Source organism: Castanea sativa, chromosome 6, assembly GCF_040712315.1.
Source record: "Castanea sativa cultivar Marrone di Chiusa Pesio chromosome 6, ASM4071231v1".
NCBI lineage: Eukaryota > Viridiplantae > Streptophyta > Magnoliopsida > Fagales > Fagaceae > Castanea > Castanea sativa.
Genome location: NC_134018.1, coordinates 21,858,416 through 22,002,594, shown reverse-complemented (window position 1 = coordinate 22,002,594; position 144,179 = coordinate 21,858,416). Strand labels below are relative to the sequence as shown.

The 144,179-nt window shown below is 36.9% G+C and overlaps 9 protein-coding genes across 10 annotated transcripts; 5 read left to right on the top strand and 4 right to left on the bottom strand.

Annotated features, from left to right (window-relative positions):
- Positions 1-10,803: 10,803 nt before the first annotated feature.
- LOC142638599 (putative protein phosphatase 2C 39) lies at positions 10,804-15,622 on the top strand. Its single transcript, XM_075812639.1, has 5 exons — positions 10,804-11,120; positions 13,533-13,781; positions 13,888-14,164; positions 14,596-14,750; positions 14,928-15,622. The coding sequence occupies exons 1-5, from the start codon at positions 11,088-11,090 to the stop codon at positions 15,063-15,065; spliced, it is 852 nt and encodes a 283-aa protein (XP_075668754.1). The 5' UTR covers positions 10,804-11,087; the 3' UTR covers positions 15,066-15,622.
- Positions 15,623-22,016: 6,394 nt separating this feature from the next.
- On the bottom strand, positions 22,017-24,002 carry LOC142639127 (squamosa promoter-binding protein 1). The gene is made up of 2 exons (XM_075813237.1): positions 23,583-24,002; positions 22,017-22,529 (listed from the first exon to the last, which is right to left on the bottom strand). Exons 1-2 carry the CDS (start codon positions 23,933-23,935, stop codon positions 22,337-22,339), a joined length of 546 nt encoding a protein of 181 aa, XP_075669352.1. The 5' UTR covers positions 23,936-24,002; the 3' UTR covers positions 22,017-22,336.
- A 29,150-nt stretch (positions 24,003-53,152) lies between these two features.
- On the bottom strand, positions 53,153-54,614 carry LOC142638193 (uncharacterized). Its single transcript, XM_075812210.1, has 2 exons — positions 54,442-54,614; positions 53,153-53,706 (listed from the first exon to the last, which is right to left on the bottom strand). Exons 1-2 carry the CDS (start codon positions 54,574-54,576, stop codon positions 53,320-53,322), a joined length of 522 nt encoding a protein of 173 aa, XP_075668325.1. The 5' UTR covers positions 54,577-54,614; the 3' UTR covers positions 53,153-53,319.
- Positions 54,615-90,495: 35,881 nt separating this feature from the next.
- On the bottom strand, positions 90,496-95,026 carry LOC142640497 (phytosulfokine receptor 2). The gene has a single exon (XM_075814622.1). It carries the CDS (start codon positions 93,945-93,947, stop codon positions 90,786-90,788), a length of 3,162 nt encoding a protein of 1,053 aa, XP_075670737.1. The 5' UTR covers positions 93,948-95,026; the 3' UTR covers positions 90,496-90,785.
- Positions 95,027-99,050: 4,024 nt separating this feature from the next.
- LOC142639650 (uncharacterized) lies at positions 99,051-102,130 on the top strand. Its single transcript, XM_075813799.1, has 5 exons — positions 99,051-99,410; positions 99,774-99,916; positions 100,207-101,187; positions 101,323-101,640; positions 101,878-102,130. Exons 1-5 carry the CDS (start codon positions 99,051-99,053, stop codon positions 102,128-102,130), a joined length of 2,055 nt encoding a protein of 684 aa, XP_075669914.1.
- A 19,244-nt stretch (positions 102,131-121,374) lies between these two features.
- LOC142638241 (putative F-box/LRR-repeat protein At4g15060) lies at positions 121,375-123,982 on the bottom strand. The gene is made up of 3 exons (XM_075812262.1): positions 123,018-123,982; positions 122,084-122,266; positions 121,375-121,979 (listed from the first exon to the last, which is right to left on the bottom strand). The coding sequence occupies exons 1-3, from the start codon at positions 123,951-123,953 to the stop codon at positions 121,767-121,769; spliced, it is 1,332 nt and encodes a 443-aa protein (XP_075668377.1). The 5' UTR covers positions 123,954-123,982; the 3' UTR covers positions 121,375-121,766.
- A 5,657-nt stretch (positions 123,983-129,639) lies between these two features.
- LOC142639649 (uncharacterized) lies at positions 129,640-130,931 on the top strand. Its single transcript, XM_075813798.1, has 2 exons — positions 129,640-130,354; positions 130,636-130,931. Exons 1-2 carry the CDS (start codon positions 129,640-129,642, stop codon positions 130,929-130,931), a joined length of 1,011 nt encoding a protein of 336 aa, XP_075669913.1.
- Positions 130,932-132,320: 1,389 nt separating this feature from the next.
- LOC142639648 (uncharacterized) lies at positions 132,321-133,696 on the top strand. The gene is made up of 3 exons (XM_075813796.1): positions 132,321-132,628; positions 132,679-133,105; positions 133,259-133,696. Exons 1-3 carry the CDS (start codon positions 132,321-132,323, stop codon positions 133,694-133,696), a joined length of 1,173 nt encoding a protein of 390 aa, XP_075669911.1.
- A 1,793-nt stretch (positions 133,697-135,489) lies between these two features.
- Positions 135,490-139,233, top strand: LOC142640767 (uncharacterized). 2 transcript variants are annotated; one of them, XM_075815019.1, is made up of 4 exons: positions 135,490-135,905; positions 137,493-137,714; positions 137,880-137,992; positions 138,471-139,233. In XM_075815019.1, exons 1-4 carry the CDS (start codon positions 135,687-135,689, stop codon positions 138,820-138,822), a joined length of 906 nt encoding a protein of 301 aa, XP_075671134.1. In that variant the 5' UTR covers positions 135,490-135,686; the 3' UTR covers positions 138,823-139,233. The 2 variants fall into 2 exon arrangements, with proteins under 2 accessions (XP_075671134.1, XP_075671135.1); XM_075815020.1 differs by having other exon boundaries at positions 135,583-135,872.
- Positions 139,234-144,179: the final 4,946 nt, after the last annotated feature.

Genomic DNA, 144,179 nt, shown 5'->3' with positions numbered 1-144,179 from the left:
GGACAAATGGCTTTCAAACCCAAGTACATACAAGGTGGTGACTCTAGAAAATTTGGGCTCTGAGGTAACTTAGGTACGAGACCTAATTGATGGAGGAAGGATGGAATGGAGGGCTGATTTGATTCGCCAAATTTTCATGTCACAAGATGTGGATGCAATCCTAAACATTCCCCTTAGTGCAAACAGGGCTCGAGATAGACTAATATGGGCAGGAACTAAAATTGGCAAATTCTCAGTGCGGAGTGCCTATTAAATGGCCCAAGAAGGAGCGTGGGGTGAAAGAGGAGTAGAGTCCTCTAATCCAACAATACTGAGAGGGATTTAGAGGCATGTATGGGGAATGAACACACCAAACAAGCTTAAACACTTCACGTGGAAGGCTTGCAAGAACATATTGGCCACCAAGGAGAACTTAAAAAGGAGGAATATCACCAACGATAGTGTGTGTGAAGCTTGTGGGAAGCACTCGGAGTCTGCATGTCACATTAGGTAGTACCAACATTACTTCTGATTGTACTTTTGTCACATTTGATGGAACCTTGTTTTTTTTTCTTTCTCACATTTGACAATTCTATTGTCACATTGGGCAGTACCAATATCACTTCTAACCGTACTTTTGTCACATTTGGTGGTTATCTTTTTTTTTTTGGTCACATTTGATGGTTCCATTTTCACATAAAGTAGTATCAACATCATTTTGAACTGTACTTTTGTTACATTCGTTGGTACCCTTATTTTTTACTCACATTTGATGATTCCATTGTAGCATCATGCAGTACCAACATGAGATCTGATTGTACTTTTGTCACATTCTGTAACACTATTTTTTTTTTCACATTTTACAGTTCCACCATCACATTATGTTGTATCAACTAGGGATGGAAGGAGACTATGATGTTGGGGGGCAATTGCCCCCCAATTGTTTTTTTAAAAAAATTTATTGTATACATAGGTACCAATTTTAGCAATTTTGTTCCATAACATTACACTTTTTTCCCCCAACAATATTATTGATTTTTTTTAAGAGTAATGCTAAAACCATAAACTTTTCAAAAATAATTTCACAAAACTTCTGATGTAGTAAATTCTTATTGGTTTATTTAGGGCACGTTTGGTAGACTGTAATAGGCACTGTAATGAAACGGGTATTCCTATAGTTTAGTTATTCAATAGTTTTGTTATGTTTTTATTACAGAGAATAGTCATTCCTTATAAATAGTTATTCTTTAAAATGAGGAATAATTTTCCTCTCTAAAAGCGTTGTAATAGCTATTCCTTAGTAAATGAAATAATTTCTAAAATTAATAAATTTCCAAATAAATAAAATTTTTATTTTCACCTAACAATTATGAAAATAAAAAATTATCAAAACATAACTCAACTCTCTAAAATTTAAAATATATTATTTTCTAGGAAATATAATTATATAAATGAGATATTTCCTAAAATAAATCATAAGTTTTAATCTAATGTTACAACTCACAACCAAACTAATGAATAGATTTAGTTATTTTATTACAACACATTTTATTCTCAGTAATAAAGATTACCATTGCTGATGTGATTCACATTCAGTGTACCAAACATACCTTTACTAATGACCGCTCATCACAATAGCAATTTATGAAACGCTGCTATAGGTCCTTTTTATTATTATTTTTTGGTTAGCTTTTTTTTTTTCATTATTATTATTTTTTTTTTGTAAAGGACCTATAGCAGGTTTTAGAAATGTCAATATTGGCCCCTGTAAGACCAAGACCTATAGTGGCATTTTTAAAACGCTGCTATAGGCCCTTGGAAATTCTGCTATAGGCCCATGTTTTAAAATGCTACTATAGAGCCCCCGAACATTGCTATAGATATGCCTATAGCAGCGTTTTTAGAAAATGCCACTATAAGGTACCTATAGTGGTGTTTTTTGTGAACGCCACTAAAAAAATGTTGCTATAGGTAGATTTTTTTTTGTAGTGTTACGTTTCTTATGCTTCTCACGTGTTCTTACTTAGAAAAAACTACTCAAGGTAACTCCTAGTCTCTAGTCTCCAGTCTCCAGTCTCAAGTTTCCAATAAATTAAAGCCATCAGTCTCTCTTCTGTGCTTTAATCTATTGTTAATTCACTAATGAGATGGAAATTCTATTGGCATTCATTTTCCACATGTCTCCTTATTATTTAGCGCATGTTCAATTTATAAATTAAGTATTTGGCCTAACAAAAACGAAAAAAAGTTATGATTTTTAAAATAATTGGAAATTCTGTCAACTATTTTGAGAATTGTGACATCCCAAATTGTGAGTTTGGATTATTTAAGTATGTGTTGTGTAGGTGTGTACTATGTCCCCAATTAATTATTTAGTAGGTGGAAATTGGGTTCATAAGTGATTATGAAGGGGTTCAATCGCAACTTGACTAATCATTTTGGGGTGGTAACTCACATGTTGTTAGTGCTTTCCATATACTTAGGTTGGAACTCCCCTTGTAACTATCTTGAGGTAATTGTTACCTCTCTTGTGCTTCTCACGTGTTCTTACTTAGACAAAACTGCTCAAGGTAACTCCTAGTCTCTAGTCTTTGGTCTCCAATAGATTAAAGCCACTGGTCTCTCTTCTGGGCTTTAATCTATTGTTAAACTAATGACATGGCAATTCTATTGGCATTCATTTTCCACACGTCTCCTTTTTATTTAGCACATGTTCAATATATGAATCAATTATTTGGCCTAACAAAAACGAAAAAGTTATGATTTTTAAAATAAGTGGAAATTCTGTTAACGATTTTTGACAATTGTAACACCCCAAATTATGAGTATTGGATTATTTGAGTATGTATTGTGTAGGTGTGTGCTATGTCCCAAATCAACTGTTTATTAGGTGGAAATTGGGTTCATAAGTGATTATGAAAAGGTTTAATTGCAACTAGACTAATCATTTTGAGGTGGTAACTCACATGTTGTTAGTGCTTTCCTCGAATTTTACAAATAGTATTAGAGCAAACCTGGTCATGTCAAGAATTGGTCATTAAACAAACTATGATTTATATAGCTTTGGTCGAATGTACAATATATTAAGAAAGATTCCATATAGTTTTGTTTCCAGGTACAATTTTAAAATACAAATTACAATATCTAACCTAAATTTCAAATTTGAGTTTGGAGACAGGTATAGAGTGGGAAGGTGTTACCCACACATACCAAGTCCTAAAATTGGTCTCATTAGCAAATGTAAACAATTTACTAACAAAAACTAAACCACAATTCACATAAATTCACCACATTCCATAAAATAAAAAGTGCAATAATATATTAAATTAAGTAAAAGATGAACCAAAGCATCACATTCCCACAAAAAGTATTAAGGATCATAAATCCTAAAAAAATATTAGGACGATGGAAAATATTTGTGTTTTTCACTATGTGTGTTTGGTAGGGATGATGAAATAGTGGAATGATACAGAGTAAATTACTATTATATGTTTATTAATAAAAGTTAAAGCATGAAAAGTAGAAGGGCGCTTGTGTAATTTTTTATTTAATGTTACTTCTTTTTAAATTTAGAATAGAGGTGTGCATGATTCCGGTTGAGAAATTCTCAACCCAATCATATGGGTTGGGTTGGGTTGGAACATCTTTTCTTAATAAAAAAAAGGAAAAGGGATTTCATCATCATCATATATATATATATATATATATATATAAAAAGTAATACAAATTCACACCATATGCATAAATTGTATTCCAATTTTCATTAAAACCAATTCTCAAAATACCAATATCAATTAAAAGAAACTATTGAAATAAGTTCAATAAAGTGAACTTATATATATGTCGGGTTGAGTTGGGTTGAAAATCTACCAACAATCAACGCAAACTTGACCCTACCCAAGACTAAAACAAAAGTTCTGACCCAATTCAATCAAGTTTTCTGTCCAATTTTTTTTTTCAACCAATAAAAACTTGCCACATATATACCTAATTAAATCCTAATTTCATGTATTTTCTAATTTTAGTTTCCTAAAATTAAAAAAAAAAAAAAATCATCCCCACTAGTCCTCCACTGAGTAATTCTTAGGTACTCCCGTAGTACGGAGAATGGTGCTCCCTCCTCTCACATTCATGGTGGGGTCTGCTTATTAAATTTATGGTGGAATCTACCATGAATGTGAAAGGAGGAAGCACTATTTCACTATACTCCGGGACTACCTAAGAATTTTCCGTCCTCCACCACCCCATCAACCTTCGCTAGCGCCATTATGAAGAAATCACCAAATGTCATCAATGGCCAACTGCCACCTTTAACCAGCCATCCACCATAGTCGACTAGTTACCAAAAAAAAAAAAATTAAAAAAAGAAGAAGCCCGCAACACATCCCTACTAGCATCACCAAGAAGAGATCGTAATGTCATCAATGCCACACTGTCGCCATGACTAGGTACCCAACCATCGATTTGAAGAAGAAAAGGCAATAATGAGTACCTACTAAGACGACGTCACAAAACTAATACTAGTCATTGATTGATTTGAATATATGGAGGCGGCCGTGTATGATCGTTATTGACATTGGCGGTCTCTCCCTAGCGGCAGTGGCACCAACGAAGGTTGGTTGTGGTTGGCATGGTTTGAGTTTTTATTTTTATTTTTGATTTACTTTTGGAAACTGAAATAAATAAGAAATGATAGAAAATTATATTTTAATTAAATCTGATGGGACTGACGAAGTTATACATCGACGAGGAAATCTTACAGACGAACATAACCAGTCATCGGCAGAAGAGTTAATGTCACTAAATGCTGCCAATAAAGCCTCGGCCGTTACAGGACCAGCTAGACAAACCAACGGGAAGGTATTAACACCCATTACTCCCCTGAAGACGTTACAAGAAGAGTCATTAATACCCCAACGGGTATAATCCCCAAGGGTATATAAAAGCCCTCACAAACACCAAAACAAGGTACAGAAAATAACATCACAACCTGGATATATTCTTGATATTTCAATCATTATCTTCTTGTGTACTGACTTTATAATCGGAGGCGTTGTGGCAGGCACCACACCGGTGACCACTTGAACAAGTTCTTGCTCCCGCAGGGTCGTCAGAGCACTGCCAGGAGCCATCTGGACGAATCCTAGCAAACCGACGAGATACTGCTTCATCAGCTTGGCGCCGTCTGTGGGGACGACTTTCTTATACAACCATAACGTGGTTCCTACCAGCTCCAGATGGAATCTAACCAAGATTCAGCGGCCTTGGCGCAGCAAGTGCGAAACCTCGCGGCCACCGTCGAAGAACTTACAAGACAGAATCAAGAGATGAGACAGAGGTTACAGCAAGAGGAGAACCGGTCAAGAGCTGTTCAAGAAGACGAAGGGGATAGCCATGGAAGGAGTGACCGACGGAGAACGGTAACCCCAGAAGAGCAGCATTCTGACATCCTCCAAGAGATGAGGAAAGAGATGGATGAATTACGAAACGCCATCAAAGAGAAGACTGATCGAAGCCTGGATAAAATGGTCAGAGCGACGGACTCCCCTTTTACCATGGCAGTCCTGGAACGACCGGTACCAGCGAAATTTCGGCTACCTCAGCTTGAGCCTTTTGACGGGCTCAAGGACCCCCAAGATCACCTTAACACCTTTAAGACGACCTTAGGCCTTCAACAGCCCCCTGACGAGATCATGTGTCGTTCATTCCCCACTACGTTGAAGGGAGCTGGACGAGAATGGTTCACGAGATTGCCCACCTCGTCCATCGACAACTTTGAGCAGTTAAGTAGTGCTTTCCTGCGCCATTTCATCGGGGGGCAACGTCCCAAAAGATCAGCGGATCATCTACTCACTATTAAGCAAGGAGAGAGGGAGACCTTGCGATCGTATGTAAAATGCTTCACTCGGGAGACTCTAGAGGTGGACGATGCAGACGATAAGGTCCAGTTGACGACATTTAAGGCAGGGCTTAAGTCCCGAGAATTCGTCGTCTCATTAGCAAAGAATCCACCCCGGACGATGGCAGAGATGTTGTTGAAAGCTCAAAAGTATATGAACGCTGAGGACGCACTGGCGGCCATCGTAGACGAGGGGAAGCTAAAACGGAAGGAAGGAAGGAGGACGAACGCAGGGGACAAAAGAGGGAGCGTCCGAGCCGTCGGGGAGGTGACACCGATAGACGAAAGACGAGAAAGCTCCACGACCGGTAAAATTCACACCCCTAATTATGCCTGTTGACAAAATTTTGACACAAATCCAGGATCAACACCACCTAAGGTGGCCAAGGCCCTTGCACTCGTCACCAAGTGTACGGGACAAGAGCAAATACTGCCGATTCCACAAGGACCATGGCCATTACACAGAAGATTGTCGAGATCTGAAGGGACAGATAGAAGAACTGATACAGAAAGGAAAACTTCAGAAGTTTGTCAAGAAGGGGGACTCCAGCAGGTTCAGAGAGGGCAACATGGGCCAACAAGAGCCCTCGTCCAAAAACGAGAGCCGCCGATCTCAGTCACAAGAAGTAATCGGGGAGATAAGCACGATAGCAGGAGGACCTTTCATGGGGGGATCGTACAGGTCCTTCAAGAAAGCATACCAGAGACAAGTAAACAGTGTCCATATGGAACCCCCGTTGAAACACAGACGGACGAACCAAGATATATTCTTCAGCGAAGAGGACGCGAGGGGAGTCAGGCAGCCCCATAACGACCCTCTGGTGATAGCACTCACAATTGAAGGGTTCAATACTAAAAGGATCCTCGTTGACAACGGTAGCTCTGCAGACATTATGTACCTATCGGCCTTCCAACAATTGAAACTAGGTCCTGGTAGATTGCGTCCGTTTGAGTCCCCCCTCGTCAGCTTTAGCGGTGACCGAGTATACCCCAAGGGCATTGTGACACTAAAAGTCACGATAGGCGCCTACCCGAAGCAGCAGACCCGTCATCTAGACTTCCTGGTTATAGACTGCCCCTCTTCGTACAATGTGATCATTGGGAGGCCCACGCTCAACCAATGGAGGGCAGCAACGTCCACCTACTGCCTAAAGATAAAATTCCCAACTGAAGACGGAGTCGGTGAGGTAAAAGGAGACCAAGTCTTAGCTAGAGAATGCTACCACGCCGTGTTGGCTGCAGGAGAAAACCACACGTGGACGATTGAAAGAGAAAAAGAAGACAACATGGAAGCCCTAGAAACTGTGGAACTCGTTGAGGGGGAAAGTTCGAAGGTGACAAGGATAGGTACAACTATAAGCCCCGAGATGAGGAATGAACTCGTCCGTTTCCTTAAAGGAAATTTAGACGTATTTGCATGGAGTCACGAAGATATGCCGGGCATACCATGCCAGGTAATCCAACACGAGTTGAAGACAGATCCTGAGAAGAAACCCGTCCAGCAGAAACGACGGGTCTTTGCCCCCGAACGAAACCAAGCAATCATGGAAGAAGTTAACAGATTGTTGCAGGCAGACTTCATCCGAGAAGTTTATTATCCTGAATGGCTGGCCAACGTCGTGTTAGTGAAGAAAGCAAATGGAAAATGGAGAATGTGTGTAGACTTCACGGACCTAAACAAAGCCTGCCCGAAATATAGTTTTCCCCTGCCGAGGATAGATCAGTTGGTAGACTCCACGGCCGGACATAAATTACTAACATTCATGGATGCATTTTCAGGTTACAACCAGATAAAGATGGCTGAGGAAGATCAGGAAAAAACTGCATTCATCACAAGCCAAGGACTCTACTGCTATAAGGTAATGCCCTTCGGACTGAAGAACGCAGGGGCAACGTACCAAAGATTGGTGAACAAGATGTTCAGCAAGCAAATTGGAAGAAATATGGAAGTGTATGTGGACGATATGCTCGTCAAGAGCAAAGAAGAGTTGACTCACCTGGACGACCTGGGAGAGACATTTAATACCCTCCGAAAATACCAGATGAAGCTCAATCCTAGTAAGTGTGTTTTTGGGGTAGCTTCGGGAAAATTCTTAGGGTTCATGGTATCCCAAAGGGGAATAGAAGCAAATCCGGAGAAGGTGCAGGCGATACTCGACATGGCATCCCCCAAAACCATCAAGGAAGTCCAAAAGCTCACGGGAAGAATAGCTGCACTAAATAGGTTCGTCTCTAAAGCGACGGACAGATGTCTCCCATTTTTTAAAACTTTGAAGCAAGCGTTCGCCTGGACTGACGAGTGTGAGGCAGCTTTTCAAGAACTCAAGCGTTACCTAGGCAGCCCGCCCGTCTTGAGTCCCTCAAAAGCTGGAGAGAGCCTTTATTTATACCTGGCAGCCTTATCCACAGCCGTCAGTGCGGCCTTAATCCGAGAAGAAGATAAGAAGCAGCTCTCAGTTTATTATGTCAGTCAAGCCTTCCAAGGAGCAGAGGCCAAATACCCCAGGGTTGAGAAGATTGCCTTCGCCCTAATAGTGGCTTCGCGGAAGCTACGACCATACTTCGAAGCACACCCTATCCTTGTAATGACGGATCAGCCCATCAGGAAATCCATGAGCAAGCCTGAAGCAGCTGGGAGAATGGTCCAGTGGGCAATCGAACTCAGCCAGTTCGACATCGAATACCACCCCAGAACGGCCATCAAGGCACAAGCTCTAGCGGACTTCATAGCAGAATTCACCCTCCCAGACGATGGTGACGGCATGGACGAGGCGGAACAGTGGACGATTCAGACTGACGGATCGTCAGCCCAAAAGAGGGGAGGAGTCGGGGTCATTATAAACACCCCCAATGGAGAAAAACTCCAATATGGAGTCCAATTAAAATTCCCGGCAACCAACAACGAGGCTGAATACGAGGGCATGCGACGGACTAAGACTTGGCAATGCTCTCGGGATTAAGAACTTGCTCATTCAGAGTGACTCGAAACTAGCGATAGGGCAGATCAGGGAAGAGTATGAGGCGAAGGAAGAAAGGATGCAGAAGTACCTCAAGTTGGTCAGACATCTAGCTCGTGGGTTCGACAAGTTGAATTTCGTCAGGATCCCGAGAAGCCAGAATGCAGAGGCAGACGAGGTCGCCAAGATGGCCTCGTCTATAGAAGAACCAACGGACAAGGAGATTCTCATGGAGATTCAGAAATACCCTAGCATCAAGGAAGTCCCGATATTCCCCATCCATAACATAGGTGGTTGGATGGCACCGATCGTCTCATATCTTCAAGACGGACATCTCCCTCATGACTCAATGGAGGCCAAGAAGATTAAAGCAAGGGCGGCCAGATTCACAATTTTGAATGATACCTTATACAAAAGAGGGTTCTCCTCGCCTTATTTGAAGTGTATCAACGAGGAAGAAGCTAAGTACGTCCTCCACGAGATCCACGAAGGGATTTGCGGGGACCACGCCGGGCCCAGATCCTTGGTAAGTAAGGTTATTAGAGCAGGGTATTTCTGGCCGACTATGCAGGCAGACGCTATGGAGCTCGTCAAGAGGTGTGATAAGTGCCAGAGGTTCGGGAACGTCCAGAGGCTGCCAGCAGAGAAGATGACAACGATTACCTCCCCCTGGCCACACTGTCGCCATGACTAGGTACCCAACCATCGATTTGAAGAAGAAAAGACAATAATGAGTACCTACTAAGACGACGTCACAAAACTAATACTAGTCATTGATTGATTTGAATATATGGAGGCGGCCGTGTATGATCGTTATTGACATTGGCGGTCTCTCCCTAGCGGCAGTGGCACCAACGAAGGTTGGTTGTGGTTGGCATGGTTTGAGTTTTTATTTTTATTTTTGATTTACTTTTGGAAACTGAAATAAATAAGAAATGATAGAAAATTATATTTTAATTAAATCTGATGGGACTGACGAAGTTATACATCGACGAGGAAATCTTACAGACGAACATAACCAGTCATCGGCAGAAGAGTTAATGTCACTAAATGCTGCCAATAAAGCCTCGGCCGTTACAGGACCAGCTAGACAAACCAACGGGAAGGTATTAACACCCATTACTCCCCTGAAGACGTTACAAGAAGAGTCATTAATACCCCAACGAGTATAATCCCCAAGGGTATATAAAAGCCCTCACAAACACCAAAACAAGGTACAGAAAATAACATCACAACCTGGATATATTCTTGATATTTCAATCATTATCTTCTTGTGTACTGACTTTATAATCGGAGGCGTTGTGGCAGGCACCACACCGGTGACCACTTGAACAAGTTCTTGCTCCCGCAGGGTCGTCAGAGCACTGCCAGGAGCCATCTGGACGAATCCTAGCAAACCGACGAGATACTGCTTCATCAAAATCGGTATAAGTGTACATTTTCTATGTTGCTAAATTAGGTCACTTCGGTAAAGTGTGATATTGAGAAAAGATTTATCATTTACACTACAATACTAAGTTCTGCATATAATTTTGGTGTTAACGTGATTATATTCCCCTAAAAATACATCACTTCTAATTTAAAAGGGCGAAAAAAATGGTAGGCCAGGATAAAAAAAACTTCATGAACCCTGTTTTCTTTCTTAATCATTTTTTAAGCATAATTAAACAACGAAAAAAAATCACATTTCGTGTTCCTTTTTCTTTTCCCTTTTCCTACATCTTCCTTCCTTTTCATACCTACCAAACATAGCAGAAAGCTAGGTAGATGATCAAATGGGTGGTCATTGGGGCCCAAAGATAAATTTCGATTGCTTTCATATACCCTTTGGTAATTTGCTTGTTATCTTTTCCGCTGAACAACCCTTCGCAAGTTGCAAATTGCTGATCAATAATAAATGATAATGGCCACAGTTGAAGTGGATAAGGTGGAAAATTAGAAAAGAAAAAGGAGAAAAAGTGGTAATAATGGTGAAAACGAAAAGAGTTGGAAAGAAAAGACAAGGAGGAGGCGGGAACGCGTCTTGATTAATGCGAAGAACGCGGCATTATTGTTGGGAAAAAACAGTGGGCGAGTCAACAGGACTTGTATCCTCATCTTAATCTATAACTCTTCACACCTGTCCTTCTCTCCCCTTTACTCTCTCTCTCTCTCTCTCCACTCTTGGCCACTGTTTTTTGCTTCATCTTTTTTTCCAATACTATTCTACTTTACTTAGTATATTTATAAGCTGCTCTGCATAAAGAGACACCATGACAGGCAAAGAAATCCTCCACAAGATGAAGGTATTTGTTTTTCCACAAGTTCTTTCGTGGCTATCTTATGTTTTTATGTCCGTTTTCTTTTTTGGGTCGTTGACCCCCATTGACCTACCGCTTCTTGGCTTTCCGTACGATCTGTTTTTTTTTTTTTGGGGTGGTAGTTGGAGTTGTTTGAATTGCATATTGCAGACGCACACAAATTGACATTGACCCAGTTCTCTAAACTTTGTGTTTGGTTCATTTTATGATTCCATGATTGATTTCTTGTGGATTCCAGTAATAGATCCAATCAAGATAAATTTTTTATTCTGAAAGTGAATTTTGTTTACACTTTTAGATTTCTAATAATTAATCTGAACCATGAAATGGATTCATATCTATTGGAGAGGATCATAATCAACTTACTTTATAGGTTGGAATGAGTGTATTTTGCCATTTGGTATGTTTCAGGAACTTTTTGGATGCCATTGAAGTAAATACTTATGAACCGAGTATTCTTTAAATCACCAAAATTTCACATTAGTAATGTCCAATGCCTATTAGTTCACACTGATATTTGTGATCGTCAAGTATAAGAGAATATCATTTTTCTTATAAGCTACTCTACATTCTTAGGCCAATTACGTGTTAGCTCTTGGCTAGCCATATAAAAATTATAAATTTGAGACTAAATAACATTTTAAACGGGTGGCTTCAAAGTAAATACTATATTTTTAAAATATATAAATTAAACCCTTTAAGACTGTTACATATTGAACCTTTGGTAATTGGTAGTTTCTAATTGAACCCGGGAATTTTAAATCTTATTAATATAAACCTGGAACATTTCAGGATTAATTTGGGGGTTTGATGTTTTGGATTTGATTGAGTGCAACTTTAATGTATCTCATAACTTGTTCTGAAACATATAATGAGAATGTCCATGATTATAAACAAAAATATAAGAGTAGAAAATAACCTCTCGTAATTCATTATATTGTTTGTGTTAGGTTAGATGATAGCCTAACTACTCTTTTCTTCCTTTAAATGATAAAACATTCCCCGTCTATGTTGCATTTTCCACATTGCTTCTTGCTTACTCACAGGAATGGAAGGCACCTAAGAAATCCAAACAAACAAAAATCCATTGAAATTCTTAGAAACATATATATATATATATATATATATATAGAGAGAGAGAGAGAGAGAGAGAGAGAGAGAGAGAGAGAGCTCGTTAACAGCATTGGATTGGGCAGTCACACATATGTGCATCTGTGTGTGTGCTCGCAAGCGCATGTGTACACGGGCTATCTTGTGTGTATGTGTGTGTGTGAAACAGCAGCATCGTTATGTCTATTATTCTGCCTCTCTTTTTCCTTGTAGTGTTGTAATACCACATGCTAGACTTGACTAAATAACAAGGCCCTTTTTTCTCAAAGAGTTGTTCCTGACTGTGAGCATCTTTGATAGTCTAGTTCCATATTTCATTTCAGGCTCTGTAAAACAGGTTCTGGCAGTGGAAGTGGTTCCATAATTTTTAATATTCTGTGCCAATGAACTCTAGCTCAACTGGCAACTCCTCCCATTGTAATGCAGGGTGAGGTTGTGGGTGCAATAACCAGTAGGTGTGTGTGTAACTTATCAATATAAAAAAAAAAAAATTATAATAATGGTCTGCAACATGGAAAATGTATTTTGACATCTGATAGGATGTTTCTGCCAGTTCATCTCTATCACTATTGCTGACAGAAATAAACATATAAAGTTAGTTCAGATGCTGTGCATCATTGTGTTGCAATATTGTTATTTACATAAATAAATATGCTTAGATTTTAGTTTGGAAGATGTTGTCAGCTTGAAGGAATGAGGTCTATATGAAACATTTGCTTAGTCTTGCACCTCAAATAGCAACAGCCAATGGTGAATCAGAGTTGCGTTGGGTTAAGGTCTAAGCTCTTTATATTAGATTTATAGCCACGAAATGCTTAAAATTATTTCAGAAGGGAAGATTTCTGAGTTATATTGATTGGACCAAGGAAAATTTTGCAAGAAGCTTTATTAAGTCTCTCTCTTTCTCTCTCTCTCTCTCTCTCTCTCTCACACACACACACACACACACACACACACACACACACACGCACGCCAGGTTGCTTTTATTTATCTTTACAAGATGCTTCCCCAACAAAATAAAACTATCATATAAAAAACGCAAGAAGGAAGGCTTGTTCTCAGTGACTGACCTCTCCATGCCTTAACAGTTCGGTTATTCCACTTCCTCTAAATCACCCACATACAACGAAGTACTTGTAAAGTGGAGTGTAAATAGACTTCTAGAATGATGGTTGTAGTTTGGTGTGCTTATGCCTGTTTATTTATCATTCTGAAAATGGTTTACTCTCATGTCCTTCACAAAAGTACTCTCATTTGGATTGGCCATTGTGAATATACTTACTGTAGGAAAAGGTTGGGTTAGGTTCATCGGATGCTGACTCTGGAAAAGGAAAGAGCAAGATGTCAAAGAACATTACACATGGCTTTCACTTGGTAAAGGGAAAATCCCATCATGCCATGGAAGATTACGTCGTTGCACAGTTTAAGCAACATGACGACAAAGAGCTTGGTCTGTTTGCAATCTTTGATGGTCATTTGAGCCATAATGTACCTGATTATCTGAGGTCTCATTTGTTTGACAATATTTTAAAGGAGGTAATGCATGCAGTTAAAAGACTTGTATCTTTTTCGTTCCCTATATATATGGTATAATGTTTTATGAATATATCTATATCTTAATTATTTCTCTCTCTCCAAGTAGGCTGACTTCTGGACGGAACCAGAGAAAGCGGTCAGGAGAGCTTATAATGTAACTGATGCTAACATTTTGGAAGAAGCAGTTGATTTGGGTAAAGGTGGTTCAACTGCAGTTACAGCAATATTGATTGAATGTAAAAAGCTGGTAGTAGCAAATGTTGGGGATTCCCGAGCTGTTATCTGTAAGAATGGCACAGCCAAACAACTATCAGTTGATCATGAGCCAAGCGTGGAAAGGGGGAGCATTGAGCAGAGAGGCGGTTTTGTTTCAAACTTTCCAGGTAACCAGATTTCTTCAATAAAAGTTACTATTGATCTGAGATGACATTTTTTTATGCCACATGAAACTTATATCATTCTCATGTGTGTCATAGCATTTAACATAAGCTTATTATTTTTGATTCCTTTTGATGGTGTCCACTCTGCACATTTTAGATGATACTGAAAACTATATTATTGTCATCACACTTAGTTGCAAGCAATCCAACTATGATCTTTGTTTTATTAATCATCAATGATCATAAAGTTGATGGAATTTTTTTGGGGGGATAAATATAAAGTTGATGGAACTCTGAAATAGGTTTGCACTTTCACGCTGTTAGCTACAACTATAGAGAATAATTAATGTCATCATCTCCAGCAGTTTCCCACTCGGTGCAATGTTTTATTTACATCTGTTTTGATATCAAGATTACTACTCTGATGAGTGCAGGTGATGTTCCACGAGTTGACGGTCAATTGGCAGTGGCAAGGGCATTTGGTGACAAGAGCTTGAAGAAACACCTGAGTTCAGAGCCGGATGTATCGGTGGAGTTCATAGAAAATGACACAGAGTTTGTTATCCTGGCAAGTGATGGATTATGGAAGGTTTGTTTTGTTATAATTTCTGGCCATGCTACCTCTTATTCATGTCTACTTCTGTTTCATAGTACAAAACATATTACATCAGATTTTTTTATTTAAATTGAACTTCTTGTTTTTTTCCCTTTGAAATATGGTTTGTACTTCTAATGGACTAATTTTTTTTGCTCAATCTGGTGCCAGGTAATGTCGAACCAAGAAGCAGTAGACTGTATCAGGCAAATCAAGGATGCTAGATCAGCAGCGAAGCACCTTACTGAAGAGGCACTTAATAGGAAGAGCACGGATGATATTTCCTGCATAGTTGTAAGATTTCAGTGAACTAAGGATTGCTCTCCACGCTTATGTTTGGTAAAAGTCTCTGTTTCAAGTGATGTTTTGACATCCATCTGTGTAGAAATAAAACTGATGCCTTACATTGTGCCATATTAAAGGCTTTTATTTTTGGGTTTTCTCTGTATCAGTGTCTAATGTGCAAGCAAACCGTGAGAGAACTGCCTAATTTAGTTGTTCTGGAAAATATTGTTCTTCCCTTTCTTTTGGGGTAATATACCCATGAGAATCTGGCTTCCATAATAAGGAGGGGGAAAAAAAAAGTAAATGAATTATCAGGCAGAAAGGTAGGTGAAATGTTATTGTTTCGAGTTCTTTTGAATTGTAGAAAGAATCATTCGCGCTGGAGAATGCAGTCGTGTTGGTTGGTCTATTGGACAAAATAGACTAATAGAAATTGCTTTGTAAAACATGCTGGGACCCAAAAGTATCTTATGTATGGTATCAGTGTATGAGACCCTCTTTTTGTATGTATGTTGGACTCCTACAGATGGACTTTTATATATATCTTGAGGGCGATGTTGAACATAGCCCAATGTTCAAAATACCGATTCGGTGGCTGTTTCATATAGTCCAATGTTCTAAATAGTAAATACCAATTCGGTGGCTGTTTCAGTTTGTCCATTAGAACAAAATGTATTTATATATATAATGCAAATCGCACTTGATGTTTTCTAAATTGTCTATTAAAACAACTCAGACTTGATGCATTGGGCACTGTTTATTGTAGGCACTGTTGGGGTAGTGCCATAACTTTGTAGTTTCTTTTTTTATCATTCCAGTTAACCCAAAAAAGAAAAGAAAAAATCAGTCTGAATTTGACTAAAATTCATTTCAATCAACTTTACTTTTGTTCAATTAAGTTATTTACGTTTCAAATTTATTTAATTTAGGTTTTTTATGATCTATCTAATTATGCTAAAAAATAAAAATGTTTTATAAATATTTTATGTAGGAATTTAAAAAATATCTTTTCATTGGTTAATTGCATATTTAATGAATGAAAGCAAAGTTATAGGACTAAAAAAAGGAATTTTAGTCAAATTTAGAAGGTGTAATTTGCATAAATTGATCAAATTAGTTACTTTTTTTTTATTTGACAAACCGACCAAACAAGTAGGATCGGCTATTTTAATGCTAAAACATCATAAACATAAAACTTATAAATGTCAGAGGGACATGATTCTTCCAAACTAAAATAGGAAAAGACCTTCTTACTCTCCGGGTTAGGGCATGTGCTAGAGCATTTCTTTGCCGACGCATATGAGAGAAAAAGATTGTAAAGAGCTAATTGAAGACATAATGTCTTTAATTAGATAACCCACGGAAGGGTGATGAAAAGACTGGTTTTTGATCGCCAAAATAGTCTCCTTCAAAGATTGAGCTGTGCAAATCGATATCTTGGAGAAAACTTACTACTCTTCGAGCTGCCAATGTTTCCAAAGCGACAAAGGAAGATGGCAGGGGGATGATCTCAGACATAGCGGCAGTTGTGGCTCTAGTAATTTTTCTCAAAGCGTTCCTTAAGAAGTTCGTTTGAAATATTAATAAAATTATTAATTATTGTTATTTAGTTGTTTCATTAATTTGTTTGTTTTTTATAAACTATAATTTGTTATATTGTTTTTTCATTAATTATAAAATTATTAATTGTTGTTTAGCCTAACATAATTTAATTTGTTTGTCTTTTATAATGTATTGGTTAATTAAATTATTAATTATTTTTTATTAGCTCTTTCATTATTTTTCTTTACTAACTATTAGCACACACCCCATAATTTAATTTTGTCTTTTATTGGTAAGTTACTGCCTCTGCTCTAGATGCCTTTACTCCTCCCTTCACTGTGACCCATTTTCTTCCACCTATGTTGTTGATTTCTCTGATCTGGCGAGATCTCTGTTAGATATGGTGAAAATCTCAACAAATTTATTTGGATCTTTAGCACATTTGGTGGAGATCTCATCAGATCACTGAGATCTCCACCGAAATTGATGAGATTAGGCATTATTTCATTGTTTGTGTGTTGCACTGGTCACCCTACCTTATTTAAGATGACTTTGACCAACCCAACCAGAGGATTTACACACAAGTGGCAGTTGATTTCAAAGAATTGATTGTTGGCGATGGGTTTAGAGTTTCAAAACTCAAAGTTGTCAGGTTGAGTGGCAGGTTTACCCCAAACTTGATTTGATTCGACCTGTGGACACCCTTACTTGTAGTGATTTTCCCTTTTAAGAAATTCTCTCTTCTGTTTTGTGTATTGATTTTATTGCATGCATGCTTAATGCATTTGGTGATTTGTTGGTTTGATTGATAAGATTGTTTGAATTGGGTCACATGATTGGCTTAATTGGTAACTAGCTTATAACTCCATGCACATACATGTGATACATTTACAAAGAAGTACCACTGAATGCTTATTAAAATTTTATCAAGTTTATATATATATATATAAACAGAGATCTCATGTGGGAGAGCATGATATTCTGCCAAGTGACATATTTGTTGAGCTTCTCTCATTTAGGCTTCCACCTCATCAAAGTTTACATTTATGTAAAACTTTTAATTCATTGAATGTGTCAATGAAGTGAATACACATTAATTATGTATAAGTATGCCCTAATTATATATATATATATATATATATATGAGAATTTTATATGTTTTTTTTTAAAGAAAATATATATAAGAAAGAAAAAACATCACATGAGAGACCATGCGATTCTGTCATGTGGCGCTCTGTAATAGTAATTTTTCATTTAGCTTTACACCTCAACTTCTTTACATATTTGGATTATAATAAAATTCTATTAATAGGATGCCATTATTTTCACTGAGTGTTTAACTTACCACTATCATACTTCAAAAACATAAACATGACATCATAAATTTTAGATGATATTTCCATAAGCCAACTAAACATTTACATTTTTCTCAAAAAAAAAAAAAAAAAAAACTAAACATTTACATGAAATTACAATTTTTTTATGCTAACTCCAAGCCAATGTAGAAACAAAAATTAAGATTAAAAATTTCAGCAAAAAAATAAATGATTAAACAAATAATCAACTTATTACACCACTTTTTTTTTAGAAGATATTACACCACATAATAACTAATTTCTAATTTATTTAACTTTTTCTTTATAGTTTAAATTCTCCATCCCTTAATTTTGTATTACATCATTAATTTAACAAAAATCTCTTCATGTTATTCCAACGTTACTTCATGTTATTACTTTAAAATATTTTGGATATTCTATATAAGTTTTTCACATAACAACTTAAAGCATTATCCGCGTATCACACGGGACCATGGCTAGTATATATAATGTTTGTATATTTGAAAATATAAAATAACTACTTATAAAATAACTATAAGATTATTTGAAACAAATGAAAAAAAAATCATTTAAAGTTTTATCTTTGAAATTATCATTTTTAGTTTGTCCGGCCATTATTTGTATAATAATACGGGATTCAGAAATTCCATTTTCATTATTTACTTAATTATTTTTTATTGTCCCCAATTTCCATTGTCAACAATCACGTTAATACCTTGTCAAAGTCAAACCAAACCTTTCTTTTTCATTCTTATATATTTGTTTACTATTTGACTTTTGCGCTAATAATCACTTGGTACAAAAATATTGTCCCCAAATTCCATTGCTAACAATCACGTTAATACCTTGTCAAAGTCAAACCAAACCTTTCTTTTCCATTCTTATTTATTTGTTTACTATTTGACTTTTGCACTAATAATCATTTGGCACAAAAATTAAAAAAACTATACAAGACATATGGTGAAAAATTAAACTTCAATTGAAAATTAAATTTCAATTTTTTGTATTTAAAATTGTGCATAAAATATAGGTGCTTAGATCGAATAGTAAATATGATTGAAACGAAACTTGGTATGTGTATTAAGAACATGGAGAACAAGTAATCTAGTGGTGAGATTTTTTAAATGTTAATTAGATAAAAAATTATTAAATAGTGTAACATTACTTATATGTGTTGAGGTTCAAAATGTCACAATATTGTACCAAGGTCCAAAAATAAGCAAAGTTAAAATCCAAGAACCATTTGGGCTTTCAAGAAAGAACCAAACCCTCCAACTAAAGACTACTTAAAATGAGTAGGAAAGGGCCCAAACCTATGAATAAGTAAACTTTGGGCCTCATGAAATGAAGAAAAAAAAGGGGAAGCCTAGTCTGGCCCTTAAGAGGGAAAATTGCTAGGGAACACAGGAAGAAAGTTGAACTAGGACACTTGGGAATTCCCAAAAGCCTGGGATCCTCGGGGAGCGTAGGGAGATGTATCTTGAAGGAAGGTGGCTGGGAATCTTTCAGCATGATAAGAAAGGAATCTACCCATCTGGAGAAAAAGACAAAAGTGAAGAAGCCAAAAAGTGAGTCTGAAAGGTAGTGTCTAAAAGCATTGAGAAAAAAAGCATTGAATGTCAGTCCTTAGGACCTCCCCAAAAGAGGAAGGTCAACTAGGGACTTTTTTTGGGGGGGGGGGGATCTTCAAAAGGGGAAAACTGTGAGAAAATAAGGAAGAGACCAACCACCAATGTTGCTAACACAACATTGGTTATGGTACCCAAGGCAGCAAATGGAAGGAATTTATGGTACACCAAAAACCCTAGGAAGGTGCTATAAAAGGGGTGAAGCTATCAACAAAAACCATTCAGCAATAGTGAATCAGAGAGAAAAGATCATTTAAAAAACTTTTTTAGAATTCAAAAAGAAAGAAAAGAGGGAAAACCCTGTCTGGGATCCTAAGACAAACACTAAAGGATACACTTGGATTCAAAATGATTCAAACCTCACAAGTCTTAAAAGCCTAAAATAGCTATCTAAGTTTGTGATTTTTGAACTTATTTGGACCTTGTAACACATCCTACTGCAAGAGAGACATATTGTATTGAAAATTCAAGAAAATAATGAAGTATTATTTATTATGCTGAGAACCCCTAACGTTTATTATTATTTTTCCTTTGCTTCTATCACTCTTTTTTGTTCCTTACTGTGCAATGCGTATATACCTTGTATGTATTAGTGTGTGTGTGTGTATTGTAGGGTCCATGTTTTGTACACAACTTAGTTCGTAATTAGCCCGATTTAGGTGCGGTGAACCAATCCTAGTCCACCAAATAGCAAGTATAAGGCCCAGGATCTTAGTTTCTATTCGGGCCGAGGTACTATTCAAAAAAAGAACCCACAATATGTAACTCTCTCTCTCTCTCTCTCTCTCTCTCTCTCTCTGTGATTAAGTCATAAATTCACTGCATATAAAATTTGGGGTCTAAATAAGTGTTCTCATATGCACACTCTGTTTAATTCTTTAGAAGTTCCTTGCAGTTTTTTCCAGATTTTTTCTTTTCCGGTTGAAAATATTATGTTGTGTTCAAGGATGAGTAAGTTGAAATCGGGACTGTTTCCGAGTATTAAAACGTAAAGAAGCAACTAAATAATAAATCCCCAAACAAATTTTAGAGTCCATGCTAAGCAAAATCTATAATGAAAAAAATATGTAGAGACAACACGATGACTACAAATTAATTGATTATTGATCTATGGGATTAGTGTATGGAGGAGGTGAATGTTAGTATTTACTATTTAGCAAGCATAAATGCATTGATTACCGCAATTGGTTAGAATATTTAGTTGCTAGTTGCCTTGTCATAAGTTTTAGTGTGTTTGGAAGTTTTGAGAGAAAGCAAAGGGTAGTGTGGGAGGAGAAGCATTGGAGTGGAGAGGGGATTCATGATTTAAGTACCCTTATTTGTTTGTTAGAGTTATATTAGCCCATTAATATAGGTCCAAGCCTAATTCTACTTTGTATGCAAGTTAAGTCTCTTTCTTGTACTAAAAGTCTATTAGTTTAGGTTTAGTCGACTATACCCATGTTATGGTTAATTGAAACACATGTTTTGTACTACACTCTTATATAATAAAGATGTAGCTCTTAAGAGTTTTTCCTCCCTGGACATAGGCCATAAGGGTGAACCATGTAACCCTTCTGTTCTTGTGTTCCAATTTTATACTTCCCTTTTTTGCATCTATTCAAACATATTCAACATGGAATATATCATAGATAATATTTAACATGGTATTTGAACCACCTTCTTGTGGCCATAGTTTTCTGTCCTTACGGTGTGTTTAAGAGCAATCTTTATCTTACCCAGTGTTTTTTCACTACGTTCATCTTCTTTGGTTTCCCATTGTTGCAGTCACGACTCTCTGGTTCTCTTGTATAGTCATGCTACCGTTAAAAGTCACGTCAACACTACAAGACCATGACTGTTACCTTCCTCAAACCACTGTCACAGAGCCAAACTTCATTCAAGAGATCTTCTCAATTTTATCAAATCTCAAGGTTTCATCAAGCTTCCATCTTGAGTATGTGAGGGGGTGTTAGAGATATATTAGTTCATTAGCATAGACCCAAGCCTAATTCTGTTTTATGTGCAAGCCAAGTTTCCTACTTATACTAGAAGTTTATTAGTCAAGGATTTAGTCTACTATACATACCAATGTTATGGTTCATTATAACATAGATTTTCTACTACATTCTTATATAATAAGGATGTAGCCCTTAAAGGTTTTTCCTGTAGAAGTAAGCGGTAAGACTGGATCATGTAACCCTTGTATTCTTATGTTCCTACTTTATGGTTCCATTTTCTGTATCTATTCAGACATATTCAACATGGAGTATATCATAGCTAATATATAACATTATTTAATGGCATCAAGAGATTTCAGTGTTGAAGTGAAATATCTCATCCAGCAGCAGAGGTTCTAAATCTTCGAAACGTGCTTATCTATTATAGACTAATGTTGCAAGGGAACTCTATGCATCGAACTGGAAATTCTATAACTCATCACTCATCAGGTTGGAGAGAAACTTAGGATATGAATTAAATGCTCTGTATAGATAATTAGAGACCAGGTCCTTCAATTTCAAAACTAATGTAAGAGGGAAGTACATAGAGAGACAAGCATAGTTACTATAGAACACCAACTTAAGGCCTATTCCACATAGCCATACCAGTTCATAAACAACGACATAAGTAGAACCAAAACAAACTACCCAAGGTAGTTGTTACTTGTTACAAGGATGGTCTCCTCTTAAATATGATGTAGATACGATTTCTCAGTACGCGGCATAGAAAACTATCAATCTTATGCAGGGCAGGGCATGTAAGGATGACAGAAGAGAGAGAGCGTGCCAGAACGTGGAAGCCATTGATCTTATCGGATCTGGAGTTGCTTGTAACTGGAATTCCCTGGGATTGTTACCTGAATTCTGCCACTATGATCATCAGTTTGCCTACTCTGAGTTTCCTTTGATTGGCAACCAACCTTTCTGCGGCGCTCATTGTGTCCAGCCAAGCGTACGCGGCAGCTTCTTTTAGCTTCATCAAACTCTGATAGATCATGGAACCTATATGGTCCAATTATGAAAAAGTTCTCAGATACCATCAAAGTTAAATTCACTGAAAGAGCATAGGACATAGAAAAAAAACAGCCTTGTCCTAGTTTTATAGAAGTGGTATGTGCTAAATGAAATTATAGGCAAGGGACAAATGAAGCTTTAAGATCAGCAGAGACAACAATATCTAAAAGTACAAAGTAACTAAAAATTCAAGCAATTTATGTTGATACTGTTGTTCGAAAGCCATAACCCTTTATTTATTAAAGGTATTCTTTGAAAACTTCCTTTTAGAAAAAGTTCCTGTTACCGCAACTTGAATCTGTCTTATGTGGTAACTTTCTTTAATTGCATTGCCTCCAGTGTTGGAATTAGAGGGAAGCTCTTTCATTGAATTTAGGACTCTCCACTACTTTTGGCGAACTAGTTAGCACATGAATTTCTCTTGCAAATGTCTAAGATGTTTTAGTATTTTAGCGTAGTAGTTATATTGGGTAACATTGGATCAAAATAAAGTATAGAAGAAATTCACATATTTTAGGAATTATTTTTATTTGCTGATGTTTTAGTATATGATGGAATACACATACATTTACTTTTAGAAGCCAAACTGGTAGTGGAAGTAATGCTAGGAATCACATTCCAAGTCTGCAAACATATTCAAAGGTTTAGCACTGAAAATTAGCTATATTGGGGTCTACAGGTCATTGTTGCTACACATCAGAAGTTTGACTTGTTTGTTTTGGTGAAAAACTTCTAAATTATGCCGATAAAATTAGTTCATGAAGTATTCTTTGGAATGGAGAATTATTGGAAGCTTCATCTATCTAGACTGATATATATATGTTACGATTTTAACCAAAAAGAAATAAAGGATGTAGCTTGAAAATTCTGGGAGAATGATCTAGGAAATTTTTTTTTTTTTCACACAGACAAGAAAATTTTCCTTATTTACATATAGATTATGATCGTCAAGTAAAAAGAAGCAAAGGCCGTGCTAGTACCACAATACTAAAGAAACATGAATCAAAAACAATGCTAAAAGAAGGTTTAGAGATCCTGGACCTGCTGCATTGCTGACAAAACCGTTGCCTCTGCCCTGCAACAATCACAACAGATGCCTTTGAATGAAGCTCACACACTTTATGACGGCGATGGTAACGCTTTGCATCAGTTAAATCAGCTCCACATTTCTCTGCCTGACAACATGGCGGTGACACCCCACCAGCACCACCACTAGTGCCTCTTTTACCAGAGAAAACAGCAACTGCTCTCTTTCTCTCATTATCTGCAAAGCTCATCATTTCACCACCTCCCTCTTCTTCATCCAAGTCATCGTCTACATCTTCTTCGACTATGGCATCCTTGTAGACCTTCTCTTTGAAAGTTCGCTTGCCTTCAAAGCTCCTAGCTTCCATTGAGAAAGGTTGCAAGAAGAAGGTAGTGGTGGAGAGTAGTGGAGCAAAGGGGTGGAACTTGGGAGTAATGTAGGTGAAGAAAGTGTAATAAAAAGGTGAAAAAGGTGAAGCAGGACCACAAGCTCCATTGTCTTGAGTGTGTCAGTAGATGGTGGTGGAATAGTGGATAACAAGATGTTTATAAGCTAGTTTGGAGAATGGTAAGTTATGATTTGCTGATGTTGGAAAGGTTTGATGAGCCTAATTTTGTTTACCAGTGGTTGGTGCTGTACCGATAGTGTGTTGGAATTTCATGCTAGACTTTTGGAGGGTGTAGATTACATGCTAAACTGATTCCTGTCTGAGGGTAGGAAGTGCATGAATTATCACAATTCATTGTTAAGATTAAGATATCAGACGTATACGAAAACTTTTTATTGTTAAGTTGGTCTTTGTAGGATCTAATTTCATAGTTGATTTCTATAAAGTGTCATGATGATTGCTATGAAGGATCATTATTTCCCATTTTAACTCTAAATTATTACTTCCATGTACTAGTTTAAATTATGGACCATTGTGTGGTCCATCTGGACTGAACTTGAGAAACATTCTGAGTTCATATTCAAATTGTTACATAAATTCATTGTTCCTTGAAATGGACAATTGGTGGTAGAGCCACCTAATTTATAGGCGATTTGATCAGTGCGTGGGTCATAATAGTCTTATTGAACTAATTAGGATACGTACGAGCCTAAATTCCTTGTCATCTTTAACTTGTACTGTCATATGATCATGATGCACAAAGCGCATGGCAGAGACCAAAACTTGATTAGAAATTCAGAGCAAAAGAATGAGTCTAAGTTGAGTAATAGCTAGGGCTAGGCACCTTGAACGTCATTAGGATTGACATTTGAGGTAGCTGGATGGATGTATCTTCCTCTAACAGGACCTAGTTTCTTCTTTATTGATTTTAATAGAGAATTATAATTTTTTTTTATTTGTCAATTTGGATGCCAATGACTTCACAACCTAAATAAAAAAACAAATGCCAAACAGACGGATTCATCGACTTTATATAGTACTAGTCTATCATTAGACATGGGCTCTCTCACTGTGTCTTTGCTAAGCGAAGATTATTTGTGTATGAGCTCTATGTCTCTTTCTTTTTGCTAAGAGAAAGAGATGAATGAACGAAACTCATAGGCATAAACCTTAAGTTCAACCTCCAAGGTGATTTAGAATATATACTCCATGATCAAATGTTATATGAGGCAAACTTCTTCATAAGTGGATATGAATTGCACTGCATTTCTAAAGCCTGTAAAGTTGTTCTTGCTCACTATGATGGAAGAGGCTTGAGAGGGACACATCATTTTACCAATGAACCCATAAGAGTAAAAATGTAGAGCGCGGTACCCTCTTTATTTGTCTTTCAGATGGCCTATATATCGTTAGGCTTCCTTTAAATCATGCTTTATCTGCTTCTTCTCCTTTATCTTTTCCTGTAATAATTTCATGAAATACAAAATGTATTCATTTTTTATAAACCAATATGCCTTAATGTTTTTGTTCGGCATACAAATGAATAGAAGTCTTACACGGAGAAAAATTAAAAAACTTGAAAAATTAATATAATATAATTGGGTTTAATGTTAAGCTTTTGGGTTAGCGGTGGTGTACAGACCACTTAGCTAAGTCCGTAAGATTCCTTTGGGGAATCTTAGAGCTCATCCCAACCATCCACATGTACCCAAGAAATAAATAAATCAAGACCACACATCTATCCTAGGAATATCTAAGGATTCAATCAAGGGCAGTTATGAAAATTCATGACATAATGCTCTAGGTTTGGACAAATGGAAAAGGTGTGCCAAGATTAGGACAAAGAGACTAAGAGCTCGCTGTTGTATTGTGGTAGCATCAGGGAATGCCCACTACAAAGATCCAATGTCATGTAATGTTTGAGTAGTCGTATACAAACAAAGGTGCAAAAGACCTGTACTATGGAGTGCACTCTTGGCCATCAGGCAATGTTGTTGTGAATGTAACCTTAATGCAAACAAGGAACTCAGTAGGCTTTGGCATTACATAATACTCCACTCATCTACTATAGTATCAGTCATGCACCACTACCTAATAGAGAATGGCATGGCAATATAGACTCCAAAATACTGTAGCAACTTTTGTACTATGTTCATATCCAATTAGAACCTTACAACTGTTGTGCTTACAGTGCATTTTGGGTTTATAAGTTATTATGAGGAGTCCTGTTATAACTTGGTTAGTCATTTTGAAGTATAAGCGCAGGTGTAACTAACACTTCCCTACGGTGATTGAAAGTAGAGTTTTCTCTCTCTACTTTAAAAACTATGGTTTTTCACCTAGACTTAAGTGTTTCAAGACTTTTAGACTTAGGTTATTAGGTTACGTGATATCCTTAGTCCTTATCATGGTTTTGAAACCTAGACCATTCAAAGAACCAAAAAATGAAGAGATTTAATGTTTTTAAGGTCAAATTGGGATTTAACTAAGGTCAAACTGTGATGTGTCATTTAATTTTTTAATAAATTTAATTCATAAGTTATGTTTATGTCTAATAATTTTTCATATCTGACTAACACAACGCTTGTGGCCAAATGGTTGACATATTAGATATGTCTAATGTGTAATTTGTCTACCTTACATTAAGTCTCAATTGGAGCATCTAAAAGCTATTATCCCCCAACAGTTTCCTGGCTTACAAATACCTTTATGTGCTTGAGTCTATTGATATTATGGACAAAGGGACCTTATATTTTGTTATATGAAGGGACCAAGTTGAGTAGCCTTGCAACAAAATGAATGTCAACACTACCACACATTAGCATAACAGATCAAATTAACGACATGACCTTGCAACATGAATTAGCATGGGCATAAGTAGTTGATTCAAGCATTTAACAGAAGTCATAAGTTCTTCTTGTTCGATTTATAAAATAAATTAGAAGAATGAGAGGCAATGGTTTAGAAATGCTTCAGATAATTATTAGTTATCTGATCGTATTTGATATGTTTTCTGTTAAATTTCAGCTGCTAAGTGATGTAAAATGATATGGGATAGGCTGTTAAAGTCAAGAGTTCGGAGCATTTTGGGTAGTGTTTGGATCTATAAATGTGGGTAATAGACACTGCCCATTCAACAATATCATCTGTAATACAAGTTATAATGTTTACAACTTATCATTGCCAAGGGGCAAGGCCATTGACTAGTGAAAAGAAACGAAAGTTTAGGCAGTTTCTTGAAACGTGATAATACCCAGAGTGATAAGAATCATAAAGAAGCTATATAGCCTGCTACATGAACTTGGAAGACACAACTTTTTTTTCAGACATATGCCATGATTCGGCCATAGGACCACCGTGCTCACTGGCTTCCGCGTCGCCAGTGAGAATCAACATCACACCCACTTGATTTTTGTCACAATAATGTGCCCATCACCTTCAGCATTGAGTTGGATTTTGGTCCCATCATCGCTCTTGGATTCTTCCTTTTTTTTTTTCAGGGCCCTTCAATAATGGAACCTGATCATCAAGCATTAGGACTTGAATTCAAGAAAATAGGCGCACATGAAATTTCAAATTTGAAATTCACAAAAATTGTAAAATTGATTTCTTTTCTTACGTTCGCTGGATATTGATCAAGTTTTGTTATTATTTTTATTTTTATTTTTTGTCTATACGGCTAGGAGAAAAAAAGAACAAAACTAAAAAACTAAAACAAGGAACAAAGAAGAAAGATTTTGTTACTCTTGTAAATAGACAATATATGTGTATTAATTATACAGAATCGAAGATTATGGAAATGAGAAAGGTGCTATTCCTGTCTGTAAAAGAGGATAAGATAGCTGGACAAGAGGTCCCCTACACCCTAGTTCATTGTCAAATGTCATCCAATGTTGAATTGGTTGGTCCCAGCAACTTCAATTTTGACGAATCATGCAGAAGTAGGTCACATATATGCCCAAAATTTCAGCTTGTTCTATCCAAAAGTTGTCCATATTAGATCGTGTGTTTCAATAGTTGAATTAGTAAAGTTTTTTTGTCGTGAATACTATATAGCGGTGATAGTGTGGTATCTACACTAACTATGTCCATTTCACTTGCACAAATCTAACTAGTGGCTTTATCAGAAATTGCTTTTCTATCGCGTTTTCTTTTTTATCATTCCTCCTTAACTCTTTATCCATCAAAATTATTCGCCAAAAAATAGACTGCGTATCAGATACCAGAACCCCAGTATTTTGACACAAGCGAGTCCGACAATAAGCAAGGCATTTTGTATGTGGACGGCTAGCACAAAGAGCACATATGCAGTCCATAAAGCCATTAAAAAAGCCTCAAGGACAGTCCAAACTTAGGTCTGGTACAGTCCTTTCTCCTTTGCATGCTCTCCTGCTTTATGCTTTGAATGTCATTCTTTTTTCTCATTATTAGCTTTGATTTGGATATGTTTGGAAGGATCTTTCCAAAAAAAAAAAAAGATATGTTTGGAAGGATGAAATAAGAGTGAAAAAATAGAAAAAAGCTGAAGAGAAAATTAAAGATACCTTGATATTTTCTCTTATTTGGTAGAATAGAAAGATGGGAGTAAAACAAAATAATTATATCCCGCCCCCCTTCTCAAACACTTATATATAAAATTATTATTCCTATCTTGAAATATCTAAGTAGATTGTTCTATAACATTGTTAACATCAGTTATATATTTTAGAAATAAATAAAATTTGTTTAAAATATCAAGTTTGATATCTGCTATCCATGTTTATTGTATATAATCATAATTTAAACGTAAGTAAACAAGCAATGTAGTCTTAAGTTTGCTTATCATGAACATTGTCTAGATTTAATTTTTTTGGACAAGCAATCCTGGTGGTTTTAACTACATTAAATGATCATATGCATCTTTTTTAACTCTTGCGTTTTTCGAATTTCCATGTAATTATGCACTTCATTTGGTTCAGTTTGGTACACTTTGCATTTAATTTACTCATGATTTCCTTCCTTACTTTTTCTTCGAACTCAAGTTGCCTTCAAGCTTTTTTTGAGAAAGAAAAGTTGCCTTCAAGCTTCCAGCTTAAGTTGGAGGGGATGTTAATTAAAGATAACAATATCGAGTCTTAGTCAATGTCAAATCTATCATCCATGTTCATTCTATCTAGTCATACTTATTGTGCTACCATATTAAGAATAAAATAATGTTAATCTTACTTAAAGTATGTGTAAAGTAATCGTAATCCTTTGTAAGTAGTTCAAGTAGTGCAACCCTAGTTTGTTTAGGATTTTAGCTTTACTATAAATACCTTTAAATGAATTTGTTAGGGTGAGAATTCACCTTTAGTTGGGTAGTTCGTCAGAGATATCCATAGAAGATGTTTTCGAAGAAGTAGCAATGGAATATCTGACGAGCCTGCAAAAGAGAGAGGACTGATTGAAGGGGGCACCAGTGTGCACCGGCCTAAAGGTCTAAGTCAGGAGTCCAAAGAGCTAATATGATATTTTAGTGAGTTAAAAGCATATGTGTCGCATGGAGCATGTTTTAGCATGTAAAGCACGTTTGGAGAACATATGAAAAACATCTAGAGAATGTACCTCTATTTATGGAGATGTGTTGTCTTTTATAGCTGTGTCTTCTAACCGTTGGCTGTCTATCAATTAATATTGTGCATTTATATGATTGGCATAACGGCTGGCAACAACTATTCGTCCGTTGGCTTTTATTCTTCCATAAATGCTAGCATGGAATGCTAGCTCTGGACGATACTTTTTATTTATTACTTTGACTAAATCATCTTCTGACTTAATGGGCATGTAACTATTGGGTAACAGTCATTTGTTACTTCATTAAATGTCTTTATTAGTTACGCTTTTCATTCATTACTAGAGAGTTGGTGGTGAAATATAATCTTCTTGTATGGACGATCTTTTAGGTAAGATTGTCCTCCTTGATTTTTTTTGTTTAACAGAATTCATTATAGTATAAGGAAAATGTTAACAGATACTTTAAGAGAATTGGTTTAGAAATTATTTTTAGAAACATTTTATGAGAAATGATAAAGTAATAAAATGTTTTGACAACCTTTTATAGCGGAAATTTATTGAGATTTAAATTCATAAGCATATTGTGAACTCGATCATATAGCATTTTAAGTGTAGGAAACTTAATAGAACTTTTCGGATTCATGACGATAAAATATATGCTACTAAAAATATAGTCATAATGATTGTGATAATTGTAATAATTTTATAGCAATATTTTCAACATGTTCTACATATACATTTGTAATAATCATGCAAGCTTGATATTTATTTAGTTTCAATAAAATGATCTCATGGATAACAAATAAAGAAAGAAACGAGTTACCTCAATAGAAGACCTTAAATCTCAATACTATTTTGTACATACCTCGGTCTTTTCATTGTTGTAGTCTTCTTGACAAACTCTTCATCATTGAACTCTTACTTATAGAGCTCTTATTTGTTGGATTTGTACAACCCATAATTTACAAGAGTTAAACTTGGCATTTGTGATGTAGATGAAATTTTTACAACTTTTAGCTATATCTTTATTTTCTTTTTAAGGGTTTCTCTTTGTCAAATTATGACATCCCTTTAGAAAATTTGGAACATTTGTTTTTTGCATATTTGAAGCTAGAAATCTAGCAAACCTCTTATAGGTTTACATATTATACAAAATTTTGGGTGAATTGATATAGCTTACACCCAAACAATATCATTTCATGTAAGAGTATAGAAACTTAGTAAGGATTAAAGCCACACTTAATGCCATGCGATCAAATAGAATTGTCTTATTTTATGTATGAAGCACATGCTCTGTAGGCAATTTAGCCATTTCCACTTTTTTTCTTGGTTTTGGCGAAAGTAGAATAATAAAAGAAATGGATGGACTTAAGATCATTTGATCGGCTAGAGATCAAAAGTCTAAAATAGGTCACACTAACTAGAGCAGATATTACTAGTCAAGCCTTTTAACTTTAGCAAGAAATTATCTAGCCTTTTGTGTCAATTGTACATGTTTGTACTAATCTTGTAATTTAGCAATTTGCCTTTCCAACAATTGTTTTCATAACTATTACCCTATTCTCGTGCAACTAAATAACACTTGGCAAAGTGTTTAAACTTTTTAAAGACTGTTGGAATTCGGTGTGTTTAATGACATTTGCCATTATGATAAACAATCATCATATTTATCATAGTAAACAGTTATGATCTTATTTTAAATTTATAGTTAGGTTTTTATTTGGCAATAATGATATTTGTCATTATGCCTAAAACTTGACTTCAAACGTTTTGCAAATACTTGGAGAGCTAAAAGGAAAATAAAATTTTAAATTTGACCTTAAGGCCCAAGAACTGGGCACCATCATTGCTATATTTTGTTCCAGTTATTTGAAGATGTAGATATATCCAAAGGGTTTGCCCCCATTCAATCATGAAAGGTACATTCGATGTTGGATGATGACCCAAAGAAGGGCCTGTCATGGCTTGTATTTTTCTTCCTTTGGACTTAATCTTAGTCCCAAAGGTAAATCTTCATAAAATTTCATGTCTAATGCATTAGAACAAAATTTAGAAACTTATAGACCAATGCCTATGAATATGTATGGATAGAGATGAGGTAATATGTTCATGATAGAAAATTATGTATAAAATTATAGAGTGATCCCAAAAAAACACTGTTACTCTTTGAAATAAATGAGTAGAATGAAGAGATAATTAAATGGATAAATTATTTCATAGTGCAAGGTGATAGCAATTCAATTTTGGGGGAATAAATATGGAAAATACCATCATCTTAGGTATGATATTTTCAGGATATGAAATTCCATAATCAATTATATTAGCACCTAAAGCCAAGGTGGCTACTACGACATATAGGCCATTTATGAGAAACTTGTGTCTCATTTTACCTTCGTCGATTATATACTTATAGGGAAGGCAACCTTATGAAATGATAAGAGAAGGTCGTGATATGGCTGCATATAATTCACAAAAGGAAATCATTGCAAACAAATAAGGGAATAAATTCTTGTATATATTCCAAACCACATGACACACACGTGCACATCGGTTGCCAAGTCCGTTTTGTAGCGATAAACTAGAAATAGCCTACCATCTCATTTTCTTTCATTTTATGAAAAATGTTTCCTTCATTGATTGACTATGCAATTTGTCAACAAATGTTTAACCACATAGCATACGATTGTCTAGCTCTTGGCCCTTAACATAGAAATTATTTTAACAATAGCAACTATGGTGGGGCAAAAATAAGTGTCCCATAACTGACCCGTAAATATGGTGCTAAAAGGAGGGTGAGATATATGATATCTTTCCCCATAGTGTGGTTTGAAAAATTTTTAGATTTTGCTCTATATATTTTTTTTAATCAGAATTTGCTCCATTCTAAGCAGGTAATGCTATAATATAAATGAGAGGAGTAGGGACCTGACCTGGCAAGAAAACCTCTACGACATTCTCAATAGTTGTGCCTACGCCATGACCTTTAACTACTGGATGATTTTTCTTATATTGAGCCTTTTGTTGATCCATTTTGTCAAGCTTTACTAGGCTCATTTTGCTCCAAAAAATACTAACAATTTAATAATCTCGATTGTTCTCAAATGATGAGCTTAATATAGAGTACATGTCATTTCGTTTAATTGAATCACGTGGAAATTATTGGATACTATTTAGTATTTAGAGACAGTAAGCTCTGCTTGTATATCATATATGTGAGTAAGTACTTACTCTGGTGATGTCACTAGTGCGAGCATAAAATAAAAACATTGTACCTGTATAGCTGCTTTTATTGAATAATACATGTGGATTGTGACACCATGAGACTCCCACATTCTTCCCTTTGAATGCTCGAAGGCATGATTAGGTATAGATGGAACCATTTAAATTCTTCATTCTCAAAGTCAAAGCAACATATATTTATACATGGAAAAGTTTGAATAGTAAATTTTGTTTGTTCTATTGTGGAACATTTTAAGATACAAAATTTCATAATATTTTGAAAATGATTTATGCTTAACTATTGCGGTAATTTTGTAAGGACTGAATTTCATAATTCTCTAGGTCTTTCAACTCAGTCCTACCTTGCATTCATTTTGAAAATTATTCTGTGTGCAAGGCCAAATACGCCATTCATGCATTTTATTCCTAAAGGTTTCTTTTAAATCTTTTCAGAATTGTTCCTTGAAAAACATTGTTTCATTAAGCAACTAATGGACTAATAACTCATGCATAATTGACTGTAAAGCATTCTAACCATGTTATGCATTTTCTACTATACTTACGCCACCAATAAATACACATACAAATTTGGGGGATGGCCTTATGTTGTGGCATTTTCATATATAGCAGAGTTTGTTACATATTCAAAATTTAAAATACAATTCGACCTTACCACATCTATACACAATCAGGTATGCTTCTCCATACAATTCGGCCTTGACTCTTCTATACAAATCAGATATGTTTCTCCCTTATCACTTAGATACAAAATTAAATACAATTCCATCTTATTCTTATCCTATCTCAACACAATCCAAGATTTGTATTTTGAATACTACAGCTGTGATACATCAGTAACACTAGCTGCAAATGACTTAGCTGCTATCCTTGATGACTATAGTTGTATCCTTAACAATATATAATTATATTTGGCTTCAATGGCAAGGACCTCAAAGAGACTGGTTTGACTAATGCAATTTATAACAATCAAGGTATTCATTACCTTTTATTTTAATGCCTATATTTAAGATCACAATTTTGGTAAGGTAATTATGTTCTATTGAGGTTGGTTCCACCTTTCATGCAAACTAAAAACAATGGGGAGCCGGTGAAGCTAAGAAAGGAAAGTTCTCCTTTGGTAATTTCATCATAGTTGACTTGGGTGGCTGAAAATTATATGACCACCTACAATCACTTCTTCCTTTGTTATGTTTCTAAAGTTTTAGACGAGGTTATCATTTTGTTTTTAGACTTCTAGTATTCTAGATCTTTTAACAAGATGATGTAAGACCATATAACAAGATGAGAAACAACACATCTTACCTTAAGGCCTAGGAGCTAGGCCATTCCTGCGAGGTCTGCCAAAGTCGCTCAATTTCTGTGGTTGTCGTGTATACTGTGTCATGCCTAGAAGGTCACAAGTTGTGAAGTTCTTACGTTGCCGTCGACCAACCAAATCATGTCTTGCAACTGGGAGTCACACTTTCATTTGTAACAGCATCACTGGAGGTGTCTTTCAACCAGACCCTCAAGCTAGAGGCCAACAAATTTGAGACCTTAGATCTAGGCTCTCTCATCATCGCCTATTCATTTGGCTGACAAGTCGTGTTTTAACGATGATGGTGCCTTGGTAATATATCTTTATCTTTCTCATCTCGACCCAATTTTAGATGACTGGATATGGGCAGAGTAAAGAGATAATCATTGAGTCTCATCCCATGAGGTACTCTAGATTGAACCAAGTGAACCCTTTGTTACAAGAAGAGCTAGATGACTAATCGCTCCCCACAGACAGCGCCAAACTGATGATGCCAAAATCGTCAGTTTGGGTCACTCGCCCAATCCGAAGTATTAGACGATCTCGTAGGACCTGCGAGATAAAGAAAGTTCATCAAAAAGACCATCGGGTTGTGCTCGATGGGGGAGCCTCCGATGCTTAAGTTATCAACTCATATCCTACGTATATAGATAGTATTTTGTAATAGTTTCTGATGTATCTTAGCAAATTGACAAATTGTCCCTCCCTTTTATAGGTGACTTGGGTAGTTGTTGGACATAAATAGGGGTGATTATTACCCTAATTGTAATGTTCTTTGTCTTGGTGAGAGGGTTTAAGGCCTTTAATGATCGTTATTGAATGTGTTGGGCGGTTACTCATCTATCTTTGATGGCTTACTAATGACACAATGATCGTCCATTAAGAGGGACAACCTTAATAATTTTTATGGACTCATCAATAATATCAAACTTAAGTTACTTAAAATAAGATATGTTTCATATATATATTGATTTTTTTTTCTCTTTCTCTCATATCTCTTGACAAAACCATTCTTTGTCACTTTTACTCCTAAACTTATCATAAACTAAAACGAAATTTTAATTTTTGGTATTAATTTGTTGTTTAGTTAATTCATATTTACTTATTAAGGTTGAAATTGTTATAGACCGTAAGGTTAAGTGAAGCTATAAAATTATTATTATATTTTTTTGGTGGAAAGAGGACGTATTATTTAATAAACAGGAAGCTTGGTACAACATTGTATGTCTAGAAGCCATAACAGACTGATGGCTATTAACAAAAGGGCCCAGATTGCATTCCTTGAGGATACCTATCTGCAACAAGTACCATATATATTGACATTTTACAAAATCTGGACATTGATCATATTCTTGAAGTCGACTATCTTGCTCTGTCCCCTCTTTGCGAGTCCGTCTACCAATCCATTAGCCTCTTGGTAAATGTGACGTGGACGAACGATCTATTCTCTGTCCAGGAGGGTCGTGCAATAAAAAAATAAAATAAAATAAAATAAAAAATATGCTACGTTCACAATATTTTCACAACAAATCATAGGTAGTTAGTTGTTATTGGTTCAAATTTGAACCTAATACTAAGATTATTTCTTTGCCCTAACAATAACAACCAGTAACAACCTACGACTTAAGATTTGTTGTAGAAATGTTGTGAAAATGTTGTGGACATATCATTTCACTAAAAAAAAAAAAAAGAGGAGTTAAAGATGGTACAATAACACCAAAAGATGTTAGCTAATGAATAACAAATTCTGGAATCTAGATCAAGATTGATATATTTAAGTCCAAGTTCCCATGCAATTTTTAGCCCTTCTCTGACTGCCCATAATCCAGCTGCATTGTTCTACACTTTAGAAGTTATTTTTTATATTTTTAGTTATATTATAATTTTATACTGTAGATGACAATTCTTTTAAATTATTTAAAAATATATATCCATCTGGATATTAAACAAACATTAAAAGGGAGAAAATTTAAAATATTATTATTAAAAATACACGTTACAATCGAGTCAGCAAAAATTAGTTTTTCAAACTACAAATTTTCAAGATGCAATTTAAGATTGACTTACAAGAAAGATTAAGTAAGTTTCTCATACTATTAATTCAAAAGAAAACGTTAGTAGAATTTGAATATAAAAACTTAATTAGGATTTTTGTTATTGTAGGTATAACTAGATTTTAAATGGAAAAAAAATGATATCTAAGTTAAATAAGTATTATTTAATTAATATTTAAATATAAAAATTCACTTTTAGAGTCGTAGCCTTAAACCCCAAAATGCATTGGGAAGGGCAGATTATCGGTTTTGAGGAGGCCATGACAAGAATACAAATCTTTTATACCATTTTTTGTATTCTACTCTATATTCTACTAATTACAATTAGCCACATATTTATTTAACTTTCCTTATAAAATAGTCAAAGTTTATTATGAAAAAAATAAATACATAACAAATTGTGATTAGTGAAACATAAAGTGAAATAAAAAATATGGTACAGAAGATTTATATTCATCATCACAGTAGCTTTGCACTTGGTTGAAACTTTAAACTAAGCTCTAAAACAAAAATAGCAAATCCGGCATCACAATAGTGTACCAGTCAGACTTGTGGGCCACTGAGGCACTAACCAACTTCACACTGAAGTTGAAGTTTGAGATCCCAAGTATTTTTATTTTTTATTCTTTTGTGGGAAGTTTATCAGAATACATTGAATATTATTTTACATAAGGTCCGAAGTCTAAAATAAAAGGCAAGAGAAAAAATTTTAACCATTCAAACATTCAAACAAACGAAGTAAAGTAAAATTCAAAACTAAATCAATATATAAGGATTAGACAAAAAAAAAAAAAAATGAAGTGAATATTCTTAATACATTTCTACTCAATCATTTTTTTTTATATTCAATTTTATTTTAAAACGCAACAATCATCTATGATTGTTTTTTAACTAAATGAATGTAATATGACATTACTTAAAATCTAAAGTCTCAAACTTTAAACATTGAGTCCCTCACATCAAACAAGATATTGTAATACTAAACACATATAAAATGAAGTGATTATTTAATATTTAAACTTCTTTTGAGTTATTTTACAATTTAGATTGACTAATTGCAATTTGGGAGGGCGAAGTATAAATTTTTTAATCTAAACTTTTATATATATATATATATATATATATATATATATATATATCTATGTATGTATGTATGTATTGTGGGGGGACAAGGATCCAAATGGCTGACGAAGTTCATATAGAGGTGAACCTCAGGAGTCGTAGGCGAATTGTCCTCTGAAAGTGTACACTTAACTCATGCTTGGGCTGCACAACCATAGTTGATGAAGGTGCTGAGGACACCTGCCTAACCTCAAAAGGTTGAGGGGCCGAGTCAAAGGGGGCACAGGGCAATCCGAGGGGAAACAAAAGTAACTTGGTACTGAACAAGAAAAAGAAGAAAAATAAGGGAAAAAGTGGTCATCCCCTCCACATTAAATGCAATGCAACCATTTAGCTAGCCGCATTAATGGGGAATGAAGCTGAATAGTATTCTCACAGCTAATACCTTAGTGTAAAAACCTTCTACCAAGATCTTCATGGGACAAGTATCAAGATAGTTTGATCATGACCTTCCAAATGTAAGATCTAGATGCATATTTGCTAAGTTATATAAAGCCAAGAAACACTCGAATCATGAGGGAGGTAAAAAAATTTGTGAGAGAATAAGAGAGAGTAGTAATCCATTTGTAACATCATCCTTGGACTAAACCCGAGGATGAACACTTAGCCATTTCTAAGTAATTTCCAATTAAATATTAATCGCTACCATAGTAGTGTTGATCTAACTTTCAACTTTTGTCTTATAACGGGTACTTAAAGGTTGACCTTGCATCCCATCTCTACAAATTAACTGTGTGAGCAAATAGTAACAGTCTCAAGCCTAATTCTCTATTTTACTTTTTGCCCGCCACAATTGGCGTCGTCTGTGGGAAGTCTCCTAAGGTACCCTTGCAAATCTCGCTGTTATGGTTGTTTCTAGGTCCAGTGGATCACTAAAGTCTGTTGGTTCTCAGTGCAAAGATCATTTTGTTAATCTGAAGAGGAGGAGGGATCGTCATGTGGCTCACACTCATAGCCAGGGATCACCCTCCGTTCATTCAGAGCAAACTGGGGGCTAGTCATCATTCGCGTGATGAAGAAGTGCATAACTTAGAGAAGAAAGTAGAACGGTTACATTGACGTCTTCGTCACCGAACTCGAATAAGGGAAAGTAGGACTCCTTATCCAGACCAATATTCAAGTACTAGAAGTGACAGAAGTTACCGACCTAGAAGCAAGACTCCACCTAGTGAATCATTCATGTCATCATCTCGTCACACTTCTAGACGAAAACATTATTGTAAGAAATCTAGAACTCCACCAAGGAGAGGCCAGGGGGCATGATGCTATGGGAAAGGCTCTCCTTCAAATATCTTGCTCCCCATTTTCTCACTGTATTGAGCAAGCTGAGCTCCTTCGTCGCTTCAACCAGCTTACTTTCACCATCTACAATGGTTGGTCTGATCATGTTGAACATGCGTGATGCGAACCTCAATCGATACGCTTTGAGACCCAACAAAAATATTGAAATATTTACCCAAGAAAACTAAAATTCAGATTTATGATAGAAAACCCTGACCCAACGTTTATAATCGAAACGCGAACCAAAGGTATAAGTTGACCTTGACCCAATGATTATAAAGAATCACAAACCAAAGGTATAAAGTTTGAACGCCACAAGGAAGAATCCTTGATAAGTTCACAGTTCTTGAAGAACCAAAAGAAGAGCAAAGCCTCACATTTTCTGATTTTTATTCAATAATATAATGAAAACGTTTACAGACTTCAGGGCCTATTTAAGGGCTCCATAAAACTTGACAGACAAGAAAATATATTCTAAAATAACTCCTAATTGATACCTTACCATATCAGGAATCAAATTTGACCTAAAAAGCATTAAATGCACCTAAAAACAAGGAAAATACCTAAAAAACGTTCTAAATAATAAAACCCTAAATAAAAGTTGATTTGGTCTGAAATTAGCAGATCCAAAATAGGAAAAAATCTGCCTTAACTGATATAGAGCTGGAAAGTCAATCAACCATTAATTCATGCCATAAATCACTCGTAATTAAGCCAGATCAACCCTAAATAGCTTGAATTAAATTTATTACGCTTTTCAGCTTCCTTTGGGCCAAACTTGGAATGTCCTGCGTTAGAATCAGCCCATTAAGTGCTTCTTTGATCTTCTTGGATCTTGCTCTTGTAATAGGCCCAACTAGAACATGCAATGGATCCTTGAATGCTTGTTGATTCTCATCATTGAGTCATTTTAACCAGAGAATGGCCATTCACTCTAAGAATAAAGCCTTAATGTGTAAGGTCTTCCCTTAGAGCCTTGGTTCGGTGGCCATGAGGTGGTTTGACAATCTTGAGGAAGGATCGATACATTCCTTTGAGGAGCTAACAAGGGCCTTTGTCACTAGATTTGTAACCTGTAGCCAAGTCCCTAGACCTTTAGACTCTTTACTCTCGATGTCTATAGAGAAGGGGAGACCTTGAAGAATTATTCTGATAGATACTAGGAGATTAACAATGAAATTAATGGAGATTTTAAGGACGTCATTGTACGAACTTTCGAAGTAGGCCTTCCTACATACTCCAACTTATGGAAGTCATTTACCATGAAACCACCTCGGAGTATGCATCAATTGATGGATCCAATTGAGGAACATAAAAGGATTGAGGACAACCATAGCTCTAGCAAGGGTAAAGCTAAGGCTTTCACCACTGACCAAAGGGATAGTTCGACATGCTAGTTCGCACCTTCCCGACCGAGGAGGGAGTTTTATAATCAAACATCTCATAATGTTGTTGGTCCCTAAGCCATAAACTCAGTGTTCAAAGATCCGATATATCAAGTGTTAGAGAAGATTAAGCACGAACTCTACTTTAAATGGCCAAATAAGATGGAAGGAGACCCCACTAAAAGAAACTAGAATTTGTATTGTCAGTACCACCAAGACCGAGGTCATTCGACTGAAGACTGTAGAACTTTACAAGCCTTCCTGGATCAGTTGATAAAGGCTGGTAAGTTCAAGCAATTTTGTAGTAGCCAGATAGTCAAAAAGGTCGACTTCCAACAAGATCACAGAGAAGTGGAGCCCCTCGGTCATCCTTACGAATGATAAATGTTATTTTTGTGAAACCAAGAACAAAACCTCATCTAGTTAGCGGGGTAATGCTAGTATCACCAAAAATGGAAGGATTTGAAGAAGAGGCATCTTGTAAGAAGTCCAGGGTTTCGGAGCAGCCAATCATAGGATTCTCCGAGGAAGATAAGTTAGGAACGATGCAGCCACATGATGACGCCCTGGTGGTAACCTTGTGGATAGCAGGGTTCGATGTCAAGAAGGTAATGGTTGATCAAGGTAGTGGGGCAAAGATTTTGTACCTTGACCTATTTAAAGGTCTAGGACTTAAACTTGAAGATTTGGACCAGTATGATGCTCCATTGATTGGGTTTGATGGGAACACTACTATTTCGAAGGGGATAATCTGATTGCCTGTGCAGACTGGGGATAAAGTGGTAAGTGTGGATTTCATAGTGGTGGATGCCTTTTCGCCATACACCGCCATCTTGTCCAGGCCGAAGCTACATGCTATGGGGGTGGTCTCATTCACGTTGCATGTTAAGGTAAAATATCCTACGAATGAGGGGGTGGCAGAGCTGGTGGGATGCCAATTAGTGGCTAGACAATGTATGGTAGCGGCTATTGGTCACTGTGTTACTGAAATTGGCTCTTCGGAAGTGACACCGACATTGTAGCAATCACAGCCTGGTTCACCTGCCTCCTCGGATAGTCTAGTATCATGCGAGGAATTAGAAAGGGTCATCATTGGAGAGGATGTAGATAGATACTTTCAAGTCGAGATTCATCTCCCTGGTATGCTGTCGCAGGTAACCAAAAATAAAACCTATACTCCTAAAAAATACATGTAGTGGTGCGAGTAAGGATCATTCTCACAGAGAGTATCTAGCCTAGTTTTATGCTACGTGAATAAGAAGGGGGGGTTTGAGTATAATGAAAACAATTTTAAGAAAAAAAAACTAAGGAACAATTCAAATTAAAGTATTGAATTCAGTCAAAAGAACAAACCTTGGTTTAAGTCAACATCCATTATCGGAATTTTACAACTAATCATCGATACAAGTCTATATCAATTCACACTTTGAATATTCACCGTTGGAACTATTTTCCTATCTCTCCTTAGTCGCAGTTAATTAGAAAACAAGCGATCTAATTTACCCTAACTACTAAACAATCCAAAACAAGCACTAAATGTTTAATCTAGTAGCAGCCTTAAGAATTAGAGAGATCGATGAAGCTAAACAACACAAGCACAAGCGGTTGCATTTAATTTAGTCAAACGTTCTTCCTTAGATCTAATAATTTCTAACGCAGCAAATCATTAAATCTTGGTTGCTTCACAAATTAGAGGGATCAAACAATTACGGATTTGATATCTAACCTAGTAGTAGATTGCAACGAATAATAAACTAGTAGGCCTCCTAGTAATTAAATGAGACAATCATCAAAATAGGCACAAAAGAACATCCGATACTCAAAGCATAAATTGAACAATAAAAACAAATTAGATCTCACAGTTTTATTGATTCCGAGACTTCTTTTCCTTCGACCAATTGTAAAAGTTTAGCCACGTAGGGCTATGATGAAAACTCGAAGGAGAAGTTAGAGAAGAGGGGAGAGAGAGGCATGTGTGAAATCTGATGATTTCTCCTCCCTTTACACGTTAATTATCAGTATTAGAAGCCTACAAAATCTCCTAAAAATATTCTAAATCTTATCCTAAAATAACAATATCCAAATCTAACTAATTGAGGAAAATATTAAAATTGTCCAATTAGCTTCGTTTTGCACTTAACGCCTCCATTTGCATCCTAAACCAAAATATAAGAATAATGAGTATATTGAAACACCAAATAAGTATAAAAGACTAAACATTAAGGGAGAAAAATATTACATTTTGCATTCTCATCACACCCAGTAAAGGACAAAAGGCAGCTGGTAGATTTTCTGAAGGATAATTTGGATGTTTACGTATGGAATGCATACGAAGCACCCGAGGTTGATCACGGGTTTGTTTGCCACCATTTAAATGCTAACCCCAAGGCTACCTGGAAGCAACAACTACCTTGGTGTTCTTCTAAAGAACATGTCGAGGCTGTAAAGGACGAGGTCCGTAAGCTTAAGCAGGCAGGAGCAATCAAAGAGGTCTTTTACCCTAAATGGTTGGCTAATACCATGGTGGTAAAGAAGAAATCGGGGAAATGGAAAGTGTGCGTGGATTTTACAGATCTTAATAAAGCCTATCCAAAGGATCCATTTCCTATCCCGAGAATAGATCAATTAGTTGATGCAACGTATGGACATCCTAGGACGAGTTTCTTGGATACTTTTTGTTAGGAACATTTTTTATGTAATTGACTAATCCTTTAACAAAACTCACTTTACTTATAATTGGGTAGATCTAGGATAGTTTAGGACTTTAAGAAACTTGTTGTTCAAGTCAAGTGTTAAAGTCATGCATATCTGTCCAAGAAACAAGTGAAAAAGTATTGTTCATTAAAACTCGACAGATGTCTCAACAGAAGCCTATCTATCGATTTAATGTTGAAGCTCGATAACAGCTCGGCACAAGCTGTATCTATCGAGAATTACGAGATCAGAATTTCCAAATCTGATTACATGCATATCCTTGAGTATTTGTGTAGGGTTTCTTTTCTCACAACCCTAAACATATATAAAGATTATTTTAAGAGCCGTCTAAAGGTCTTTTTGGGAATCCATACACCTATATTGTGACCGGAGACAAATTTTGCTCTAGTTTATCATTCTCTTTATAGAAGCTACTGCGTCTTTACGCCAAGGGTTTTGTGACCAAGGAGCTTCTTGATCTTCATGTTGATCAACTGAAGAACTTTGCAGCCAACATCTTCCTCAAATTGGTGTGTTAGTCACGTACTAGGATCCGTGCATTGAAAGGAGAGATTGCCGCTATAATACAAGTCCAATTGGGTATTGGGGTAAGGGTTCAACTGTAGGCTGGTATTAGGTACTAGGATTCCTTTTACTTGTAACCGCTTATTTTGATAATAGTGGATTCTCGAGAGTGGTGACCTTAAATTTACCCAGTGGGGTTTTGCCTCGGAGGTTTTCCCTATTCGTAAACAAATCACCGTGTCAAATTTATTTTCCGCTGCATTTAGTTTAATTGGCGATTTGTTTGTGCTACCACACTATTGCATGTTAAATTGACTTAATTAATTAATTAACTTGGATAATTAACTAATTAATTTTCCAAATGGGTCAATACATTTTTGGCCTATCACTTTTCAAGCCTACCACCAAATCCCATTGGCGCTACCAGACTAAGAGAAAACAGTCTCCCTCACTCTGACAAGAAATTATGATTATAAAGTAATGCCATTAGGACTAAAGAATATTGGGTCCACATACCAAATAATGGTGACTAGAATGTTTGAGAGCCAAATGGGAAAGAACGTGGAGGCATACATCGATGATATGGTAGTAAAAAGTAAAGAAGAGTCTGAGCATCTAACAGACCTTAGTGAAATTTTTGCAATCCTGAGAAAGCACAAGTTACGCATAAATGCTTCTAAGTGCTCTTTTTGTGTAGGGTTCAGAAATTTTTTAGGCTACATGATCACCCATCGAGGATTGAGGTTAATCCCGATCAAATTAAGGCAATTCATGATTTACATCCTCCTCAGAATTTGAAGGAAGTTTAGTGTCTTACTAGGTTGACAGCAACTTTGAATAGGTTTATATCAAGGTATGCTGAACGGTGTAGACCATTCTTTCAACTGTTGCATAAATGGAAGGATTTTTTGTGGTCTGAGGAATGTGATAAGGTTTTTTGTTAAGGACATATTTTATTTAGTTGGCTAATCCTTTGACAAAACGCATTTTACTTGTAATTGGGTATCTAGGATGTTTTAATACTTCAAGAAACATATTGTTCAAGTCTAGTATTAAAGTCATGAAGATTGGGCCAAGAAACAAGTGAAGAAAAGGTGCTCACTAAAGCTGGACAGATAGCTCGACACCTGCGGACAGATAGCTCGACACCTGCTTGACAGATAGTTATCTATCGAGGTTTGATGAGGCTTGACAAATACTATCTATCGAGTATCTATTGAGGTTACGGAAATCAAAATTTTCAAATCTAATTTTCGGCCCATGCTTATGTATTTATGTAGGGTTTCTTTTCTCACAACCCTAGACATATATAAGGCTTATTTTAGAGGCCGTCACATAAGAGAATACAAGGAGAACATATGCAAAAGGTGACCGAAGCCTTATTCTCTCTGAAAGAAGCTACTACTTCTTTGCGCCTTAGGGTTTTATAATCAAGTGCTTCTTGATCTTCATTGTTGATGAAGTGAAGAACTTTATAGCCAATATTCTTCTTCCTCAAGTTGGTGAGTGAGTCACGTACTGAGATTTGTGCAAAGTAGTTAGTTACGTACTGGGATCCGTGCATCAAAGGGTGGCATTCATATATTGAAGAGTTCAGAGGTTCTGAAGCGATAGAAGGTTTCTGCTGTAAGTTCATTTACGAGGATTGTAGAGTCTAGGGACAAAAGTTTTGTACTAGATCTAAAACTTCTCTTTACTATAGTGAATTGCTTTTGGGGAAGGTTTCCCCCTAGGTTTTTTTACTGTGAAACTAGTTTATTTCATTCGTTTTTTCTAAGTCATCATATCTTGTCTTATTATTTTTCCACTGTGTTATTTGTGACATGATATTGATGTTTGTTTGTTTGTTTTAACAATTTTTATTCATAATAAATCTAATTAACAACTTGGGTTTAAAACTTGTTAATTCTATCAACCGGGGTCTAAATTTCCCAACATTTTTAAGGAACTGAAAACATATCTGGCTCATTCATTAGTCTTGTCTAGGCCAGAGAAAGAGGAAGTTTTGCATGCATATATGGTTGTTGCCCATCACGCAGTGAGTTTGATCTTGATATGGGTGAATGAAGGAATTCGAAAACCGACGTACTATGTTAGTAAATCCCTTCAAGAGGCCGAGGTCAGGTATCTCCACCTAGAGAAGGCGATTCTTGCTATCATCCATGCCACCAAGAAACAGCCTTACTACTTCCAAGCCCACACTGTGATCGTCTTAACTCAATTTCCTTTACAAGAACTACTCTAAAGATTGAATTATACAAGAAGAGAAGCAAAATGGGGAACTATGCTCGGTGCATTCGACATTAAGTATCTGCCCCGAACGCCTGTGAAAGGAAAAATTCTAGTAGATTTGGTAGCAAAATTTACTAAAGAACTGGGTGACTTAGAGGAGGTGGGAAAGCTGGAGGAAGCAGTGAAAGTGGGTTCAGTGGTAGTTCAGCGGGCATGCCAACTATTTGTGGATGACGCGGCCAACCAGAAAGGGTCAGGGTTAGGAATTGTGATGATTTCACCAGATGGAATTACTTTAGAAAAGTCTTTAAGACTCAACTTTTCAGCAACAAATAAGGAGGCGGAATATGAGGCTTTACTGGCAGGGTTGGTAGCTATGCAAAAACTCTGAGGTAGGGTTATCAGGGAATACTGTGATTCAAGACTTATAGTTGGACAGGTTCAGGGTGATTTTGAAGCAAAAGACTAGAGGATGCTTTAATACTTGAATCAAGTTAAACGATTGTCAAGGGGCTTTCATTCTTTTACACTTGAACAGGTCCCTCGAAGTAAAAATTCTCATGCAGATTCGCTTGCAACTCTAGCTACCATTAGTAGGGAGAATCTCCCCAGGATTATACTTATGGAGGATTATGTGTTACTTGCTTACGATATACTGGTTCCGATAGGAGTTAACTTTACGCTAGTGGGTCCTAGTTGGATGGATCCACTTGTTGCATTCCTTAAAAGTGGAATTTTACCCGAGGACAAAATCGAGGAAAAGAGAATTCGTAGGAAGGCGCCAAGGTTTTGGTTATCTAAGGATTAGAAACTATACAAACGCTCGTATTCGAGACCGTACTTGCTGTGTATCCATCTTAAAGCAGTGGAGATACTACTGGAAGAGTTGCATGAGGGAATTTACAATAGTCATATGGAGGGTAGGTTACTTGCCCATAGAGCTTTAACATAAGGTTATTGGTGGCCGAGCATGCAAAAGTACTCCTAAGAGTATGTCAAGAAATATGATTAATGTCCGAGATATGCTCCCAACATCCACCAACCGAGGGCAATATTGAATCCATTGAGCAACCCCTGGCATTTTGCACAGTGGGGCTGAATATTGTCGGGCCTTACCCTAAGGCAACAGGGAATCAAAGATATCTCCTTGTGGCTATTGATTATTTCACCAAATGAGTAGAAGCTTAACCATTGGCAAACATCCGAGATCACGATGTGAAAAGATTTGTGTGGCTAAATATTGTGACGAGGTTTGGGGTTTCAAACACTCTTGTCTCGAATAATTTACTTCAATTTGATAGCAAGGCCTTTCGGAGGTACTGTTGCAACTTAGGGATAAAGAATAAGTATTCCACTCCGTCATATCCTCAAAGTAATGGAAAAGCAAAGGCCACGAACAAAGTTGTTGTGGATGATTTGAAGAAGAGGTTGGAAGATGCAAAGGGAAAGTGGGTGGATGATCTACCTCATGTTTTGTGGACCTATTGCACGACACCTTGAAGATCCACGGGTGAAACCCCGTTTTCCATGACGTATGGATCTAAAGTAGTTATCCTAACAAAAACAAGTTTTCCAACGTTGAGGTCTAACCAACCCCTCGATAACAGTAATGAACGACTCCTTTCTCTAAAACTCGACTTAGCCGAGGAGCGAAGGGAAGTGACTGCGGTTAGATTAGCGCAATATCAGCAGAAGCTAGGCAAGGATTTGAGAAAGGTGTAAAAGTCAGGGTGTTCATTCTAGGAGACCTTGTTTTACGGAGGGTGGTCGGGTGTATGAAGAATCCCTCTTAGGGAAAGTTAGGTCCTATTTGGGAAGCCTTATTAGGTGACCTTAGTAGCTAGAATGAGGGCTTATCGGTTGGAAGATTCAGATGGAATTGTAATTCCCTGACCATGAAATGTAAATAATCTTCGAAAGTATTATTTTTAGTTTCATAATTCTGTAAATGGTTATCTATTTATATGCAACCAGATGTATTAATCAGTGTTATTGTTGTTATCCTTGTTAAAAATGTACTTAGCTTGTTTTCTAATGTTAAACAGAACCTCGGCCAGGTTCAATTTCTTGGATCACCTGCCTTGGGTAAATTAACACTTAGCTTGTTTTCTAGTGTTAAACAAAACCTCCACCAGGTTCGATTTCTCAGGCTAGGTTCAATTCCTTGGATCTTCTACCTTGGGTAAATTTACATTTGAACTTGTTATTTAGGTATGGGTAGAATCTTAGCTAAATTTTAAGTCCTTAGGTTTCCTACCTCATGTGGAGTAACTCTTGGTGTTTTCCATAACGTATATTACCTTGAAGATAAAGAAATTATTATTGAAGTGACAAGGAAAAAATATGAAACAAGCACTTAGCAAAGGTTTTTCATTAATAAATTCAAACTGGTTCACAACAAAAGAAGTAAATAAGAAGGCCATAATGCTTAAGGCCACCAAAAAAAAAAAGAATAACAAAACAAGATCTCAGTTTAGCATTATTGTGTCCCTTGGGCCTCTGGTGTTTTCTCTTTTTCTGCCTCTTTTGAGAGTTGCACTTCAGTAATAGGTTGCGATGCAAGAAAAGCCTTCAGCTGAGGTTGGGTCCTTTTCCAAAGAAGACGTCTCAGCTGCAACCATGGAGGTTGGAAGGGCAATCGTGGTGGATTTTAGAGGAGGGTTCTCGACCAAGTTTGACTATGTAGGAGCAGTGGTGTTAGGAGGAGGTTGAGTAGATGTATGCGCTCTAATTGCTGGGGGTAAAACACCTTCTCTGGATTTCTTAGCTCCAAGGAAGGATATACACCAGCAGCATTTAAAGCTTTAACCCAAGTCCGAAGATAGAAGCTTCGACACACCACTGGGATCTGGGACTTAAGATAGGCTCCAGTTTCTTTTTGTCCTAGATCATACGCAGATTGCTCGACCCTATTCATCTCTTCGGTTTTTTGTTCTAGCTCCTTGTTCAATTCAAAAATTTTAGCCCAAGCAATGGCGAGCTGACTCTCTGCCTCCCTCAAGCAGTGGAGTTATTCTCGGGCTTGCCTTTTTGAACTCTTTATTAAAGCCTAAGCGCTCTTTCTGGCCTTATCGCACTCAGATAATTTAAGGAGAGTTTCCTTTAATCTTTTCTCTGTCTAAGCTTAGGACTTCTGGGGAGCGTAGTGTTTGGACTCTTCCTCCTTTTTCTCATAGAGGGCTTGATCGACTCACTCCTCTGCCATATGTGCTACCTGTTAGGATTAGTGCCCTTAAATCCTATTGTATGATACTATATATAATATTATGTATGACATTATGTATGATATGATGTATGACTTAATATTGTGATTGATAAAGTTATTTTATTATTATCTAAAATAATGGTAACATGAATATGGGACATTATCATATAGTCCATGAGATGCATTGTATATGATTTATGTGAAAAGTCACAGAAGATGTAAATCACAAGTTCTTCGTAAACTCAGAATTTATAGTTCGTAGTCGGTGATGAAATTGGGCATTTCATCTATGAAGACTATAACGTGTCAACTAAGATGATTTGTCTTGATCATGGAAGTGAAGACTTCTAGTTGATATGTTGATATGTTGATATGTTTTAAGAGTTAAGACATATTGAACAGGACCGCTGTGAGATTTATTATTCTCCTAATAACTGTCAAATGAATAATAAATCTCACGACTTCTATTTGCATGAACTCTTAATCCTAAGAGAATAATGGACCTGATCATGAAGTGTAGGTTGCTTTGATATATCAGGAGTGAGATCTAAAGTTACGGTCAAAACCTCAGTATGTTGGGCAGCCACATTTAGTGTTGATGGAACATATATTCTCAAGATGGAATTCATAGTCTCTTGATGAAGATATAAAATATTCCCTTGAGATAAGTTTAATGGGTTTAGTTATTCAGAGAGTTAGGCCTAACCACTTTAGTAAGAAATTGCTAAAGTATATATTTATGAAATTGGATTTCATAAATATATAATGAATAACTTTAAAGAATTAAACCGGGTACTTAAGGATAAGATGTAGTAATTTACAAAGTGGCAGTCTACATTTATGACTTTGTGTTACTACGAATATTTTATGAAGGGGTTACGTGTATAATAAAGTCTTGGGATATAATTTATTAATAAGGCCTAGAGTGCAATTATATTTATATAGTGGTATTAAATATAATTAATGGTAACTTTGGACTTGTCAAGAGTTGACGGAAAAGCCCAAGGCCCATTGGAGCTAGTGTCTTATTGGTCCCTTTTGGTCCCACTCCAAGCCACACACTAAAGCCCAATTGGAAAGGCCCAATAGGCCAGCCCAATTAGATAATCAGTTAGTTATAAAGGGAGAAACATACATAATTTTTATTTAGTGAGAAAGAAAAGGAATAAGAAACGGTGTGTGAGAGAGTATGAGACACACACTTTCATTCTCCCTTTGAAAAACTGATTGAGAGACCACACATCTTGGGCGTAAAGTGGAATTGGAGTGAAGATTAAAAGTGTTCCCAAGTGCTTCTAATCTTTGTTTTGAATTTCTCCACACCAAGGTACGCCATCTTGTTCTTAAATTCTGAAATTTACATTGTGCACGTTATCAATCATGAATGAAATAGATCCTTGTTCGTTGCTTCCACTGTGGGTTTTGCATGAGATGCAAAACCAGAATTTTTCCTTCACTACCTAGGTGGCCTGGGCACTTGCAAATGAGGAAAGGATTACGAGTTAAGTATGTATAAAATCAATGAATGTGTAATAATAAAGTAACAAAAATAGATAAAGAGGGAAGCGAGAGTGTACCAAAGCTAGGTCCCTCTTTAAGGACAAGAACACCTCATACTTCTTCAAGTTTTGGAGTTCAGCTATGTCTTTGGGAAGAAGAAGCGCTTGCTCGACTGAGTTGGCCACATAATCTGCCCTTTTGTTAACAAAATTGCGAATTGAGGAGTTAGTAGGAAGAGGGGAAATGTCTAATACAAGGGGAGGATTCTAGTTAGGAACGCGGGATCGATGTTCGAGAATCATCTCAGAGCTTTCTCTTCCCCTCCTTTGTTGAGGCCAGCTCGTCTTCATCACTTTAGTTTGCTCGAGAGGAGTCATTTCTTAGATCTCTCCCTCTTTGGTAGAGCTCTTTTCTCCCTTTTTGTCCCTTTTTCGCTTTTTGTTGGTCGGTTCGATTTACGGAGGAGGAGGAGGAATTGGAGTAAGGGGCCTTGGAACTATTGGGACTTCAGGAGTGGTAGTCCCAACATGGGACTCTAGTAAAGAGAGAAAGTCGGGCAACCTTTTTTCTAGCACCATCGCTTCAGGTACCTCGGTTGTCTCTTAGTTCTCACTAACAAGAGCTATGGCTAACCTTGAACTGGATGCTATTTCCTCGGTCTTGTCCAGGCGATAGAAGACCTTTAAATCTTTGTCATGGACAAGGCTTTCAATGCTCTCTCCCAGAGTGTTTTCCTTGACCTCTTCGAATTATGTTTTAGCTTCTTCGTCAGAAGATACAACTTTCTTGACTGTTGGCTAAAGATCTTTGAACGTAAGAAGGTCAACAAGTCGTGTACCTGCTGGAAGAGGTTTCCGAATAAAGCCCTCAACATCCACGTCAACCAAGGCAACATATGAGTCCCTAGCTTTGATCACATGCTTAGACACTTGGAAGCGATTGGAAATAGGCTTGAAACCAAGAATGTCATGAACTGCCCGGAGTTGTTCGTCTCGGTGTAGGAAGATCTCAAATCTCCAAACTTGGTTCAGTAAATTGAAATTTACCAAACTTCGTCTCTTGGCAGTAGCTTTTTTTGTCTGAAAATAAAGAGAATTTTTGTAAATAATATGGTTAGGTGAAATCAAAGTAACCAATATAAAGAAAAATATATATATATATATATATATATATATATATATATAAAGTATTTGTAATTTTTCCTAAGTAACATAAGGTCTTAAGGACGTCCTTAAACCATTCCACCTGGAGTTCCATCCATGGTCAGGCAATGGAGTTTGTCATGCCATTTCCTTGAAACGATGAGAAAATTCTCGTCCATGCCTTTGTTCATCTCGGGTAAGCAAGAAATTAACCTAACAGCAGGAATCCTAGTTTTTAGGTAATATCCTGTTTCATTATTCTTTTGACAACTATAGACCCAGTTTATATCATAGTGGGTGAGGTTTATACCCATTCTTTCATTCATCACATCTGCACTACCTAATATCCTAAACATGTTTGGGGCACATTGAGTAGGGCAAAGTCTAAAAAGAGTTTTAAAAAAATCCCTAATGACTCTACCCATGGGAATCCTCATTTCTCCTTCAATGAACAACGGCTTCAATAGGCCTTTTCTCATACCATTCACCTAGGTTACAGTGCTAGGTTGATACATTACTAGGCATCCTATAATATCTCTTAAATTCCTCTCTATGTTCGGGAGTATCCACCAAGTTAAAAAATCTACCCATTTGGGAAAGAGAAAAGATAAAAGAGGAGGAAAATCTATGAATAGGAAAGAAGAAGGAAGAATTTTTTAACAAAAAGTACACACTTCCAAAATTTGGGAAGAAGGACTCCTCAGGAGAAGTTAATCTGAGGTGAGGAGTGATTTTTTGTTCTTAAGTGGAAGAAATGGAGACAGGAACTCCCTACCTTCCTATATATAGGAGATGAAAAGGTGGCAGCAGTTTTCCTGCTTCTTTGATGAACGATTGGGAGTCGTATAATGTTGATCTCACCATAGAATGTGGGAGACAACAAGCCACTTGTAGCATTTATTAAGGTGTCGTGGTTTCCGAAGCATCAGAGCGTGCTTCATTCAATTAAAGGGACGTTCTCACGTGGTGTATTATGAAAGCGTGCCAAAAGTGGAAGTCCCAAGTTGACAAAACCTCTCTCTCCTGACTTGGGAATGGAGAGTGAGATTTTGGGGGGCTGTTGTGGGGGGACGAGGATCCAAATGGCTGATGAAGTTCATATGGAGGTGAATCTCGAGAGGCGTAGGCAAATTGTCCTCGGAAAGTATACACTTAACTCATGCTTAGGCGGCACAACCATAGTTGACGAGGGTGCTGAGGACTTCTGCCTAACCTCGGAAGGTCGAGGGGCAGACTCAAAGGAAGCACGGGGCAATCTGAGGGGAAACAAAGGTAACTTAGTACTAAACAGGGAAGAGAAGAAAAAGGAATGACAAAGTGGCCATCCCCTTCGCATCAAATGCACTGCAACCACTTAGCTAGCCGTATTAATGGGGAAATGACCCTGAATAGTGTTCTCACAGCTAATACCTAAATGTAAAAACTTTCTAGCAAGATCTTGATGGGATAGGTATCAAGATAGTTTGATCATGACCTTCCGAATGTAAGATCTAGATGCATCTTTGTAAGTATATAAAGCCAAGAAGCACTCAGATCATAAAGGAGGTAAAAAAATTTGTGAGAGAAAAAGAGAGAGTAGTAATCCATCTGTAACATCATCCTTGGACTAAACCCGAGGACGAACACTTAGCCATTTCTAAGCAATTTCTAATTGAATATTAATTACTACCCTAGCAGTGTTGATCTGACTTTCAACTTTTGTCTTATAATGGGTATTCAAAGGTTGATCCTGCATCCCATCCCTACAAATTAATTGTGTGAGAAAATAGTAACAATATCAAGCCTAATTCTCTATTTTACTTTTTGTCTGCCACATGCATATATATGTATGTATGTATGTATATAGTAAAATCATTTTTAAAAAATTCTGAGGAACTATGGCCTAGGTTAACAACATATGCATACCTAATTAAAAAAACTTGAAAATGTCAACTAGTTAAACTATAAGACTCTTAGTAATTTTAAAGTTTTAGCCTTCAAAAAGTGGTAATAAGAAATATTAATGTTCAACTAAGGTCATACAAACATTGTCCTGTGTATGCAACGCATAATACACATATCGGGACTGCAAATTCAACATCAACACCATTTTATTAACACAATTTTATAAGTTTTCTTGACCACCAAAACTCTTACACAGTGCTCTCCAATCTACCTTTCCATATCCTTCAGGTTGCTTTTCTCAGTTTCTGCATCTTGAATGCTTCTGTACTCTGCTGTATCAATCACATTATCATCAGCCTCTGCAACTATTGTCGCCTTGATATGTTGTGTTGTCTTAGTTGTGACATCAAAAGCACTTTCCATTGCCTCTTTAACAGTGTCACTAACATCCTCAGCTGTGTCCATAGCTTTCTTAACACCTTGTTTTGCTGTGTCTGCCACGAAACCTGTCACACCACTCATATCATCTTCATCATCGTTGATATCTTGTGCTTGATCTTTCGCTTCATAATTAGTGCTTGTATTTTTTGTGCTTCCTGTACTATCAGGCAGTACTGATGCCACATTGCTAGGCTCTGAAACCGCTTTGCTACCCTGAAATATATTTGCACGTAAAATTAGTTCTTGGTTAAGGCAAACCATGGTCCATGAAGTTAAATTACGTAGTCGCGCAATCTGTCCCACATATAATTTGATTCATTATCGATCATTTGTTCAATCCAGAAAATAAAATAAAATGACATTTTTTTTTCTTCTTTTTGATAAATCATTTGGATGATAGTTATAGTTTGAGTGCATAGTTATAAGCCGTAAGACATGATCGATCCATATCACAAGAGAAAGGCCCACAACCCGTATACACAACAACCCTTTAATTTATCACTCCTTACTTCAAATTTGACAGCATCTCAATCAATTTATTAATTTGATTACTCTTTTTTTATATAAAAAAAAGAATTACAAAAGCTAACTAAAATACAAAGGTACACAAGTCAAATTACCATAAATTAAACATTTTATTTCGTATTTAATATTTTTTTAATTACATCTTCGGAGAAAAAAAAATTGTTTTAGATATGATAATCGGATGTACAACCATAGCTAATTTAGTAATATAAACTAATTACCTGGCTATGTAAAAATAAATAAATAAGAACACCCCAGATTAGGGGAAAATGGAAAATATATATATAGACACACATGAATACCCAAAACAAAAACAAAAACCGACAACATTAAAATGGAATAGCTAACTAAAAGAGGCAGGTAAGAAAGAAAAAGCAGAAAAGAAAATCCCTTATAGAAGAATATAATTAATTAAAGACATACTTGGGCATGGTAAGAAGTGGAGAAGCAAGCCCTGCAGAATCTGCTACTTAATTGAACATAGCCAGGAGGGTCACGATTAGGCAAAGAATTAGAAATGCGGAAGAGGGCTTTCTTTGCTAAAAGTATTGCAGCCATTTTTCACGTGCACAAATTAAAGTGTTAAATTGTTAACTTCTCTCTCGTGCTTTATATCACCAGCAATACCACCACCACCACTATGTGTACGTGTTCTTCTAATTCCTGACGTAGTAGTTTTAGTATATATCCTAAACAGACTCCATCTGAATAGGTAGCTGAAATATCATACTCCTATATAGAGAATAATGTCAAACTTGTAAAGGAAGGACGCTAGCTAGCTATAAGAATTTTATTAGTCGGTCGGCGAATTGGATTTGCACTAGGCTCACGGACTTGGACACGTTTCTGATATGCTGAGGATGACTCTGATTTTGGTGATTTACCTCCTCAACACATGTTGATTTTTAACCTTTTTGTGGTCAATTGGAGGTGGTAATGGTACCGTATATATATGTATTTTTTGTCATCATACGTTCTTCACCGCTAAAATCTATACGTATATGTTGACCTTTTCCCCCTTGAGTAAAAAACTTGAATAACTTACTGAAGAAGAAAAAAAATAATTACAAAAACTCTTTTTTAAGTCTCCAGGGCAAAATTTTGGGAAAAAGGAGGGGAAAAAATTCCCTCAAGAATACACAATGGAATCCATCTAACTAACATTGTTGGTCACGAAATTCGTTTCCCTATACGTGTGAGTTATAAAATATTTTTAAGAAGAAATCAAAAGACCAAAATGGGCTTTTGTCCTTTTCGTGAAAAAAAACCAGCATGTTGCCAATTTTTCCAAACTAATTAGGGAAATGCCCCTCTTTTGAAACTCGATTTTCTCAAAATCGAGTTAAGCCTATAGCGACGTTTTAAGGAGCCTATAGTGACGTTTTTAAAGACCTATAGCGACGTTTTTAAGGACCTATAGCGGTGTTTTATAACTCGAGCTCCATGAAGTCGAGTTATAGGTAAAAAAAAAAAAAATTAACTTGCATGTAACTCGATTTCATGGAGGTCGAGTTACAAAACGCTGCTATAGGTCCTTAAAATGTCACTATAAGCTCCTTAAAACGTTGCTATAAGGCTCCAAAATATTTTTTTTTTTTTTTGAAACTCGATTTTGAGAAAACTGAGTTTCAAAAGATGGCCATTTGCCCTTTTTTTTTTGTGGGAAATGGGCATTTGCCCATTTTCGCCAAATCAAAATGAACTTAGTTTCATCGACAATATGCTCTATACACTGATAGAGAGTGATGGAATTTTGTAGTGGTAAAATAACATTTAAGGCATCCCCTTCACAAATAGCAAATTTGTATCCTAATTCTCTTTCTTTTGATGCTCCTAATTAACCTTGTTGCTTTGGCTTTTGCTTAAAGAAGATCTTTGATCATTTGTCAATTTTGTCCATTCGAATATAACTTCTTTATTATGATTTCTAGGTCCATTGATGCTTGGTATATTTTTTTCCACTCTAATGACGATGTCAAAATTCATGTTCACAAAATTAAGAAGGGAGCGGGAGATCCCATCGACTTTCTTTCGAGTTCTTTTCTCTTGCATAATACCTAGACAGTAGAAATTTGGTGTATATTTTATTAATATGGCTAGATGAAAGCAAAGGATCAAGTACTTCCCTTACATTTTGATTAATAATGTGATTTCTTGTCAACCATGTTATATCACAACATATAGCTTTGAATAATATGAAATTTCTTTCTAATTCTTTTGGCACATTCAATTTTTCTTCTGCATTTAGAAAAATTTTAACACATATAATTATGTAATTGAAATGTATATAATAAAATCTGTTTGGTCAAGGTGACAAAGACCAAATGGTTTATTCCAATTAGCGTACACCTAAGTGGGCTAGGCCTAAACCGGCCCTGACTGTGACAATCAAAACCCTCAATGTCACTTCGTTAACCTTAGAGCATTTTCATCAAGTGTGGCATTTGGCACACCAAACACCTAAAACCAATCCTCATCAGGTATTCCATATCTCAAAAATTATTCCACACCGCTATAGTGTCATCTCAAATATGAGACGGTACGGACATCAATGCCAAAAATATTTTGGCTTATTTTATTGACTTTTCTCTCTCCGTCTATACACATCTCTCTCTCCACTCTCTCTGTTGCTTGTCTTCTTCTTTCTTGACTGGACCAAAATGCTCTCTCACCATCAAGATTTCCAATCTTCTCCCGATCTCGCTCTAGTGCCTGGTTTGTTCATACTCGATCTCATACTTTTCTTTCATTTTTCGTTTATGCGCTCTTTCATTTTTCATACCCGATCTCACTCCAGCGCTTGGTTCGTTTCTCTCTTCTTTCTGTTTGGTTGTCTGGTACTTCGTGTGGTGGTGGTGGTTTGATGGTTGTGGGATTGAGGTTTGGGTCTAATGGTCTGATGGATTGAGGTATGGGTTAGTGGGTTTTGGTTGATTTTGTGCATTTTGTGGTTTGGCTTAATGATTGATCATGGTTTGGGTAAGTGGTTGATCGTGGTTTGGATCAATGGGTTTTGGTTGATATTCGGAGTTTTTTAATTGGTTGCGATACTCGGCGATGGTTGATAGTTGATCATGGGTTTGGTGGTTTGTTATGAATCCTGTGATGTTTGGTGGTGATATGGTGGTGGTTCGATTGGTTTGGTATAGGTTTTTGGGGTGGCTCTCGGTATTTTTCTATGTGAATGGTAGTGGGTCTTGGTGTTCTGCTAGGTTTATGATGGTGGGTGTTGGTGGTTTGTAATGTTTTTTTTTTAAGGTAGCGTTGGTGGATGTGGGTTTGTGCCAGTGGTGGTTGTCGGTGTTGTTGTGGCAATGGTTGTTGGTGGCTAGTGTTGCGGCAATGGTGGTTGTGCCATTGTTGTTGTTGATGATAGGGATGAGTTTTTTTTTTTTTTTTTTTTTTTGAGAAACGATAATAGGGAGGAGTTAACATATTATTTTAATGTGTAGTAAATATTATTTTAATGTATAGAATTAAAGGATAAAACATCTAATGAATGGGATATTGTAAAATGATGTGGTAAAATAATAAAGTAGAGTTTTGGTATGTCAAAATGACATTTTTTATGAAACAGCTGATGAGAATGCTCTTAGCAAGGAAAATTTTAGCAACAATGCACACATGCATCCAAAAAGAAATAATAATAATAATCTCACCATTTTTTATGAAGACAGCTTGGTCTCCGTCCAATTGGTTAGATAACCCAACCAAACTCCAAAGCTCAATGGATGGTTCCAGATGGCTTAGTCAATCAGATACATGTCTGTGCACTTTAATAACCAAACTTCTGGGTTGAGTTATAGGCTGTGTTTGTTTCGGGTGAAAATGAAAGTTGGAAAATATTTTACACCGTCATGTGTGTTTGGGAGCACATGTAAAAATCAGTAAAAGGGAAAATCAAATCCTTTGACCATAAAATGAGAGCCCTTCAACTATAAAATCATTTACACATGTAGTTTACCTTCAAATCAAGTTTTACGGACGAAAAATCAGGAGAGAGAGAGAGAAATAGAGAGAGAGAGCTTGAAGGGAAAGTGAACCCAAAGAAAGAGAGAGCTTGAACCTGGGACAATCTCATCGCTGCCTCTGGCTCATAGTCGCCGCCTAAAGCTCGTCATCACCACCAAACACAAATCCGAGCCTTGTCATCTCGTTCTCATTGTCGCTAAAGCTCGTCGTCAATGCCAAACACAGATCGGAGACTTGTATCTCGTTCTTCTCACTGCCACCCTGTAGCTAGTCTCCTCCACCTCCCTCGATCTCGTCTCCACCACCCTCTAGATCGACCCACCCATGACCGATCTTGTCGTCACCTCCAAAGATCGTCGTCACCACCTCTAGATCAACCCCCCCTTGACCCGATTTCAACCAAGTTTCTCGATCTACCTCTCTCTTTCCCTCAATCTCTCACTCTTTCTTCCTCCCTCTCTCAGTTTGACCGAGTTTGAGAGTTAATGGTTTTATTTTGATTTTTGTTTCTTTAAAAAGTTTATATCTTCTAATTTTCTATAATAAAATTTATTTGGAAGCTGAGAAAATGTGAGAAACTAGTAAAAAATTTGTATTTTTAGAATGTTACCAAAAACTTGAAAATATTTTCTAATACAATTTTCAAAATACAACCAAACACTATAAAATATTTTATTTTCCCAAAAATATTTTCACCTGAAAATATTTTACACTTGGAAAATAATTTACATATTGTCAAACACAACCATAGTTTAAAAGGTTTGAAAACTGACAGATCCAAACCAGCTTAAAAACCAAACCTCAACCTATGTTCTCCCCTTTAATGTTGCCATTCTAAACCACCTTCAATTCTCTCTCTCTCTCTCTCTCTCTCCAACAAGATCTTGATGAGATCCAACCAATCATCGCAATACCAATTTCGCTCAAACCTTCCGCAACCCATGAAGAGCCCGCACAACAAAAAACGCGGGCTGTAGCCGTGTTTTTTAGCCGCGTTTAAAAAAAAACGCAGCTATACTTGACCTATAGCCGCGTTTTTTAGCCGCGTTTAAAAAAAAACGCAGCTATACTTGACCTATAGCCGCGTTTCAAAGAAACGCGGCTATAGACCAAACCTATAGCTGCGTTTTTAGGAAACGCGGCAATAGACCTAACCTCTAGCCGCGTTTTTTATAAAACGCAGCTTTAGACATAACCTATAGCTCCGTTTTAAAAAACGCAGCTCTAGGTAAGGTCTATAGCCGTGTTTGTATGTGCGTAGCTGCGTTTTTTTAAGGGCCTATAGCCGCGTTTCTGAAAACGCGGCCATAGGTCCAGCCAAATTTTACTTTTCACCTTCATAGCATGTACAGCCTGTAGACGACTAAATTTCTTAGTTCGAAATAAATCAAACAAGTAAAATAGTTTCACAAATGCGAATTTGTATTGATAAATGTATGGTACAATTCTCTGTAATTACAAAGGAGTGATCCTCTGATTCGATCTCCTTGAAAGATTTATTGATTGTAATTGTGGTAATGTGATTTTGATTTGAACATAAGATATTCTTCAATTTGGCTGAGGAATGGATCGAAGATCTTTGAAACAGAATTACAATGAATCTCTGGCTATGAGCTTGTTAGAAATTCTTTGTTCTTCGTGTTCTTCGTGTTCTTCGTGTGTTCTTCGTGTTCTTCGTGTGTTCTTCGTGTTTGAAGGTTTGTGGTGGAAGTTCTTCGGTGCTTTAGAGGCTTGATTCCGTAGAGCTTCGTTGATTTATGGTTTGTTGAGGTTTCTGGAGGCTTTTGAGCTTGATTCCAGTGAACTTTGAGATTTAGGAATATGATTTGGATGATTCCTCTTTGATTGTTCTTCGTATTTGAAGGTTTGTGGTGGAAGTTCTTCGGTGCTTTAGAGGCTTGATTCCGTAGAGCTTCACCAATTTGTGGTTTGTTGAGGTTTCTGGAGGCTTTTAAGCTTGATTCCAGTGGACTTTGAGATCTGGACGAGTAGTTTGGATGATTTTGCTTCGAATGTTGTTTGTATTCGAGGTTGAAGTTCTTGAAGTTCTTGGAGGCTTCGGGGTTTGATTCCGGCAGAGCTTCTGGATTTCTGAACTCAAGATATCTTCTTCCTTCTGTCTCAGTCCTGTCTGTCCTCCTAAATGTTTTAGGAAGGCTTCTATTTATAGGAGTTTAGGGGTAGGTGAGCGACACGTGGCGGAGTTTGATTGGTCCGCTTATGTCATCGCTTACACGTGCTGAGTGCTTGTGTCACTGCTTACACGTGCGAGGCTGCCTGTGTCATCGCTTACATGTGCTGAGTGCTTGTGTCACTGCTTACACGTGCGGAGCTGCTTGTGTCATTGCTTACACCTGCTGATGCAGTTTCATGCCTTCATTTCAATGACACTTGGCGAATTTCTACTGGTTTCTGAATAGTGATGGCAAAACCTAGCAGCAGTACGTGGTGCTTTGTAATTGGTTGTATTTTGTGGACTTTGGTAGTATGATGTGTCAGCTTGTGATAGGTCGGGAATTTTCCCTCTCTACAAATGCCCCCTCGAGACTCGTTCATGCACACAGTTTTTTTTTTTTAGAGTGTGGTGAATGAATGAGTCTTGAAAGAACGTGGATTCCTTTTTATACTTGACTCTTCTAGTGAAATAGCTGAAGGTGGTGGAGCTTTTAGCAGGATGAAGTATTTGCAGAAGAGTAGACCCACCCATATGAAAGGTTTTGATGAGACTGAGAAGGGGTCTGCCCGTATTTGAATGTACTCGTGTGACCGAGCTTTCTGAGCAAAGGTTAAGTCAAAGTAATTTCAGAAGAGTATTCAATGGTACTTGGAGTGGGTTGGTGGGGCTGAAAGTTATTTGCAAGAAGTTGGATGTACTTGCAAGATTGAAACATTTCGGTAGATGTTAAGCTGAGGTAATTTCGGAAGAGTATTTTGGATCGTTGGTGGCGATCACAGGGTGTTGAAGATAGAGAAGAGGTGAGTATGTTGGCATACAGCATGCAGAGCTCTGGAGCTAGCCTCTTATTTTTAAGGACTTCTGATGAAGTTATATCTGAAGGGTATACTTCGGATTACAGAAAGAACATGTGGGAGTGTGGTTGAATGTGCTTGCGTTATTGCATCACTCAGGTTAAGTTGAGGTAATTTCAGAAAAGTAGTTTTGTGGTACCAGCAACGATGACCTTTGGACCCCATGATGGCGGAAACATGGGATGAGGCTTTGGTAACCCTTCACCGACACCAAAGGCTAATTTCTGATGAGCTGGTACCTTGGAGGTCATCACAAGTGTTGGATGGGAGACAATTTGTAGGATAACCCAACACTTTTTACCACCTTCACTTGATGCAACTTTGTTGGGAAAGCACAACAAATGAAAGATGGAGCTAACTTGTGATCCTGGTTTTAGAAACCAGCCAAGTTGCTGTTTGTTCCGAACCACTGCTCCTGATGGGAGGGCAAACAGTTGAAGAGAGACAACAGAAGCCCTGGTCTTAGGAACGGGTGTCTCTGCTGGACTTGGATTTCCTGGTGAACCAAATCCAAGAAAGCATGGAACAACGATGCCGACCTTGTTATGACTAACTCCATGAACAAACGTGGTCATTATGTGAGGAAACAAAATTTGTTTGAATCCTAAAACAGTGATGATGTTGTGAGAAGGGTTGCTACTGAACCATGAAGGGGTTGATTTCAAACCGATCATGAAGTGGTCTTGGTTGCTCGGTATTGAGAATGACGAGACTATAGTGAGAACTGACTGTGAGAAGGAGGATTTGAAAATTTGAAAGAAGCAAATTTTCATTTCATAACTCAGTATATGTGTTTTTTTTTTTTCTTGATGGACTTAGCGGATCTGGCCCTTCTATTTATAGCGAAGAGATGAAGAATGGTAGCTGGTTAGTTTAAGAACGGCGGATGATACTTCTCGGTCGGAACGGTGGATGAGAATGGTAGGCGCCGAATGGGAACGTTAGGTTGGAGACCGGTAGGCACCGACAAAAATAATAGGTTGAAGCAGTGACCCAATGTAATTTCAATTTTGAGACATACTTGTGAGAGTTCGTCTGTTTTTGAGAGGAGAGCCTTGATCAAGTCTGGAGGATAATTTTGAGGGAATCCGGACCAAATGGATGGATCTCAAATTATGATCTTGAGAGCTTAAATCTTGGATACTGCTAGTACTTTGGAGAAGCGGGTGTAGTTTTTAAGTCCAAAACAAATACCTGGATTTCAAAATCAAAGTCTTTGCGAAGACCTGATAGGACAAGGTTTTGCTTGAATATCTTGATCTTTGGTCAAAGTTTACACCAAAGCCAATAGTTGTAGACTCCCACTATTTGAGCAATTTTGGATTCTCAAATGAATAAACAGACCCAAAATTTGGAAAGTACACGAAAAATTGAACAAGACAGGTCAATCTTAAAAATTTTGACTTTTGGTCAAAATTTGTGCAAAAGTCAATTTTTTTAGAAATTGGACTTGTTGTGCAATTTTCGAGTCTCGGTTGGAGAAACAGACCCCAAAATTGGAAAGTACGCGAAAAATTGAGTGGGACAGGTCCGTTTTGAAAATTTTGACTTTTTGGTCAAAGTCCAAGTTAAATACTTAATTTGCCAATTTTTTTTTTTTTTTTTTTTTTTTTTTTTTTTTTTTTTTTTTTCAGGCGGTCCGGATCCGGTTCGGGTTTCGTCGGTCCGGCTTGAACCGGTTTGTGCATGATGACGTCATCAGTGACGTCACCTGATTCCACCTGGCGCGTGCACGCGCGTGTGACGCGTGTGACGTGCGCGGGACAACCCGGCGCGTGTAGCGCGTGGACATTCAGATCCAGCGCGTGTAGGCGCGTATAGGAGGAGAGTGGCGCGTGGGAGCGCGTGTGCCTTGTCGGAGCTTATGGCGGCGCGTGGCGGCGCGTGGCATGGTCTCTGAACCTAAAACTTTTAGGTTTTGTAGATCTAAGGCCGTTGAAGAGCCCTGTGTGGTCAGTTTTGTGAAATTGTGCACAGATTTGCACAGTTTTGAGTGAGAAACCCGCGGGTCACTGAGAATTTGTGGCGGCGCGTGGTGGTGCGTGGCCGGGTATCTGGGCCTGTAACTTTCAGGTTTGGCGGATCGAAGGCTGTAGAAGACTCCTGTGGTGTCAGATTTGTGAAATAAGGTCTGGATTTTCACCAACTTGGACGAGAAAGTCGTGGGTCTTTGTTGGACTTACAGCTTTCTTCTTCTCTGGTCTTATTTTGTGGTGGCCGCCCTGACAGGATGCAGGAATTCTGGTGGCCTCCCTGACAGGATGAAGACATTATGGTGGCTGCCCTGACAGGATGAAGACATTATGGTGGCTGCTCTGACAGGATGAAGACATTATGGTGGCTGCTCTGACAGGAGATTTGAAAATTCTGGAAGGGAAGCTTTGATTGTTGAACTTTGTTACTTCTCCTCCTTTTTTCTGGTCTGTTTATCCCAGAAATTTTCTATATAAAGCCCTACGGGCATGCATACATTTATTCAAAGTGTAATCTTCTGAATAAAAGTGTAGAGATTTTATTTTATTATTATTATTATTATTATTATTTTAAATTCATTTATTTATTTGTTATTATTATTAAAATTTTCACTTTTTTTTTTTTTTTTTTTTTTTTTTTTTTTTTTCAGGGAATCATGATGCTTTATTTCAAGGATTCGAAGATCGGACAAGAACCAGCCTTCAGTCTTCTTCTCCAGCTTTTAAGATTTTTTTTTTTTTTTTCTTTTTCTTTTATCCTTTGTTTAGCCATGCAATGAGATTTTCTTCTGACTTCGCTTTTTTTGTTGTTGCTTGTTTTTGTTTTGCAGCTCAGTTTCCTTGATCTTTGGGTTTTGATATCAAACTTCACGCTGACGTTCTCATAGAAGTGTTTGCCTTCATTTGGTGACTTTGTATTTCATTGATAGCAACGTTGCAAGAGCGTATGCCTTCATGTCGTTACATTCTTTTCTTGCATCAACAATCTTTTAGTGATATTCGTCTTTGCAACGACGTTTCCATGAGGATATTCAGCTAGACAATAATGCTATCGCCCATAAAGCTACGTCAACACTTCATTTGCACAGAAGCCACGCCAACATTCATCTTTGCCATGAAGCTACGTCAACACTTCATTTGCATCGAAGCTGGGCCAATAGTTCATCTATATTGAAGTCGTGCCGACATCCATTTTTGTCATGCAGTCGTGTCAACACTCCATTTGCACAGAAGCCATGCCAACATTCATTTTTGCCATGAAACTACGTCAACACTTCATTTGCACAGAAGCTATGCCAACATTCATTTTTGCCATGAAACTACGTCAACACTTCATTTGCACAGAAGCTATGTCAACGTTCATTTTTGCCATGAAGCTATGTCAACACTTCATTCGCATCGAAGCCATGCCGACATCCATTGTTACCATGAAGCAACGTCAACACTTTTTTCGCATCAAAGCCGTGCCAACGTTCATCTTCACCATGAAGCCACGTCAACAGTTCATCTGTACCGAAGCCGTGCCGACATCCATTTTTGCCATGAAGTAACGTCAACACTTCCTTCGCATTAAAGCCGTGCCAACATTCATTTTTGCCATGAAGTCGTGTCAACACTCCATTTGCACAGAAGCCATGTCAACGCTCATTTTTGCCATGAAGCTATGTCAACACTTCATTCGCATCGAAGTTGCATTAATATTGGCTTTTGTAACGAAGCTTGAAGTTTCAAGAAGCTCCCATCAAGACTTTGAGGATGCAAAGAGATGCCAATAAAACCTTGAAGATGTGAGAAGAATGCCGCCATGATTTTGACATTGCACGAACATGCCCTTAGAGGAGAGATGATGCAACATCAACTTCAGATGTTGGAGGAATGTGACATTGTCCATATTTTAGAGACTTGATGTGAAACAACACCACCCAGAAGGGAGACGATGTGGTTCAAATTTCAGAGTTGTGAAGTGGCACAACCTAGAAGAGAGATGATGTAGCTTAGACTTGCAAGGTACAAGAAAGATGCCCCCAGGAGATAAGTGATGCAAAGCATACTTCAGAGATATGGGAATATGTCCACAAAAGATGAGCAATGCCATGCAGACTCCATTCCTTGCGACAGAGGTTGAAGATTTTATTTTACTCCACAACCGAGAATCAAGTTATCATTATTTCAAGGAAAGCTACGTAACACCAATTCTTTGCAGCTATCAATTTCTACCACAATGATCTTTGAACATCATATAGTGAGCAATTGATTGATCTTAAGCGACGCCTTGCCAATCAAAGGGTTCTTGAAAGCATGTTGACGACCTTTGGACAAACTCTTCAAGCTAGACTGACAACCCTTCTTCTTTTTATGTGACTGAACTTAGTGAAAAGTACTAAGCTGCCTACGTACCCTGGAGAGGGATCAAGTCATTTACGTAGTTCAACCAAAATTTTTTTTTAATTTTTCTTTTGCTTTGTTTTTGATGATGATTTTTTTTTCTTTTGTTTTGTTTTTTGATGATTTTTTTTTTTGTTTTGTTTTTTTCTTTTGCTTTTTTTTTTTTTTTTTTTTTTTGTTTCTTTTTTGTTTTTTTTTTACAAAAAGGGAGGGCTCACGTGTGTAATCCTTGCCCTACACCCCACGGCATTTCATGGGTACCAATTGTGCAATAGTGGGTATCATCTCTAATCGAACCCGAGACCTTGGCCTCAAGGGTGACATGGACATCCAACCACTACGCCACACTCACAAATGGTGACATAAAGTGGGATTAATTTCTCCTTATTGGTGCACTTTCAAAGGTAATGGAAAAACATCATGTACTCTTGTAGTGCTGCAGTGGGTAGTTTAAGCTCTTACCGAGGAGCAATGCTTGATTTTCAAGCATAGAAGCGTTTGAGGAACTTCCCATTGATGGGGCCGATCCTTACACCCTCCTGGTCAATCAACTTGTAAGCTCCATTGGTGTTTGCCCCCTGCCAGAGAGTTGGAAGTACATCACAAGCAATGGTCACATGGTTTGACCCGACAACTTCATCAAGGTCTAGATCAATCTTGTTTTCTTTGGCAAGCTTCATGATTTGTTCTTTGAAGACGAAGCATTTTTGAATTGGGTGGCCAATGATGCGATGATATTTGCAATAGTTAGGGTCATCAACTTTCCCTATGTCTTCTGGTCGCTTGCATTCTGGCAATTCAACCAGCTGTAATTGCAATAGTTGTTCTAAGATGTTTGGCACATCTTCATTGGGGAACGGATATGATTTTTGCTCACGTTCCTTAAAGGTCAGATGACGCACTTCGTTCTTTTGCCATCCTCCAAGTTGTTTTTCATTTGTCTTTGCTCCTCTCCTTGGAACCCTAACTATGGTAGTGTTAACAGTTATTGGGTCTTTGAGATTGCCTTTTGCATTCCTGTCATTCATCTTTACTTCCTTTCTGCTTTCCTCAGGTATGGGAGGTTTTGTATTTTCATGGCAAGAGATACTCAATTCCATGTCGTGCGCACGAGTTGCCAATTCTTCGAATGTTCGGGGTTTTACCCCTTGTAGGATGTACAGAAGTCCCCAATGCATGCCTTGGATGCACATTTCTACAGCAGATATTTCAGATAGTCTATCCTTACAATCTAAACTCAAAGAACGCCACCGACTGATGTAGTCAACAACGGGTTCATCTTTCCACTGCTTAGTATTGGTAAGCTCCATCATGCTTACCGTACGGCGTGTGCTGTAGAACCGGTTGAGGAACTCCCTTTCAAGTTGTTCCCAATTATCGATTGACTCGGGTTCTAAGTCTGTATACCAATCAAAGGCATTCCCTTTTAGTGAACGAACGAACTGCTTTACAAAGAGGCCCTCTTGAGTCCCTGCGTTCTCGCAAGTTTCTACAAAGTGAGCAATGTGTTGCTTAGGGTTTCCCTTTCCATCAAATTGCAAGAACTTAGGGGGTTGGTACCCATTTGGCATTCTCATATTGTCAATGCGTTTTGTATAAGGTTTTGAATACATGAGAGAATGTGTGGAAGAACCTCCATATTGTGCTCGTATGGTGTTCGTTATCATGTCCTGCAGTTGTTGGACAGATATTGAGGCCATTGAGGTGGATTGTTCTTGTCGAGGAGTGTTTTCAATTTCTTTCCCTTCATCATCCTTTGCAGATGCGAATTTATGACCATGGCTTGATTCACCAAGATCTTGTACTTCGAGTTTGTTCATTAAAGTTGCAATTTGGAGGTCCTTATCTTCAAGTGCTTTTGTGAGAAGGACGACCCTTTGTTCCATTTCAGCCATCTTTTCTTCCATGGTAGAGGTGTTAGTCATCATGACTGACACAACTTCCACAGATGATGGAGAAGGAAGTGAATTAAAGTGAGCACGTGAAATCTCATCTTTTGGGTTCCCTTTGATGAGAGAGAAATCGTGCGACCAGCTTCTTGTGGAGGAAGAAGGGGATTTGCCCCCATACTTGAGGTGTTCCAAGATGGAGATGTCCTTGTTGATGACCTTGTTTCTTTTAAGAGGGTCTAAGGAGATGATTGTCTGGACCTTGGCTTCCTTGGTTGATTGAGATTGAAGCTTATTGTGAGCTTTAGATTGGCTACAATTGATTGCTCCAATGCAACTGTTGGTGGTAGCCGTACCAAGTTTAATTGAAGTAGCTATTGTTGAAGCTTGAATGTTCTTGCTAGAGGCCATTGAAGTTGGTAGCAAGATGATGAAGATTTTTTTCTTTGAAGGAGAATGAGATGAGAGGCAGAGAAGTCCCACCGGGCGTGCCAGAATTTGTAGACGACTAAATTTCTTAGTTCGAAATAAATCAAACAAGTAAAATAGTTTCACAAATGCGAATTTGTATTGATAAATGTATGGTACAATTCTCTGTAATTACAAAGGAGTGATCCTCTGATTCGATCTCCTTGAAAGATTTATTGATTGTAATTGTGGTAATGTGATTTTGATTTGAACATAAGATATTCTTCAATTTGGCTGAGGAATGGATCGAAGATCTTTGAAACAGAATTACAATGAATCTCTGGCTATGAGCTTGTTAGAAATTCTTTGTTCTTCGTGTTCTTCGTGTTCTTCGTGTGTTCTTCGTGTTCTTCGTGTGTTCTTCGTGTTTGAAGGTTTGTGGTGGAAGTTCTTCGGTGCTTTAGAGGCTTGATTCCGTAGAGCTTCGTTGATTTATGGTTTGTTGAGGTTTCTGGAGGCTTTTGAGCTTGATTCCAGTGAACTTTGAGATTTAGGAATATGATTTGGATGATTCCTCTTTGATTGTTCTTCGTATTTGAAGGTTTGTGGTGGAAGTTCTTCGGTGCTTTAGAGGCTTGATTCCGTAGAGCTTCACCAATTTGTGGTTTGTTGAGGTTTCTGGAGGCTTTTAAGCTTGATTCCAGTGGACTTTGAGATCTGGACGAGTAGTTTGGATGATTTTGCTTCGAATGTTGTTTGTATTCGAGGTTGAAGTTCTTGAAGTTCTTGGAGGCTTCGGGGTTTGATTCCGGCAGAGCTTCTGGATTTCTGAACTCAAGATATCTTCTTCCTTCTGTCTCAGTCCTGTCTGTCCTCCTAAATGTTTTAGGAAGGCTTCTATTTATAGGAGTTTAGGGGTAGGTGAGCGACACGTGGCGGAGTTTGATTGGTCCGCTTATGTCATCGCTTACACGTGCTGAGTGCTTGTGTCACTGCTTACACGTGCGAGGCTGCCTGTGTCATCGCTTACATGTGCTGAGTGCTTGTGTCACTGCTTACACGTGCGGAGCTGCTTGTGTCATTGCTTACACCTGCTGATGCAGTTTCATGCCTTCATTTCAATGACACTTGGCGAATTTCTACTGGTTTCTGAATAGTGATGGCAAAACCTAGCAGCAGTACGTGGTGCTTTGTAATTGGTTGTATTTTGTGGACTTTGGTAGTATGATGTGTCAGCTTGTGATAGGTCGGGAATTTTCCCTCTCTACACAGCCCAATAAATTTTTTTTTAAAGTTGGGGCTATAGCCGCGTTTTTAGAAACGCGGCTATAGGTAACAGGCCAAATACACATTCGGCATGAGCTTTGAGCGGACTAAATTATTTTTTTTTAATGGAGGACCTATAGCCGCGTTTTTTGAAACGCGGCTATAGGTAACACAAAAAACAAAAAAGGAGTACGCTGAGATATGTAGAAGAATAAAATATTATATTTCTAACAAAGTAGGACCTATAGCCGCGTTTTTAAAAACGCGGCTATAGGTCTACTTTTTAAAAAATAAAAAAGTAATGACCTGACCCCCCACCTACCCCATTTAATCCCTACCACTCAATTCAAAATATCTCATCTTTTCTCTCTATGCCCGTGTTCTTCTTTTCTTGTCTTTTCTTTTTCTCTCAACACATCCATTATTTTCTTTTTCTCTCAACACAACACAATGGTTCTTTTCATTTTTCCGGCAAAGATGACCGGAAATATTCATTGGAGAAGCTAAGGTTCATCTATCTCTACTATTTAAGGTAAAAAATTTCTAATCTTCTTATGGGTATTATACTTTTGCTAGAGCTTATTTTTATTTAAACTTTATGAGCATTGGGAGTAATATTTATGTGTTTATATGTATGGGTTTTACATTGGTGGAATTATTTGATTTTGAATTTTTTGGATATGTGCTTGAATTTGTGCTATAGTGCTTATGTTTAAATGGGTTTGTGTTCTTGAGGTTGTTCTTTTGTGTTTGATTTTGAATTTTTTAAATGGGTTTGTGTTTGATTTTGAATTTTTTGGGTGTGTTTGTATTGTGGGTATGTTGTGTTTGATTTTGAATTTTTTGGGTTTGTGTTTGGTTTTGGATTTTCTGGGTTTGTGATTAATTTTGAATTTTTTTTGTTTGAATTTTGAATTTTCAGAGGAAAAAAAAAAAAAACCCAGAATTTTTTTTTTTGTTTTTAATAAAACCTATAGCCGCGGTTACAAATGCAGCTTAAAGTGGGTCTGTAGCCGCGTTTTTAAAAAACGCGGCTATAGACCCAATGCCTATTGCCGTGGTTTAAAAACGCGGCTTTAGGCTTGACCTTTAGCTGCGGTTATAAAAACGCGGCTATAGACCCGCAGGGGCTGTTGCTGCGCCGCTTAGGCCTCGGTTATAAACGCGGCTCTTGAAAACGCGGCTATAGCCTATAGCCGCGTTTTTGAAACGCGGCCATAGACCCTGTTTTTTGTAGTGCCGATATGCCACTCCTCTTTAGTTGACAGCAAGTTGAGTTTCCCTCTGCTTGATCAGATCGGGTTAGGTGTGGGTTGAGCACAAATCCAACTGGAATGACCCATTCGCACCCCTAATTAGACAATAGTGATGTATTTCATTGAACTCTAAGAGAGAGACAAAGATCGACTTAATGTAAGGAAGTGAATAGTGAGTTCTGTGAATTGAAAAAATAGTGCATTTTTGTGTGTACTGGGGCTTCTCAGGCAAACTTAATGGAGTGGGATGTAGATTTGATTGTAACGGTAATGATAGTACAGAGTTTAAATTGATACAATTAAAAATATAAGGTTTAATTTGTTAGACACGCCCACCTCAACTTCTAATGAGTCCAGCCTATACATTCAGACTTTCATTGTCAATCACATGGGTTGTTGGACATTTTTTTGTTGTCCCCATTCATCAAAACCCCAACTTCAAGGTAAGTTATCTACTTACTCAATTGACTTTCATCTCCAAACTACAACCTTTTCTCTTTATTGTCTTTTCTCCCACATTTTCCTGCTGCCTTAATTAATTAGAGACTTAGACCCCATGAAAATGCCCTTGCGACTATCATATGTTTTTATCCCATAGTGAATCGGTGAACTTGATCTTTCCTGGAAATTTGGGGAAGAGTGGAAGAAAATAAATTATAAATACAACCAAACAAGAGAGATATACCCCCCCCCCCCCCCCCCCCCCCCCAAATAGCCTTTCATTGAAAGAGAGGCATCTCATTCGGATTCAAGCACGTTGAAATCCTTCTGTTCCCGCCTCTTTCCCATCTCCCCCCGCCCCCTTTTATTACTTACTTATACTTTTGAGTTAATTAATTTTATCACATGACCTTTCCAAGGTATTTATTTTATTACTAGAATTTGAGTCAATTAATTTTAGACCACTACTTGTGACGTGAAGGATTGTACGATCCTCCTGTGCTCTAAACAATTTCTCCATTTTGTTTTTTGTTTTTTTGAAATAAAATTTCTTCAATTATTGGACTCAAATCAACTTCAATTTAAATAGTTGGATAGTTAGAAAAGGGAAGCTCTTGGCTGTCTCTAAATCAAAGCTTAAATCTATCAAAAGCTATATATACTTTTCATGCATACCTCCAACATTTGTCCATTTTTGAAACATGTGGTTCTCAAATGAGTCAAATCAAGAGAATCTTGTGGAGATAAAAAAGTATCATAAGACACTCTTCAATTTTGTATGTAAAATAAAACAGTAAATGACACATCCATCCAACAAGCAGTCTAAACCTAAACACCAACCAAAGTTTTGCAAATGACTACAAAATTAGGAGGATAGAATAAATTGTAATAAGGAGAGTATAAAGTGGAACACATCAAAACATAGAACAATGAAAAAAAAAAAAAACAAGAAGATTTCTATTTCCTAGTACAGGTACATATCTTAAATAACCTTCAATGCTCTTTTTATCGTACCCTTCTCAAATCCTCAATATTACTATCAATATCATCAAGCACGACCGGCCCAAGCATTTCAGAGGCTTAAGGTAAAATCTTTAAATGGAGTTTTTAAGTTATCACTTAAATAATATTTAACTAGCACTTTATATAATAATTTTTTTTAAATCCATTCTTTTTACTTTTTAATATGATTTTTTTTTCATTGTCACATCAAATTATAAAATTATGAAGACTACCATATACCCTTGATGTAGTGATCACTCCACAAGTATAAGTTCTTGTGGAGTGTGAGGGCAATGACCGAGATTTAAGTCTCTAGAAGAAAGTTTCAAGTCTCTAGAAGAAAGTTTCGCACACACATACACTTAAATTAGGTTAAAGTAGAATCTTTATCTTGTATAAAAATAATTAAATAAATAAAAGTTATGTAGTAAAATTTATACTATTTTTAACATTTTCCTATTTGAATTACCTGTGATTAGTAACACGTCTATTTGTTAGACCTATTTACTTAAATTTGTTTTATCTCTATCTCTAACATTACGTAATTCTTTGAGCTTTTTTTTTTATTTTTATACATGATAGAATTTCTATGCTAGTCTAATCTAAGTGTAAATGTGTGTGAAACTTTCTTCTGAAGACTTGAACCCCGGCCCTTGCCCCTTATACTTCACAAGCATTTATACTTGTAGAGTGATCATCGCACCAAAAGAGAGCAGTGGTTGAGTTTTCTCAATAGTAAAAAAAAAATGTAAATTAAAATGTTTTAATATCTCCAAAAAATATTTATATATAAAAAATAAAAATTGTCCCCAAATTTGGGACCTTCTCTAAGTAAGGGGCCTAGGCAATGGCCTAATTGGCCTAAGCCTAGAGCCGGCCTGATCATCAGGTGAAATATCATAATTAGGCCCCTCAGCCTCATGTTCCTTTCCTGTTACTGTGTCTTTGTTCTTCTTGCTACTCTCTTTTGCCGCTTTCCATTTACCATCTAAAGTCTGCTTAGCCGTGTCTGCCATTTCTGCTGCTTTTACTGCTCCATCTTTCACATTATCGGTGGTCATGTCTAAATCTATTTGTTTGGCCTCGTACAATCCTTCACTCACAGGGTCATTTGCTATGCCCGGCGGCGTTGATGGTCCACAGTCTTCAACTCCTTCCGTTTCTGCTTCTGCGTTGCTACCCTGAAAACCAAGAACCATTGGACATTTTCACTCGTTTTTGTTTCTTTTGTTTAGCAAATAAATTAATACTCCTACCCGAGGACTCATGAAATAAAAGAGACAAGTTTCTTGCCAATCAATATTATTCCATAGTACTGCTAATAATAGTATGCTCAATAAGCTAATATTTTCCAACATATATAATTGCAAATCAATATTATTTCATAGTGCAAATGTTTCTTCCGAGAATAATTTTCAAAATTGTTAAGTTCTCACCGTGGGCTGAAAGCTCAAAATGTCTTCTTAATACAGTAATCAATCTAAATCTACGTAATGTTACTGGCGTCTCATGCATGGTCAGACCAAATTACTACTATTTTACTAGTCAAATTAGCCCAAGGTGCTCCATTAATGTGAGCCAAAATGGCGAACTACATTTTGAATAACATCTTACATGTTTGGAATTTGGATAACATCCTACAATGCTGGGATTTTGAGTTTTACTTAACTTAATTGGTAAAATTTATTATCATCAAATAAAAAAATTGAGGTTCAAATCTCACTTCACTAAAAACCAATTAATATCTTGACATTTTGACTTATGATGATAAAAAAATTATTATTATAAAGCAAACACTATATGTTAAAATAAAATTCTATTGTATCTTTTTTTGGCTATTTATAAAAAATTAATAATGAAAAGTTTCTTTTTTTAAAGAGAGTTTTAAAATATGATATTCGTGATGATAACTCTTTATTATCATACCAAAACACTAATCGATTTTGGTGTAGGCAAAAATTAAACACCAAATCCCTTATTTAACTATAAAAAATTTTACCAATTAAAATAACTGGAATTCACTAATAATAAAAAGTTGGTAGAACACAAATTAATTTTCTGTTACTATATACGTAACACAAATAAATTTTATTTTTGTGATATTATTAATTCCTTTATGGATGATACTATAAAGTGATTATTTTGATCATCACACGAAGTATTATATTTTGTTTCTTAAAGCATGACAAAAGACTTTAACAACCATCCATCCACACCAGCCATAAATATATATATATATATATATATATATATATATATATATATATAAGATATTAAAAAAATTAAAAAAAAGTGGAAGATAATTACTTCGGCGCGTTCATAAGCAGTGAAGAAGCAAGCTCTGCGAAATCTACTGGACTTAGAGTTAGAGACAATGGTGATGACTTTCTTTGTTAAGAATATTGCTGCCATGCCAACTCACTCTCTGTGTTTCCTAATTTACGATACACTTTTTTTCTTTTTCTTTTTTTGTCTTTGGTTGGTCCTATTTGATCAACTATATGTGTGTGTATATATGTATATGCTCTACATGTTGTAAGAGTTAAACATAAAAGGTGGCGCATGCAGCTAGTAACACGTCAAGAGGCTTGGAGACACGATTTGCCAATATAAGGACGATGCATTAACAACTCAGCGGTTTTTACTCTAATATTCGGTGATGAATATATAGAAGGCAGCTTAGAGTGTGAACGATTGGATGACTAAAGCTAGCTTTGTGCTCTTCAAAATTGTCATCAGACTTGTATTCTCTTACTAGAGAACTCATGTAATTACAACAAATGGCCCGAGTGCACATGTAATTAATATCACAAAGGAAGTAGAGTGAGTTTTATAGCATATACTCTTTGAGCCACTGTCCGCATTCACATCGGAGGTTAAAAGTTATTTTAACAGCTCAAACCAAAAAAAACATACTACACTGGCGGTGCTATATCTAAAATTATTTACTAATCAACTACAGGAAACTCTTATCTATAATACTATACTGTAACAATAAGTTATAATTTAAATTTAAATTTTTTTAATTACATTCTCTCTCTTATTCATTAATATATTCACTCCTCTCACTTTTCTCTCTTCTGTTTATCTCTCGTCTCTCTCATCGTGGTCTGATCTTTGCAGCAATTGTCCACTCCGATCATGGTCCAATCTTTGCGACGATGGTTCTCCTCATTGTGGTCCAATCTTTGCAGCGGTGCTTCTAATCTAGTGTTAGTGTGGTGGCCCAAGGGACGGAGCCAAAACTTTGATTTAAAAGGGCAGCTTTGTTGTTGGTTTTGTGTAGTGATTTCAGCCTCCGACTTTGTTGCTATTCAATTAAATTCTAAATAATCAGGAATTTCACTTTGTTTTTTTTTTTTACAAAAGATATCTAAACTAAAGAATTTTTGTCTTACTTGATCATTATTTCCTGACAGACTAGAAATAGATCTTCCTTCAGCAGAAAGAGAATGAACGCTAATTTTATCTTGGTCCTTTTGAAGCGAAAAAGAGGTTACACTAGAGCGGCATGAACCTCTTGATAATAATAGGGATCAATTTCTAGTTGCATAGCTTTATAATAATTTTGTAAAGCTTCCGTATAGTTTCCTTTGGATTGAGCTAACATCCATTACAATCATCATTCGATTCAAAGAATCTCCGTTCCAGAACCTTATGCGAGATTTTCATCTCATACGGCTCCTCCTTTTTTGATTTTCATGTGCATAATGAGAAGAATATCCGGAATAAAAAAGGTTTGAAATAACCTTCCTATAAAAGATCTTTTCTTAACATCAAATTAGTTGCTAGTTGTTTAAAAATTTTTAAAGGTCAAATTGTTTGATTTAGGTCAAATTGGTTGATTAGGCTTAATTTTTTTTTCTTTTTTAGTTTTACTATTGGTAATTTTTTTTTTTGGTACTATTTTTTTTTTTGGGCTTGTATATTTCTTTTTTCGATTTTAGACTTATAAATTTTTTAATAGTCTTTAAAATGAGGAAAATGTTAGAATTATAAACTTTTTTACGAATTGCTGATAATGTAAGTGATGGGCCCAAATGCGAACCAATAACAATTCGCTACCTTAACAGTTTATAAAAATGTTATAGAAAAATTTGGGACTATAACAATACTCTTAAAAGAATCAATGATATTTTTAAGGGCTCAAAAGTGTAAATTTGTAAAAACAAAATTGCTAAAATTAGTATCCATATATATAATAATAATTTTTTTTTTTAATTTTGGAGGGGGCCATTGGCCCCCCAAGTCCAACCATGGCTCTGCCCATGGGTGGCCCGATCTAAGTTTGGGTGTTGCTAGTGTTTTGGGTTTTGGGCATGGTGACTGTTGATAGTGTGGTAGCTGTTGGGTGTAGTGGTTGTTGGTAGTGTTTGGATTTTAACCCTAGTGACTCTCGGTAGTTTGGTGGTTGTTGGATGTGATTGGGTTTTGGGTGTAGTGGTTGTTGGTAGTATGGATTTTGGGTGGGGTGGCAGGTGTATTTTTTTTTTTTTTCTTTTTTTCATATTGGTGGTGGCAACAGGGTTTGTTGGGTTAAGAAGAAAGAGGTATGACTTTGTTGGTTGCTCTTGTTTTAGAGAAGAGAGGGAAATGAAGAGGAAGAGAGAGAAAGGTGAAGAATAAAGAGAATATTTAAATGTAGTAAAAAAATAAAAAATGTGATGTTAAGTGAATTGTGAAGTAATATATTAAAATAGATAGAGTAGTTTTTGAGTTGCTAAAAGCTAAACTTTTTAGCACAACCACTATAAATGCTCTTAGATCCCAATAGTTGCATAGGCTTTTAAAAAAAAATAGTAGCATGGGCGTGGGGCCCTGTTCCGGGTCCATAACTTTAACGTCCAAGCACCTTGACAAACTCAGGCCCAATTTGGCTTCATTAGCCCAAGAGACTTATTTTGTTAATATCTGTGTAATTTAGACGTGGGCCGCTAAGTATCAAATATTGTTAGCCCAACAGATGACAGAAACATGACCCATATATATATATATATATATATATATATATATATATATATATATTTTTTTTTTTTTTTTTTTTTTTTTTTTTTTTTTGGGGGGGCGCAGGGGGAGCCTCAATTACGGCTGTTACTAATTTAAACTGATGTCCAAAGAGTTTGAAAAGGAATTTTACCAACTTTCAACTATGGGGCCTGTTGTTCTAGTGTTGTGAAAATACATGTGGGTGAAAAAGTACTATGAAAATACGTATTGTATTGTTTAAACAACGAAAACGGTTGTCCAAATAACATTATCAAACTCCTCCAATTTCACTCATGTTCCCACATTGTTTTCCAATCAGGATAATTAATTTGCTAATTTATACAAACCGTGCGTGAAAAATTGAATGTGTACAGATATTGACTGGACATGCATCATTACAAGAATCATCGAAAAAATAGGAAATGGTATTTGTTTTACTTTGTGGTTGATTTAACAATAGAAAAGGGAAAAAAATTAAATGTGTTTTATTTTTCATTATTTAGCTACTAACTAGCCTAGATAATTTGAGAGCTGAACTTTGATGGATCAGGCAAGCAAGCAATCAAGAAACTGAAGTATGCAATGCCCATGCAGCACAGGAGAATTAAAGAGGAACTTGTTCTATGAATTCCACATATAATTTGGATGCTTAAAATCATGTGGATTTTCTTAATTGTTGAGTCTCCCGCAGAAGTGAAATGATATAAGACACATACAAATTGAGTGGTGACTTGCCTGTATATGCAGAATGGGTAACAGAGATCCCTCGAATAAAAGATCAAACCAACAGACATCCAGACAGATAAATACCCTATACCCCACATTATATGTAAAACACAGACAATATCATAGAGCATGGTGAAGCTAGAGATAGATGAATCGTATATCCTACTCCTCTTTCCTATTGATTTAACACAATATTCAACTCTTTGGGAATAGTTTGAAGGGAAGATGAAATAATAGTATCACTTTAAATGTTCATATCTTGAGATTTTAAGCTTGTCAAACCTTTAATGTGTCATATATATTGCATTTTCAACAGCATCTTGTTGAAAGAGTGAGTGTACTTTTAGGAATCTCATCCCCTTTTAGAAAGCCCCTTTTTTTAGTCCCTAATTGCCGATTCAAGGAAGTAGAATACGAAAGAATAATTGTCCAAATTTAGAAGATGGTAGTGGCATTTCACATCAGGAACTTTGGTTTGCACTGTGTGTGTGGGATACTTTAGCCAATGTAGATGAAGTCAAATTCTCAACAAAAAAAAAAAAAAAAAGAGGATCCTTTGTGTCAAATCCTTTGGGCTGAATCATAAAATGACGTGGAATGGACGATCTAAGTTTTCCTTAAGCAAAGTGATAATCTTAAATCGCAATGCAAGAAAAATGGGAAATGAAAAAGAGCTAGTACCTAGGTAGAATGGATATATAACCCAAACTTAATTTTCTTGAATAATGTGATAATCTTAAATCACAATTCATAAATAAAATTCGAAAAAATTTTATGGATGGTATTACATATATAAGTCCTCAAAGTCGATAATAAAATCTTATGAAATTTAGCAATCAAAACAAAATTAATGTGAGGATTAAACAATTTTAGGACTGTGACCTATGTTGCTTTTCAGCCAAATTCCTTCATTTAAGCCTTTGTTTTTAACTAATATACTATTTGTGATCATTTTTACTTTTTTTTATAACTTTTGTTTTAAAAGTTTTTAAAAAAATCCTGTTATTTTCCTTTTTGTAAATTTCTCAAATTTCCCTTTTTTAGGGGTTCTTATTTTTATTTTTGTCTAATTTCGTGTCTAACATGAATTAGGCTTTCCTATTGATCCTAGGGTTTCTCTAATATTTTTCCTTTGTTAGTTAGTGGTTATAAGTTATAACCCAATAGGCATCAAGTTATTCAATAATAAAATTTTAGAGAGAACTTTTCTTCTTTTTTCTTTGCCTTGTAAATTACGTTTTCTTTCAGCAGTATAATTGATGCATTTCTTCTTTACGTAGCTAGCAAGACATGTTTTACTTCTTGTGCCTATCCCACTACGTACGTCACAAACATCCTACCTATCCAAACGAGAAGCATTTCTCATTAACTTTCCTATGTTCCCATTCAACTATAAAAAAAATTCTAGTCATCCTTTGAGGCAGTTAGGAACACAATCTTCTAATTCAGGAAAATAATCATGCAAATGAGAAGTCAAAAAAGGAAGCTGGTGTATAGTAGCTTAATTTTCAGTAGTCTTTAGACACAAGCAAGTTATTACGGTGGGGAAATGATGATTAACATTGAATTTGAACCCAAAAAAAGGTGATGATTGAATTAACTTACTGAAATGAAGTTTAAATACATATCCAGGAACAATGTTTTTTCATAGTTAGTGATGTGTGAATTGGACGGTTAATTTTCAATGAATTAAAGGTAGCACCGTACGTACCAAACTTCAACTTCAAACCTTACAGACAAGACAAGCTAAGTGGAGAATTGGGTTTTGGGAAGGAATCTCCATCCCTTTTTTCATATATAAACTAGTCTTGGCCTTGGTAATAGAATCTTTCACAATGTGATAAAAGTGAAAGACCACCTATTGCCTCTGCCACATGGCGAAGGGACTGCCATCGAGGTCAAGTAGAAAGCAAGAAAAAGAAAAAAAAATCCAAGTTATCTCATCAGTAGAACTACTACTACCTTACGACTAAAGAGTCTTTAATTGCGTAAGCTTCAAGAACTAATTAAAGCCGCTGCCATAGAAGACAATTGAAAAATAAAGTGAAGACAAGATGAAAGAAAGAGAAAGTAGTTAGACCAACGAAGATTCCCTCTTAGTCTTCGACTTCGAGAAATGAAAGTGTTAGCTTCCCAGACTCAACTTTGAACAGGTCCAAGAACTAAAGGCTAAAGAAAGAGAGAAAGAAAGAAGGAAGGAAGCAATTAAGTATGGATTTAAATAAACTAGAAGAATCAAAAAAATTGAAATAAAAGTGATGGTTCGGTTCTTCATTACACCATTTTCTGCGAAAAATTAAAGTACAGTCGTAGTAAAAGCACTAATGTGGGGAAGTCAAGTGGTCCAACCAGCATCTTTCCACGGGCCGGGGATCATAAGCCCAGGAAAGAAGGGATGCTAGGGGAGCGGCCCAGCCCACACTGAATAAAGAAGAGGCTGGGCCTTCCAGCTAGACCAAGGGGCCCATGCCAGGTAGGCTCCCCATTTTTGCAACCAGATAGTCCAAGGCGACCTCGTCCTCGCAAAAGACTTCATCTTTTTCTCCGATAGTGGGTATATACCAAAGAGGAAGTACCCACAGTCTAGGATGCCTTTTTTAAATACCACCCAAGCACAGAATTCAAAATAACCATCAGGAGTAGGGGAAGGATGGCTATCCAATTAACAGAGTAAAGTGGTATAAGGGCTTAATGCTCCGAGGAGGAGCTTACGGTGTTCTCGAATGTGTTGTTGCTGCAAGAGAATCCGCAACTATTGAATCCGGTCTTTCGAAATCAAATGCACATGAATAGGGCTGTTAACCTTACTTGACTTATGGCTAGCTTTCTCGTGCGAGTTAGTCCAATGTTATTGAATTCGCTTTGAGGGAGGGAATGATTGGACAAATCAAATCATGTTTTTGCCCTGTGAGGGAGAATTCTGACATTCAACTTGCGGAATGGAATAAAGGCTGTAAAAGAACTGGGGGATAAAGACTGGTGCGTACGTTCACATAGCTTTTTGTCTCACGACCCGACGGGTTCAAGAGGGAGATCGACCGGAAACGATGACTTCACCTTTCATTCTTTTTATTCCTTCCCAACGACTGATTCATGCCCAACCTCTATGACTTCCCCATTTCTTGCCACCATAGATGAGACTCCCGATTCTGCCTATCCTCGCCTAGTTGAGGGGAGGGAATCACAAAGACGCGTTCAAGCCGCAGTAGGAGATGAAATCAACTCTTTGGTGTCGGGAGGGGGAAGGGAGATAGAAAATGAGATTCACCGAAAGAGGATACAGTGCCAAATAGGCTATGGCATAGAGGTCAACCCTCAACAAGGGACAGAAGCAGGTCTGGTTCATGAGTTCGTGCTTCTTCCTCTGAGCTACCAAGCTCTGTCTGCCCAGGTGTAGAAGTGCCATAGACTAACATCAAAACATGTCTTGAGTCCAAAGAGAGGCGATCTTTTGGAATGTGTTCCCGATATCGGTACGACATATGAATTAGAGGAGTTTATGAACGCGTATCCGAGCTTTACGGAGAGAGTTGACCCTCTTGTCTAGTCCGTGCTTGTCTTGCTTGATTGATGGTAATGGACTTGGCGGAGCCTTAGGTGGCACTAAAGTAATGAGTCTTGCTGAGATCAAATCTGGAAGCAACTGTGACTGTAGGAAAGGTAAAGGGGCAAACTTTCTCGGTCCTTTTATCCTAACGATGGGACAAGCTTGAGATGGCATTGCTGCTTGAGTGGAACCCCCTTCTGTGGATGCCGGAGAGTTTCTGCTTATGCAAAGGTTGCATCCTAGCCGACGAGGCCCTCCATCTGGTAAACAAACAATGAAAGACACTTTAATTTGCCGAGTAATCCGCCAAAGAAAAGTCCAAGTACCACGGAATATAAGTGAGGGAGAAATGATATGTTCACAATATTTTTATAACATTTTTATAACAAATCTTAAATGGCAAATTATTACTAGTTATTATTGTTAGGGCAAAAAAGTAATCTTAGTGTTAAGTTCAAGTTTGAACCAATAACAACTAACTACTTATGATTTGTTATGAAAATATTGTGGACATAGCACCTCTCTAACCGAGGAACCAAGTGAACCTTATTTTGAAAAGCACTTAAGCATTCACACGGGCTTGTTTTGTGGCCTCCTCAGCCCTAAACCCTACACCCTTATAAGCCAAAAATTAACCTTAATCACAAGAGAGAAACTAAGATGATTGCACTTTCACAAAGAAAACCCTAGAGAGGGATTCCTTTTTCGTGCAACAACTCTCCATTGAACATTTTTTATAGTTCTACTATTCCAACGCTAATCAACATCCAAGTGTGTTGATGTTAATACTAGAAAGACTACATCAAATCCTCAAGGAGTCTTGAAATAGCCAAGAGGTCAATTTACAAACAATGTATCGTCTTGCATAACTTAGAAGGCATAAGGCACAATGTAAAAGCCTGTAATTGCTATCAAAAGCTTAGAGGACTTGGGTACATCATTTGACTATTAGTTGAAAAATTTTGTCAGTATAAATTTGCAATTTACCCATTATCATATGTAATGCAGCAACCTCCTATAGTAGATTTTTGTTGTTTAGGGTTGCGCTCAGAGTGTTTTTTCCAATTAGGATTTTTACTCCATAACATATGTTGTCTTTGTGTGCGTGTGTCTATGGTTCTTGTTGTTTATCTTATTGAATGTGTTTATCCACATCAATCATGGTGATTTGAATCTTCATTAATTAATTATCTAGACCAAATCTTGAATTGGTTGATTAAAATTGGTAGTTAAGTGGTGTAAGGGTATAAGCATAACTTTCAACTTAAAATGGAAAGATGAAGGAATTAGTCTGCATATATAATAATAGGTAAAGTTGAGAAACAATTCAATTAGATTTCAAATTGGAATTCAATTAGAGTCTAATTTTGCGCCACGTGTCCCATTTAATCTAAATTTTTAAATTTTTGTGCCAAATGAGTTAATTCAATGTAAAAATTAGATTTCAATTAGAGTTTAATTTTGCGACATGTGTCCCATTTAATCTAAGTTTTTTTAATTTTTGTGCCAAATGAGTTAATTTAGTGTAAAAAACGAGGAGTCCAATATAAGTAAATCATAAAAAAAAATTTTAAAAAAAAACACATAATTTTTTAATGATTTTATATTTATGAGCCTTTTTTTTATAGAACTAAAAACAATTCAAGTTTATAAGTCACACACACACACACACACACACACACATATATATATGTCCCATCTAATTGAAATTTTTTAATTTTTGTGCCGAATGAGTTAATTTAGTGTAGAAAATGAGGAGTCCAATATAAATAAATCATTAAAAAAAAAAACATAATCATATATCTAACACTATATATAAAATTAGTGGAAGAGAGAGTTTGATTGATTTTATATTTATGAACCTTTTTTTGTATAACTAATTAAAAAAATTCAAATTTAAAAGTCACACACACACACACACACACACACACACACACACATATGTATATATATATTAATAGGTAAAGTTTAGAGAAAATCTAATTAGATTCTACAATCGAAGTTCAATTTTGTGCCATGTATCATAAATTATTTATTTTTAAAGTGAGTTTTATTTCTTAATTTTGGAATCAAATGTGGACCATATCATAAATATTTATTCAAGTGAGTTATTGTGTACAAAAACAAAAGAGTCTAGAATTAATAAACATAAAAATATTTTTTTTAAATGGAAAATTTTTATTTAATACCTAATAACATTCTTACAAGACTTTTTAAAGAGTTAAAAAATATATAAGAATGATTATCAATAATATTTAAATTATATATGTAAGAATTATACTATACATCTTAATGTGTATCTTTTAAGTAAATCTATGCATATGCATAGAGTTATAAGCTAGTTTTATTAAAGGGATATGACTAAAGTACAATTTTGACCCTAGAGATTGTGTTTTTTTCATTAAGGCCCCTTTTATATCAAAATTTTCATTTTGGCCCTTCATGTTTAATTATGTTTTCATATTGGCCACATGTCGTCCACTTATGTTAATAATCTGACCATTAAGTACCCTTCATGTTTAACTATCACATGAATACTAGTTTTAAAATGTTGTGGGATATAAAAATTTCATTATTATAAGCAAAAAGAAACATATTATGAACAGCTAGATTATTGATAGAATAGACGACCTGGCCATTATGAAAACAAAATCAATCTTGAAGGTTTAAAATGAAAATTTTGATACATTAAGGGAAAAATGAAAACAATTTCAAACTTTATGATCCAATTGTGTACATTAGTCAAGGGATATTGTAGGGATTTAGGAAGAAGAGAAAGATCACCACCAAGTTTATGGGGGGATAAAATTCCTGTAACTTTATTCATCAAATTCAATATGCAAATAATTTTTCTTGTAAGCCTATAAATAGGGTACCCAATCACATCAACTAAGAAGAAAAAAACATCAAATCATAATAAATAAAATACTAGAGCACACCTTTGACCCTTAAAGTTTGAATTTGTTTTCATTTTAGCCCTTTATGTTTCATAATTTTCATTTTGACCCTTCATTTTTGATTTTGATATTTCATATTAGTCATGTCATCCATTTTTATTAGTAATATGGTAATACCTAGCATTATCACTTATCTATGCAGTTAACAACTAGATTATTAATGGAAACTGACTTATATGGGTGACATACTCTAATAGAAAAGACTTATCTGACACTTAACAATCAGGTTACTAATAGAAGAGGACTTATATGAGTGGCGTGTTTTAATGGATGACATTTACTTGACACTTCACAATTAGATTACCAACAAAAATATATGTCATGGCAAATATGAAAAACATAATCAAACATGAAAGGCCAAAATGAAAATTTGAAATGTAGAAAGCCAAAATGAAAACAAGCTCAAACTTCAAGAGCCAAAATTGTACTTTAGTGTAAAATTAACAATCAACTCCTTAAAAACCCTAAAAATAAAATAAAAACTCAAATAAATTCAAATACCATAATTTTGATATATGGAAGTAATCAATGTTAATTTGTGTCCAAAACAACTTTTTTAAAACAATTAGGTGTCCAAAACAACTTAGGTCATGGCCTAGGGCCCTTTACTAGAGAAATGCCCCAATTTGGGTGCAATAAGTGATTTAAAATAAATAAATAAAAATTTGGCAGTTGCACCTTCACTCTTAAAAAATTCAAAAAATTTAATGGTATTAGAAAATTACAATTTCTTTTATATAAGTCTTATAAATTAATATGTCACAAATCACAAGAAGTAATTCAAAATGAGCAAAACTTATATACAGTACTTATGTACGGTTCCTTAGGTTCCCCTCTTAAAATTCAGTCATGTGGCTTTTTTCTTATAGGATGAAAGTGTATTATTTAATTAAGCAACCACATGACAGAATCTTAACAAAGAAACTTAATGAACAACACCTAAAGTATTGCATATAGGGCAAGACTTAAGTACAATACTTAAGTGTTGTTCCTTAAGTTCCCTTTTTAAAATTCTACCATGAGGATATTTCCTTATGGGATGAAAGTGTATTTTTTAGTTAAGTAGCCACATGGCTAAATCTTAGGTACAGCACTTAAGGTACTGTACCTAAGTTTTGTGCATTCAAAATATTCATTTGTTATCTTTTTAAAGTGCCACCAATTACATTCATTATCACATCAATTTGTTAGCATTTTGTACTAAAATTTGTAATAGTTTTAGTATTATCTAGGAAAGACATACACACACACACACACATTAAAAATGCAAAACTTACTAGAACTTTTACTATAAAAAAATTTACAAATGAATGTGATAAGAATATAATTTGTTTTACTTAAACAATATAAATAAATGAATAAATAAATATTTGAATACCTTTTTCCTGATTGATGACATGTCAATTTGTAAGATCTATGATGTAAAATTTGTAATATCTCTAGCATTATTTAATTGGATTAATCAATAAGAATAATAGATTTTAAAATAAAAATTGATAATATAAAACATTAACTAAATTAAGGGTTAATAAACTAAATACTATAGGGATATTTAAATATACCAGTAAGGATTGCACATGCAAGGCACGTGCTATCCCTTGAGTGAAAATTTTAAATAGAATTTTTTTTGAAGTAGTATCAAATCATGTACTTTAATTTAGAATAGTTATTTAACATATGGCTATCTATTTAGTATAATAATTTCTTAGAACTTATTTACTAAAGATAATATCTACTCACAAATATAATCTACTAAGAATGATAACAAATGTCGTCATCTTCCAACAATAAATAACTAAGTTTTGATATAACATTATCATAATATTTAAATTCTCGAAATAAATGATAACATATGCTACAATTGAAACTCTTCATCAAATTAAATACCTACAGCCGTTTGTAATGAATATTTTGTTATTCATACTTCCTTCTTTATCATTTTATTTTTGGCGTAAATGCACTTTTAGTCCCTATATTTTGCACTTTTTTCATTTTAATCTCTACATTTTATTTTTACCACTTTTAGTCCCTAAACCAATTAACGCCTGACATTTAGGTCCTTTCCGTTACCTACTCACGGCAAAAGCTGACGTGGCTGACGTGAACACAGTGAATGCTGACCTGGACATTAAAATATTATTAAAAAATGCTACATCAGCATCCATGTTAGCTTCCACATCAGCATCTAACCTTAAAAAAAATTTATCAATTTTAAAAATTATAAAAAACAAAAAAAACATGATTAAAAAGAAAATGCAGGACCTTAGATCTATATGTTTATGCCTAGTTTCTTTTTCTTCTTCTTCCCCAGATCTTTCTCTCAGTTTCTCCGCCTCCCTTTCTTTCTTTAGTCTTCTTTCTTTCTTCCTCTTTATCTTCTTTCTCCCTCTATCTTGGTGCTTAGCCTTCAGATCAGTCATCGTTGCCCTTCTCTCCCTCTCCATCCCAACCATTGCTGCCGTCTCCAGCCACGCCGTCGCCGGCGGACTTGTCCTTGCTCTCATCACAGGTGGTGGGTAGATCTGGGTTTTCTGGGTCTAGATCGACTAGGTCCATTGATGTGAAACCCATAGACCAAGCCTAGAAAGGACTCACTGCCGTTTCTTGGCTGTCATGGTCAACAACAAAGGATTGAAGCTTAAGGAACTTCGGCGATGGGTTGTCTTGGGCTTTGTGGGTCAGGCCGTGGGCTGCCGTGAGGAGCTTCGGCGGTGGGCTGTCTTGGGCTTTATGGATCAGGCTGTGGGCTGCCGTGAGGAGGTTTGGTGGTGGGCTGTCGTGACTTTTGGCTGATTTGGGTTGCTGGGTTATAATTTGGTGGTGGTCGGCGGTGGTGTGGTTGGTGGGTTTGTGGTGGTGGTTTTTTTAAAATTATATTTGTGGTGGTTTTTTGGTGGGTTTGATATTGAATGTTTTTTGGGACAATGAATTTTTAGCCATGGGTTGTGGCGGCTGGTTTTACTGGCAGTGGCGGTGGGTGATGTTCGGGATAGGTCTGATCGGAAAGTAGATGGCGGAGACTGGGACGACGCAGTAGAGGATTCTTGCTTCGTGCCAGGGATTTTGAATTCCTTCTTTTTTGTTTGTTAAGTTCTTTGTGTTTTTAAATTTGAGTTTGTGTTTGGTTCTGGTTTTGTGCTCTTGTGTTCTTGTGATGATGTTTAGGGTTTGGTTAGGATCTGGGTTTAGGGTTTGTTTTTTGCTGGAGATTGATTAAAGGGAAGAACACAAAGAACATGAACATGTTCTTCTAGAAAAAAATTTAATGAAAAGAAAAAATAAATTATTTTGATGTGTTTGGTTATAAAGAAAGTACAAGAAAGGAAAAGAAAATGATAAGAAAATAAGGATTAATTTGGTTTGAAAGCCCATAATTCATTTTAATTAAAAAGTAAAATTTTTGTTTGAAAGCTAGTAATATTTTTTTGTTTTTTTTTTTTAAATTAAAATTGAGTAATTAATTTTTTTTAATTTTAGTATTTAAAAAATGTCAAATAATTTTTTTAATAATATTTTAATGTCCAGGTCAGCATTCACTGTGTTCACGTCAGCCACGTCAGCTTTTGCCATGAGTAGGTAACGGAAAGGACCTAAACGTCAGGCGTTAATTGGTTTAGGGACTAAAAGTGGTAAAAATAAAATGTAGGGACTAAAATGGAAAAAGTGCAAAATGTAGGGACTAAAAGTGCATTTACGCCTTTATTTTATAAGTTTAATTACGATGCTTAGCTTACTTAATTTTTCATAAACACATTTTTAAGAAATAAAAAAAGAACAAAATAACAAAAGACATATGTCATTGAAGTTTCTATTAGATAAAATTATAAAACTAGAAGATTTAAATCTCTAATAATTAGTATTCCCTAGGTAACAAATAGAATACTATAGATCATGGTTTTTACTTTTTAAGTATGACTAACACATAAAACTCAAAATACAAAAAGAAAATTTTTGGGACATTAAAATTTAGTGAGGAATTTTAGACATTGAATAATGAAATATTCTATGAATTATAAGATTTTGTTAAGATTTAACTAAGAAAGTAACAATAAAGACTATATGCTTGTGTACAAAATATAAATAAGGAAATTATTCAATTTTAAAGTTGGAGGATGAAACTACTTCAAACATAAAAGAGGAAAGTAATTTTTCTATAATTTTTTTTTTTTTGAGAAATGATATGTCTACAACATTTTTACAACAAATCATAAGTGGCAGGCTGTTATTGGTTGTTATTGTTGGGGGGAAAAAAGTAATCTTTGTGTTAGGTTCAAATTTAAACCAATAACAACTTACCACTTGTGATTTGTTGTGAAAATGTTGTGGACGTAGCATCTTTTTTTTTTTTTTTTTTTTTTTGTTAGTAAAACTATGTGTTTTTACCTTAAAGAATGTGTTTTAAAAAATCCAAGAAAATTGTCCGTAAAACTATGAATTTTGGCTCAACAAATTGGCTAAACAAAAAAAAAGGTCAGGAACACAATAAATGTCACAATCTTTTCTCAATACCTTTATTTTAGCTATGGTGGGCCCTGGTGTGATATTTTATAATTTTATTTTAAAATAATGCTACATCCACAACATTTTCACAACAAATCCTACGGAGTAAATTGTTATTGATTTTTAATTGGGACAACCACTTCAAACTATGTAGTAAATAAAAAACTAACAGGATAAAATTGTGCTTGAAACAATGAATTTTCGCTCACCAAATTTGACTAAACCAAAAGAAAAGTCTAGGAACATAACAAAATGTCACAATATTTTCACAATACCTTATTTTCAACTGTGGTAAATTTAGGTTTGATACATTATTTATTTTATAGAAATGATATCTCCATAATATTTTCATATCGAATTCTAAAAGGCAAGTTGTTACTGATTTTAAAATGAACCCACAATTGATATCACTTTTTTATCCATCAACAACATCTTACCACTTATGATTTGTTGTGAAATTAATATGAAAATATTGTGGACTTAGCAATTTTTTATTTGATCTATAAGAAATTGAGATCTTAACAATTGTGAAAATATTGTAATAACAACAAGTGTTATAACATTTTCACAAAACGTTTATTTTCAGTTGTGGTTAATCATAATCTCATATTTTATTATTTTCTTTTGATGTATAAAAAATTGACACCTCAATAATTGTATATTATGAAATTTGTGTTGCCAGTTTAACAATATATATGCTAGCTCATATAAATATTAAAAATAAATAATAAAAAAGCTAATAAAGTAATGAACAGTACGTATTGAATAAATCATTAAATATCGTAGTTACATGTAGTTTTTACAATAAGTTGTAATTGATCATAGTCTCATATTTTATTATTTTATTATAACTTATAAAAAATTGGCATCTCAATAATTGTAAAAATATTATGAAATATGTTGTATAATTATATCAATACCTCTGTGCAAAGTTAAAACTATCGTTTTAGGCAGCAATTATGAGAAATCTTGATTGTGACTTGGACTAATCCATTTAATGGATAGAGGAGTAATTGTCCGATTCTAAGATGGTGATGGTATGTTGCATTGTCGCTGGGCTGATGGGACACGATGATAAAGTAGGTAAGGTTTTGGTAGATTGGGTTTTCAGTTTTGTCATCAATCGTTGACAAGAGGTCCTTTTGAAAAAATGGGTGTTTTGGTTTCCAATGAGATTTGAATTTAGTTCAATTTAGAAATTTGATACAGGTACGTGGGGTAAAGTTGTTGTTGTGATAGGTGGATTTCATGCCAATGGCAATGAGAATGGGGTATAGTTGGTCGAGGTGGGCAGTTATGGTAGCTTTTTCAACTTTACTTTCCATCAACTTTTGCTCCGAAATCAAATTTGATGCATCACAAGGTTTGCAAAAGGGATATCATGATTTAGGAAGGAAATCATAACACCACCTAAAGTAGTCTGAAATATAGGTTGAACCAAGAGTCTACCCTAGATCCCCACCAAGTTTATGGAAAAATTTTCAATGTAATTCTGTTCATTAAACTCAACATAACCAAAGTTTGGCAGACTTGTTTAATTGTACTAGTTTTTTACACGTTGGTAGGGATGGTAACCTTATAACTCACAACGTAGTTAGACATGCGTTTTTCTGTTTTGATGAAGGAAGTTCCTATCTATACTCGTGTTGCTTATCAGGTGGATTTGCCTGTTACTTAATAATATTCATGAACTTCATTCTCAAAAAAAAAAATAAAAAAATAACCATCATGTTTTCTTTCCAAATTATATCAAATAAGAAAAATCAAATCATAACTAAAATAACAATCAATACCCTTCAAATTTTCAATATAAAATAAATTCAAATCCCATAATCCACCAATGAAATCAATCAACGTTGATAAAGCATAAATACTTCATTTAGAATGTCATACTAATGTTGTATCTATGTCGTATTTGTATCATTTCGGTGTTGTATTGGTCATTTGTTACTATAATTTTTCATTATAATTTTTTAAAAATTACTTGTGTCATGTCTGAACCACTACCACTACCATGTCCATAATTCCTAGATCAACATTAATATGATGTTTGCTCTAGAAGAGAAAAATTATGATTTCTTTTGTTTTTTGAGAATCGAATTAATCTTGATTTGCTGTGTAGCATAATTGATATTTTCATTTTTGCAACGCATTGGAAAACATCTGGAATTAATCATAGAAGAATTGATACATTACATGAATACTTATTTTCCAGCAAAAGAAATGGCCAAATAGCCTATGTATACAAAGTTCATCTGTCAGTATACAGTACATACGGCTGTATTTGATAAGAAACCAGTCACTTGTTGAAACTCACCCCAATTCCAAACCTTCAAAATCTCAAGATAACCTTTCTTTACAGGTATACCCTCCATATTTCCTGGCAACCGCAACAGAAAATTCGATCCATAAGAGAAAAGCAATGAAGTTCATTGTTGTGCTTCTTTATATCCAACACCGTTGAGCCACGAAACAACTTGCTCAATAGAGGGCCTTTGTCGTGGATCTCGGTCTAAACATTTACAGGCAATACCAAGCACTTCTAAGAGCTGCTTCTCATGATCCTTATCCCATATTGCTGAATCTATAATTTCTTCCTCCCTCTTCTCAGATTTCATCTGAAACACCCAAGAAACCAAATCCCTGCAGTTTTTGCCTTTGCAAACTTCCACAGGCCTTTTACCAGTAAGAAGCTCGAGAAGAACAACCCCGAAACTATAGACATCACCCCTGATAGTTGCCGTTAAAGTCTGACTATATTCGGGAGGGATATAGCCCAAGGTACCAACCAAATCTGTTGTGACATGAGTATCATACGGTTGCAATAGCCTGGAGAGACCAAAATCAGCCAAATGAGCTTCAAAAATTTCATCCAAAAGAATGTTGCTGGATTTTATGTCTCGGTGGACAATGTTTGGCTCACAACCCTTGTGCAAGTAAGCCAACCCACGAGCTGCGCCTTGAGCTATCTTGAGTCTTGCGTCCCATTTTAAGAGTGAAACCCCATCAACATTCTCATGAAGCCAATAATCCAAGCTTCCATTCTCCATGTAGGAGTAAATTAGCAACCTGTCATTACCATATCGACAATAACCTTGAAGAGCAACAAGGTTCTTATGCTGAGCTCTTGAGAGGGCTTCCACTTCAGCCTGGAATTCACGTTCCATCTGACCACAATCCCCAGAAAGTCTCTTGATTGCAGCTTTTGTCCCATTAGGAAGGTTGGCTTTGTAAACCAGACCAAATCCACCACAACCAATTATGTTCGCTTGGTTGAAATTGTTTGTAGATTTTAACAACTCTGTGACTGTAAGATCTTTACAGTCTGAATTCTGAAAGAGCACCAGCTTTGAAGATCCAAGGGCTTCAGATAACCTGCGTGGCCTGCTGAGTTCCTCATCAAAGTTATCAACTGGATCTCCCACATTCTGCCTGGACATTTTAAGCAGTGCAATTGCAAGTAGCACGGCAACTCCAACACCTATGCTGATTGTTATGCCGAAGATGCTGTTTCGACCAAATTTACTGTTTGAGCCAGATGAAATAGCAGGTCTTGGCCCTGTATGGCCACCGATATCACATGGCGAATCTACCTGCCCACAAAGTCCCAGGTTGCCCTCAAAGCTGGAGCTTGGAAAGATTGAGAACTGTCCCCCAGTTGGAATTGCTCCATACAAGTGATTATATGCCACACTAAACTTTGACAAGAATGTAAGCTTGCTAAATGACAGGGGGATGGATCCAGAAAGATTATTATACGACAAATCCAACAATTCCAAGTTGCTCAACTCTGAAATGGAGCTAGGGATTGTTCCAGTTATGTTGTTCCTGCTCAAATCTAACACATGCAGTGCTTTTAATCGCCCAATTTCAGGTGATATTATTCCACTTATTCTGTTATTGCTCAGGTATATTGCAGGTGGGAAACTTGAGGCCTGGTTGTATTGCAGACCATTAGCACTCTGGTTTCGCTTAACGTATAGTGGAATCCCAGCTGAAGCAGTAAGATTTGATGAACTTCCATTTAAAAAAATGAGGCTCTTTAGCTCTGTCAAACTCTTCGGGATTTCACCTGTGAGAGAGTTATTTGAGAAGTCCAAGTAAAACAAACTTTCCATCTGACCAATCCAGCTGGGGATACTGCCATCCAAGTGATTCCAAGACAAATCCAGGACTCGCAACTGCCTACAACTCAATAGCCAACCTGGGATTTGTCCCTTCAAAGCACAATTCCCAATAGCGAAAAATATCAAACTCTTGAACCCACTCACATTTTGAGGAATTTCCTCGCCATGAAAATTCCTTGTAAGAACAAGAGTGGTGAGATTTTGACATTGCTGAAGCACAGATAGTGCCCCAGTTAGGTTCACAAAGCTGTTGTTCGACAATGAGAGGGACAACAATGATGTAAGCTTTGAAAAATCTTCAGGGATTTGGCCAGTCAATTCATTCTTAGCAAGGCTCAAAATTTTCAATTCACGGCAATTAGATAGAGAATTTGGAAGAGGCCCATAAAACCGATTACTGGCAAGATCAAGTTGGCAGAGGTTGGGCAACCCAGTGAAATTAAGATCAATATGGCCCGTAATCGAATTGTTACGAAGATCAAGCACTTGAAGCTTTGTGCAAAGTGCAAGGGTAGATGGCAATATCCCAGAAAATGAATTTGTGTGTGCAACTAATAGTTCTAGTTTTGTGAGGTTCCCAAACACATCAGGCAGATCACCTGAAAAATGATTTCCAAAAATGACTAAGGTTTTAAGGCTAGAGAGCTTACTCAAGTCCATGCTTAACTGGCCAGAGAAATTGTTTCCAGAGACTGAGAGTTGCTCCAAAGCTGACATAGAATACAAAGAATCAGGAAGAGGCCCTGAAAGGGAATTGCAATCCACATGTAATTGTTGGAGAGAGATGCTGCAATTATCCAAGCCTTCAAGACCGCCCATCAAATGGTTCACAGACACATCAAGAATCTGAATCCCATTTGAGGAATTGCAAATGCGAGAATCAAACCCACCAGCGAATGAATTGTTGCTGATGTTGAACACAACAATATTTGGCAATCCCCCGAGCTCGCGCAAACTCTCATTGAATATGTTGCTAGAGATATTCAGTGTTTGAATGGATTCAAGACCGGAAAGTGCCTTTGAAACTGGTCCTGATAGCATGTTATAGCTCAAATCAAGAACTTCCAGCTGCTTCAAGTTTGAGAGCTCTGCAGGCAATTCACCATTGAGATGATTGCTTGAAAGATCGAGAAATTTCAGATGGTCCAGTCTACCCAAAGAGTGTGAAATTATCCCTTTGAGACCCTTTCTGGAGAGAAGCAACTTGGTCACTCTACTAGTAACTGAGCTACCATTCTTCACATTCTCACAGACAACACCATCCCAACTGCAGCAAATAGATGCACTGGTCCAGGATGTGACAATGGACCCATTTGTGAGGTTTCCTGCAAAGTCCTTGAGCGCCAACAGATCATTTGGATTACAGGATGAGGCTTGGGTTTTCAGACCCAAACATGAACAAAGAAAGCAAGCCAAAAATACCCATTTGAGGAAAGTCATTGCAACAAGCCCCAGCACCACCATTGCTGAAACCAAAGGAGATTTTCCAGTTCAAATCAAGACCAATGCTCCCATAAACTAAACTGAATTTGCTATTGTTTTGCATGCACTGCTTTTCAGAAGCTAAGAAGAATCCAAATGAAGAAACTTTGGATACCCACATGCAAACACCTCCACCAAAAAAATAATAGGACCCAACTTGCAGCTTGCAAACGAAGCAAAACTTACAAGACAATTGAGATCACCAATCCCCACCAGATATCAAATCCCTAGACCAGTAAATTTAGGAACTCAGAAACCAACTTCAATGTGAAAGTGCAAAACAAACACTGCCCCTTATAGAAAGAGAAAAGAGGCCCAGAAGAAGAAACGTTCAAGTGAAGCACCTTAAATACCCACATCCCAGAACACCTCTGAAACCACAAGAAGGCCAACTAACAACAGCTTGCAATTGAAGCAATTAACAGTGACCATTATAAAAAAAGTGAAGCAATAATAAATACCAAGTAGAAGCACTGAGATCCCCAGTCCCCACCAGAAATCAAAACCCTTGACCAAAAATCAAGAACCCAACAACTTATTTTGCTGAACAAGCAACAGAGTCACACTATGACTAACACTAGCACCCCATGAAGAGAGAGAATGAAAAATACCCACTTTGAAGAAACTTAAAACCCACCTCCAAAAACACCAAAGGAGCCGCAAAAGAACAACTTGCAAATCAAGCTACAATACCTGATGTAAAACCAAATGAAACACTGATATCAGATCCCAAGAACAAAGATTTCAGTCACTCAAGCAGAAGAAATGAGAGAAGTTGGGAAAAAGGAAGAAACTTTAACTAAGCTAGTACACCCATGAAAAACCCAAAGAAAGCCCCACCAGTGAAAACCATAAAGATCTGATCTTCATTAACATCACTTGGAAGTGAAATAACAGTAACCTGTAAACTCAACACTGTAGCCACTTTTTCCTCAAATTAGCTGCACCAAATTCAAAACGAGACACGTCTCTCTCACCCTCACTAATATTCAAAGTCTAAAAAGATGACAGAATCTAGAGGAAGAAAAAGGAGCTATAGATATTTCAAATCAAGGAACAGTAATACGAAAACACTGTGTCATGTGTGAGTGCAATTTTCTGATATAGAAAAGGAAAGCTCCTTATCTTGGCTGAGAATCTATATTTTAATGGACAAACAGTTGGGGAGGCAAGTCATTTTTGAAACTGAAGACGCAAGAGCTGACTTTTGGGTTTTCATTTTTTATTTTTTATTTTTATTTTTTTGGTTTTTGCTTCACAGTTTACAAGTCACACATTGTCTCTCCTCTCACAGTCGCTTATATTCAATACCAGCATAATTTGTCTGTTTGTTTTCTACAAAATATTAGTAATAATTGTGAGTGTGAAGTGGTGGGGTTTGGATTAGGTTGGAGTGTTGGAGTTGGACATGTTTGTTTGGTGCGGTCTAACGAGGAAAAAGATATTGCCCCAATCCCACCACCCCCACGTTTACACTTTGCGCGTGCACTCACTGTCCAATCATTTTGTTTTTGTTTGGTAGGCTTGCGACATGGAAAATATGTTGGTGGCCAAGTAATACTTTCCACTCTTGACTATTTTGGCTTTTCGATTCTCACATGTGATTTTTCTTTTAAATTTTTTATTAAGGATATCGAGTCACCCTTAATTCTATGGAAATCATTTTTTTCTTTGACTACTTATACACCATTTTTTTGATAATTGACAGCTTATATTATATTCCATAATTTCTATGGAACTAATTTTTTCAAGATGCAGTGTATGTCTCTTGTTCTTATCCATATCAAATTTTAGGTCAATTAAATATTAATAACTATCTTATACATATCAATAATTACATGTCTACATGGGTCAGATTGGAAGATGTTTTTTCAATCCAACCCAATTATGTCAGATTGAGAAATTTTGAACCCATCAAATTTGTGAAAATCAACCCAACCTGATCCACACGGGTTAGATTGGGTCAGTTAGTTGTATATACATGTTTTTATATCTTGTAAAAACAATGAGTTTTCATAACTTTTTTAATAAATTATTATAATTCATATAATATGGTTAGATTATATTCTAAATTTCCAAATTCATCAAAACTAGTTTTTAACATACCAAAATCAATTAAATTAAAATCATTATTGTGGGTCGTGTTAGCATAAAAACTTGTGCAAAAGTTCATATCTATTTTAGCATAAAAACTAACATTTTCTCTTTTATATTTTATATATATAATTGAAAAAAATAAAAAATAAAAAATAAAATTATTTTTTTTCTATTTTACATATTCACTTTTTAAAATACCACATATCAAATTATCTATCTTACACAACGTTTCATTAAAATACCAATTTTTTTCTTGTGTTTTTTTAATTGTTTCTCTTTCTTCACAAAATTATTATTGTTAGTATAAATTTACATGGTTATTGTAGTAAACTTGTAAATTTACACAATTATACACCTACTGATGTGAGACTTTTTAAACAAAAATGTATAAATTTTATACATTTTTCTATTATATTACTTGAAGAGGAATAGAAATACAGGTGACGGATCGATTTGACTGGGATGTGACGGTATGAGGCTGACAGGTTGATAGTCAACAGATCCAAGCTGCCTGGATGTACAATTGACGGATATAAGCGACACTTGGCAATCATCTGTCTTGCTTAGGCTCCAATGATTCCTAAATGGAATTAACTTGCGCCTCACGATAATCTTTGAAGAATCCCAATACAAGAAGAATTCTAACTAGTAGTGGGTACTGGAATATACGCTAATTAAAGAGGATCTTCCCTAGAAGGAGAAAGCCTGGATACGCAAGAAAAGGAGGCCGACTCTACTATAAATATCTTAAAACCCTCACAAATCAAGGTACGCACAATTTACTCAACTCTGGCATCCTAGGGTTGCGAAAAAAGCTCTAACTTGACCTTTGGAGGGTTTTTGGCCTGCACCACACCGGTGCCCTTTGTTTGGTCTTTTCTTTTGTTGTGCAGGTGTTGTTTCGAGTCAAGTGAGGGCCACGCGACTACTAGTGGACTTTTCTTCATCATTAGTTGGTGCCGTCTGTGGGAAGCATTAGCACTAGAGAGTAATCAACCTTTGCTTTATCCCTAAGACAAAAGTTGAATGATACTCACTCGATCGATGGCAACAACTAACAATCAAGGCGACGAACCGCACACCACAACCTTGGAGAGGCAAGTCCAAATGCTTGCAGCGGCAGTTGAGTGCCTGACCAAGTAGAATTATGATCTGAAGGAGCAACTGCGACAAAGGAATACACGCCCTAGCGCATTGAAGGAAGACCAGGAAGGTGCAAGCATGGATGGGAGGAACCCAGAAGGGCCTGAGGGTAGCAACACTCTGAGCAGACTGGAGCGGCAGGACACTAACCGGCCATCCATCTCAAACACCCTACCACCTCACATAGCAGCTGAGATGCAGGAGATGAGGGAACGGATGGATGTGATGATGAACGCCCTCAGAGGTCGAATCTCCAACAACCTGAACGACCTAGTCCAGAGAACTGACTCGCCTTTCACAGCGCTCGTAAGTTCATGCCCCCTTCTCCCAAAATTTCGCATGCCTCAGGTGGAGAATTACGACGGATCCAAGGACCCATTGGATCACTTGGAATCTTTCAAGACCTTAATGCATCTTCAGGGTGTACCAGATGAGATCATGTGTAGGGCTTTTCCCACCACATTGAAAAGACCTGCGAGGGACTGGTACAGTAGGTTGACGCCTAATTCCATCGGCACTTTCAAGGAATTAGGCGCGCAATTCGTATCACACTTTATCGGGAGTCACCGGTATAAGAAGTCTACCGCGTGTTTGATGAACATTAGATAACGAGAAGACGAGACTCTAAGATCATACATAGCTCGTTTTAACAAGGAAGCCCTCTCAATAGACGAAGCGGATGACAAGATACTTGTAGCAGCATTCACAAATGGGCTGCGAAAGGGTAAGTTCCTATTTTCTCTGTATAAGAACAACCTAAAGACTATGTCCGAAGTGTTTTACAGGGCAACCAAGTACATGAACATAGAAGATGCGTTACTGGCCAGAGAAGAAAAGCCTAGGAAGAGGGATAGACAGGAAGATACAAGAATAGACAAAGGGCGGAAGATGGCAAAAACCGGGGAACGACAGGAGGATAGACAATCAAAATCGCCTACGAGTAAATTCACGAGTTTTACTCCGCTGACCACTCCAATTGACCAAGTGTTAATGCAAATCAAGGATAAAGAAGCCTTGACTTTCCCAGGCAAGCTGAAAGGAGACCCAAAAAAAAGGTCACGAGATAAGTATTGTCGTTTTCATCGAGATCACGGTCACGATACAGCCGACTGCTACGACCTGAAGCAACAGATTGAGGCCCTTATCAGGCAAAGAAAGCTCTAGAGGTTCGTCAGCAAGGACAGGTCAGACCCACCCCAAGGCATAGCAACCCAACGGGAAAACGAGCGCCCAAAGCCCCCGATAGGAGACATTAGGATGATTGTTGAGGGCCCAACAGCTGTTGGGTCGTCTAAAAAGGCCCGCAAAACATATCTAAGGACGGTCCAGAGTGTCCACCTAACGGGTGCAGTCCAAAGATAAGACGAGTCGACAACCCAGTTGTCAAATTTTTAGAAGAGGATGCACGGCGTCTCCACCACCCGCACGATGATGCAATTGTTGTAACTCTGCAAGTAGGAGATTACAATATGCATCGCATTTTGGTTGACAACGAAAGTTCAGCTGATATTCTTTATTACCCTGCATTCCAGCAGATGGGGATCGGAAGAGAGCGACTGATGCCAGCAAATGCACCCCTCGTTGGTTTCGGAGGAATGAGGGTCTACCCCCTTGGCATTATCACATTGTCCGTCATGGTGGGAGACTGCCCCCAACAGATCACCAAGGACGTACCTTTCCTTGTGGTCGATTGCTTGTCTGCCTATAATGCTATTTTCGGACGACCTACCCTCAACACATGGAAGGCTATAACCTCGACCTATCATTTAATGGTCAAGTTCCCGACTGCGTATGGAGTAGGAGAGTTGGGTGGAAATCAGATAGCCACAAGAGGCCACGATAGAGATGGATGACCACATGCAAATGTTGAGCATTGAGGAACAACGAACGGTAGCACAACCAGTGGAAGAGTTAGAAGAAGTGGTCCTCGACGATTCCAGGCCCAAACGGACAACGAGAATTGGTACTTTGACCAGCCAATCAGTCCGACGATCACTTGCAACATTCCTTAAGAAAAACCAAGACATTTTCGCATGGAGTCATGAAGACATGCCAGGAATCGACCCGTCAGTGATGGTCCACTGGCTGAATGACTCACCCTCGTTCTCTCCCGTCCGACAGAAAAAGCGAGTGTTTACCCCTGAACGGGACCGAGCCATAGCTAAGGAAGTACAAAAGTTGCAAGAAGCGGGCTTCATACGCAAGGTATACTACCCTGATTGGTTGGCAAACGTTGTAATGGTCAAGAAGGCCAATGGGAATTGGAGAATGTGTGTCGACTTCATGGATCTGAATAGGGCTTGCCCTAAAGATAGTTACCCACTCCCGCGTATTGATACCTTGGTAGATTCCACTGCAAGACATGAACTCCTAAACTTCATGGATGCCTTCTCCGGCTACAACCAGATCAAGTTGGATGAAGGCGATCAGGAGAAAACTTCATTTGTTTCGAGTCAAGTGAAGGCCACGCAACTACTAGTGGACTTTTCTTCATCATCAGTTGCTACAAAGTAATGCCCTTCGGGCTCAAGAATGCAGGAGCCATATATTAGATATTAATGAATGCAGGATGTTCTCGCACCAGATTGGAAGAAATGTGCAAGTTTACGTAGACGACATGCTAGTGAAGAGCGTCCAAGAGTCCGACCATTTGAGCGACCTCCAGGAGACTTTCAACACTCTTCGGTCTTACAGAATGAAACTGAACCCGAGTAAGTGTGTGTTCGGCGTAATAGCAGGAAAGTTCTTAGGATTTATGGTAACCCTGAGGGGTATCAAAGTGAACCTCGAGAAGGTAAAGGTGATAATGGAATTAGCACCTCAAAAGACGGTAAAGGAAGTTCAAAGTCTGAACGGCAAGATAGCGGCCTTGAATAGATTCGTATCAAGGGCAACAGACAAATGCCTCCTTTTCTTTCGAACTTTGAAAAGATCATTTGAATGGACGGACGAGTGCTAGAAGGCATTTGAAGGCATATCTCTCTTCTCTATCGTTACTCAGCCCATCCAAGCCGGGAGAAGAATTGTTCTTATATCTAGCCGTCTCCACAGCAACCATCAGCATAGCCCTTATGAGGAAGGAAAATAAAATACAAAGGCCTGTATATTTCACAAGCCAAGCTCTCAGAGGAGCGGAAGAAAGGTATCCTCAGATGGAAAAACTCGCCCTTGCATTAGTAACCGCGGCACGGAAACTCAAACCATACTTTCAAGCACATACCATCAATGTCCTCACGGATCAGCCCTTGCAACAAGCAATGAGTAGCCCCGAAGCTGCTGGACGGATGGCATTGTGGACGGTTGAGCTGAGTGAATTTGATATTCGGTATCAGCCACGAGCAGCCATGAAGGGGCAAGTAGTAGCGGATTTTATCGCTGAGTTCACTCTCACAAAAGGCCAAGAGGCAGAGGAGACTCCTATATGGAGAATCCATACAGATGGATCTTCCAATAAACATGCTGGAGGTGCCGGAGTTGTACTCCACACCCCGGAAGGAGATAGGATCAAATGCATGATTCGTCTGGACTTTTCTACCACCAATAACGAAGTGGAATACGAAGCCTTGATAGTTGGACTAGACCTCGCAATAGCAGCAGGAGCTAAGAGTGTGATTGTATACTCCGATTCTCAAGTCGTGACCAGCCAGGTTAATGGGAGCTATGAGTGCAAGAATAAAAGGATGAAGAGGTATCTCGAGGAAGTGAAGGGTCGAACGAGTAACCTCCAAATCAAGATGGTTCAAATCCCAAGGGAGGAGAACCATGATGCTGACCGACTCGCAAAAGCAACTTCAGCAGAACCTATGATCATCCCCAACCAGGTATTATCCTTCGTCCAACTCTCATCATTATTAGATGGCGCTAGCATACAAGAGGTAAGCGGTGAGCATTGTTGGATGACTCCAATAATGGCATATCTCAAGGATTGCAAGTTGCCAGACAACAAAGAGGTCGCAAGAAAGGTGAAGGTTAAAGCTGCCCGGTTCGTTTTGATTAAAGACGTCCTATACAAAAGAGGATTCTCCCGACCGTACCTAAGATGCCTCGACCACGAAGAAGCGAACTACGTCATGAGGGAGGTCCATGAAGGAGTGTGCGGAAACCATTCTGGATGTAGGTCTTTAGTGCACAAGTTACTTCGTGCAGGATACTTCTGGCCAACAATGCAGAATGATGCCAACACATACGTCAGAGCCTGCAACAAGTGCCAACGATTTGAAAATTTCATAAGACAACCAATGAAAGAACTTACCCCTATGACGGCCCCATGGCCATTTGCACAATGGGGATTAGGTCCGTTCCCAACAGCAGTAAGGCAGTTGAAGTTCTTAGTAGTTGGCATTGATTACTTCAACAAATGGGTAGAAGCAGAAGCCTTGGCCACCATTACGGAGAAGAATATCCAAAGTTTTGTATGGAGGAATATTATTTGCAGGTATGGAATTTCGAGGGTGCTGGTTTCGGACAACGAAAAACAATTTGACAACGACGCGTTCAGAGACTTTTGGTCCCAGCTTGGGATCAAGAATCACTACTCATCGCCCGCCCACCCACAGGCCAATGGATAGGTTGAAGTCACGAACCGGTCCTTGCTCAAAAGTATCAAGACCTAGCTCAAAGGGGCAAAGGGCATATGGCCGGACGAGTTGCCAAGTGTTTTATGGGCATACAGGACAACGGCGAGAACACCGACAGGGGAAACACCATTTCGATTGGCATATGGTAATGAGGCCGTCATACCAGAAGAAGTGGGGCTAACAAGCTACAGTGTGGAGAACTACGAAGAGAACAAAAACGACGAAGCCATGCGTTTACAGCTTGATTTTGTGGACGAAGTCTGGGCCGCAGCAGAGCAGAGATTAGCGCAATACCAAGACATAATGGCGAAGCATTACAACTCCAAGGTTAGGCACAGGGATTTCTAGGTGGGAGATCTGGTCTTAAGAAGGGTACTAGGTGCTACAAAAGATGCCTCCCAAGGGAAACTAGGATCTAACTGGGAAAGGCCATATAGAATCATTTCATGGCATAGGAAGGGAACGTACTACTTAGAGACACTAGACGGAAAAAAGCTAAGTCATCCATGGAACATGGAGCACCTGAAGAAGTTCTACTAGTAAGACAAGGGCAAAGACGACAGCAGCATTTACCTCCTCATTTCTAGTTTATCTTTTCTAATAGATAGTTATAGTTTTTATTTCCTACAAGTACTTTTATAGCCAAAAGACGTTTTTCTTATTTTCCATGAACAATGTTCTACCAATCCATGATAATAAGAGGAGTTTATTCCGGGCATATAGAATATATTTTGCTGAAAATCTACCAAGTCCACAAAATGGACAGATTATCCCATGAAGGATGGAAAATTATACAAGTCCGCAAAGTGGACGGATTATCCCATGAAGGATGAAAATTATCCAAGTCCACAAAGTGGAGGGATCCTTCCGTGAAGGATGAGAATTATTCAAGTCCACAAAGTGGACGGATCATCCCATGAAGGATGAGAATTATTTAAGTCCACAAAGTGGACGGATCATTCCATGAAGGATGAGAATTATACAAGTCCACAAAGTGGACAGATCCTCCCATAAAGGATGGAAAATTATTTAAGTCCGCAAAGTAGACGGATCATCCCATGAAGGATGAGAATTATCCAAGTCCACAAAGTGGACGGATCCTCCCATGAAGGATGAGAATTATACAAGTCTATAAAATGGACGGATCCTTTCATAAAGGATGGAAAATTACTCAAGCCCACAAAGTGGACGGATCATCCCATGAAGGATGAAAATTATTCAAGTCCATGGAGTGGACGGATTGTCATATTTAGGTTGAAAATTCTTCATATTCACAGCATGGACAGGTCTACCTATTAAGGATAAAAGTTGTATAGTGTGAACGGATTGTCTTGCAACGGATAAAGTTTTATTCCACGAAATAGGCAAGTTAACCCAAGAATATCCATCCAATTGAACGGTTACAAAATAACCAAAACTACAACCATGAAATGGACGGATTTGTCAAAATAGTTTAACCAAAGTACATAAGAAATGCGACTAGTACAAAAAGTTCAAATAGCACAAAAAACTACGAACTGTTCCTAATACAAAATCAGATATTTTGCTACTCCAAGGCGACGGTGTTACCCTCGTCCACCTCTCTCTGGATTGACGGTTGTTAAGCATTGTTGTCTGCCGTAGTCTCATTTGGAACCCCGCCATCACCAGGATCTCCGCCAAAAAGGTCTTCCGTCGCTTCAGAGTCGACGGGGCGAGCTGGGGTCTGGCCTTCACCATCAATGGAGATATGAGAAAGGTCAAAGTCCAGAAATGAAGCCTTAACTTGACGGATATAGTCATCAAAATCGTCGATAAAAGAAGTCGCCAGTTCACTAACAAGAGCTTCAAAGTCTCGGTACTCTTGGACGGCTTCGATCTTGGCTTGACGAAGGCTTTCTTCTTTGGCCTTTAGTGTTTCCCTCAACAGCTCTACCTCTTTCTCCAAATCAGAACGAGCCTGCTCGGATAACTTAAGCTTTTCTTCATGACGATGTTTCCAGAGCTTCAACTCATCTAACTCTTCACCCGTCACTTTAGACTTCGCACGGACGCGCTCTAAAGTCTTTTCTTGTGTAAGGCAATGGTCCATTAATCCTTTCGCCATAAGGACCCCCTACACCAGTATGAAAGAGTTAGAATCTACATCATCATATGATGGAGATAATAAATTGACGGCACCAACCTGTGCAAGACTATATAAGGCCGTCGCATGATTTCCTAGATCCTCATAGTCTTCATCAGTGAGGATGGAAGTAACTTTGTGGAGGGAAAATTGCGAATCTTCACGGAGTAAGACGGGAGGTCTTTCCTTGACGGGGTCCGGATTGGTCATTAGACCCTTACCTCTGCCTATGCCCAACTTGGGGGGCATCTTTAACTCACCGGACCCCTGAACGGCAGCCAACCCCGTCACCAACTTCTGCTTCTTCGAGTGACGATCAACTTTCTCTGAAGGTTGCCTTTTCGCGTACTAAATGGATAAACCCGTCTTAGGGGGAAGTTTACCTTCTTGTTTCTTCGTAACAGCAGCTTGCTGCTTAATAAGTGCTCTCCTTCTGGCAGCATCCATCTCTGCAAAAAGTGGACGGGCAAAGCATCAACTTATATGAAAACAAAAAAAGCGGACGGGTAAAAGTGACAACCTACAAAAACTTACGTGAACGGACTTGGTTGTCATAATGACGGGCAACAAGTGTAGGCTCGGGACCGTCACAGTACCAATGTATGGTGTCCAAAGTAACTAATTTGATCCACGTCCTCTCTGATAGACGAGTAGTTTGAAATTTTTTTTCAAGAAATCCAAACTGCTCGACGGAGATTGGCGAACGATCGCGAACTGCAACAGTCAACTCTTAGGATAAAACTTCTATAAGGTTTACAGAAATTAAAGAAGACGGCACATACCAGACGGAGGCATAATGCCCCAAGTTGTATCTACAGGCATGTATTCTTGGTCGTCAGGGTGACACATCCAATTGTCACCTTGAAGGAAAAAATATCGATCCTTCCAGTTCCTATTGGAATCTGGTGTTTCACATATTAACCTAAGTACCGGACTTCTCAGAGCAAAACTATACATGCCCTTTGATTGAGCAATCTCCGCAGGACATTAACAATGAAAGAACTCTTCCACTGTCAACCGCCGAGCACCGTCGGACATTAACCCGTATAAAACTTCAACACCTAGAAAAACCCTCCAAGCGTTCGGCGAAATTTGGGTGACGGACAAACCCAAATATTGGAGAAGACGATAGTGCAAGGAACTTAAAGGAAAACGAAGACCCACCTTGAGCATTTGCTCATACACCCCGACATCTTTAAGGCCCTCATAGTAGCACTTCTCGGATTTAGAGGGTAGACGGATACGGATGTTGTCGGGTATCTGGCACTTTTGTCTAAGAGTATTAAAGTGGGATTGTTTGATGGAAGAAACAAAATCGTTCACCATCCACAAGGGGAGAAGGATGAACTCCCTGAGCCCATCTGGACCTATGACGGATTGAACTGGAGGATCTACGCTGTCTAGTTCATCGTTTGAATCATACTCTAACCCGTCTACACCTTGCTCTTCATCCTCCACATCGGACGGAGAGCCGGTTGACGGGTCCCTCTCCTCGCTGGAGGTGCCCAGATCTTCTTGACCTGACGAGAACACCTCCTTATAGCTTGCCCCCTCGCGGACAAACGACTGACCACTTGACGCCTCACTAGACATTTGACACCTACAAGTGACGGATAAAAAAAAAATCCTAAGACTCTCTAGGTCTTTACTAATGGAGGATGGATTAAAGAGAAATGATAATGAGAAATATATAAAATATGTATATATGAAGACATGGATAGAAATAAACGAATACTTATAGCCCAACGATACGTTGATATTGACAGGAAGGAGAGAGACGATATTATAAACTTGATAATGCGACGGAACGGAGTATAGTGGACGACTACTCTCTAATCAAAAAAATATTTCCAAAATGTGAAAATGAGAGGAGTAGAGAGCGTATATATAGATGGAACAACACGGAAGTCGAGGAGACGCTTCGTTTCAAGCGAACCACCTATTAAAACCCGACACGTGCACGTACGACATTAATAAACCAGAGCTATCCTGTCAAATCCATTGCATCCGTTCGGCGTTAAATTTTATACCGTCACTCCATGGGTCCGTGAAAGTATTGTAACGGATCCATAGAGTGAGGGGGCAACTGAAGAGGAATAGAAATACAGGTGACAGATCGATTTGACTGGGATGTGACGGTATGAGGCTGACAGGTTGATAGTCGACAGATCCAAGCTGCCCGGATGTACAGTTGACGGATATAAGCGACACTTGGCAATCATCTATCTTGCTTAGGCTCCAAGGATTCCTAAATGGAATTAACTTGCGCTTCACGATAATCTTTAAAGAATCCCAATACAAGAAGAATTCTAACTAGTAGTGGGTTCTGGAATAAACGCTAATTAAAGAGGATCTTCCCTAGAAGGAGAAAGCCTGGATACGCAAGAAAAGGAGGCCGACTCTACTATAAATATCTCAAAACCCTCACAAATCAAGGTACACACAATTTACTCAACTCTGGCATCCTAGGGTTGCGAAAAAAGCTCTAACTTGACCTTCGGAGGGTTTTTGGCCGGCACCACACCGGTGCCCTTTGTTTGGTCTTTTCTTTTGTTGTGCAGGTGTTGTTTCGAGTCAAGTGAGGGCCACGCGACTACTAGTGGACTTTTCTTCATCATCATTACTAATGTGAGTGCTGATAGGCTCTATTTTGTCATAGGGTTCCATAATAAAACCTTGAGATTTGTATCGTGGTTTCTACCTATCAACAAGTAGTGGAAGCAAGTGGAGATCTTTGGTAGGCTTTGGAGGACGTGGGAAGTAGCTTTGGTTCGTTGTCTTTCTTTGTACAAGCGTATTTTAACATTTCTTTGAGAATCAAAGAGGTATCTATCAAACCCTTCCCTTTTGACTCGTGAAAATGTATACGTATTTTTCTTCAATTCCTTGTGTCAATAAATTGATCTAAATCCAAATTATTGAAATAATATCATTCGGCATTTAAAAAAATAATTTGAATTTTCAAGATTTCGATTCTTCTTTAAAAAAAAAAAAAACAAAATGATAAAGAATAAGCTAATAAATGGATTGGTCTTCCCTTAAAAAAAAAAAAAAAGGAATGCAATTTAAAGAGAGAAAAGAAAAGAAAAAGTATCTCCTTCTACTTTGAAGAGGGTAGAATGTCGGTTATATATATATACACACACACACACACACGTAGATAGTTGACAAAGATGAGGTTTGAACTATATACACAGTTGTGTGCAGTTCGACAAAATTTATTTTGAAAAAATATTTTCTACATTTTATAGGTGTTTAGGATGATGAAATATGTTGGTCAACCAGAAATTTTGTTTTCCGGTTAACCGTAAAATAAAGGCACTTATGGGGAAATTGGTTTACACTTCCATTTTTTGTAAACCATTTTTCGCTTTACCCAAAACTTACCAATCAAATCTCCACCCTCCACCCCACCCCCACTATCTGTCACCCAACCACCACCCTCATTAACATCATCGGTCTTTGGTGGCCAACCATCATTGTCGGTGGCCACTAACCACTGCCACCGCGATCCTGGATCATGATTTATTTTTCTAAATTTTTAATTTTTTATTATATATGTTGTTAGATTTAGACCCTTGGAAAACACAGTTTATTTAACCTAATTTAATAGCCTAGTTGTTACTAAGGTCAATTAAGTAGATCTAGGTTAAACAATAATAAATCATATCATGCAGAGCGGAAAAGTAAAAAACACAACAATATGATAACCCAAGAAAACCAATGAAATTGTCCAGTTTCAAGGTAAAAAATTTGGGAATGATTTAACCTAAACAATTCATAAGGCAACAATTCACTAATAGAATGGAAGTTTTATAATAAACTTAACCCTAAATCTATTGCTACCTCATGTAATACTTATTCACATGATTACACGCAACTCTGAATCCATGGACTCTTCTATTACGAATATATTACACATAAATGCTCTAGTTTGTGACTTTGAGATCTCCACTCAAAGGTTTAGATCATCAACAATAGTTGATTTAATGTAGCAACTTAACTCCACCAGTACCAACAATTTGGATTTGATCTCCGATAGGTGCTTGTTGAGTTAGAAGGTTACAGAATCTCAAAAATCTCATAAGAGTAACTCAAGACATCAAATATGTGTATTATGGTTTTCCTTTTATACCTAGTAGTGTTGGACTCAAACCCTGAACGTATTGCGGGCTGTTGGTTTTGATTTAAAAATCTACAGAATTGTAGTTCGATCGGTCAAGCTCTTCGGAATTTGAATTCTTCTTTCTGTAGTTTGCATGTTCTTGAATCTTGACTTGTATCAAATTAAGCAATGTCTAAACCTTTTCAATGACTCTAAGATCTTATACTAGACTAGTTTTTGTACTTGGTTTGCCAGCATACAACAAAATTGAGTTACTAAACATTTAATTCTAAATATTTAGAATCTAACATATGTGCTTGGGAGATGAGATAAAGTGAGAAAGTAGTAGAAAATATGTTTTTCATAACATTTTCAAGAGTGCAATCAAACACTTTAAAATATTTTTTTTCAAGAAAATATTTTCACTTTAAAATATTTTCTGTCAAACCAAACATAGCCAAAGCATCAAAAAATGATGCCATTATCACTGAGTTATTACTTGAACTCCAATGTTATGAAAAGTTATAGATGTAATAGGTGAATTGCATGAAAAATAATATATATTGTAAGGGTCAAAAACATAGAAGTATAAGAATAGTGCTTGAGTTATTGGTCAACACAACTAATTTCAAACAAAAAAAAAAGGGATAAAACTCCACAATGCAAAGATCAGACAGATAATTAAAGGAAAAGAAGGTGGAAAAAGACATTTTGATTGATAAAGAACGGTTTCCTAAGGTACAAATGAAGGATCTATGGGAAACTACAAGCTCTTGCTCTCTCTTTCTTGTTTTTCTTTACAAATTTTCTAGATCCCATTTCCAGTTAACTCTCTCCTCTTTTTATTCTCCTCCCCTTCCTCCTTTCCAGTTGTGTCTTTCTTAGCTGAATTTAGGGAGATACTTGTCCCATCAGACATCTCCCTACCATTTCTTGATCATGAAGATAGACTTTTGGGGTGTTTTCACTGTTCAGGCTAGTCATTCAACATTTAATGGGGTTGACATTAGGTAGGAATAACTTATTAATGTGGAGGTGACAGTTACATTGGGTTGTGCATCATCTTCTTTGCGTTCCACAAGGATGGGAATCGAAATTGAGTCCACGGTGAATCAGCTAACCACTTCTCGGTTGGGCTATTACATATCGGGACAAGCTTGTTCCTTACATATTGGGCTATTACATATTTGTGTGCGCCCTTTGCATGGCATAACTTATTTTGATAAAATGTAAATAAATTTGATATTAAATGAATCTTAGGCAAAATTTGTAAAATAACATCTTTTTAATATTAATCATTAAAATTGGTATTGTTTAAAAGTTATTTAGAAATTTAACATTAAAAAAAAGTTGTGTTTTAGGAACAAGGTGAAATTCTCAAATAGTTTTAAAATAGTACCAATTTAAATAATAATTATTAAAAGAACATAATTTTGCAAATTTTCTAGCCCCAAAATCTTACCTTTAATAAAAATAAAGTCTCTAAAAAATACCAAAGAAAATATATTAACTGATTCACAAATTTTTTTTTTGTTGAGAAGAACATGATTCACAATTTTTTTTGAGAAGAACATGATTCACTAATTAATCCGTAACAGAAGCATTTAACAGTGTAATAACACAGTTGTAAAAACTTGTAATTGCTAATTGGTGTTTTTATCTCCCAAAAAAAAAAACCTTCGTTATGAAAAAAAAAAAAAAAAAAGGTTGTAATTAGTGTGGTGTATGGACGCGTTGGAGTGGCAAGTGTGGATGAAAAACAGAGACTGAAAAAGCGAGGGTCTGAGGTCAAAGGGGCTGGGATTGGAATTGACAAAAGTTCTTTGACCGGTTATAGCCGGTGGACGATGTGGGGAGCGGCGGTAGGCGAACGTCACGGACTTCTTTCCGTAATATTAGTGAAAGTTAGTGAGAGAGAGACAGAGACAGAAAGAGACACTGAGACACAAAAAAATAAGAGGGATTTCCTCAGCCACCGGCTTGTCGGGTCAACTACTCAACCTGTTTACATGTGAATGTGATATTATCACCAAACCCCATTTACTCACTTTCTGGCATTGTTTGGTTCCCTCCCATTCCCATTCGTTTTACTTTTTTTTTTTTTTTTTACACTCCCCCCCCCCCCCCTCCCCCTTTTCCTTTTTATCTTTGGTGCTGAATTTCTTTATCACATTCATTTTTACTCACTTTTTTTTTTTTTTTTTTGTACTTTCATCATCATCACCTCACCTCACCTCACCTCCTATGTTTCCGAATATTTTTTAGCCTGCTACAAATGTAAATTACACTTTGATAATATTGGTCAATAAATTTTACTCTCTTTTTTGTCACTTTTTTCCATTAGATTCTCTCTCTTATTTTGGTCCATTCAGTTCTCATCTCTTATTACCATTAGTATTGCATTTCTCCACAATTTTTTATATAAAAAATTGTTATACTTTTTAATTAAAAATATACTACATATATTTAAAAATATATCTTATCGGTCCTCTCTCTCTCTCTCTCTCTCTCTCTCTCTCTCCTTTAAAATTAAAAGTAGCAGTCATTTCTACATTTTATTAAGAATCGGAGAGGTAAAGTGAAAGGGGACAACCACTCAAAACATATTTCACTAGACATGTACTCAAATATTTATCTGTGTTATTGTCAATATACATTACTGAAAGCATCAAAGCAATGTCTATGTTATTTATGATTTTCTTTCTTTTTGTCTATTTTATTTTTTATTTTAAAAGAAAATTAATTAGTTTTTAATATTAAAAAATATATATGTTAGAGGGGTTTAACAATGGTAACGAATGATCATTGCGCACCCTTGGCGTGATGGTCATATCACAAGTATAAAATTATTGTGGAATAGGAGAGGCAAGAACCGAGGTTAAAGTCTCTAAGAAAAAACTTCACAAATATATACACTTTTATTATACTAGGGTAGAATTTATATCTTATATATGAAAAAAAAATGATGATAACAAATAAGAACTTAATAGACTAAAAGAAAAAAAAAATGACTAAAATGAAAATTGACTAATTTTTGTGGGTGTAATTTCTATTTTTATAAAGAAGGCTACTTAAGAATTACTACATCTTCTCCCAAATAAGCATTCTATAATTTATATAGTTTTTATCATATGACTCATTGACTCATATTTTAAAGAATCTAGTCAACAAGTTACGGGCTTCTTAGCCAAAAGAAAAACAACAAAAAAGGATGCCTGGTTTGGTACCTTTAGTCCAATCTTAGACAAAGAGCAAGGAGGCGATTTGTTTGCTGGGCGCGATTCAGCTAGCCAAATCGCACTAATACGATTCAATCGCCCAACTAGCCTACAGAGCAATTCAAACTCTTAGTAAGACCAGGGCTAGTAGGGCGACTCATTCTATTCTCTTTAAGGTCAGGTAGGTGAAGCGTCTAGCTTAGGGGGGCACGTCGAATCGTTGAAAGGTCTTGGTGATTCTCCAATTGGTATCTGAAGATAGAAAACAAAAATGATTCCAAACTTCACTTCAATAGTCTCGTTAGAGTATTAGTTAAGGTTGAATTTTATATTATACCCAACTGACTTTTTTCATGGAGTTAAGTCACTTATATATACACACACACTTGAATAACAAACTTCTATATTATAAATGACATGACACTGTCTGTTTAAAAAAATTCTATATATTACTTTCATGTTTGTGTGTTCTAATGAGTATTATTGTTTCTTAAAAAAAAGGCATGATACTCATATATATTTAATATTAATATAAAATATAATTTCATATTTTAAAATTTTGAGATAAAAATGATATCTCACATATCCAAATCAAAATTAGTTGATTCTATTATTCTAATAACATGGGTTGCATTTAATTAAGCAAGGTCACTTAAGCCTTTACCTAAGGTCTTTAGTATAATATATATATATATATATATATATATATATATATATAGGGTGTAATTTTGTGATATTACATTATATATGAACGAATTTATAAATATGTAATGAAATTTGATTATAAACAAAAAGAAAAATCATATTTGACTAGTGGGAGACAATATAGGTTGGGTCGACGCGTTAGGTAAAATATTACGACTCTTACTCTCTCTTTTCTTTGGGTCAGTAGAAGTTTGGTAAATTGTATAAAAGTCTATACTTTTAGAGTTTAGATTCATCATGCTATGTTGGCAGCTAAGCTGGACTTATTTTGTTGCTTTCTAAAATTACTCATGATTAATCTTCTAGAGTAAGCTTGCACAAACGAAGGAATTTCCTCGTTAGATTGATGGCATTGCCCACAATAAACACATCAATGACCATTAATAATGGCCATTTTTTCCCCTGCTTTCTATATAGTTGACATTGTTCAATGTGGTCAGAAAAGATAGTCCACTACTTCACTTTTAACAAGTATTTTATGTATTTTAACATGCATTTTGAGTGTTATATTTATTTTTTGAGATATGAATCATGTTGAGTTACTTGAGTATATATATTATAACTGCACACACACACACACTATATATAATCTATTCCATAAGCTTGGCTACAGATTAACATCAATTAGCTAGCTCTAGAGCTAATTGATGCTTAATTCTTAATATTTCAAAGGAAATATTTATATTCAAATCTCCCCTCTTCATTGTAATTATTGAATTATATAAAAATAAAATAAAGTCAATTAGTTAATATGTTTCAATTAAATATGTGTTTACTTTAACCATTTTTAGAGTTTATTATTGGCTATATATATACACATGTGAATGAAAAATAAAATAACATAATTCAAATCTATAAACTTAGACATTTAACATAAGTTGTGTGGGTTCCAGTTAGCTCAACTGGTAAAGTCTTTGATGGTTGTATAAGAGATCTGAGGTTCAATTCCCGCCTACACCAAAAACTGATTGGTGTCTTGGTCTGATGATAAAGAACTATCATCAAGAGCAGATACTTAAGAATTACTCGCTATAAGTGCTATCTCATAATTAAGGGGGGTTATTAGCTAGGATGAAAAAAAAAAAAAAGGGTTTGAAACAAAAATAAAAGTGAACAGAGGGGTTTTTAATTTTTTTTTTATTATTATTTTTTTTAAAGTATTGTCAAGATGCTGTACTATTTTAAAATTTGAATATGGCACTAGAAAAAATTAGGGGACGCAAACGTGCATTGCAAATCAAATTATCAAAGTTTTTTTTTTTGGGGTGCTAGGGGAGTTATATATATATATATATATATATATATATATATATATATGTGTATGTATGTATATATATGTATATAGTTCATAAGGTCATATGGCAAGTAACATGGCACTCTTAAAAAGTACCTAATTAATTCTATTATAGGCTTAATGACTCTACCTAGTAGGAGTTTTTCCCTCTATGCCTGACACGAGACTTCCCTCCCTCCACTAAGGTTTTTTCCTTGGCCAGTAACAGATCCTCTCTATGTGCAGTAACCATAACTCTTACCACCATGGACGAAACAATCCTAAATGACCTCCAATAACTCAAGCTAACCAAAGAAGAAGGAGAAGAAATCTGCATCACAAGCACTAATCAAAGCAACCTCCTTGAAGAATGTTCATTAAGCCTTTTTGGAAAACTACTCTCAGATCGCTAGTAGAACAGTCGTGCCCTCAAGAACACTCTTAGAACGACATCAAAGTTAGGATCTGATTTACGAATAGTGGATGTTGGAAATGGTATTCTGCAGTTCAAATTCAGCTCTAGATTTCAATTGGAGTGGATTGAAAAGAGTGGTCCGTGGAACTTCGAAAACAACCTCCTCCTCTTATGTCGTTGGAAAACAGATCTATCCTCAACAAATATTGTTTTCACGCATACCCCTTACTGGTTCCAAGTCTGGGGCCTTCCTTTTGAGTTCATAACTGAGGAGGTAGGAAAAGATATAGGAGTCACAATAGGTAACTTTCTTGAGGTTGGCAGGCGCTCTTGGCAGTCTGATCAGGCTAAGTTCATGCACATCAGAGTTGATGTTCAACTAGACAAACCTCTTCACAGAGGGGGCTTCGTGTCTAGCCTAGAGAGTGGAAAACACTGGTTTTCCTTTAAGTATGAGAGGATTCCAACGCTCTGTTTCAATTGTGGAAGGATAGGACCTGACGTAAAACACTGCTCAGAAACGGCAATCGGGCAAGGGGCAGAAAATCAGTATGGTGATTGGATGAGAGCTGGGTGGAACTCAAAAGGTGGACTGAGCAAATCCCGGACCATCAGTAGCGAAGGCCGAGCTGCGACGGATGAGGGCACTGGAGCTGTAGGAAATCGTGCCCCCACAAACAATCCGAGCATACTTGAGTTTGACAGCCTCGGGGAAATCAATTTCCCTGATGAAAACTCAACGTTAGGGACTGCCCAAAGGGTGAACTCAGCGACAAATCAGACCACGTTACTCCTGTAGGCGGCGGAAAATTAGGATGGATGGGACAAGGCAAGAAATTTGAAACGTAATCAGAAAGCTAAAGGGATCCCTCGTGATCAACGTGAAAGGATGATATTTCGCTGCACTCAGGATTCCAAAAGGGATAAGATGGAAGAGTGCTCTATAGTGGACCAAACACAGACGTCAAATGCTAAAGCCCATGAAGTAACAAGCCCACTAAGGCAAAAGTTGGAGCGTAAGTGCAAATCTGAGACCACCCCTTTTGTGTACGGCCCAACTAAGGGTACCCAATCAAGGAAAAAGCCTAATTTGAAGCAGATTGCTAGACCAATGGCCCAACACCAAACCCATGCCTAGACACAGAGATGTTTACCTCAGACGTAGTCGTGGGTTCAAAAAGACTCGGTATTGTTGAATCTTTAGAATCTGAAGAAAATAGAACCCAAAAACGACTATTCATTGCTTCCTCCCCCCCTCACCCCTCTTCCCTTGATAGCATATCGGCGGTGGCTGCCATGCAACACTGCCGAGAGCAATGATTGCCCTCGGATGGAACTGTTAGGAGCTTGGGAAATCCCGGACAGTTAGAGTGCTACGTGAATTCATGCAGCGATGGGCTCCTACAATCGTCTTCCTTGTAGAGACAAAGCTGAATAAAAGAGAAGCAAACAAGAAAAGAAGATCAATGACTCGCCTGAATTGTCTATTTGTTCCTAGTAAAGGTCATAGTGGTGGCCTTGCAATGATTTGGACTAAGGATACTTCGCTTGACATCATGACATACGGCTCACATCACATTGACGGCATTGTCACTAAGCTAGGGTCCGGGTTTAGATGGAGAGTCATTGGTTTTTATGGACACTCGGATACTCACCAAAGAAATGAATCATGGAAGCTTCTAACCTCCCTTTATCATCAATATCAGCTCCCTTGGCTCTATCTAGGGGATTTTAATAAAATAGTCCCAACGAGTAAGAAACAGGGGGGAGCACAAAGGTCCCAGAATCAAATGGAAGGTTTTAGAAATGTGATCAACCTATGCAACTTTAGGGACCTGGGTTACAATGGCTCTGATTTCACATGGTGTAACATGAGAGAGGGGTCAAACAGAATTTATATGTGCTTGGATCGGGCACTAGAAACAGATGACTAGAGATGCCACTTCCAAAACACAAGAGTCCACCACTCATTAACTCCACCTCTGATCATTGCGCCTTGCTTATCTCTAATAAGGTGGTGGTCCAGCCTCCATAGAAGCGTCGTTTTCATTTTGAGGTGATGTGGACACACAAAGAAGAGTTCAAAGAAGTTATTCAAGATGCTTGGAATACCTGCCTTGACACAAGCACCCCCGAGGGTCTTGTCCTTAGCCTTAGGAAATGTGCAGCGGACTCATCAAGCTGGAGTCATTCAGTCTTTGGTCGCATACCTAAACAGATACAAGAAAAAAGGACAACCCTCCAATCCCTCGTCCTCCGAGATTCTGATGGCAGTCATGGGGCCAAAATTAATATTTTGAGGAAGGATATTAATAACCTTCTTGATAGTGAAAAGATTTACTAGAACCAAAGATCAAGAGTTCAATGGCTTAAGGAGGGGGATTGCAACACAAAAGTTTTCCACTTTTGGGCATCAGAGAAGAAGAGGAAGAATACTATATTGGGACTCCAGGATGATAATGGAACTTGGTATGATACAAATGATACTATTGCTGATGTTGCTATCCAATACTTCAGGAATATCTATACATCATCCCAGCCAGCTAGTTTTAATGATGTAACAGCAGCAATACCATCTTGAGTTACTAATAAAATGAACAGGGAGCTGATAAAGGAGTTCTCCAAGGATGAAATCCTTATTGCCCTTAAGTAAAAGCACCCAACTAAGGCCCTTGGACCCAATGGTATGTCAGTAATTATCTTTCATAAATATTGGGATATTGTTGGCAACAGTGTCACAAACATGGCTCTAAATGTGCTTAATTCTAATATGCCTATTGTTGAGCTTAATAAAACCAATATTGCTCTTATCCCAAAGAAAAAATCTCCAACTAAAATGACTGACTGACTTCCTGCCAATCACCTTGAGCAATGTTGTTTATAAAATTATTGCCAAAGTCCTTTCCAATAGGCTCAAGGTTGTTCTTCCTCTGATTATTATTGAAAATCAGAGTGCTTTCCTTATTGACCGCCTCATTACTGACATCATTTTGGTGGCATTTGAGATTATGCATTATCTCAACAACAAGTGAGAAGGGAAGGAGAGTTATGGCAGTAAAATTGGATATGAGCAAAGCTTTTGACCATGTTGAATGGGGTTTCATAGAAACTGTAATAAAAAAGCTTGGGTTTAATGAGCAGTGGATCAGCCTAATTATGCATTGCATTACTACGGTCATGTACTCCATCCTCATCAATGGCAAGGCATATGGCTGTATTAGTCCCACAAGAGGCCTAAGGCAGGGGGACCCTCTCTCCCCCTCCCTTTTTAATTTTCTGTGCTGAAGGTCTCTCCTCTCTCATTAATTGGGCTGCTCAAAACAGGGAGTTAAATGGTATTTCTATCAATCGAGGGTGTCCCCAAGTGAGCCACCTGTTCTTCACCAATGACAGCTTGCTTTTTTTGCCGTGTAAATAGCCAAGAATGCCACAAGCTCATTGGGATTCTTACTAGATATGAAGCTGCATCAGGTCAAAAAATTAACACGGACAAATCATCTGTGTTTTTTAGCCTCAATGCAACTTAGGAAACAAAGGATGCGGTTCTAGACATCCTCGGTCCAATGCAAGACTTTAGGCACTCCAAGTACCTTGGTCTCCCATCCATCATTGGGAAGTCCAAGAACGAGGTTTTTGCAAAAATAAAAGAGAAGGTTGGAAGGAAGCTTTCCGGATGGAAAGAAAAAATGCTCTCTATGGGCGGTAAAGAAATTCTTATTAAAGCAGTCGCTTAAGCCGTGCCCACATACACAATGAGTTGTTTCCTTCTTCTGAAAGACCTATGTGATGATCTTGAAAGCATGATGTGTAATTTTTGGTGGGGGCAGCAGCACCAAGAGTAGAAAATTGCTTGGGTTGCTTGGAAAAAAATGTGCAAGTCCAAACTTCATGGAGGTATGGGCTTTCGAAACCTTCAAGCTTTCAATTTGGCCATGCTAGCTAAACAAGCATGGAGGTTGGACTCTTTGATTTCAAGAATGTACAAGGCAAGATATTTCCCTTTTTTAGATGTCCTCAATGCCCAATTGGGTTGCAATCCTTCATATGCTTGGCGGAGTATCCATAGTAGCCTTGAAGTGATTAGGAATGGCACAAGGTGGTGAGTTGGAAATGGCAAAACTATCCACATTTGGGAGGAAAAATGGCTCCCTACACCCACCACTTTCAAGGCAATTGGCCCACCTCACTGCATTGATGACTTCCCCATGGTCTCCGCCCTCATTGATCAAGATACTAAGTGATGGAAAGTTGACCTTGTTAAGAAAACCTTCCTCCCTTTTGAAGCTGACACCATTCTCAGCTACTCCCTCCCAGATGACAAGCTTATATGGTTGGGGAACAAACAAGGAGAGTTCTCGGTTAGGAGTGCATATTATGTGGCCCTCTCACTAGTCAAGACGAACAATGAGGGCGAATGCTCAGCTGGTGACCCTCGGACTCCACTATGGAAGAAGGTAAGGCACCTCAACCTCCCTGAAAATATTAGAATATTTGCTTGGCGGGCATGAATGAACGCACTTCCTACAATGTAGAATCTAAAGGTAAGGGGGGTCAACACAGAGGGTAGGTGTCTTATATGTGACCAATGCATTGAAAACGCCATGCAATGCCCTCATCAGCTGTGACATTCCTAAGCTGGTATGGAACTTTTGGGCAGGCAGACCTGCTATCTTGGATGGTCGGCAAATGGATGTAATAGAGGTGGCTCTTCAGGTTATTAGAAATGGCACCCAAAAGGACTTGGAAATGCTCTTTGTCATTGCTTGGTATATCTGGTTCAACCGAAATCAGGTTGTGCATGAATCCATTTCCACCCCCTGGTCAGATATAGAATTCTGCCATAAGGCTTTCTAAGGACTTTAAGGATGCTCTATCTCCTCAATGCAATCAGCAAGGTAGCCGAGCTTCTCATTGGTCTCTCCCCCCACCTAGATTCCATAAAGTGAATGTGGATGTTGCTACCAGCCCTGATGGCCCAAGCTCTTGTATTGGAGTAATTATTCGCGACTCAAGCGGACACGTTACTGCGGCAATGAGCAAACCTATGCCAGCCCACTATCCTCCTGAAACAGTTGAAGTCCTTGCCATGGAAAATGGTGTTATTCTTGCTCACAAGATGAACATTTCCCGGGTTATTTTTGAATCGGACTCCTTTGCAACGGTGCAATTGGTGAATGCAATGAAATCAGGTGGACCACTTGGCCATATTCTCAGTGAAATTCGTAGCTCTCTGCTCCATTTCAGCAGCTGGAGACTCCATCATCTGAAACGAGATCATAATAAAGCAGCCCACGAGCTCGCTCAACTTGCCAAATCTGCTGGTGTTGCACAAGTCTGGAAAGGAACTACTCCCCCATTGCCACATTCTCCTCTCCCCAGACCCCCTATAGACTTTGTGTTTGAGAGCCCACGTTGCTCTACTTTGTTGTATTACCTTTTCTGGTTGTTGGTTGAATGAAATTTTATCGAAGAATTAAAAAAAATCTATTACATTCCATAAGTACTTATAATACACAAAAGCTGGGTATATATCACAATAAAATAAAATCTTTCTTGGCTGCTCTCTTCCGCTTTTTGTTAGTCCATTTGCCTTACATTATACGTGATAAGGATGGACAATTAATCTAGTCTCGCGCTAATATAAGAAATTCCTCATAAATCAAAGGGGCAATATCCAGTGCATATACACCAACTTTTGTTAGCCATTGCAAGACTATATTAGAGTCAATTTCTAATTTAACATGTTTAAATCCCATTTCCCATGCTAATGCTAAACCCTGTCTCACTGCCCCTATTTCTGATATATTATTGATATCCCTACAACAAATCATATAGGCACATACTTGGGCACCCCAAGTTTTACTAAAAGGAGGACTGCAAACTCATATCAATACATAAGTTACAAGATTCATTGAGCATGACAAGCTAGGTATTTATCAATAGCAAGGAGGGCTACCCTGATTAAATCCACAACAACCACTATCCCAATATACCGTATGCAAACGACCCTTCTACCTTGAAAATTTTGCAGGAGTATAGATAAGATGATCGAATCGTAATTTTTTGCAGGGAGGCACTAGACACCAAAGACCTTGTCATACAATTGGTTGAGATGTGATAACTAAACCAAACGCAGTAGGGGGGGTTAGGCATTAAAAATATCATACACAATAAATAATATTGCAATGCTTACGAATTAGGCCTGGAGACTTTGGACAAACTCAAATGCATTACGGGCACAAGGATGTAAAGTAAATATTTTTCCTCACACGACACTAAATGAGAGTATTACTCCCCAAAGAGCATCACATATTTGGAAAGCAATTCATATGGGGAGTAAGTATCTTTTTAAAGGAATGCGATGTATAGTAGCAAATGGAATCAGGATTAAGGTTTTGGAGGATAATTGAATACCAGGAAGGCCACTAAGAGCCAGAATCGAAGGACCTCTTATGGTAAATGAAGAAAATAGGAGAGTGGATTTGCTAAGACAAAACAAAAGACTGGTATATGACACTTCAAATACCCGACTAGCTAAAAGACATCATTAAAAGTATACCTATTGCTCAGAATCAGATATAGCAGGATTGCCAGGATAAGTTAGTATGGCCGAGTGACAATGGAAGATGCTCTGTGAAATCAACATCTAACTTCAATTCATATATATATATATATATATATATATATATATATACATACAGAAAAATGTCAAGTATGATAAAGGTTGATGGAATTGGATATGCAAGATACATTGCCCAAAGAAAAATACGGCATTTTATATGGAAAGTTATGTATACGAGATCACCAACTACTAGCCAATCACCAAACTAGCTAGGGTTAGTCCGAATTGTCCTAGATGTACCCAGACGGAAACAACTCTTCACGCGTTAATTACATTAATGCCCTTGGGCTCAAGAGTTTTGGCTTAATCCCTCTGCAATGGCAGCAGAAAGGATTGCATACTGGGAACCTATAGCATGCTGCATCAACATTAATTTTCAGTGAGCCCCCCTGATCGGTTTGGTCCAAGTGGACTGTGGTCTTGGAGGCTTGATCAGCGTAAGAGAGGTTCTTGATTTTTTGTGTTCAGCAAAAAGGTTAAGAGTCTCAAAATTAACTCACCTTGGCTTGGATGATCGGTGTTTTTTTTCAAATAGCACTTCATTTCTCATCTTCCAGAACATGTCACAAAGAAGAGTCCCATAAAGTGTGAAGTCGTCCCTTTGGTGACATATTCCCACTAGATGGATTTAGTAAGAACTGAATGAGTTCTTTAGAATTGGACAGACCCAAGCATTCCACCCTTAAACCCCACGGGCTACTGAACCAAAGAGTCCTTGTGATTGTGCAGTCAATAAACAAATGGGAAATAGATTCTTGCTTCGAATTGCAAAGATGGCACATATCATCTATATTACCCGAGACATTTAGCTGCTATTATCCAACTGTGAAGTGAAAGAAACTAAGATATGGGTAAATGGATAACCCCAACAGAGCCATCTTCTGACATTAAATATAGACCAAAGCTCTTTGGGGAATCCAGGTACTGATTCCTTCCAATTTACTATTTTTTGGTAGGACGGTGTTTAATATATGCTACTGACATTTTTTGTAAGAGAGAAAAATGGAAACATAAGTTTCCTATTCTCTTAATATATAGAAATTAAATAAGACAATATCATATCACAACGATTAAGATTAGTAAATAAGGTACATAAACAATTCTCAAAAACAGCAAGTTTTAAAAAAAAAAAAAATTTCTCAAGGTGGTACTGGTATGCCATGAATGAAATGCCCGAAGATTGGATTTCTCATCTCTCCCTATTTGATAGCATGATAGACAAGACTTGAATCACCTTCTGCATAATTTCAAGAAAGCCCACTTACCTGGCAAAGATGAGTCCAGTTTCCATAGCCAAAGCTTCCACTACTTCTGCTTATAATGCCCCTTGCACTCGTTTGGACATAGCAGCTAGCCATTAAACCCCCCACTTGAGTTTCGTATACAACATCAATCCCTGAAGTTTGGTCCTCATTGAAAATTCTATATTCTTCCTCATGGATCACCTTGTTTGTGCCTATTTTTCCATATTGCCCAAGAATTGCACATTAGTTTCTCTACTAGCTTCTTTGAACCTGTGTTTCTTTGGTGGGTTACTACGAATTACCATTCTAACTTTAACATTATGCTCTCCAAACCTTCAGCAGTAAGAAATAAATCAGATAAGGCGTCTTTCTGGGGCGCCCTAACAAACTTATCCCCGTCAAAGAAGTAAATTACTTTCACAGCCTTTAAGTAATGACGCCAACATTTGGTGTTGCAGCCACTGCAGCACTTTGGCTTTTCTTCTCTACCCATCAAGGTCTCGTATAGGACCTGTGATAAATCAAAACAAATTGAATAGTCAACATATATGATAATCGTAAACCCAACTAAAATTTCTTGATTATGCATAAGAAAACTCGATACAAAACTTATACCATTACAAGTCTGTTAAAAGCGGAACTTGCAGATAGGATCTTTGGATGACAACTCCGTAACAGGCCATCTATGAGAGTTGTGTAATTTTGTGATCGAGAGTCACGCAAATGCAAATGCAAATGCTTAATATTTGATATTGGAGGAATGTCTTCTTCAATTATTTCAGCTGATACATAGTCAAACTGTAATATCAAAACAATTAACGATTCAGCATTTTTGCAAAAAAAAGTTTGAACTTAATACCTGTTGTGTTAGAAATATATTAACCCATTTGTATAAACCCAAACCCTTCTCACTTTGTGTGCAAGACAAGACTCTTACCTGTACTAAAAATCTAGGGTTTAGACTACTATATATACTTATGTTGGGTTCATTATAACATAGAATATGTACTACACTTTTATATTAAAGATGTAGCCTTTAAGAATTTCCTCCATGCCTCATGTTCTTATATTCCTATTTTATGCTATCAAAGCTAATATTCAACCAGTTATAAGCTCAAACTCCTATGTTAAAAAGGCTTCAGATAGTGAATTATCAACTAGAGTGACAGAAATTATAAACATTCTTGTTTCATTCAAGAATGAGTGATAGAAATAATAAACATTCTTTGCATATTGAAAATATAATCGATATATATACACACATATATCAATCATTTAGGTTAACAACTTTTTGACAGATAGAACACTAGTAAGAGTTAATTATTCATGACTTCAAAAGCAATATGTGTTACTTTGTTTTGCTAATTAAATTTCTAGTGGAATCCTCCATCAATCTTTGAAGGATTAAGAACAGAAAGAATACTACCAAAGTAACAAAACCAAATCTGAATTTAATAAAAGGGGGAAAATGGGTATTGGAGTATACCTATATACCTAACAATAGATCACTAAAATTGAGAACTACAGATTCATTTAATTGTCTGCATACCAGTGGAGAGAACGACAAGTCTAAAACTTGCTGTTGCTGAAACATTCCAAGATATCGTCTGAATTGAAGAAACCATTGCTCGGATAAATGATTGATCGCATGCAGATTATGTTGAATTTCTTGTAGACTTGAAGAATTAACAAGAATTGGTATTGGCAGTTTTGAATGGCCTGTACATGTGATTTTAAAGTGACGGAGATTTTTACAATTAATCTTAAATATTCTTGGGGCCTCTTCATCGCAGTACCTCAAATCTAACCTCTTCAATCGATGACTCGAAATCTCTATGGGATCTGGGCAGGACAAATATGTATCTAAGGTCTCAAGAAGGGGAAATTTAGAATTAAGCTCTTCAAAGAATTTGTTAGGAAGTTCGAATCTACCAATTTTCAGCTCCTTTACATTATTGCATGAAGACACATTCAAATCCAAATCACCTCCAGGCCTAACGATATCACCTGCACAGTAGAGAGTTATAAGAGCAGGTGCTTCAATCCTAATGTCGTTAACTTGTCCTATAATTGCCTTCTTAAGCTTTGGATTATGAACAACCGAAAGAAAGTGAAAGTCACATCTCTTCAGAGTAAATTCCTCCAGCAAAGGACAGCAAGATAGGAGATAATTTATTATTACCGAATCAATATCAGAAACTTTCACTATAGACAGCTCTCGCAATCGTGAAAAAGCAAACGCTGGATATTGGTCGATTGAGGGACTCTCCGGCCACTTGCAACCCTTTAACTTTAACACGGTTAATGATTCAGCAACAAAAATAGTCTCAGGAAGAGTGTACTTTCTGATACAAAGGTCTAGCTTTTTTATTCGATTTTTAATTGCTAGTTGTATCCAATCATCGATAAAAGATGCATCTTTAGTGTCGCCAATGGTCATATTCAACTTAAATTCTCGGACAAGTACCTTCTGCAGCTTGAGCATTACTAGACCTTTATTGACTTTATTTAAAAAAGCCTCTCTTTCTTCAGAAGATAGATCATCAGGTTCATCAGTATCTGAATTAAAATACGCAGATCGATTTTCTATATCATCATCTGAATAATTCAAAAACGCCTCTCCTTGTTTAAAAGACTTTTCATGAAATCTGAAATCATACGTAGGGAGGGAAATCCATGCACGGTGCCATGTCTTAGAAAAGACACTAGTACGGGCTGCATCTTTTGCAGGCATGAAGAAGAGGATGTGGTGCATGATGGGTTCAGGCAACTGTGATATACGATCCAATTTATCGATAACAACTGGTGTATAATCAAATATGCGTCTCTTCTGCTTCCTCTGAATAATCATCTCCTGTCTCTTTCTATTTCTCATCCCAATGGCTTAATAAGAACCCTTCTTCAATTCCCCGTTTGTTGTACGAAGAATCACTGCAAAAGATGACTTCCAAACCTATCCTCCTTCACTAACGGCGGTTCACTATCAAAGTAATACCCTAGGCGTGATAAGAACTACAACATATTAATAATAATAATAAAAAAGGTCAAAATACAAAACTTACTCTCTAAGTTTTACAATTTTTCATTTTAGTTCTATAAGTTTGGGTTTTGTCATTTTAGTCCTATAAGTTTCATTCTTTCTCAATTAAGTCATTCGTTAATGTGCCGTTAGTTTCTACCATTAACTTTTTTTTAAAATTTAATTGTTAATATTTATATTTATTTCTTAATTTTAGAAAGAAAAAAATGTTAATTATAAAAAAAAATAGAGAAAGCCAATTAGAGGAATGTTACTCCCACACCTGAACAACAATTAAAAATGAAACCCCACCCCAATTTGAGAAACCGAGAATGAGAAAGAGAAAGAGGGAGAAAGAAAGGAAAAAACAATGAAACAATGAGAAAGTGAATACAGAGAGAAAGAATAAAAGTGAGAGAAAGTGTGGGAAAATTTTACTGAGAGAGAGAGAGAGAGATGCGACTACTTCTCCAAAGTAGATCTTGATTCTTTGTGGCCGGTCCTCATATGAGTTTTATGAGTTCTCCCATTTTGGCTTTTGGGTTTTGAAAAGTTCATATTTTTAATTGAAATTCTATTTCTTTGTGGTTAGGCTGGAATTGTGTACTTGAGTTTCTCAATATTGAATTTGGGCTTTTTCAGATTTGTTAAAAATGTTAAGGTTTTAAGGGATTGGTTCTTGTATAGTGGACTTTGTGTGCTATGTTTTAATGGAGTTGTTTGTGTACTTGTGGTTGAATTTTGTATGCTTGAGAGGTAAACATGGCTTCTTTAGTAGATTTTTGTAGTTAGCCAAAAAAAGAGTTAAAAAGAAGGACAATCCCAGTAGTAGTAAGTAGTAATTAACTATGAAGAACCACAATTACTATGTACTAGATATGAATGGCTATGAGGTTGCATTTTTTTCTTTTCATTTTTTAAATTTCAATTAAAGTTTTTCTAAAATTAAGAAAAAAAAAAAGTTAATGTCAAAAACTAACAGCACATTAACGGATGACTTAATTGGGAAGTAATGAAACTTAAAGGATTGAAATGACAAAATCTAAATTTATAGAACTGAAATGAAAAATTGTGAAACTTAGAGGGTGAGTTTTGCATTTTAGCAAAAAAAAAAAAAAAAAAAAAACTACTATATATTAGGGGCATAGTGGTAGCTATATATACCCAAACCCACTAACTCACTTATAATCCAGATAATTTAATAAGTTTTGACCCAACTCAATTAAAGAGGTTTAAGTTAAATCGGTAAAGACTCAAATGGGTAATTAAACATTTAAATAAGTATTAATGGGTTAACCACCAAACCTCTTGGTTACCCTTTTTTTTTTTAATATAAAAAGTTCACCTATTCTAGAATTTAAAAGTTTAATAGATTAAAACAAAAACAAAGAAAAACACTCCAAGCCATGGGATAGACCCTCTCTAGGACGGTTCTTTAGAAACTCACCCCTCTCTTCTTGTTTATGATTTTATTGAATTTGTTTTCTCATTTTCTCACCTACCAAACATATCTTAAATTATAAATCCCTTTAACCTTCTCCCATACTTATGCCTCCATTGACAAAGATCCAAGCACCTTTCATTAGTTGCCACCACTCGCAATTGTTGTGATGCCTTTAAGGTGCGAGCTCTCTTCTCTGTCAATCAATCTCTCTCTTCTCATAACTCCCCCATAGTCAAAAATAAGAAAGGAGCTTCTTCTTTGCCTTTGCTAGTCATTATTGTTAGTCGCTGTCATTGGTAGCGCTACTCCCTCTCTAGTTCAATTGGTCTTGACCAAACACCCTATCTTTCTCGTGTATTGAAAATACTTGTTTGGTTCGATTTCCAAAGCTCACTAAGATTGATTGGTTTCATTCATCTCCAATGCTTGCGAAGATCGATTTTCTTAGAAATCTCATCAGACTTATTTGACTTTGGAGGTGGCGGCCTTATATTGAGTTTGAGGAGCCATATTTAGATGATCTATCTTTCTTTTCTTTTCTTTTTTTGTAAAACCCTTATTTGTAAATTTTCCTCTTTTTTTATTTTTTATTTTTGGTTAAAGCCTTGTTTGATTGTAGAGAAAGCTTTGGTGTAGGAAAAGAAAATAGATGAAATGGTATGGAGGAAATATTCATCATCTTAAGTAGTTTTCATTAGCTTTATGAATTTCATTCAGTTCCTACTGAAATTTTCTTGTACCGGCATGCAAATTGGAACGATAATACCATGCATTCCACCATGTATTAAATTTTGGCTAGTTCAGGGTTGGCTTGATTTTGGGTAAATTTTGGCTGAAATTTAGTTTTTGCTTGGTAATGATATTGGTTTTCGTCTCTATTTATTTATTTTTTCAATCCTAAACCTAAAATAGACACATTGTTTGCTAGGTCTTGTTGGGCTTTTATGGAGCCTAATTGTTTTTTATTCGGATTATGATCTGACCCGAAATAATATTGTCACGGTTTTTAATGGGATATTTTTTGAGGCTTAATTCATGAAGCGGAGGCTTGGGCTGATACGCCCAAGCTGTAGCCCATTGTGAGTCTTGTGTGTAGGATATAAAAACTATTGATTTGGAGATTAGGGTTTTATGTTGTTTTGAGAGAGAAAACTATACTGCTGCATTTTGTATTTTCCCCTTGAGAATAGTGAAATCCTTGCAACTTCGTGAACGTAGACAAATTGCCGAATCACGTAAATACGGTCTTGTGTGTGATTATTTTTTTTGGCGTATATTTTTCTCTATTTTTGCATCTCACAGATCTAAGAATTTCATATTTATTCTCATTAGGTTTATGACTCTAAAGGCATAACCTGATCTACTCTTTCTCACTCTCTCAAAAGAAACCAACCTATAGCAATGCAAGTGTACAACTATACCTAAAAAAATGTAAAAATAAAAGCACAAATGAACTTGTACATTGTAAGTGAAAAGTGGTTGAAGATTGTAGAAGAGAGAAAAGTCGTGAACATTGCTTAGAAAATTAGGGATGAAGAGAAGAGAGGGGCGATACTCTTTAGGGAAAAACAAAAAAGAAGATGAGAAAGAGACGTACTTGTGGAACTAGAAAGGTCAAATGTCAAAGGTAAAGCTAAGGTTTGGAAATTTAAAAAAAAAAAAAAAAAGATTTGGACATTGAATCTTGTTTAAAACAGATTTGTGGTTCCTCCATTTCTCATCATCTATTTATTTATTTTTGTTTATTTGAGTATATATTTTAAATGTAATATATGTAGTAATTATCAATTAATTTTATAATAATATGGTATAAACTAAATCCAAATTGATAAGCTCTCTATAGGCGGCTAGGGTTCCCTACTTTCCCTACGGTAGCATTAGGGTTTCCCTTCTTTTTTGGAGAAGAAGGTTGAGTCCCCTTTAGTACCCCGCTACTAGTAGGGTAGTGGGTTTGTTTTTTGTTTGTGTACGCAATTCTATGGGAGGTTTCATGAACACAGGTATGGAGAACTTAGCAAATAGATGGAAGCGCTTATCACTATCGGAAAGCGAAGGGAAGAACATGGACCTTTCAAGAAACAAGAAGAACTTGAGCTTTGTTCTTGCGGCAAAGTTTTTCATGAGGAGGTCCATTAATATTGAAGTAGTGAAAAGAACTTTCCTTCCGATTTGGCGAACTCGGGCAAGCTTTGAGGTGAGTGACGGGGGTAATAATATTGCATTAATTACATTCGAACTGGAAGTTGATGTGGAGAAGGTTCTCCAAGGTGAGTTGTGGGCTTTTGATCACCATCTGGTTGTTTTTTTAAGGTATGATGGTTCAATACCAGTTCAGAATCTTTGTTTTGAGAAGACGACATTCTTGGTTCAAATCCATAACCTTCCTTTTGCGCTTTTAAAGGTTGAGGCAGCCACAAGTATTGGGGAAACAATTGGGGTTGTTGTCAAGCCAAAGGATGTGGGGAGATGCGAGGGGGTAATTTTATGAGAGTTCGAGTCGAGGTGGATATCATGAAACCTTTATGCAAGGGGAGGAAGATTACATGGGATCGACAGGGGAATGATTGGGTGTCTTTTATGTACGAAGACTTGCCGAACATCTGTTATTGGTGTGGGCAAGTCTCTCATGACGATAAAGATTGCATCTTATGGCTTAGTAGCAAAGGAACCTTAACGTTGGAGGAGCAGTAGTTTGGTCCTTGGATCCGAGCACCCCAATTCAACCCGGCTAGGAAAACAATAGTTGAGGTTCAAGGCTATGAGGTGTCACGCACGCAGTCGAGTAGTTCGGGACAAGATAGTGTTGGTGTAGCCGTGAGGGATCATACGAGGTCTGTTTAAGGCTTAACAGAGGACGAAGGATTAGTGGTGGTTCTGGACTGTAATTAGGGTGGTGGGAGCACAATGGAGGCGAAACTGTATGGCAATATGATGGTGGCTGAGGGGGACTTGCATGCACCTAAGGGTAAGGGGAGTTTGAATAGAGTCTTGGATTTTGAGGAAATCATTAGAGATATTGATAAGGCTATCCAATATGATCATAGAAACTCCAATTCAAATGGAGGTAATCGTCATATCTCGCCGGTTAGGAAGGGTAATAAGATTTTAGGCGTGGCTATTACTATAAGGGAGGAAGGCATGGAGTTGAGTATGCAGGTTTTGGAGAATATTGGAACTTTGACTTCGGGTACTCCATGCACCATAAGTCATGCAGAGGTGGATTTTAATTTGGGTTGGGATTCTAATGGTGTGGCTAAAGGGGGTAGTAAAGAGAGGACCACAACGAATACTAAACTAAAGAGCACGCTACGTACCAAAGGGGGAACACATAATAAACAGGTGGAACATGCAAGGGCTGTTAAGAAGAGTCCAAGAAAAAGAAGAGGGCAGAGAGTTAAGGGAAGAATTTCTATTCATAGTAATGAGATCGTCACCAATGTGGAGAGTGGTTCAAAAAGGAAGGGAGGTGTTGGTTGCATGCATGTTGAATCAGAGGAAGGTAGGGAAAAAAGAATGAAGGTGGATGAGAAAGTAAACTCTCTTAGTGTCATCTTGGAAACACAATTAGGATCGGTGGAGGTTATTGGGCAACCCCACCAGGACCAATGAGTCTCCTAAGTTGGAACTGTTGGGGGTTTGGGAACCTCCGGACAATGAAACCCTTGGAAAAAGGCTATTAAGAAGGAAAATCCCATTATCATCTTTTTGATGGAGACTAAATCAAGTAAGGAATGGATGGACAAGGTTAAGGAAGAGTTTAATATGAAACAGAGTTGGGTTGTGCCAAGTAATGGAAGGAGCGGGGGTTTAGCTTTATTGTGGAAAGATGAAATTAAAATAGAGCTCTTAACATATTCTCTGAATCATATTGATGTGTTGGTGTCTGGGGGTTCGAGTTTGGGTGGGTGGCATTTGACTGGCTTCTATGGTAATCCTGAAATAGCTAGGCGATCAGAGTTTTGGGCGAAGCTTAAACACTTGAAGGGAGTGGCGGCTCGTCCATGGTTAGCTATTAGGGATTTTAATGAGCTAACTAGTTTATCAGAAAAGGAAGGAGGTGGTGGGCGACCAAGACAACAGATGGACAATTTTGTTGAAGCTAATTTCTGTGACCTAAGAGATATTGGTTTTGTAGGGCCGAAGTTGACTTGGATTTATCAAAGGGCAGATGGCACACAAATTAGAGAAAGATTGGATCAAACTTTGGCTACATCGGAGTGGTTAGATTTATTTGCAGCTGCTAAATTGTACCATAAGTCCACCTCGGCTTCTGATCATTCCATGCTACTTTTTCGTATGGTGGCTGGTTCCAAAAGAAAGAGGGTGAAGAGAAGTTTAAGGTTTGAATCTATGTGGCTGAGGGAGTTAAGCTGTGAGGAAGTTGTGCGGTCTGCTTTGGATGAAGGCTTAGCTACATCTTTGGGTTAGGAGTTGAGTTGTTGTCTAAAGAGTTGTTGTGACAGATTAGAGGCTTGGAATAAATCTGTCTACGTCCATGTGGGAAGGACTATATTGGACTTGCAATCAAGACTTCAGTGGCTGGACCTTCAACCTTCAACATCGGAGCTGGTTCAGGCTTTAAAATGCACCAAAGCTTAATTGAATTGTTGGTTGGAAAAGGAAGACATGATGTGGAGACCATGGGCTAGGCTGAATTGGTTTCAAGGAGGTGATAGAAATACAAGTTTTTTTTTCATGCTAAAGCTTCATCTAGGCAGAAGAAGAACTTGATAGGAGGGCTGTTGGACTCTAATGGAGTTTGGCAAGAGGAGGATGGTAAGATTGAGGAGGTTGTGGTGGAGTATCACAATAATCTTTTCACATCTAGCAACCCTACAAATTTTTCAGAGCTTCTCCATGCCATTCAGCCGAAGGTCACTCATTCAATGAATCAGATGTTGATAAAACCTTTTATAGAAGATGAAGTCAGATTGGCACTTAAGCAAATGTACCCTTTGAAGGCGCCTAGTCTTGATGGGATGCCTCCTCTTTTCTTTTAGCATTTTTGGTCTACAAGTGGTGAGGTGGTAACTAAAACGGTGCTCAATTTCCTTAATTCTAGCATTTTTCCTCCCAATTTTAATGATACTAATATTGTGCTTATTCCAAAAGTTAAAGAACCAAAGATGGTGACTGATTATAAGTCTATTGGTTTATGTAATGTTGTTTATAAAATGGCCTCTAAGGCTATTGCTAATAGGCTTAAGAAGATTTTAACCTCTATTATTAGTGATACCCAAAGTGCTTTTGTACATGGACAGTTAATCACTGATAATGTGATAGTTACTTTGAGACTATGCAATATATTAGCCAGAGAAAGGGAGGGAAGATTGGGAAAATGACGCTCAAAATTTATATGAGCAAGACCTATGATAGGATGGAGTGGACTTGTCTGGACAAAATTATGGAGAATTTGGGCTTTGTGGAGCAGTGGAGAAGGTTGATTATGCGGTGTGTTACTACTATTACTTATGCCATTAATATTAATGGGCGTCCTAGAGGCCATATTATTCCATCTAGGGGTATCTGGCAAGGTGGCCCCCTATCTCCTTATCTTCTTCTTCTTTTTTTTTTTTTTTTTTGGTTTTTGTTTTGGTGCAGAAGGTCTTTCAGCTTTAATTAAATCATTAGTGGATAGTGGCCTTTTGGAGGGTGTTGCTATTTGTCGTGGTGGTCCAAAGTTCTCTCACCTATTTTTTGCAGATGACAACCTAATCTTTTGCAAGGCTACATTAGTTAATTGTAAGTTTTTGCAAAGAATTTTAGAAGTCTATGAGAAAGCTTCTGGTCAACAATTAAACTGAGCCAAAACATCATTGTTTTTTAGTAGCAACACATCAAATGAAGTCCAAGAGGAGATAAAATGAAGGTTTGATACCCAAGTTATTATACAGCATGAGAAGTATCTTGGTTTACCGTCTCTTGTGGGTATAAACAAAAGGAGCACTTTTAATGCCATTAAGGACAAGGTGGGTAAGAAGTTGGAAGGTTTGAAGGAGAAAATTATGTCTAAGGCTGGTAAGGAGATTCTTATAAAAGCAGTGGCTTAAGATATCCTGACATACACCATGAGTTGTTTCAAAATACTGGATGCCCTTTGTAAGGATCTGACGAGTATGACTCGCAATTTCTAGTAGGGACAAAGGAAAAATGAAAAGAAGATAGCATGGCTTAGTTGGGAGAAGATGTGTGAACCGAAAGCTAATGGAGGTATGGGTTTTAAAAAGCTACAACAATTTAACTTGGCTCTTCTTGCAAAACAAGGTTGGAGACTTCAAAGTGGTCAAAACTCACTGATGTACAAGATCTTAAAGGCAAAGTATTTCCCACGGTGTGATTTTTTTGAAGCTAAAATTAGTAGTAATCCTTCTTACACTTGGCGAAGTATCATGGTTGCGCAACATGTGGTGAAGGAGGGTTTACGGTGGAGGGTAGGGAATGGGGAACGAGTCCTGGTATGGGAGGACAAATGGTTACCATTATCTTCCACATACAAGGTGGTGTCTCTAAATACTTTTTTTCATGCTGGCACTTATGTAAGTGAGTTGATTGATTCAGCAAACGCCAGTTGGAAGTCCATGGTCATTGATGCTTTGTTCTTGTCTCATGAAGCTGAAACAATAAAGAGCATTCCTCTAAGCTCTCGGTTCCCTGAGGATAGACTGATCTGGGTGATTCTTCTAATGGCTAGTTCAGTGTGCTTAGCACCTATTCTTTAGCTGTGAATCTTTCCTAAGCTGCCAATAGGGGTGATAGTTCAGACACAAGTCTAGTTAGGAGATTTTGGAAGCAAGTTTGGAGTTTACCTGTACCACATAAGACACGACATTTTGTGTGGAGAGCTTGCCATGAGGCATTTCCTACAAAGGTCAATCTTGCTAGAAGGAAGGTGGTGATGGATAACACCGGTGATGTGTGCGGGTTGAAGGCTGAGTCCGCAAATCATGAGCTATGGGATTGCACTAAGGCACAGGAGGCGTGGTCATGCTCAAAACTGGTGGGTTTGTCTGATCAGTCCGAGTGTTTCTCCTTCATAGATTTGTTATGGAAGATGATAATCATTGATTGGGTTGAGGAGGAGAAGGTTGCTAGGATGGTCACTATATCGTGGGCATTGTGGTTTAATCGAAATGAAATCAGACTTGGTGGTGCGAGGAAGGATGGCAAGAATGTGGTGAGGTGGGTGACATAATTCATGGAGGAGTTTTGGTCAGCGATTGAGGAGGAGCAGTCTACATCGGTGGTGGCTGAGAGGGCTATGTCTTGACTACCTCCTCGGGCAAATTGGTTTAAGATTAACGTCAATGGGGCTGTGTTTGCATCTTAGAAGGTAGCGGGATTGGGTGTTATAATTAGGGATGATAGAGGAAGAGTGGAAGCAGCGATGTGTAAGAAGGTTTTGGTTCCATTAAGTGCGTTGGAGGCAGAGGCTAAAGCATTTGAAGTTGGCTTGCTCCTTGCAAAGTACATTGGTATCCAAGATGTTATTTTAGAAGGAGACTCATTGGTTATATACAATGCTCTTTGTGAAGCATCCTTACCGCCTTCATCAGTAGCTTCGGTTGTGTTGGGGATGATGAATCTATGCAGGGAGTTTCGGCGGATTGAATTTTCTCATGTTAAAAGGCAGGACAATAGACCAGCCTATTTATTAGCTAAATATGCTATAGGCATAAATGATTTTCTTGTCTGGATGGAAGAGAATCCTTACTTTCTTGAGCAAGCTCTTTCACATGATGTACTTGCATATTCTTTTTCTGAATAAAGTTCTAAGTTTCCAATATAAAAAAATGGTATAAACTATTTATATATATATGGCAATTTTGAAATGATACATTAAAATAGACTAGTATCAAAATATTCTGTACCAATGAATAAATTGGAATGAGCACCAAAATGGTATTCAAAACTTTGGTTTTCATGTTAATTTTGGTTTTTTTGGGCAAAGATTATTACAACTATTGTTTCTCTCAAAACCATTATTTGATTTATATATTTGTGTTAGACTTTGATTATTATTATTATTTTTTTAGCATGAGATTGAGAAATTTTTATGTTTTTGATTTTCTTTAAATTTTTCTTGGATGCTAAGAAAGTAGAGAAAGATGACAGGAAATTTCAAGTCTTTGATTTCTTAAAACTTTTTTTTAGAACCAATTTTTTTTAATGGGTTAAATGGGTGGGTTAGATGGATAATTGGTATTTTAAAGATATTTAAATAAATTCTAAATAGGTAAATGGGTAATTTTATACCCGAACCAAATCCCCCACACCCCACCCAATTGCCATACGATAGCCAAGTTTCAATTTCTTTCTCTTTTTAATATATTAATTACAAATTAGTTTTTTTTTTTTTTAAAGGTACAAGGTGGGAGTAAAAGATTTAAGAATTTGTTAGCCTAGATTCATTAATTTCATCCTTATAATGAGGCATAAATTTGGGCAATATGATACTAATATTATGATTGTGTTTGTATAAAGGAAATATGATGTGGCAATATTCGAATGAGGGAAATTTTTAGGTACTCTCGAAGTATAATGGAATAGTACTTTCTCCTCTTACATTCATGGTGGACCTACCATAAATTTAATGAGTGAATTTTACCTTAAATGTAAGAGGAAGAAACATTATTCATTGTGTTCCAAAAGTATCTAAGAATTACTCTTCTACTGTAATCTAAGGTATTATGAAATACTAAAGATTAAAATAGATAAAACAAAATTTAAAATAAATAGTAAAAACACTTTTAAATACTTCTAAACTCTCAAGTCTTTTTCATGGGAATAGTATTTATTTAAATATTGACAGTAGAGTTTTAGTTTTAGTATTTTTTAAAGAAACAAAGAGTTTTAGTTAAAGTATAACATATTAATAGTTTTAATATGCATAAAATGAGTCATGTGGTGATTTTATGCCTACAACTTGTACAATACTACTTATGTTTAGACACATTGAGCCATTTTTATTATTTTAAAAAACAATTACAATATATTATTAAAATATTAATAAAATTATTTTAAATTACTAAAAAGTTCTAGCGACGTAAAATTGTTTTTGAACTACTTTTCAAAGGGTATCAATTAGCTAAATTGGTAAAAATCTTATTCTTTTGGTTCAAATTCACCATTTTGTTGTCAACATAGTGTGCATTTGGGAATGACGTTTAAGCTGGTGTATAGCGTATTATGTGCACTATTTGCGAGTAGTTCTCTAAGGAAAAAAAAAGAAAAAGAAAAAGTTATTATAAGCTTCAATTAACTTTTTCTATCATTACTGAGAATCCTGTTTAGCTTGTTTATGGCTAAAAAAAAAAAGTTGCTATTTTTCAAGTACCACTCCTTGATGCGAAAAAATACAATAAATTTATTTTATTTAACTTTTAAGTTTTCAATCTCTATTTACACTACTTACAAAAATCTAGATGAGCAGACACTATTAATAGTATCTAAAAATTACCCACAAAGAAAAGAAACAAAATAAGGGGAAAAAAATGGTACAAAACAAACAAGCTCTATCAATATATGAATTATGGACACGTATGGACAATTAATTCTTTGGATCACCAAAAATGATGTTATCTCATATTCATAATAAAGTTCATTCGTTAAATTTACGATAAAGTTCACCTTTATCTAAAAATTTTCCCTCACGACAATTAATAGACGCACTAGTGGGTAGTGGCCTAGTTGCTCTAGTTGGGTAGTTCAAGACGCATTTTCGTATTTATTCTTATCCTATACAATAACAAATCGATATGGCGGAGATGAAGAGCATGGGAGTGGTGGGCAGCGGTCAAATGGGCTCCGGAATAGCCCAGCTCGGCGCCGTCCACGGCCTCGACGTTTGGCTTATTGACTCTGATCCTCTTGCTCTTTCCAGAGCCTCCAAATCCATCACTTCCTCTATCCAACGCTTAGTCTCTAAAGCCCAACTCTCTCGGGTTCTCTCTCTCTCTCTCTCTCTAAATTCCGATGTAAGAAAATTTTTTTTCAATAAAATAAAATCTTGCCCGATTTAAATGCTTAATTGATCTCAGTCAATATTACACAGTATTAATAGTTTATAACAATTGTATGCTTAAATTTCAAAATCAAGGTGGAAATGAATAATTTGTGAAAAAAAAAAAAAAAAAAAAACCTTAGGACAATAGATTTTTAGGGTTATTAATATAATAATTAATGGGCATGAGTTGAGTCCACATGGAAACTAGGCTGCTCATGCGTTTCTGAATTTGGGTCGTGCTGAATGGAGTTCAATGATTCAAAATTTTGTTGGGGTCATTTGCTGTTGCTGATTGTACGTTTACTAGAAAGCATAGTAGCATTTACTTGATACTGAAATTTCACCAGGGCTTTTTGGAAATGTTTACTGGCTTAGTGCCAGTGGAACTTAGAATCCTGACCTTAGTTCCTTTATATGGTTGATGAACCTGACCATGTATGAGCTTCTTTAAGAGATTCAGTAAACACGACATCCGGTTTAAAAGTACAAGTGAGTGTTCCTTGACTTTGAGTCACTTTTGTTCCAAATTAGTTTGGGGCAGTCCTGTAGTACTATAGAGGATAATAAATGTAAGCTTACTTGCACATTTAACTGTAGAGGATGTGCCAGGCCCTCGTCAGTTATTAAAAAAAAAGGGTTAACGTTACTGCCATTGGACACATTGGGTTCGGACATGTGTCTAGTTTTGGACATGTGTCAACGTTACTACACTGGATACAAGCTGTGCCCAAAAATATATATATATATATATATATATATATATATATATATATATATATATATATATGTGTGTGTGTGTGTGTGCGCGCGCGCGCGCGCGCCAAATATGATAATATATGGATTCACGGGAATTATTCTTTAGAACTTGCTCATTTTACTTCCCACCCTTCCCTTGGAGCCAAAAATTTTTAAGGAAAAGAAAAATTTTTCATTGTATTTTCTGTTGGGATACCAAATGCAGGTCCCCATCACATGGTTGGACGATGGACGCCTGCTGCCAGTTGGGTCTAATTGATTTATTTGATCTTATTTAATTTAGGGACTTAGTTTTATTTTCTGTTTGAAACTATTAGAATAGACCATTTTGCTGACAAATTGAGTTTGAGGTTGCATTGTGGCAGTGACTTCCTTGCAAACCCTTGATGTTTTACCAATATGGATGCTGCACCCAACCCTACCTTCCTCTCGTTTAGATTGCAAATCCCATTTAGCTTGTTTCTTGTAGGATTATAGGGATTAAACCATCTTCCTGGCTCAGCTGTCTTTGCATTTTACAAGATTGTAAGGACAGAATCACGTTATATGATAAAACAAAAAGGGGGAAGTTCCAATGGTTGGTTGTAGATTCATGCAAGTTTATGCTGTTAAGAAATTACAATTTTGACAAAACTTGTTAATAGTTAATAACAAAATTTGTGGGGATTGAGGGATATCAAGTGGTTCCAGCACTTCTTGTGGTGATTCGGCATAGTGGTTTGAACCCCAAAAAAAAAATGTTAGCAAAAGATTTTTCAATTCTATTCATCAATAAAAAAAACATTTTGATTCTACTTAACAGGCAGCAGGTACTAGTGCCTTGGGACGATTGCAGTGTACAACAAACTTGGAAGAGCTTTGTTCAGCTGATGTTATCATTGAAGCTATTGTGGAATCTGAAGATGTGAAAAAGAAGTTATTTCTTGAACTAGATAAAATTGCAAAAAGTTCGGCCATTTTGGCATCTAATACAAGTTCCATCTCCATTACTCGTCTAGCATCTGTGACTAGCAGACCCCGCCAGGTTATGCTCAGAATATCTTTCCTTGGCCTGAATTATGATTAAATATCTGATAATAATTGACTTGCTTAAGTTCAAGCAGAGTGCTCTCTTTCTTTAAATGTTTATACTTATTTTGCTACACGAGAAATCTGATTAGCTCAAATCAACATATTATTGCCTTTGCAGGTGATTGGCATGCATTTCATGAATCCTCCTCCTATTATGAAACTGGTTGAGATTGTGCGGGGTGCAGACACATCAGATGAAACATTTAATGCAACAAAAACCTTGGCCAAGAGGTGATTGACCGAAATTTCATGTAATGCAAAAAATATTATTATTTTTGTTCCCCTAGCAGACCGTCTTCTCCAGCTGCCCCTAATTCCCATAGGGTCAACTGACCTTGGTCCTGCCTACCTAAGTAATACAGAAAACTTTAATCTCTCTCTCTCTCTCTCTCACACACACAACAAATTCTGGCATGGTGAGCATGTTCATGTGCATGCATCTGCTCACCTGATATGGCTGCTAAAAATTCTCTGTGAATTAACAATAAAAATAATTCAATTGTGGCATATGTCCCTTCTTTCCTATGTTTTTATGTAGCTCTGCCTACTAGGTTAATAACCCTCTTTTTTCCCCTCCTATTCAAAGCATATTTATTTTTCCCCTAGAAGGAGTGGGTTGTTTATAAATGTAAATAGATATTTATTAATGGTAATAGATTATCATAGTCTTGTTCTGTTGATAATTGTCTGGTGATTGTGAATATTGCAGGTTTGGCAAGACAGTTATATGCTCTCAGGATTATTCTGGCTTCATTGTAAACCGGATCCTAATGCCGATGATAAACGAGGCATTTTTCACTCTCTATACTGGTGTAGCAACAAAGGAAGACATTGATACTGGTATGAAGCTAGGAACAAACCATCCAATGGGTCCTCTGCAGCTTGCAGATTTCATCGGTTTGGATGTCTGCTTGTCAATAATGAAAGTTCTTCATGCTGGTCTTGGGGACGGTAAATATGCTCCCTGTCCTCTTCTTGTGCAATATGTTGATGCAGGTCGACTTGGAAGAAAACGTGGTATTGGGGTGTATGACTACCGTAAACCATCACCTCGACTTTGAGCAGTTCTCATTTTGAGAATGATAAAGTTCTCGGTGTCTGTCCATGGCTTACCTTAGTCAAGTTGATTGGGTGACAGATTCCTGCGGATAAGTATCAGTATGCCTACTCATTCCAGGACAATTTGGGCTCTTAGTCATGTGGCATATCAAATAATGGACCTCTTAACCACTGCTTCTCTGTCCATATTACATAATGTTTTAGATTCCTTTTGGTTTAGAGCAATGCTACTCCTACAACCATTTAAAAAAAGAAATAGAAAATGGTACTCCTACAACCATTTTGGTTTGTCTCAAAGACTCGAACGGTGGGATTCATAATGGGTCTCAGAGATAAGATAAATTCTTTTGTTTATAATGTATCATATTGGGGGGCCACTTCTATCTATCTCCTTTCCCATCCCCCACTTTCAATTGAGGACTTGGATGGGCTGGGTCCTAAGTAGTGGTTCTCTTTTTTACTAAATCTTTTTTAGAAAAGAAAAAAAAGAAAAAAAATCCCTGCTTTGTTTACCTCTGTTATTGTCTAAATCCCTGATTGCAAAAGAAGGAATACAGCTGTGTCCTAGGCTCGCCATAGATACTATAATCAAGAAGAACAAACAACAAACAAAGTCAATAACTGGTCATAAAACAGATTATAGTAACAGATCAACACAAAACTAAACAATTAGCTATCTACAATTCCATGTGATGTTCATGGAAGATTTGAAAGCCATGGACACTTGGCTCTGTTTTGTTGTGAGGACTACAAATTGGGTGGATGGAAAGTGTTGGGAGAATAGAAATGTGAGAACCTCATGAATCATGATAATAGTAAACTTTAGTAAAGCTGTATTTCGTCTTTTGGGAATGATATGCATATTCTTTTTCATATTCTGGTATTAAAAAAAAATTGATTTTTTTTTTTTATATTTTATTTGTTAAGTTGTAAATTTCTTGTATTTGTGTTAATTTTATTCCTTATCAATTTCTTTGTAATTCAAGCTTAAATTCTTTGTATTTGTAGGCTTTATTTGTAATTGGGTTGGACTTGTGTTCTAGATGTTGTTATTGATGTGCAACTGAGAATTGAACCGGAGAAAAATTTAGACAGATCACTTGTCGTACCTTTCCCCTACCCACTATAAATACTTTCATTTCCCACAAATATAACTCTATGCACCCACCTGAGAGTTGAGAGAATTGTATCCATTGTTGAGAGAGCCAAACATTATCAATTCTCTACACTTTCCCTCTCACCATAGCCAAACCTTGGGAGGAGATTATCCCAATCACAATTATCACCATCTATTGAGTGTTGTGAGGGAATTGGATTGTTTGGGAACCATTGGAGCTTGCCAATTTTCAGCCTTGGAGGCTTGAATGTGCAATCGGACTAGGTTACAGCAGCCAATAGCTAGATTGAAGAATGGAATCAGTTGTGAGCAAGAGTTTGGAGGGCTTGAGTATATAGATAGCATTAGGTTTGGAGGGTTTTGTGTGGTTTGCTTCTCGGACTAGTAAATCATTTCAACGGTGGTGCCGGAAAGAGATTTTTTACTTTGGTTTTCCTCTTTGAAAACACACCTGGTGTTTTCATGTGGTTTGCTTCGCTTTACTTACTTCTTTATAGCTTATTTAATTTGCTTATATGCTTATCTATGCAACTGTTGGTATTCATGCTTAGTCGAATTGCTTAATCACGTGCACTTGGCTTTAATTGATAGATTAACCTTAGTATCCGTTTGGACACTGCTGAAATGTAGTGCGTTTGCGTTTCGGTTTTTTTTTTTTTTTTCATTGAGAGGCGCATTTCAGTGTTGTTCAGTGGGTCTCGTGAACAATTCACGGGATCCACAAACCTCTTTTTTAGCAAATTTTTCATTAAAAATGGGTCCCATGGCATTATTCACACATTTAAAAATTATTTTGCTACAGTGTTTTCAGTTTTCAGCTGTATCTAAACGGACCCTTAATTGACTTAGTCATAATTTAAAATTTGGGATCTAAACCATTACCTATTTAAATTAGGTAATATCTCAATATTGATAATGCTGCTTTAGGTATGAGTATAGGGATTCAGTTGTCAACATTAGGTTTGTGCAACATGATTTACTTAAGGAATTAAGTGCACTATGTAGATTTATCTAAAGGGCAAAACTTAGTGATAAAGTTTGAATGTATAAAAATGTGCAAAAAATATACAAGTGACAGTCTACTTATATAGATAGGATAGGTGTGTTGTACAAGCAATATAAGTGAACTTCAAGAAAACCTATTACATTAGTGCATTGGGCCTAAGCGCATTAAGTGTCTATTCTAACAATTATTTTGTTAATATACTATTAGAGTTGAATTTGATTGAGAGATTTAAGCTATATATAAAAACAAAATATAAATTGAGTATATTTCTAAAATCTCCCTTCATATATTTTAGAATACAAGCCTAACGGAATTTAGGTCTACTGTACTTAAACTTGTATTGCACTATTATTGCTTGTACAAAACTCTTATATAAGAGAAGTTCTGGTGTCACAAACTAGTGCACAATTTTGTCCACAACTCGCCCATGTGGTGAGTTGTGGTTGGTGGAAGGGTGACTCACCATCACCCCTCCACCAATTAGTGCACAATTTTGTCCACAACTCGCCTATATGGTGAGTTGTAATTGGTGGAGGGCTGATGGTGGGTCACCCTTCCACCAACCACAACTCGCCACATGGGTGAGTTGTGAGCAAAGTTGTACACTAGTTTATGGCACCAAAATTTTTCTTTATATAAAAGCAATCCTGACAATATTATGTAGTATAATACGATAATACATAAATCTTATAACGAAGTTAGCAACCTTGTAGAAGTCACTAACTTGGTTTTTCCTTTGTATATATTAGAATACATGCCCAATGAACTTCAAGTCCATTGTACTTACTGATAGGTTCTAAAAGTTTAGAACAATTGACAAATCGTGAACAAAAACTTGTCTAGATATAGATCCTAGAGTCTATAAGTATTATTAGACCATGATCAAGGTGATTCAAGTCAAGATTCAAGAACAAGTAAGCTGCAGAAAAAAAGATTTTAGAATTTGTCTGGTTCAATCGATCGAGAAACAGGCTCGACCGATCGAAACACAGGTTTTTTAATTTTAAGTTGGTCCAAACAGCAGTTCAAGCCCATTAAGGATTAGGGTTTTAGGTCTACTTCTTCTAGTATATTAAAGTAAACCCTTAGCACGTTTTTATAAGGTTTTTGAGAGAGAGAAGAGTGTGCTTCCTTTGTATCTAGGGTTTTGTACTCAAAAAGCTCTCTTATAACTTCTATCGGTGTTATTCCTTGAAAAATCTAAAGATCCAATAGATTTGAAGTTGTTGCATCAAGATCAACAATAGTTGAAGATCTAAACCTTCAAGGGTGGTCTTGGAGTTATAAATGTTGCTAAACCTTTGAGTGGAGTCTTAAAGTCACAAGTGTGAGTGCTTGTGTTGCAAAGGTCAAAGAAAGATGTAGTCCGCGGATTCAGAGCTTGCACGTGGTCATGTCAGTAAGTTCTACATGTAGTAGCAATAGGATGTTAGTAGTCTAAATTTTATTGTAAACTTCAATTCTTTCTAGTGGATTTGCCTTTTACCTTGAGGATAGCTAGGTAAAATCCTCCCAAGATTTTTTACCGGTTTAGTTTTTCTGGGTCATCATATCGTTATGTTATTTTCTGCTACTTTGCATGATATGATTTTATTGTGTTAAACTAGATCTGAAAATAAACCTAATAATCAACTTGGTTAATTAATTAGGTTAAATAATCTAGTTTACAGGGATCTAAAACCTAACATTTACCGCACCCCTATTATCTGTACAACACTTCTATATAAAAGTATTCTTTACGATATTACACGGTATAATATAAATGGACAAGACTTAGATATAGTACTTAAGTGTTAATTTTTATGTTTCTCTCTTAAAATTTTGCTACGTGGATTTTTTCTCATGGAATAAGAATGAATATATATATATATATATATATTTTTTTTTTTTTTGGAAGGTGAAACTTATCTTGATTTCAATAAAACACTTCAGAAATTGAAGTACAATAGAGAAGGGCAGAATACAAAAAAAATTCTTCTAACATTTAGCCCTATCAATTTGGCAGAGGTGATAAAGCATTGGAGGCTCCATATCATTCTAGGTCTGTGATGTCCTGGACTCTCTAGCCAATTTGGCTAACTCATGAGCCACTTTGTTGTAATCCCTTTTCTGGTGCTTGACTTTCCACATCTCAAAGGAAGAGGACAGAGATAGGATTCCTTAGATGATTGGCCTTAAGTAGTCACATGATTGAATCTTGAGAGGAAAATATAAAAAACAGCACCTAAAGTATTGTACATAAATTTTGTCTAATATAATAATAAATTTTGTCTTTAACCGTATTTACCTCAAAATTCATAATCACACGTCACAACCAAACGTGACTCTTCAGCAAAGTGAATTGAAAATGGTGCACCATAACGAATCTGGTAGATTGATATCACATGGCTCCTTCAACTTTTATCCTAAAGAAGGACAAATGGTCCAACCACAATACAAAAGTGGGGCTGGCTTGCAATCTATTGAGGTTCTACCTTTTTCCAAAAAACGACAATAGATAATGAATTTAAAAACAAAAGAATTACCCCCAACTTTCAATCATAGCATTGTTAAAATAACCATCTAATTGATCTAGCTATGAAGTGTTGCTTCCACATTGGACGGCTAAATATTATGGTCTCTCGAAGATATGTTTTAGTATTACACACCCATAAACTAAAAGTTTTAAATGTAAATGTTCTTATACCAAAAACAAAAATGCAAATCATTCCTTGGTAATGTAGCGATAGAAAATGGAAAAGACATATAACGTGATTTCTTCCTTCTCTATTGCTTGACAGCTTGTGTGAGACAGAAGAAATCAAAAGGAGCCCCTCTTTTGTTATGTACATGACCCACATTTAAAGGAGCAATGTACGTATAAACTTAAATGTTCAACTTGGGTAGCCCCACCATCCTTTCCTCACACTCTAAAGCTGGCATTATTACGGAAGCACCTTTCTCTATTGATAGAGACTGAAATGGAATCCGATGAATTAATAAAGGTAAGAAAATGTACAACATTATTAGATAAGAAAGAAGATAAAAAGAGAGAGCAAAGTCGAACTTTAAAAAAAAATATTTTTATAGCTAAGGTGTTTTGGAAAAATTTGAAGGTGTGAGGGAAGGCAAAAGCTAGCGATGAAGTTCTTGTTCCAGTGCCCATGCTGCTCGTGTTTCTGCTTCATGAAGCCCAAGAAGGGCAAGGCAAAGGTGAAGGAAGTGGCCAAGGAAGCGACCAAGGAAGGGAAGGAAGT

Bases quoted from the DNA above. Each gene is read 5' to 3' on its own strand.
- LOC142638599 (XM_075812639.1), top strand. From the start codon at position 11,088: ATGACAGGCAAAGAAATCCTCCACAAGATGAAG. The intron at 11,121-13,532 runs GTATTTGTTTTT...TACTTACTGTAG, and splicing joins AAATCCTCCACAAGATGAAG to GAAAAGGTTGGGTTAGGTTC. The intron at 14,751-14,927 runs GTTTGTTTTGTT...ATCTGGTGCCAG, and splicing joins CAAGTGATGGATTATGGAAG to GTAATGTCGAACCAAGAAGC.
- LOC142639127 (XM_075813237.1), bottom strand. From the start codon at position 23,935: ATGGAAGCTAGGAGCTTTGAAGGCAAGCGAACTTTCAAAGAGAAGGTC. The intron at 22,530-23,582 runs GTCCAGGATCTC...TGGACCATATAG, and splicing joins TTTTGTCAGCAATGCAGCAG to GTTCCATGATCTATCAGAGT.
- LOC142638193 (XM_075812210.1), bottom strand. From the start codon at position 54,576: ATGGCTGCAATACTTTTAGCAAAGAAAGCCCTCTTCCGCATTTCTAAT. The intron at 53,707-54,441 runs GTATGTCTTTAA...AATATATTTCAG, and splicing joins CCACTTCTTACCATGCCCAA to GGTAGCAAAGCGGTTTCAGA.
- LOC142640497 (XM_075814622.1), bottom strand. From the start codon at position 93,947: ATGGTGGTGCTGGGGCTTGTTGCAATGACTTTCCTCAAATGGGTATTT.
- LOC142639650 (XM_075813799.1), top strand. From the start codon at position 99,051: ATGGATGACCACATGCAAATGTTGAGCATTGAGGAACAACGAACGGTA. The intron at 99,917-100,206 runs GTAAGTGTGTGT...ATCGTTACTCAG, and splicing joins CAGAATGAAACTGAACCCGA to CCCATCCAAGCCGGGAGAAG. The intron at 101,188-101,322 runs GTTCGTTTTGAT...TTCTGGATGTAG, and splicing joins GTGAAGGTTAAAGCTGCCCG to GTCTTTAGTGCACAAGTTAC.
- LOC142638241 (XM_075812262.1), bottom strand. From the start codon at position 123,953: ATGCTCAAGCTGCAGAAGGTACTTGTCCGAGAATTTAAGTTGAATATG. The intron at 122,267-123,017 runs GTATGCAGACAA...TTGATATTACAG, and splicing joins ACTTGTCGTTCTCTCCACTG to TTTGACTATGTATCAGCTGA. The intron at 121,980-122,083 runs GTATAAGTTTTG...GATTTATCACAG, and splicing joins CTTTTAACAGACTTGTAATG to GTCCTATACGAGACCTTGAT.
- LOC142639649 (XM_075813798.1), top strand. From the start codon at position 129,640: ATGGAGACTAAATCAAGTAAGGAATGGATGGACAAGGTTAAGGAAGAG. The intron at 130,355-130,635 runs GTTAGGAGTTGA...TTCATGCTAAAG, and splicing joins AGGCTTAGCTACATCTTTGG to CTTCATCTAGGCAGAAGAAG.
- LOC142639648 (XM_075813796.1), top strand. From the start codon at position 132,321: ATGGTTGCGCAACATGTGGTGAAGGAGGGTTTACGGTGGAGGGTAGGG. The intron at 132,629-132,678 runs GTGCTTAGCACC...AGCTGCCAATAG, and splicing joins CTTCTAATGGCTAGTTCAGT to GGGTGATAGTTCAGACACAA. The intron at 133,106-133,258 runs GTGAGGTGGGTG...TTTGCATCTTAG, and splicing joins GGAAGGATGGCAAGAATGTG to AAGGTAGCGGGATTGGGTGT.
- LOC142640767 (XM_075815019.1), top strand. From the start codon at position 135,687: ATGGCGGAGATGAAGAGCATGGGAGTGGTGGGCAGCGGTCAAATGGGC. The intron at 135,906-137,492 runs GTAAGAAAATTT...TCTACTTAACAG, and splicing joins CTCTCTCTCTAAATTCCGAT to GCAGCAGGTACTAGTGCCTT. The intron at 137,715-137,879 runs GTTATGCTCAGA...TTGCCTTTGCAG, and splicing joins TGACTAGCAGACCCCGCCAG to GTGATTGGCATGCATTTCAT.